This window comes from Oryzias latipes, chromosome 14 (genome assembly GCF_002234675.1).
Source record: "Oryzias latipes chromosome 14, ASM223467v1".
NCBI lineage: Eukaryota > Metazoa > Chordata > Actinopteri > Beloniformes > Adrianichthyidae > Oryzias > Oryzias latipes.
In genome coordinates this window covers 14,308,935-14,426,113 of record NC_019872.2, presented here as the reverse complement: position 1 = coordinate 14,426,113, position 117,179 = coordinate 14,308,935, and the positions used below count along the sequence as shown (strand labels likewise).

Sequence of the window (117,179 nt, the reverse complement as noted above, 5' to 3'; positions counted from 1 at the left end):
GATCTAGTCGTCTACAAGAGGATGCATCAGAGTGGAGCAGAGTGGGGAGCATGTGGCCGGCCCATTGTATTTGTGAAGCGACAACCACAATCCTTTTCCAACTGCATTTTTGTATCTGCGCCTGATTCATAAAGATTTAATTACAGAAATACTGAAAAAATGCAATTGTAATCTTAATTTTCTTAATATTTTTTCTCTATTGTGAGATAAATGCCTCTAGAACATGTTGAAAATACCAAAAACACAATTTTCATCAAAGTGGATCTTTAGCACTTTAATAAAAATCTCAGAAATGAGAAAATTATGTACCGTATATTGTTTTTTTCATTACCCCTTCAACAAAATAGATTTGTTTTCTTGAGACAATCACCACATACTGTGCCTTCAAACAGGACATTTTCTGACAGGAAAACAAGCAGATACGTTTCTTTTTTAAAAACAGTACATTTGTTAAGTTGCAAAAAAAAAGGAAAGCTGCAGGCAATTTGGGGTTTTCCAAGAATACATTTGTAGATTTTATTTCCGAGTTTTACTTTAGTACACTCTGACAATCTGTGCAGAAACTCATGCTGGAAACAGTTGGAGCAGGCCTTACAGTGGGTTTAAACATTTTGCATAGAAAAAAAAGCTTTGTGGCTGAAACAGAACATTGCCATTAGTTATGGGCTTTTATCAATGCTAATGTATTGTCAAAGAGGCACAATGGCCCATAGCAAAAAAATAAATAAAAAAGATAAATGTGCAATTTGTTTGCCAGGAACCACTGGTACAATTGCACAAGACTAATGCATTTGCCAAGATGCCTTGGCAGAACAAAGTAAGAGCTCTTACTTGGTCATGTTACAGAATATCTCTGAATGGACATGTTCACTTTAGCTTCTTCAGATTAATCTCCTTCTTCTACACAGCTGTAGGCCAAGATATTTTAGGACTTTAAAGTTAAATCCATTATCTTATTTTTTTAAAATAGCACATTTTCACATCAGTATTTGGAGAGTTATATTAATGCCAACCCACCTGTTGCACTGAATATTTTTAGGTTTCAGTGTTGCATGAATCTCAGAGCTGTCATCTTTAATCATAAATAATTTTACTGTTGGTCCTGCCAAGGGATGAAATTGTGCTTAATGCCCTCAATGTTATTCTAAGCTGAGCTCTGACTGTAAAGAGCTGAAATGAAATTCGAAAGTTGCATTTTACACCTGGAAAGACCTGCAGTGAAATTTTACAGTGCAAAATAAAATGATATTAATAATAAAATAAATAATTTAAACAGTTGATGATTTTTCTAATTAGACAAAACATTGCAGTCCAGAAATTTTAAACAAATAATTTTCAGCTTTAGATATAAGATTTTTCTTTTTCTTTTTTTTAAGTCTTTAGGAGCAAAGGCAAACCACAAAAAAATATAAGATTTTGCCCCATGAGCTACTTTTATCTAGTCTATAAATGTAGCAGGGCTGCTTTCACAGCAACACAAAGCTGCAACTCCACAGCATACTTCTGCACCGCACAGTGTAGAGCACCAATCTGAGCACAAATCTTCATGCACTCTGTCTGATTCAAGAATAAAAAAGCATCAAGTTTTCGTCTAGAGTAATTCCATTTGAGCAACAGAAGCATGGCCGCCTTGCTCATGCAGATGTGAGTCAGGTGGGTCACGAAGGATAAAACATGGGAGTAGAGAGTGTGAGATGAAACCACAACAAGCTGGCATAAATTATACAAGATTAATACGGGAAGGATTTGTGTTTGATCCTCCACATCAGCTTGTAGCTGCAGTGTTGCAATTAAAGTAACAACTGATGCTGGTAGTCTCCTGTTTATTGTCTTTGGTAAAGTGACTGAAACACCTCTGAGAAGTAGGTGTGTGACAAACAATGTGTGTTCTGTGAGGTTTGTGAAACTCCTTGGTGGATATACCCCTGCTGGATAATCATTGGGATGTAAGAGGATTAGCTTCACCAAAGTATTAAATCTGCACAGTAGAAAACAGGCAAGCCCCAATGTATGCTGTGAAAAGATAAAACCTTTTTATTTTTTTTCCATTGGGCAATAAATAATGTGAACCTCTTTAAAACTACTGAATAAGAGTTTGTTTTTTTACCTCTACAATAGTGCAATGACCTTGTAACAGTTATTTGATTTACTTTATTATGAAATCAGAACAGAAATTTGGAGACACACTGCAAAAATAACTGAGTTGTGTAAAGCTATGTACACACTGGGCATTTGACACACGCTCAAGAATGCGTGTTCAGTGCATTTTTTAACACACATGCAGCCAAACTAGACGAGCAGAAAGGGACTTCTTCCTTTCCTACGGTTTACTAGTTCATGTCGGGCACCCACTGTTGGAAGAGTCTTGGTGCGAAATGTCAAAACGGTGCGAATCTCGCTAATCTTGCTCCAGGCTTTTCTTTTAACAGTTCGATTCTGATATATGAAAGACTTGGTGCCATATAATTCTGGTCATGCACAAACCAGAATTATCAAAATGTAGTGTGACCAGAGCGGCCTGGTTTACAAAGAAGGAAGATGTCCAGAAACTTTAGGAATGGACTTATTCATTTCACAGGAACCCCACCTTGGCTATACAGCTCTCGGCTGCTCTTTACCCCTTCAGCCCCCCCTCTTTTTTTTATTTTTTAAATTACTTTTAAAGGGCTCCAGTTAACTGGATGGCTACCCCCAGGGAGGAAGCCTCTTTAACCAAATAGTGAAAAACAGACAACAAAGATAAAAAATTATAAATTTGAACTGTAAACAAAATGATACATACCGGTATATATAAAATAGCTCAAATCATTACAAATCAAAAAGGTAATTAAACAAATCCAAACCCCTTCCCTTTCTACTTCTTTATGCCCAACCCTCAAACAGGAAGTGAAGGCCTTGGCCACCAATTTGTATTCTTGGTATCAGGAAGAAGAGGTGAGAAACATAAGAAATCAATATACAATTCAAACCTGTGGTGTGTCTTGTTCTTACATGACATTATGTCTAAAAGTGATGAGCTTTAACAGCCTGTTTGTCAGCCTCTTATTGGATTGTGTTAAGGATTGTGTATTTTATAGGACTGGTGACAAAGCAGTTGTACCATGACTTAAAAGGAACGCCATCCAAACTTCACTACCAAATCCAAATCCCTGATTGGGGGAAGTTCCACCTGGTTTACCTTACAACGTGCGTTTAATGGCCGCATGTTTTGGACATAGAACCTGAAAACTGTGGTTAAAAACTTGCATTGCTACGTGTGAACATGAGAGTTTTAAACCCACAATCCGAGTCCCTCATTGATCAAAGTTCAACCTGATTTAACTTACAACGTGCGTTCAGTGGCTGCACGTTTTGTTTGTAGAGCCCAAAAACGGTCCTAAAAACTTGTGTAGCTATGCAAGGATTTGCACTGGATGAATTTACTAAATATATTTATATGAAAAATGTGTGATTTTTGTGTGTGAATTGGGCTTTGTTGGTGAAAATGTATAATTAAATAAATAAATGAATGCGAGAGTTTTGAGTGCAGAACCAAAACATGCATTTACATTGACTTTTGAACGTGCATTGCCAAGGGCAGTAAGATCTCGTGCCGTGTTGGACTGTAAACTTTGATACGTTGCTTTAGAAATAGAGCTATCGTGAGTCCTCTATATTCTCACAGAACACAAATCTGCTCGTTCATCTGAAAGTGCTGTCGTCACTGCAGCACTGGACCCATCAGCAAGCGGAGAGAGGCATTACTCTTCCGGGGGTTTATCATATTGTTACTGCTGGCACTACAAAAATGAGCTGCGGCACATAATGGCAGTTACTTACATCCCACCAAGGCTTGTAAGATTAAACCATTTGACAGTTAACATCACTCTGCCAGCTTTGATGTATGCAAATATATTTCAGATGCTAATCATTTGCATAATTTAACTATTCTCTGAATGTTCACTACTAATTTCTCTTCACTTTGAAACAACTGTCTTGTCTGGTAGACAGAGTAACAAAATGCTTGTGCGTCAGTGAATTTAGGGCGCCAAAATGTGAATTACTAAATTCAGACTTTTTTTTTTTTCAAATAACAAAATTCACTTTTCTGATCATCCATCTGTCACAGTTTTGTCTTTCTCACAAGATCAGCTGTGCTCCTCTGTGGGAAAAATGCACTGCAAGGCCTGCTACATGAAACAGACATTATGAATGATTGGAGGATCACATAATCGTGTGAGTAGGAGGAAACCAACCACCATGAAAGCCATGCTAGTTTGGAGGTTCAGATCCCCATTTACAGTCCATGATGGATGTTCCCTGCTTTGCCTGCCTGACTCTGTATCACTCTCAGATGGTAACATTCAGCAGGAATGAGGCTCAGACCGATGACTGATGCTGTGGTTTTTAGGGAGGATTTACTTCAGTTTTCATGCAACAAAAAAAAAGGTGAATGTAAATGAGTGAATCATTAAATGTAACCTAAACTTCTTCACATGCTGCATGAAAAGAATCTCACCCAGAGTGAACTTATTTAAACTTCACCATGCATGTCAAAGACACTTTGAAAAAGAAGACATTTTGTCATGCAAGGCTACACCTCAGTTGGTTGTCATGCAGCAGCAGAGAATATGCTGAATGCAGATGAAGGAAAATAAAAAAAAATAACAGACTTGCATTTTGCTTCTGGCTCTTTTTAAAAGTAATTGGCAGAAAATGGTTTTGTAATTTTTAATCGTTAATAAAAAGAAAAGCAGAAACTCAGGAAAAATGATGTATCAATGTGCCATGCTTTTAGTCTGTGCTCTATGAAGATTTCCCCTCATTAAAGACCCATTCCAATAAAAACCGCATTTTTGGTGTTTTTAACATCTTCGTGTGGCATTTTTCTAATGATATAGGAAATAAAAAAAGAAAATTAAGCTTAAATTTGCAAATCTGCATATTTCTTTATTCAGATGATGATAGATCAGGAGCAGACAAAAAATGCTGTTGGAAAAAGCTTGTAACTGGGACGTAGATGGTACAACAGCAAGCTGTGAGCTCCCAGCTCTGCTCCATACCACTTGTAGATTACTAGATTCATGTACATCTTCGTTTTCCTCGTCCGAGCTGGCATTTGGCTTAAAACTGTACGGCTGCATAGCTCCAATATTGCTCTGCATTTTTGTTGCAGCGGTTGTGAGGGGCTGTAAGCTAGTGGGAGAGAATATAAACAGATGGATTATGGGTAGTATGGGTGGGCTTGCTTTGTGCCAACAGTCCCCCCAACAAGTCAGAGGCAAATTTCTAGCAAACTACTACCACTCTGCAGAAGTTATGTCCTAGAAAACGACACCGTTGTTTTGTTTGTTTTTAATTTTATCTAAAAACAGCGTAATCATAATTCAACGACCACTAGGAATGCTTTTGAAATAGATGAAAAGATGATCGGAGTGGGACTTTAAGGAGTGATGGAGAGAGCTTGCACAAAGCTGGTAGCTGACTTAACAAATCTGACCCAAAATGTGGACTATATAAAAGATTGAAGCTTTAGACTTATTCAGTTCACAAATCCATCTTTTTTCCCCATTAAAAAGGGTATTCCTTATTTAATTGTGTGTGTCGTATCATGTAGTACCATATTGGGGTGCTGTTTGGTATCTATTTTAAAACTACAGTCCCCAAAAGACCAAAGTTTCTGTATATTTGTTTGTATTGCAATTCAGAAAATGGAACAGTTCGCAGATGTATAAAAAAAGAAAACACAAGATTGCAGAATTATTGGAGACATAAGCAAATTCTGATCACTTGCAAAACACCAAATACCAGCCCACACTGTCACACATTAGCAAACAAAACATTTAGTGAGAATAGGAATTCTCATGGTTGTGCGCTTTCTTCTGTTTTGACCAGTAAGGGCAGATAGAGGATTTCGGAAGAGAAGCAAAAAGAGCAAGGGGATGTTCATTCAAATGCAGTGAGAGCAGGCTTTTATAAGCAGCTTAAAGTGGAGAACAAGCGCCACCCTCTGGTCAAAATGTCCTCTAGCAACCTGGATCTGTGGAGGCAGTAATTAAATAAAATAATAAAAAGAGGCCGCAGAGTCCATATTCAGAAAGCAATTTTAAATTCATTTTATTATTTTAATAGCTAATTTACAACAAGCGCTTCACTGAACTGGAACATTTTATTTTGCTTCATATTTTCATTATTTAATATATTTTTCTGCATCAGTTGACTTTGTTGTAAGTTTGTATTCAGTCTTTTCTGTAAAAATTCATATAATTCATAAGGAATATCACATTATGATACGGATGGCTGAGGGAGATATTAAGAAATACATTGAACCCTTAAAGAAAAAGATTTAAAACATATTCAATTCATGATTGTGTCGCCCTTTTTGGTGACTCCGTCACTGTATAAATGTTAATGCATGTGTGGAAAGTGCTTATATGATGCGTGTCTTTGTGTGTGTTGTCCACCCAGAGTGTGCAAATGTTTCCATATCATAGCAGTTTAACCAGTTGGGGGCTCCTATTTGCTTCCCTTTAGCAGTGCGGATGGCCAAGCTAAAGCCACACCGCTGCACCCCAGCAGCTCTAATGTATTTACAGCTTTTGTGGCGAAGACCCAAAGGGGTTTCTTGATGTAGAAAAAAAATACACAAAAATATACAGACATGAGATGAGTACAGGGACAACTTTAAATAAATAATAGCTCAGAAACCAAAACCAAGAACTGACACTTGTCATTCGCAAGCCTCAGCTGTTCCACTTTGTGCTGAGAGAAGTGAGTAAAAAGAAACAATAAATACTAAATTTCCATCAATACTTCCACCTTCACTCTTATAATTCAGAACATATAAGTTAACACAAACACATGCTCTTAAAACGGCCCCTTTCCCTCTGTCTCTGCTGTATTTACAGCAGACCCTGCCATCAGTTCAAACTTTTCAGGAACTCTTTAAATCGTATACACCAAACCTTCTCCGTTGCATAACATAACAGTATTGCACTACATCTTCTTGTGTGTCTCAGTCTCTCACACATGCACACATTTATGTAATATACATCATAACCAGCGGGATGCTGTTATAAAGGATGACATTTTTTTATTCTATTTTATACAGAAATTTTAAACTTTCGTCCGACTCACACACACGCACACGAGAGACACATACCGTCACGGACACACACAGCTGCATTGCACGTGTCTTCGTTTTTAAACAAGAGCATGTCATATATTTCAAAGCTCTAGTGTGAGGTCTGCTTTACATTGGCTTTAGCAGTTTGTTTCTGAGTAGCTTTTAGCTGCATCTTACAACGACAAAATAGAAATGTGAGTCAGTGCAACGACCAAAATGCAATATTACCCAAAGGAATCAATGGTATAATAATTGGAAATGGGAATTTTTACAGACTTGGTTCCCTTAGAAATTGTAATAAAAAAGATATATATATATATATATATATTTATATATATACTGTATGTATTTATATATATAGGCCATCGATATATTTTTTTGACTAACTTTATATTGTGTAAACTCAAGAAAGGGAAACAGAGAAGTGAAAAGTGGAAGAGAGAGAATAAAGAAGACCTATTCCCACCCAGACCCAGGAGTTTCCACACATGAATGAGCACAGCTGTGCAGAGACACAAACACACTTTAACACACACACCCAGACAGCATGGCTTTTTTTTCTGTGGCCACTGGAAACAGCGTGTACGACTGGAACAGAGAGGGATCTTTTGGAAGTGTGACCAGCGAGTGGATGGACTGCAGCGCTGAAGCTCAGAGTTCTGCTGCTTGAGCTCACAGATAATTTTCATCCTGGACTTTAACTGGCAGGCCCGAACTATCGGAGGTTACGATGCCACGCGTGTGTTAGTCCCACTTGTGATATTTTGTGTGCGGGTGCGTGAGAGTGTGTACAACAAAGGAAAAAAACAAGTAGCTCTGGTTTTATGCAGCCTCTCACTGCCATTTCTCTCCTCTTTTGTATCATCGTGACACATGCGGAAACTCTTCCACTCAACAAGGAAGTAGAGGAAAACCCACCCTACTGCTTTTTAATGTCTTAAAAAAAATACATTTTTCCCTGTCTCCATTGTTTATGAGAATGCATGCACAAATTCAGCATAATGAGTGATTATCTTTATAGTTATTTGAACTTCCTTTAAATAAAGACTTGCAATATTTAAGATGAGTGATACAACAAAAGTCAGTCTTGGTCTCTGAGGTGTTATTTGAGCTCACACCAGCGACCAAGAAGAGTCTTATAAAACATAGGTCTTTGCTAAGAAAAGACTCGTGGCATCTGCCAGATCCCCCCGTCCCAAACCAGTTCCCGGTCTTGCACCCTTTTTTGAAAGAAGGGGAGTTGTTAGGTCGAGGGGGAGGTCAGAAGGCCAAGAGACCATATAAAACAAGGGGCCAGTATCTCTTTGAACATCAGGAGGCATTGGCGCTAGGAGGTGTTCAGTGCAGGCATGAGACTTGAGATGACTGCAGGGGATGAGGTGCTCTTAACACTTCATCTGTGCTAGGCCAAATCCCCCCCCCCCTGCTCTCTTTCAAGCTGCCTGTCGTCCAGAAAAATCTAGACGGTGTGGAGAACCTGGCGTGAAAATACAACTCAGATCTGTTGCAGCTAGTCCCTCTGTGTGTTAAATTCACTTCATTTGCTATTGATCTGGTGAGAAAATGCAAAGGCTTCTAAATATGCATAAAACCACGCAAACATACATACCCACACACACACGGGTTATTTAGCATCACTAAAGCGTTTAGGACGTTTGCCTTCCCCCAGTTTTAGATGCAATCATAGCTCGTATCAAAGGTGCATTTAATGCTAAGTGTGTTCAGGGCTTCAGTGTTCAGTCCTGTTTCATCTATGTGGAATACTGATTAGATCTTTTCACTGTGTTCACATCTGCGCAGTTTCTTTTTTTGGTATCTGTCTTTGCCTCGCTGAGTTGCTTCCTGTGTGTCGGCCTCTTTGTTTTGCAGTGATTGCCAAAGCTCTGACGTTGCTGTAGGACAGACATACAGACAGACAGGCGAGGCCGGCTTGGCTGTGAAGGTGAAGGGCGGTGTCGGGTCGGTGGCTGTGAGGGAGCGGCGTTTGGGCGGAGGCAGCATCACAGCCTTTCCCGAGTTGGGATCCAGATGTAAGGCCCCGACTGTTCCTCAACCACTGTCTTTACTTTGTGATATACCTCTTCAAAGCTGTCCCCTTCCACGACAGCTGCAGCAGGAAACAAAGGAGGAGGAAACGTTAGAAAAAAAGGGGCGGATAGACCATAGGAGGTAGAAAAATGGAAGCATTGGATATAAAGATGAAAGAGTGAGTGTTTATCAGATGTGTACAGTGTAGCAAATAACCAGTAATCAGCACTATTTTATGAAACATCAAGACCTCGCCAAATTTCCTTTATGTTAATATTAACACACTTTCTCCCACATATTTATTCTTTAAGTGTTTGATAAGATGCCATGAAGCGCAGCTGTTCACAGCTTGTTGGAAACAAAACAGTAACAGATTTGCATGGAGACCTGGCTTTCATTTTCTGTCTACTGCTGAGATCTGCCCTAATTACGTCTTTAAAATGCTAAAATGCTCCAAGTTCCCCAAAACAGCACTGTTTTACTGCTTTTAACTCCCTCAGATATGCTTGTGAGGGGCTCATTATTCCAGAGGAAGATTGCGAAGCATTGTTATTGGCAAAGAATCTGTAAACACAGCATCAGGTCACAAAGTGTAAATAAGTAAAGAAAGCTATGATGTGAACATGTGAACGATGAGTTGTCTGACAATTCAAAGCCTAATTTTTGTGTTTAGTGCTGCCATCATTTAAGGCCCAAGTTAGCGAACAAATTCTCTGCTTTACTGCATAAATATGACCAAAAACATAATAATATTTCAAACAGGTCCTAAAAATAGATGATCCAATATTGTATCTCTGTGAGCAGTGAAAGTAGGGGAATTAATTAAAAATGACTGCATCCCAAATAGCACACTGCTGCCTATCTTCAGCTTTCAAAAAATGTGAAAGGCTGAGAAGCTGGGGGGCTGCTTTAAAACAACATGTGGACCAATGAAGCCAGACTATAAATGTTTGATGTAAAGCACCAACACGTTGTTTCCTTTCTTACTCCCTTACAAAATCTAATGGAAAAACCAACGTGGCACCACAGAAAACAAGATTAAGGAAAAAATAAGAGCTTTTTTCCCGATGAAGACATGTGATGAATTTTGAATAACGACGTTTTTGAGAAAATTGCACTTTTTCTTTTTCTTAAAGACTCACTCCAATGAAAAAATAGTTTTTTGTGTTTTTTACATATAGTTGTGGTATTATTCTCATGATGGAGGACATATAAAAAGAAAATTATGCTTCAAATTGCAGTTAGAAAAAGCCTATAAATGTGTTGCAGAAGCTACTACGGCAAGCCACAAGCTCCCTGCTGATGCATCCACTTGTAGATAACTAGATCCATGTACAAGCATACAGTTTTAAAACCAGATGTCAGCTTGGGCGAGGAAAGCGAAGACAAGGCTTAATTTTCTATATGTTCATGTCCTCCATCATCAGAAAAATGCCACAAGAACATGCTAAAACACCAAAAACACAGTTTTCCTCAGAGTTGGTCTTTAACCTGCATGCTCTTTAGAAATTGGTTCATCAGATGTTGGAATTTCTTTTTTCCAAGTGGAATATCAAGTTCCCAAAGGTAACAATAGGGGGAAAATTTCATTAAAATGTTTTATTTTTAATAATGGTCCAATAAATACAGTATGTGTTGTTGTTGTTTTCAATTATGACTAACCACTGTTCTTGGCAATAATTTAAAAGAAAATTTAATCAAATGTGATGCCATTTTGACATCTGACTCCATTGACAATAACATTTCATTCTTCCATTCACTAAATGTAAATTAATTTTTACTACTGTAGCCAACATGTGGCTCTAAAGAATTGCCATTTCTGAGATTATTAATACATATACAGTACAACATTAAAACGATACTATACAACAGCTCATTAAATGTAATCCTAACTTCTTATGTTGATTTTGCACAATATATTAACCCTGAAACATGCATACTGACATGTATATACAGTGAATTCCTAAATTTTTTTTTAGGAGTGATTACAGTATTAACATTTCTACATTATCCTGGACAACCCTTTAGCAAAGCAGAGAAGGTAAGAGGTTGAAAATTAGGCCTCAGTCTAGTAATCAATAATAATACGGCTGAGTCCCAATACGTTCTTCCTCCTCTCAGTCAGCCCAAAGATGTGGATTTGTAAGTTTATGTGCAGAAGAGTTACTGGCGGTTCATTCTTGATGAGAAAGTAAGACATTCTGTCCTGCACATACAGCTGTGGGAACAAAACATTTTTTTTCTGGCCAGGACATTTTATTCTCCTTAAAAAAAACTCTCATAAGTCCTCATAGGGGCCTCCCACTGATAAGTGCACACGCCACATGGATTTCTGCATTGTGCCAACAACAGCAGCTGTTAGGAAGAAATGACAGAAATGTTTTTTTTTCATTCAGTTGACTAAAAATGGAGCAAATTTAGTTTCTAAAACATTTGATTATTTGTTACTATAGGAACTGGATATGGATTACCTTCTTCAGGCCTTCTCTGGCATCAGCTAAACCAAAATGCCAATTTTCTGTCTTGTCTGCAAGACAAACTGTCTTGCTTCTTACAGACAATAAAAGCAGCCTTTAAAGTGTCCAAATTCTCGTATAGAGAGAAGGATAGTGTGATGTGCCAGGGCCATATTCTCCTTGAAATGTGAAAAGCAATTTAAATTCAGTGTTAGGAATGTTTTTCCTGAGTTACCATTTAGATTAGACTGACTATGGCAGAATGTAAGTACAGAAACTGACTTTTGTTTTCTGTACAAACATTTTGTGTTACATCACCTTGACACATCAATAAAAATTGCACTGGAGGTACTTTATGGTGCTTTTTGCTTCTTTTCGTCACCTGTGCTATGATACCTTACAAGATACGATGGTGTATTGCATGGCTAGATCACATGACGATCACAATATTCTACTTGTTCTTTTCTGTTCGAACTTTTACTGTTACGACTCTCACTGTTTTACTTTTACTACGCTGTGTTTTTAAAGCTCTTCATAATTTTGCCCAAGTTTACTTAACTCAGCTTTTAACTGTCATTCTAGAGTTTTAAAGTCTGCCAGCCAATATTTGCTTCATGTGCCCATTGTCATGACAGAAACACTGCTGGCCCTCAGTTATGGTAAAACATTCCTGCAGAACTGTCTATAATATCAGACCTTAACAGTTTTAAATGTCAACTAATATGTACCTTTTTAGAATGGCTTTTAGAGCTCAGTAGTCGGTGACATTTTCTTTTCTTGTATTCATTCTATTATATTCTTATTTGTACATTCTTACTTTCATGCATTCATTAGCTAATTGCTTTTGTAATATGAAGGTGTTTTTAATTTTTTTTGTTCATTTGTCTAATTTTAAACTTTGTTTTATTGCGAAGCACTTTGGTACCCTGAAGCAGTTGTAAAGTTCTATATAAATAAAGCTTCATTCGTTCAATAACATTGCATGAACATGTATTGAGATGTGGGATACCATGGAAACAAGCAGCCACAATGTTCTAGATTTTGTTAACTTTTGCTACATTATTTTAAATATACATTTTTAAATGAGTTAGACAACATTGCAAATTGGTAATCATTTTGGGGACATTTATACATTTCTTTTTGTGTCAAAAAATCCCCCTATAACAGAACACTTAGCAATGGTAAAAGGTGACCATAAAAAGTCATATCCTAGAGATGTTTAAAAGTCTACATAAAGATTAAAATGTGAAACTTTGACTGTGCAAATACCAGAGCACTGATTAGTTTTGCATCAAACGCTGTCTGATCTCACCTGTGAAACACTCCAGGAAGTCTTGTTCTAGTTTAAGAGCTCGATCCATTCCTTTCCTGGCCTGCTCTTCTGTCAGACGAGTGTTGATTTCTCTGTTGACATCACACACATTCCTTTAATTTGTACTCTCCTTATTTTTCAATTTAGAGTAAACACATAATTTCTCAATCAAACATTTAAAATTTATTATTTAGCATTCTAGTACGTACAGAACATTCTCCAGGGATTTGGGTCGGACAAAGATGGCAATAGGATGCAGCTGAGCTGCTTGTAGTCTGCGGACAGCATTGGCAGAGACATCAAGGATGCAGTGTTTCCCTTGCTGCATGTGCAAATATAGAAGGACAGAAGAGAAAGCAAATTTCATTAAAGGAAAAAGAAAAAGTAACAGAAACAAGGCGTAACACAAAAAAGATAATTGGAGTACAATAGGATACTTTTACGGCTAGTTAAAACTAAGTTTTTATTGATATCAACCAAATGTATTTATATAGTACTTTTTATAACTAGTACCACAAAGTGCTGCACACACAAATACTTACATAAAAATGAATTAAAAATGGATTCACACCTCACTTTACCTATGGAGGCAAACATTGGGCATCAGATTTTACTTAAATTAGTCTTTACTTTGCAAGTCAATGTTGATTCAGGCAATTGATTTCAGTGTCATTTATTGTATTTTTGTAGGCAATCAATTGCTTTTAGTTACCTTTTTGATGTAAGGATTTATATTTTTCTAGAAAGAGTTCCACTTTTTGACCCGCTTTTTTAGTTAACTTTAGTGGATGGTTTGTTTTTCCGTATTTTGTGCAGGCAGCCTGTAGCTCCTGCCAGAGGTTCTGCCCACTCACAGCTGCTTGCATTTGGTTAATTTTATATTTTGTATTTGAGGTTCCCCTTCCTTTGTGTGTTTGGTTGTTCTCCATGTTACTTTGCTCTAGTGTTATCCACCACTCTGTGTTAATTTAATGTCCTAGTTTCTGGGTCTCCTTTGTTTGTTTTGATTTTTTAAAATTTAATTTGTCCTTCAATTGACTCAACTGTCAAATGGAGTATTTTGCTGCACTTGGGTCTCCACCTGTTTGCCCACTGTAACAGATTTCTTCAGTTTGTGTTACTAGTTATGTGTAACGTTTTTCTTAACCAAATAGAGTTGGTTTTGAATGATTAAAAAAAAATTTGATAATGAATAAAATTGGTCTTTCAAATTGATTTAGTATTTTAGTATGTGGTATCCAACCAAACACTGTATGTGTTTTGAAGCAGTTATCCATAACTCATACAGATAGTTTTGAATCAACAAATAAGTTAATAGGCACCTGTTCTGCCACCTCTCGGACGCTCTGAACGCTGGTGCCATACAAGTGACTGTTGTACTGGCCAGCCTCTATGAATCTATGGCTTTGGATATCTTTCTCCATCTGTTCCCGTGACGACACAAAATGGTAATCTCTTCCATCCACTTCATAGTCCCTCTTAGGCCTCGTAGTGTCTGTCAAACACAGTAAAAAAAACAGAATGGTACATTTTATATATGCTATAGCAAATGTCAAAAATAAAGCTATTGCTTTTCTGCAGACATCTTGCTCAAGCTGCAGCAGACATGTCATTTAAAAAGTGAGAAACAGGTCAGTCTCCGTGAGTGACAGCACAATTACTCACGAGGGACGCAGGATCCAAACTTATCAGGGAACTCAGACAACAGGTCGTCATTTATCCTGTCCTTCACCGGACCCAGAATGATAATGGGCCTCGCATAATGTACTTATCACGAGGGAAAAGAACAAAAAGAGAGCAGGATTAGACACAAAAGAGGAATCATAACAGAGATTTTATTTGATGCTGAAATGGAGTTTCAAACATTTCACTCCACAGCCTTACCTTCCACTTGAGTGACCGTCTCATAACTTTGTGACATTTTCTTATCTCTCCCTGTTGGCGGAATATAATTGAATTTAGTTTCAGGTTTAAAGTAACTTTTGGGTTTTATATTTGCAAATTAGCATCTTCATAAATCTATGTGAACGTGGCTGTATTTGACTTATGCCAACTAAAAGCAAATCCATCCATTCAAGCTCTTATTCACAAGCACCCGTTTAGGTTGGGTTGACCCTCATGGGTGCTGTGGGTTGTCCGGGCCCGTAGAGGGTCCTAGTGGCTGCATCTTAAGGTCAGCACAGGTGTGTCTTTTAGTTCCCTTGTGGCTCATGCAGCCACCTTAAGGGGGATCATGAAAATGAAACATACGATTATCGAGCATGTGTTACCGTGAAATATTTGTAAGGATAATGTAAGTTACAAACACTCATGATGTCGTGCAGTGCCCTTCCGCAGCACTCCAGTCGTTAGTACGTTGCGAGTACTGCTTCCTTACTAACCTTGCTGCACGCACAGGGAGTGCAGGTGATGCAAAAGGACGCCCAGGAAAACTACGCTCTGATTGTCTAACAGCCAGGCTACGAACAACGGGCGCACACATATAACTTGAACATCACTAACGAGCCCCATGCAGAAAGCGTAGGGTTCAGGGAGGTTGAGAAAAAAGAAAAAATCCTACCATTGTGCCTGCGTCTGACCTACTTCAACCTTACTAACCTATAACCTGTAAGGGCATTTGTCAATAAGGCATTTCATATCTCTCCAGTTTAGAAAGAAAATAGACTGAATGAGAACATTTTAAACTTCTTAGTAGTTAAAAAAAATCTACAAAGTTTAACAGCAGAGAACATGGGCTTTCTCTAAATTTAATTAATTGATGTCTAAGTTATACATTTTTCTTTGTAAAGGAAAAGAAGTTTGCATGAAGTTTAGGGCTGAAAAGTGGTTCCACTCCCATCCATCCACCCATTTTCTTAACCTGCTTTAGCCCTTTTGGGGCCACGGGGTTGCCAGAACCTAACCAGGCTTCAGTTGGTAGAAAGTGGAGTACACCCTGGACAGGTCACCAGCCTGTTGTTGAACCACACAATCACACACGCATACATACTCAGAGTCACACCTAAGGACAATCTGGAGTAATCAATCAACCTATGAAGCATGTTTTTGGACAGTGGGAGGAAGCCGGAGTGCCTGGAGAAAACCCACACATGCACAAGGAGAACATGCAAATTGCACAGAGACAGGACCCGTTAGGATTTAAACCAGGGGCTTCCCACTGTGAGGTGAAGGCGCTAACCACTGCTCCACTCTGGTTCCACTCCCACTCTGACACTTTAATATGGTATATTCTAGCATATAGTGAGGTTTTGTTTCAATTCATCACCTTGAGTGCTCAAGCTGTCTCGACCATGATCCTGCAACAAAGAGAAGATGTCAGATTTACACACAGAAGGACAGATTGGAGCAAGAGTTTCAGAGAACAAACATACCCTCTCTTTGGTGTTTCCACGAGACCAGTCTTTCCTTTCCACTCTGCAAACAGGGATGAGGAGGAATAACAAAACAATCACAACAGAGATTTAAATGTAACTTTATTGAGATGGGATTTTTCAGGAGTTGTACCTGTGCTTGCTGGGAATGAAGCCGACCTCCTCTGCCTCGTTCTGGGGACTGACCCTGCGGGCTTGCCACCACTCTTCGTCCCCGCAGTCTAACACATGCAGCACGTCCCCAAACCGAAAACTAAGAGCTTGACTGAGGAAGCCACAGTCTGCAGTCTTGTCATAGTCAAAAAGAGCCCTAAAACATGGAAAAAAAAGGAACAATGTTTTTCATTTACAAGTATTCCTAACAGCAAATATGTTACACCTTAAGTGCTTCCAATGCCATATTGAATTCTAAACCACTTTAATACCATTTTTCTTTGCTGAAGAATATGAGAATTCCTGGCGCACCCTAAAGGGCCTTAAGTAAACCTACATATTGTCCTTAAAATTTTTTATTTGATCTAAGTTAGGGATGTGCAACTTCAGACCTCGAGGGCCTGTGTGTCTGCATGATTTCCAGATATACAAGCCCCACTCATGACTGATTACCTGGTTCAGATGTGTCCAGCCAATTAGAACATGCCAGAGCAGGGATTGTTGGAAAACATGCAGAAATGTGGCCCTCGAGGCCTGGAGTTGCCCATCTCTAATCTAAGTTGATACAATTCTTTCACATACATATATAAGGAATTTTATTTCTTTACATGACATTATTATAAGTTTTCAGTAAATAGAAACACAACCATTTTTGTCCAAAGGCAGTGGACTTCTCCCTGCAGAAGTAAGCTGCTGTATCGGAATGACTGTGTTTTGTGCTGTTTTCATTTTGCGGTGTGAGACCTGATATAGAAGCCTCTCTTTGGGTTACTCCTCAAAGTTGTTGTTCCAGAGCCCATGCTGCTGTTCATTAGCTGTTCCCTCAGGTCGTGGATTTTTGCCTCAAAGCGGCTGTACTCTGTAGCAGAGAAGACACAAACATTTTGAGACAGACAAGTTTTACATTTCACACTCTAAATGATCACTTGTTATGTGCGTTATCATATTGGTTAGAAAGGTTTTATTTATAAGATATTAAATCATTTTTTATTTCATAAAAGAAAGTATTACAGTCTTGATATGAAAACTAAAAAATGTTACTTAATTTCAACATGAATTTTATTTTAAAATCAGACTCTATGAGATGAAAAAAAATCCCTGCAACATAAACCGTCAGATATTGAAGCCAGGTTTTAGTGGAGTGTAAAAGACATGTTGGCACAGTTATTGACAGGAAACAGCTTTTTAAAATTCTCTCAATGTGCAAGCACATATGCAGAGTTTGTGGTTGTACCATCTGGTCTGTACTGAGCGACGATGGTTACAGTCTGGCCCGCGTTCTTCAGTGCAGCAGCGGCCTGCTCATGTGTGGCCATACGCAGATCCACACCATTTACCTGTTACACACACACACACACACACACACACACACAAAGCAGGAGTGTTTAAGGCCACAGCTAAAGCTATTCCCTAGAATAGATGAGTCAAAGTGTTCTTACACTAAGGATCTGATCGCCTTTGTGAAGTTCCCCGCTGAGGTCTGCTGGCCCTCCAGCCAGGATGAAGGAAATGAAGATACCCTCTCCATCCTCACCTCCAACAATGTTGAATCCCAGACCTGTGGAACCTCTGTGGATCAAAATCCGACGAGGTTCTCTGAAACGATGAAAAGAGGACAATTGGAACTCCTGATAATCAACTATACTCCATTCCTTTGCTAACGCTCCTACTAAAACATCAATCATTATGTCTAGCAAATGTTTTGTTTTAAACAATGATCCTCACCTCGGGATGTCATCGTCTCCCATCATGCCATGCAGAACAGGAGAAAACCGACTTGGCGAGGTTGGAGTGAGGGCTTGTGGGTAATCGGATCCAAGATAACCGGGGTGGCTGAGTTCAGTGTCCATATGGGAATATGCTGAAGGAACACACAAGACATTTTCGGATTTTGGGGGCAATTATTGTACCTGGTACTTGTTCAGCACATATTAAATAAACAAAAAGTTCAATTCAAAGCATTGTTATAAGAGGGGTTCTTTTTGAAGGCACAGAATATTTTTCCACTGAAAGTTTTGAGCCTGTTTTGCATGACAAATGTGTAGTCCTGAATACATCAAGGATTTCTTTTTTAGAGCTTCTTAAATAACGGGGAGATTTGAAGACTGTTTCAAAACATTTCTATGCCTAACCACTCACTAACACTTCAAACTCACTTGCAGCTCACTGCCTTTCTTTGACACAGTTTTGACATTTTTGTGGATAGAACAGTGACCCTGCGACAGACTGGCGAACTGCCCAAGGGTGTACATCGCTGTCACCCAACAGTAGCTGGGATAGGCTCCAGCAGCCCTGTGACCCCCCAATGATGGAAATTAAGCAGGTTTAGGAAATAAATGGATGGATGGATGGATGGATGGATGGATGGATGGATGGATGGATGGATGGATGGATGGATGGATGGATGAGGAATAAAACATGTAAATCTCTAAAAGTGTTATTTTCTTTGGTATCAAATGGGTTTTTAGTTGTTCCTGCGGCTTTGCCACAAAAACAAATTAAAAAAATGACATATATTTTAAGTCAACTTATCCATCTTTATCTGCACTTTACTTTGAAATAGTCACTTGACTGCTGTGAAGCTTAATTATAGTTGTTGTTACTAGATGTGGTCAGCTGGAGGAATCTGACAGGTTAAACTGCTCTAAATGCTCCCCGGGGTTAAATCCGCCTCATTTTTGGCTTCAGCTTTTTGATTTACTTGTTGTTTCCTGTTACTCCCTTTTTCTCATGTTGTGCATTTGTTCCGTCTCTACTATAAAAGCTTTTCCATATGAATTGGCTTTTATTTCTTGCTGTTTTCTTTCATGTGTGTTACAGTCTATATATATATATATATATATATTGTGTTTCTTTATAGCTTTTTGTTCTGTTTTTTGCAGGATGAATGATTTTTATTTTAGTCTTACAATTGTTATAAGCTCTTTTCCTGGACTTATTTGAATTTTTGTTCTTCCATTTTTCATGTAATAATGATGCTTCACTGTAACAGTTTTGTGATTCTGGAAACATGTAAAGGTAAAAAAGCAATACGTTTCATTGATGTTCATTATTTTTCTACGAAGAAAGAAATAATAGAAGACAGAAAAAAGTATTTTATGTTTTCTTTTAAAAACTATTTTATTGTAAAATAAAGACATTTGTTATTGTTTTTCGGGACACCCGAAGTGTCTCTAGAAAACATTCAGGCAAAGGCTTACTGCTGGTGAGGTCTGGAGGGTTGTAGGAGTTGGTTAGGAAGAGGTTGTTGGGCTTGGCCACCCTGAGGTAAACCACCTCGGCTGTGTTTTTCAGAGCCCCCACCGCGTCCTCGTGCATCACATCCTCCAAACACACGTTGTTCACCTGAGAGACGAAGACAAGTTAACCATGTTATTAACAAACAGAATCCATTACCTCTTTAGTAACTGTTTAACAGCTTGGAAGTGATGAAAACTGTATGATGTGCTATAAACTGGAACTACTGCAAAGGAATAAATAAATGAGAATTAGTCGGAACATCAGAAAATAACAACTCTGAAAAGAATTTAATAATAAACATTTTTTAATAATATTATAAAAAGTATTTTCTTAAAAGTAACAACTGATGTAAACTAAAACAATCGACAGAACTGTTTGTTTAAAATGTACTCTATACTTTTAAAGACATATAAAGTGCCCTTTTCTTTAATTGGCCTAATAATGATGCCAATAATTTGAGGTGCATTTTTCCAAGTCCTAAATCTAAATCCAATCCAAATCCAAAAAGACTTTTTTCACTGGCTTTTAGTACAAAATCTTTATTTATTTATCTAGAACATTTTTTAACTTTATTAGAAGTTCTTTTTGCTGGGTGTGACTTTTCTTTTGTTTGATATATTTATTTATTTTTGCCTAGTTTAATGACAGTGGCTCTGGGAACGAGACAGGAAGCAAAGCTGGAAATAGCAGAGATGAAGATGTTGAGGTTTTCTCTGATTGTGATGAGGATGGAAAGGATCATCAGTGAATCCATCAGATAAACAGATCATGTTAGATGTTTTGGAGATAAATGCAGGGAAGCAGATTGAGATGGTTTTGACATGTTGAGAGATGGAACTGGTCAGACTCCTTTCGTGGTGAAAGGAGTCTGAGATTTGGAGCTGCAGGAAAAAGGCCAAAAAGGAGGTTGATGGGTGTAGGATATGAGGATGGTTGGTTTGAGCAAGAAGGAGGCAGAGAGGATTAGATGAAAGCAGATGATTCGCTGTGGCAACACCTGTAGGTAGCAGCCAAATTGCAAAGAGAACATATTTATGTATTTAAAATCACATTCACACAGAACCCTCAATATATACTGTAGATGACGTCAGAGATCATCCTTAGTTTTATTGGTGTGTTAAAAAAAAAAAAAATTTAACCACTACGTCTTTTTTTCTCTTTTTTTTGTTGCATCCAGGTCTTTAAAAATGAGTCTTGCAACTCAGTATCACCAGTCTTAAACATTAGTTCATGTCTTAGACCAGATGCATTTTATTTGGATATTGGAAACGTTGAATCTATCGTTTGTTTTATTTCATTGGTTTATTTGACAGGGACATTGCACATTAAAACACATCTCTGCAAATGTACCAGAGTTAAAAAAGATTATTTTTGATTTTTTGTCCCTAGAAAGGTGGTGCATTTGTCTTCCCAAAAGCGAAGTGAAGTAATCTTGGGAAATGTTCCTCTTTTTTAAATATGATCACAACTCAGTGAATTTGAGTTTTTCCCCATCTTAAAAGCAGCAGGGTTATCTATCGTTCATTAACAATTAATTACCTAAAGTAAAATTTAAAAAGCTGTACATTTTGTAATTAAATGTGCTAAAAAAAATTAAAAAGTGAAGAGCTAAATGTATCCCATTGCTTTATATGTAATACTGTAATGTAAAGGCAGAGGTGGACTAGCAAGGAGCATATTTGTACATCTATCAACAATGCTGCAGAAAGAAAGGCTCCTGAACTGTGATGTTGCAAACATATAAACACGCAGGGGAAATGAAACTGTACAAACATATGTTTATGTGTTTGTACAGATTAATCTCCCCTACTAAAGGTAAAGGTTTAAAAGACACCATTTAGTGGGCAGGAAGCACCATTTTGAGGAAAACAGCTGTTGTGAGTCTCGGTGTTGTCCAGTAGATGGCAGCAAAGACATTGCAGTCAGAGATTTATCAGATGGTTTGCGTTTTTTAACTGGCTAAGGAAAGCAAAAGAAATTATAGTTTTAATAATATGGCTCCTGATATACAATGGTGCAACATTTGGAGACACTATATGAGCACACAGATGTGTGACTTTACGTTAATCTGCTATAGAAGGCAAGTTTGTGCACATTAACTGCATCTCAGCAGCTATTATATTGTTGTAACTGACCGCTAAGATCTTGTCCCCAATTTGCAGTCGTCCATCTTTATGAGCTGCTCCGCCTTCAATGATCTTGGTGACATAGATGCTGTTATCTCCTGGTATGTGCTGGTTTCCCACCCCTCCAGCAATGCTGAAGCCTAATCCTGAGAAGAAGAAGAAAAGAAAAGAGATGAGAGAAGCAAAAAGTGAGCAAAAAGGAGGTGAGAGCGAACACTGAGCAGATTTACTAAATCCAGAGGGTGCAGCTTAGGCCATACAAAGGCATTGCTGCTGTACGCCACTCCTCGCTTCCACATACCTTTCGGACCTTTGATAAGTTTGATTTCAGTGACTTTCTCTGCTGCTGGTTTTCTGCGGAGGACGTAGAGGCGGACAATAGCACCTGCCTCCTTAAGAGCCTCTACAGCTTGGCTGTGTGTCACCTCCCTCACATCGACATCATTCACAAACAGGATGCAGTCATTCACGCTGAGAAATGGAAGGAGAGATAAGGAGACTGTGAGAAAAAAGAATCCATCATGTCCTTTCGATTTGGCGAGGAAAGTATTTAATCCTCCAGCAATGAGGGTCAGAAGCGGTGAATCTCCAGATGTAGCTTGGAGATCCAGTTTCACTGCAGACATGTGTCCATATCCCCTTAACTCAAACCTTAAGTAGGTAGAATTCAAAGTTTGCTCAGCGCCTTTGGAGTCTTCAGTTTAGCTTTAGTAGAAAACGTATCTAAACAGGAAGCAGCTTCAATATTTTTTACAATAGCAGTCACATAACACAGCAAAACACAAAACTCACCAAGTATTTTTTTTCTAGTTTCTAATTTACATATCTAATAAAACTTGAGATGCAATAACTTGTTTTAAGATGATAAATATTGAATATGATGTTGAGCCATTTGATCTTGAAAACATCATCATTTAAGCAATATTTCTAAGGAACCAAGACCCTTTTACCCTTACCTAAGATTTTTAAGCCAAGATTTTTTGAGCTTGTAAATGGTGAGTGGTCTTGCTTCAAATAGACAGATAAACAGACTTGCTTGGTTCAGGGTAACTAGACCGTTTTTTTACATCATTTTTAAGACAAATTTCTTTTTAATATTAATCAAATTCTAGTCTAGGATGGTTATGGACTAAAAATACATTCAGTTGACTATTGCAGTGCTTCAAATGGGATACATTTGGGAGGAAAGTGTATAAATATACTTATTATAATCCTTGTGCCATCCTAGGCACTTTAACATTGGGAGTTGAGTCATCTAGACCCACTAGACAGTGCGCTGAACCTTTTTTCTTCAAGGATTTGAGAACCTAGCTGGTGTCCATGGATTACATGAAATCTTTCCACTTTTATCCACCTTTGTCATGGTAGGGAGAACATGTCAATGCAAGGATGGGGTCATCTAAGATAGCACAAGGGTTAAATACTTTTTTGAGCTATACACAATTATTCTAAGAGATACTATTTCCACTTACCTGAGAAATACACCTTAATGTTAGCATTTGTAGCTAAATTCAAGATTTTATTTTACCTTTAAATGGCAGGACATCACAATTTATTTCTAGAAATCTTACTATGAAAAAGTCTACTAGTTCCATTGGCAGATTTTGTCATGTGTAACAAAGACAGACATCTTATATTGTACATTTTTAGGCCATTTTTTTCCAGTGAAGGTTATTCCCACAAAATTATAATTTGACCTCTGGACCCAACTTTGACATTACAGTAGAACTACCCCAGAAAAGCTGCAACCAGAAATTCTGGAAATATATTTAAAACAAACTTTTTGAGTGGAAAAAAACCCAGAACCAAAAACTATTTTTTGTACACATTAAAATAAGAAAATTTTCCACGAAACTCGACAAAAGCATTTAAAAATGTATCTTATGATGGTCTTCTAACAGGCTAATTTGCACAACGTGAGACAATTTAAGGGTCATTTTCAAACATGACTGCAAGGGATCAATACTTTTGTAAATTATGAACTAAGAACTGTGTACTTGCACAACAGCATATTTGAAATAAGTTTCCAGAATAGTTTCTACAATAACCCACCTAAAAATAATACATTGCAAGGATGTTTTTTTTCTCTGATTGTTTTTTTCCCTAAATGTTTTGCATGTGGTTCATGTATTTTCCCCACAGTGTTTGAAAGGTGTTACTTGTGGCAGACAGAAAAGATTAAGCTTAAACAGAAGCTCTTATAATAGGCCAAACTACAGCTTTTTTTGGCCTAATCAGTGATTTCAGACAGACGTTTTCAGGTCAGCTTTACAGCAGAGAATTCCTCCGTGCATCATGTCTTTCTTGCAGCATGAGCAGCAAAACAGTTCATAAAGAGATCCATTTTCTCAAGAAGGCTAAATCTTCGTGCAAACACCTGGAGAAACACCAATATTTTTTAATTGTAGGCAAAGAGGCTTCATTGAATTTAACTTCTATGGGCCTCAATTTATGTTTGTTTCATACAGAGCAGTGAAAAGTTCAGAGATATCGCTTTTATTTTGAAACCTGCTTAACAATAGTGCTTCCTCTCTGATGCAACTTTGATCCTACGCAGCGGGTGGAGGTACACATTTTTTTGGACGTAAAAAGAACATGGTAAACTACTTCTTCTCTGGGTGTGTTTGTTGACATAAAAACACCAGGCGTTCTCCATTTGAATCACATATTTGCTGCAGGCACACGCGCATGCCGCTGTGTGACTTCACCTTAGCCGTCCATCCTGAGCGGCTGCTCCTCCTGGGATAATTTTGGTGATGAAGATGCTGGGGTCGTCACCCACATGGGGGTTGTCCGTGCCCCCTGCTATGCTGAAACCCAGGCCTGAGTTACCCTGCAGTGGCAAAGGCAGAGGTTTTGAAGAGACATAGTATTAAAATAATCATATACAGTTTAAAGCTGTAAAAAAAATCTGACTCACTCTTTCCAAAGTGATTTCTTCATACTCGATTTCTCCTTCTGTCCCGTTTACCTGATTGTGGAAAATGTTGATTAAGTCACAGTGACAGAATTTCAATCTAAAAAGTTATACGTTTCTATATGTTGCTCTAAAATGTATAGTCCTCATACTTTTTTTGGGCTGTTGTCTAAAAGATGTCATGATCTAGTGAGTTAAAGAGTGAAATATTTTTATTTGCAATTGCAGCATGACTATTTTAGCCTAATTTGACTGTAGAATAAACAACTTAGCTAAACTTCCCACTCAAATAAAAACACCCCAGAAGAGGAACTAACTTAATGAACACATAGTTTTACTGTGTGACCTAGAAAAAATGTCTGTTGGTGCTGAGATGATGCAAGTATGCCCTAAAATATCCCAGAACTTTTATCCATCACAGTTCATGGTTTCAAGTGGGAAAGCCATCTCTAAAGAAATTTATTCAAACATTTTTTAAGACTTTAGAGGTACAAATGAATACTGGGAAATAAAGGAATACAGGTAAGCCATCTGTTTGATTGTATGACAATAACACAGAAGAGTAATTATTAGACATAATCCTTACATATGGGGAGCCATCGAGCGTGTCAGTGTTCACAACCACCGGAGGAGTATTTCCCTGCAGGTGCGGAGAGAAGACATTAAGAAGCAGTGGCGGAAAATGTGAGGCTGAAAGCTGCAGCCAGAAATTACAGCCAGCTCAGCTCTTAGCTGTGATAACACAGACCTCACTTCAGTGTTACCTTGCAACAGGATAAAGAGCTCTACTCCAGGTCTTTTTTTATTTTTTACAATCTTTCAAAGTGGACACAAACATAATTCATGCAAGCTGCATTGTTTTCCATTTACATTTGTGTGCTTGCTTTCTTTTGCTACAGCTTAATTAGCGTATGGGCTAAATTGCTGGTTTCTCTAAATGGCAATTATGTGAATATTGTGGAGGCGGGCCAGCATTCCTCGCCCACCCGCTGGTTCAGGACTGGCATGCATGGACTGTGCACCGTCACAGATGAAATACATGGTGACAAAGCACTTGAATGATGATGTCAGCACATAAACTGGTAGAAAACAGGCATTATAGGTAAAGCAGTATCAACTTTTGCATGTATGGAAGTCTGAAGAGTCTATTTGGAGCTACACCAAATGAATTAATAATGTTTTACATTACACAAAAATCAAAATGCCAGACATTGAGCTGACTACAGGGGTGGAGCTATTGGTGAGCAAGGGGGACACATGCCCCCTAGCAAGACGATTTGACACTTGCCTCCCAAATTTTTGAGTCAATATTAGTATCATTATCGACCAAGATTGAGAAATCATCTATAAAAGCTTTTTTGAAGTATTGTAAGAAAAACAATATTTTTGAATAACATCTTGAGCCCCTCAAATAATTTGCTACGCTCCTGTATTGCCTGTATTGCATATCCCGACCCATCTGGGTCGTCAGCACCCTGGCCTTAGCCAATATCAGAGCTGTATCCATGCTATGGCTAAAGGAATTAATTAACTTTGGAAAACTCAATAATAATAACTCAAAAATAATACAATTGTTTTGAAACAAAACATTTTTTTTTTCATTTTTATTGACCTTACACTGTGCTGACGCCCTTCCAAGGTCTTCTACTCCCCTCCCATCCCCCCATTTAAAATGTTATAGCTCTGCCACTGGCTGGTTCCCACACATTCTCATATTAGATTCTCGCTATTGATTAAAATCTTTGCAAAGAAAACAACTTTTAACGTTCTCACAGTGAGGATATTCACTGGCAACGTTACTGGAACAACAGGAAAATGTAAACAATTGCAGTTCTGAAATGTAATTATAGACAAGACACACATGGTTTGTGTGACCAAATTTACTTGATCAGAATCAGAATTCTGATCATGGCGAAATTGAATTTTTAGCAGATTTCAGAAATTATGTTGTAAAAACAATGCAGTGCGAAATTAGCAGTGTAGGAAATTATTATAAAATGTTGTCAGGTATGCAGGTTTTCACAGAGGGTTTAAACAATTTAATTGGCACAGGAAGGACAGACCTTCTGTGGCTCTCAGTCCTTGTTAGTCTAGCTGTTCATGTGCTCCTGCGTTAGTTCAGGAGAAGGTGGAGGGGATGAGTGGAGTTTTCCAGCAGCTTTTAAAGCATCCTTCTCTTCATCACTGTCTATAAGGAGTCCAGCTTCACTACCACCACGTACCCGGTCTTGCAGATCAGTTTATTATTGTGTGTGTGTGTGTGGTGGAGGGTGACATTCTAAGACATTTTTCTGAACTTGTCAGAAAATAATCAAAAGGCAAAAACAGCACTTTTCCTTAAGTTTTCTGTTCTTCCTCCTGAGGATAGAATTAAAAAAATACAAATGCACTCTAAAATCTTGCCAAGGCTTAAAGTTTCTATTTTATAATTCCCATGGTGCCAAAGATGGAACGATGTCTACATTTTACCAACATAAAAGCACTTTTAACCATTACACAGTGGCCTTATCTGTCCACCTTTTTTTTGTTATGTAATCTCACTCATTCATTCATGTCTCTCCCATTGATTTCCCAGAATTACAGGGACGAAAGCCTCAAGATGTAAAAGCAGAGTTCTGTTCAGAGCTTTTGGGAGATTGCAGCCTGCTATTTGTGACACTGATTAGCATGAGAAAGGCACAGTGAATCCAAAGTGCTTACAACAGCAAAGAGCTGCAAAAAAATCAGCCTGTTGACCTTCACAGACCTGACAGCTCTGACACATATACATGCACACACACACTTCATTTTCTTTGCTCTTAACACAACTCGTTTCATGCATCCAAGTTGTCTTAAAGTACAATTACAATAATGTACATTGTAGTTTACTTTTATTCTAACGTGTGCTCTCATTAGTGAAGTGTTTGAATCTAAAAAATGTGTCAAATTCAATTCAATTTTCTGAGGGCATAAATTCATAAAACTGAAAAAAGAAATTCAAAAACATTTACATAGGATCGAAACTTTTCATTGATTTTTATCCAAAAGCTACAATATGACCAATGCATGTAAAAATGAGCATTTTTATCAAAGCAAGGAAGGGAAATCCCTGTAAAGCAAAGTACGCCAATTTAAGTATAAATTGGAACTTCTATCCAATGTTTTCAAGCCAATCACTCTGACTTAATTGGTTCTAGATTTCCGTTTTATATACACATTGAACAAATAAGCAGAATAACTGTGACTGCAGCAATTTGTCACAACATACTGGACTGAAACTGGACATCTAGAAGATGCTTTGCTGCTCACCCAAAGGAGAAGTTACCGGTACTCAGGTTACCAGTGAGATGTTTTTCGAATCAAAATCATTGACTATACATGAGAACTGGATTGAGTGACTCCTCCCCCCTCGTGTTCCAAACAGGAAGTACCTGGCAGCTACTACTTAGTCATTTTATTTGTAAGAATAACCATTCTACCTTGCTACCTTTTTAACATAGCCGATCCTATTTTTTTTCTTTATTGCAAGTTATTCAACTTGACAAATCAGATGCCTTGATAGAAGTATGGTCTTATGTTGAAACGGTTGACTGACAGATTCTTCCGAGGCCGCTTTCAGAGCGGCCAACAAGCTCACTACTGATTGGCGAGAGAGGTTACCATAAAAATATTGACTGCATTTGGAGCCAGATATAAGTCATTTTCTATGGGTGACGTCACACTCAGTCGTGTTCTCATATGCAGTCAATGATCAAACTTTTAAAAGTTCAGCTGCTCTGAAGAACCCAATGCACAAGTCTGGTGAAGCTTTGGTGCAATTTCAATAATGACGATCCATCTCACTTTCAGGTATGCTGGGTCCTGACGTCACTCACTCTGCACGCCACTCGTCTATTAAGCCTTCACTCTGAACCAATGGCTAAATTCCCAGCCTTTTTTTCTGAGCCAATTGTATTTTGGCTTTTAAATTCATGAATATTTATCTCTTTACATTCAAGATCATTTTGCCAGCCCGCTTCCACCCAGTCCTCCACCTGGACTTTGTCATAAACTGGCCCTAATCCAGCGTCAGCGTTGAGGCTCTGGGGTTTATTCATCTAAAGTCTGAGCTTATCCCGCCAGCATGCAGGACATCATCCGCCAAAGAATGTGAATTTATTTCATACACATTTTTTCATCACAAAAAATCTCTATTCTATTCACACTCCAGAGATCTGTCCTTGTTGAAATGCTTTATTTTGGAGCAGAACTAAACAAACTCTTTAAGTGAATTCCTCTTTCTCCTCATCAGTAAAGGTTCTGCTGGTTCTATCTTGACTGTTATTGCAGGACAAAGCTGCAATACGCCATTCTGTCTCTGTTTGGAAAAATGTATTTACATTTTTGGATTCCCTTTATGTTAATAATTAAGCTGTTTGATGAATATAAAATAAATAAATAAAAGTCACAGACTGTCAAAGTGCTCTGTCTTCTTGCTGGGTGTCTCTCTGTATAACCGTGTCCTGCGTTCATTGTCAAGGAATGCTATGTCAAAAATGTACTTATCTTGAGAAAAAAAAGAATGAGGATAAGAAATCTAAGCCTGCTGCAGACAGTTTCCCTGCAGGGAATTTTGACAAAGCCCTCTTTTCGCTCCCTGCTCTGTCAAGCCTTTCAGCACTGAGGTTGTTAGGATTTATATTGTTTGGCCAGAAATGCCCACCTATATTTTGGCACCACTGATTCAGCTTTGTCCTCTGGCTCGTCTCCACAGGCAGTGTTGCTGTTTGTCCACACCCAGGACACAATGAACTTCAGAAGGATTATTTTCAGAACTCGCACATGAAAAAATACGTTTTCTGTGATATGTTTCTATTTTTAATATAGGTCGGTGCACGATTGCATCTGCGAAGATGCAATAAAGAGGCAGCAATGTTTTATTTCCAACAACATATTCTTGAGATATAAATGCTATCAATGTGACTTACACTTAAATAGGCTGTATAAAAAAACACACACACAGCTCATTTAGAAAAAATGGATTTGGCAGCAGCAGCTGAGTGGGCAGCTTTATGAGCACAGTGCAGTTAAAATGTCTGAGCTGAGGCACCTCTGTGAAGCAAAAGCAGACATGCAAGTTGATGCGTACCTGCATCTGAATGAGCAAAGTGTGAAGGCGAAAAATGATATCTTGCATTAAATATTTAAAAAACGTGCATTTTTTATTCTTGACCAGCAGCTATCTTTTGATAATGGATGTCAAAGGTCTGAAAAATTATTACTTAATGTTTTTTTCAATCACAGGTAAGTGTAATAAAATAAACAAGCACTATAAAGCCTCATTAAGATTTCTATTCTTCATCTTATTGTGAGCAAAACAGCAGCAGCAGCTGAGACTAGAATGTTTCATTTTTTATTCCTCAATGAAACAATAAATCTTCACTTTTTGATTACTAACTCGCTTCAAAATTGATGAATGAGCAGATATCAGCACCAGTTATTGACCACACATCTACATTTAAGCGTTTATTTAAATAAAAAGTGAAATGTTAAACTATTACAGATGGATTAGTGATGAAAATAAAAACACGTCAAAAAGCTTTTGTACTTCTTGTCCTGCTACTTTAACATGCATGAAGCAATGCATATTCCAATTAAAAGTCTATGCAAATGTGCATTTCAGGCTTCTGCATTAAAAACGTGCATTTACGCGTCACTATGCAAGTTTTTCAGTCCATTTTTGGGTTCTACGTGCAAAACGCGCTGCCATCGAACCTGCTTTGAAAGTTAAACCTGTTGAACTTTGACTAATCAGGGACTTGGATTTGGTAGTGACCTATGGGTGGTGTTCTTTTCAATTCATAGAAGTGCCAACTGGTTGTAAATTGATCATGAAGTAATAATTGCAGTTTGTATTTGGCCAGAATTATATGACATTAAGTCTTTCATGTATCAGAATAGAGCTGTGAAAGAAAAAGAACAAAATTCACAATATTTGCACCACTTCGCATTGAGCCTCTTCCAACTGTATCAGGTAGCAACAGGCCAGTGTGAACACTGATGCTAAAAGCATCACATGCGTGTACGTAGCATCAAGGTCATGGTAAACAATGGAAACCGATCTTTAGAACATGTACAGATATATTTTAAACACTTGCCTACCATTTTTTGATGTCGAAAGTTCTTGGCCTTCCGTATGTTGTTAAGAAAGCGGCTCCCCATCTTTTTTGCATACCACACCGAGATCAACATTTTACTTTGTATAAAGTCTTAACTGCTAAAACAATACAGCAATTTACAGCCAACAAAACTATGTGAACAAGGCCCTATAAGGCTTTGAAAACTTCACAGGGAAGTGTGGCAGCAAAGTCATCCATTGGGTCTCGGTTTTCCCATGACATTTGGTCTAAATCCACAGAGAGTAAACGGCCTCAGGTAGCATGTATCTATTTCAACTAAACCTTCTAAACTTCCACTTAGCCTAAATAAAACATAATAGCAAACATGGCTTCAGTTAAGACACAGGAAACCTCCTTCAATCCATTTCAAATAATCCACGGAGCATAGCCCAATGAATGCCTTCTTCTTGCTGTTTTTTTCTAAAGAAGTCTAACTCCAAATTAATAAATAAATAAATAAAAATCCTGATTTAAAAATTCTCCTTGAGTGACAAAAATCACATAGCATTTGCGATCACATCCATGCGTCCTTGGCTTTTGGTGGCTGAGGAAAGGTCCCTGCTGCAGGTCTGTGCTCAGAGAGAAAAAGAGTGCTGCCACTGAGTTGCACCCCTCCCATTCAGCTCCAGAGAGAGGGAGCAGGGAAGTTTGATGGCTGTTAATTAGCTGTCTCTCTGCATAAAGTCTGTGCAGCTGATCTGAGAGGAAGAGCAACTATTATTCGACTGAACTTCAAAGGACAGACTTCTTCAAATGGCCATGGGCGGGGTTTATGATGTGCAGGTACAGTCGATAATTAATTCTAAAAGCACTTTTTCTGTCAAACTACACGTTTAATCTAAAAGACTCTACAGCAGCCAGCAATGAGATCACTGAGCAAATCGGAAGATTTTGTTCATCTAATATTTACTTTATTGGGGTATTTTAAACAGGGAGTGTTGCTTTTTCTGCAGGCCAAACATACACTTTAAAGACAGATGCACCGAAACGCTTGTAATACTTATGCACAGTGCAGACAGAGAGACGTGCACACTAAATGTACTCATGTAAGAACACGCTTAAGGACAAGGCTGTCAGCTGATGCCCTTGTTCTGTTAAATATAATCCTTTTAACCTACAATATCTAATTTTTTTTATCCTTCTCCATGCAAGGATCTTTTCACCGTGTGCCACTACATTGCATTGCCTGAGCAGCTCTCTCCTCCTCACTCTAAGTGAATTTTTTTTCTGCCTCCTTCCCTCCTTCTCTCCCAGAGGACACGAGCTGCAGCTGCATGGTAATTAAACCAAAGCTGCAGGGACATTTTTACACATTTATTAAAGAAAAGTCAGGATGGTGGAAAAATAACAAAAAATAAAAATAAACGCTGGATTCTGACCAAAAAAAAAAGAGTTCAGAACAAAAAAAAAAAGATGCACAGAAAAAAAACAGATTTTTTTCCCACTTCAACAGTCGTACCTTTTTTTTTAGAATATTCTAATTCCAGAATATTCTAATTTTATATGTGGAGCAGGTATAAAAAGTGGGTTCTGTGGTTAGATGTGATAAAAGTCCTTTCTCACTTGGTAACAGTCACTCACACTAACAATCATGAACAGAATTAAAGACCCACTCCCATAAAAAAACAGTGTTTTGGGTGTTCTTGTTGCATTTTTCTGATTTCTAATATATAAAGAAACTTAAGCTTAAAATTGCATTTCTGAGGATTTCCTTATCCAAATTCTTTAATTCAATTCAAATTTTTTATCTAGCCCAATATCACAACACAGTTGTCTTAAAGGGCTTCACACCAATAATTGCACAAATACATAGAACCAGTCATAAAATATGAACAAAAGCTAATTGAGATACTAAACTAGGCAGACCCTGAGCATCCCTGCTGTTAGACTCTCCTTCTTGGTAAGGAAAAACTCCAATAAAATTGTTGTGAATCGGGAGCAGACGGAAAAAAGGGGGTTTAAAGATGAGCTTTTTTGTGACAGAAAATACACTGGTTCATAAGGTAGTAAAAACCCTGCTGCATGAATTTAAAAAATCTATTTTGCAATAAAATATTGACACATATGCTAACAATCAATTTTGTTAAATAAGTTATCACAAATACCCCTGGGCAAGAGCCAAAAAATGTCCAAAACTATATACTTAAAAATCAAATCTGACTTCTATCAAGTCCAAAGGAAAAAAAACATGCACCACATTAAGGAAAATCTGCTTAACTTTTCATCCGGTATATAAGAGTTGTTGACCTAGTTTTAGAGTAGATGCAACTACAAATACAGGAAACTGCACTTAATATTTTGATATATTCTTATGAGAAACTTGTGATTTTTAACTTTACAAATGGGCTTTTAAGTTGATGTAGCATTGCAAAAACAGTAAGATGCTTCTCATCCAAGTGAACTCTTGTTTTTAATAGGATTCAAAACAGCCATGAAGAGCTGCAAGAGTGAACAACAAAATGCAGCTATAAAAAAAACAATATGCCTTTTTCTCATGATCCAAGCCTACAGTCTCATTCTGTTCAAGTTACTGCAAATGTATCCTCTCTTAAATTATTAACCTATTAAATTATTCCAACCATGTGTAAAAAAAACAAAACAACAATGCCCCACTTTTTATTGTTTTTTATCGTCTTTTTTTACTGAAACTTTTCCACATTTGGTTAGCACCTTTTTCTTTTTCCATGCAGCTCAACAGAAGAACAAATGAATTAAAACCAAAGTGTGGAAAATCTCCCCCAGCAGCACATTATGTCTGTGAGTATATCTAACCGGATCAAAGATTAGGAAGTGTGTAGATTTGTGATCATTGCAATTCCTTCAATTATTGCTACAATCTAAAGAGGACTAACAAAGATATTTGATCATTAAGGTACAGACCTGACATCAATTAATATAACATTTTGTAATCACATTTCAGGGAACTGAGTCTTTTAGATTTGGAACTTTGCTGAAATTGGAATCAAGTAGCTTGACTCTACCTCATATATATGCAGGCAGACTTCCAATGTCCCATCAAGTCAAAAGTAGGATTATTAGATTAACTAATATGGGAAAAGTAAAAACAGTTGAGAAGTTCAGAGCTACGTAAGACACAAGTCTAATTGCAATGCATAAGAAGTTTTAAATTGCATTTATGACATTTCAAGATCAAGCTCTTCTTTTCCAAATCATTAATAAAACCCAAAGACTGCCTCTAGAGGCAATTTTACCCATAAATCAGTGGGGTATGAAAGGGTTTTGGCAAACCCCACACCATTAAACCAATAAAGAGACAGGCTGTCGACACATCAATGACATCCACGCGGGCAGTTTGCCGAACGCAAAGACATCGGTCAAACAAAGGCATCGCCGCAATGGATCTTGCAGAGAGTGCAAACTTTAGCTGAAGATGGTAAGAAATCAAATGCATGTAGTTACTTCTGTCCTCCTATAAAAGAATGCATGACTGAATGAATGAATGCCAGAAAAGTGCAGATCATCTCAAACATGGTGGTGTTTAATTAAAAGCACACACTTCTTAATTAAATCAAAATCAGGTCAGGCACTGAAGCATGAGCCAGAAAGACACTTTCTGCACTTTAACATATGCACTCAAAGCTTCTTTAGGTCCATATTTTAATTTGGAACTTTTCAATCTAATGAAATATCTCACTTTCATCATATTTTTCTGCTGTTATTTTGCTCTTGATGATTTTCAGAAACAAAAAGAACACATGGTGCTAAAGAAACTCTTCTAATCACAAAAAAGGTTATTCTGATGCAATAATATTCTCCTTTGATAATGACAGACACTCATAGTAGTGTAACACTGCCACCTACAGGCTGCAGCCTAACATCATCCATATTGTTAGTCCAGGATTCATTTCTGTATTCAAACTTGAAGTTTTTGCTTTACAATAACACACTGTTAGTAGAAAACATTTGTTAGTACAAGTGCACACATGCTGGTGTTTTTATATAAAAAAGAATGAAATGAAATAAGAGAAAATAAGCTTGAGAGTTGAAACTTTTCAGTTTCCATCATGTGGTTTCAGGCCCTAAACCATCAGTCAGCCAGAACAAAACTGTTAAAGGAGAGGCTTGTGGTGTCTTAAATTGGTCAGAAAAGACTTAATGGGGGGATGCATGTCAACAATGGTGGATGAAAAAGTCAAGGAGTGATGGTAGAAACCACGATGCTTATGAAGGACGATGATGATTCCTCAGAGCAACACACATCGCTGTGCTCTTACCAGTGTGGAAACAGCTGAGGTGTACATTGGAGTGTGTCCCGTAGACATCAACACAGGCTGCAAGAACAACAAAGTGGAGAGGGTAATTGTGCACGGCATGCAAAAGGGAACAAGGGAAGTGTCTTCCTTCAGGAGTCATACTATATATGAACCACAAATGGCTGTCATAGCATAAAAAATAACTGATTTTTTTTTCAACTTTTAAATGTGTAATAAAAGTCTTTTTTTTCAAACAATTTAGATCAATTACAATTGAAATTGAGTCATTTTATGGGAGTTTTTTCGAATTTAGTAGCATATGCATAGGGTTTAAACTGTATTTTTAGAAATGACAAACCAGCAGACAATACAATTGTTGGTTTGAATTCACAAGTCATAATGAAAAAAGTACAAGTATACTATAAAAACATTTCCGAGGCTTGGTTAAGAAACAGGAGGGCACTAAAGAAGCTCACAGCACTCCTGATATTCGGTATTCACAGATAAAGAGATGAATGAGACAGCAAAACCTATAAAACTATCTAGTTATCTTCAGCACCATGATTGTCTTGTAAATGAGAGAAAGAATGACTGCATAACAAAAGCGATACAAAAATTCACTATCCCAACTTTCTTGGCATTTTATTGCAGCTCTGGAATGCAAGCGCTTCTTTGAAATTTAGCTAAATAACAGTTAAATATAGAAAAAAGGGAGAAATGTCTTAAAATTGCATAACATTGTTGCTAACATGTAGCTCACTGGTAGTTCATAGATAGGGTACTGAAACTGATTCAGGACTGTAAAGGAAAAAAAGATGGGATGGGTGTTTCCATGACCTGGATTAATAAAATAAAGGGTTCAAGCAGAGGGTTAAACATTTTTTTTTATATTTATTTTTTTTGGAAAACAGTCACGGAGGATTACATAGAAATTAGTAATGCCCGTAAAAGATACAGCAATCTCAAGTCTGTGCATGCGCCATGACACGGATTACAGAGAGAGCAAAAGAAAGAAATGTAAACATCATCATCGCCCACAAAAGCATTTTTGTCGGTATAAAGTTCATCACTGATTACATAAAGAAAAGTTTTTTTCAATAATATCACAACAATGTAGTGTACACCTGATCTGAGCTGCAATGTTACACTTATTAGAAGGAGAACAAACAGTGTGGCAGTAAGTGGCATGATAATTCATTACAGCTGAAAAAAAAGTGAGAACTTTACACTCCCCTCTGGACTTTTATTTTGAAGGGTCATTCTTCTAGCTGGTGTATCCACTGTGTTCATGCCAAGTCGTTTAATATGCTATATAATATCTGTTCCACGAACCGTACCAGATCAGCTTTGTTTTTCCTGATGGACATCCAGCTCTTCTGGTTTTCCCTGATCTCCCAGATTTGATTCTTCAACTTGTTTGTGTTTTATCATTTCTTTTTTCACATGTGAATCTGGACTCTTTGGGTTCTGAGGAACAAAACATGTTCCAACTGGAATCAAGCAGTATTGGGAAACTAGTACTGTTGATCACTTTTGAAGTATGACCAGCAGAAAGCCTGACAAACAAAACCATCCTGCTTGTTTTGCTGGTTCAGCCATTAGCCAACATCAACCTATAAACTATATTCCTTGTGAAAACAAAAAATGATTATTTAGAAACTTGCTGATCTTCATGTATTAATACAGCTAATGCTGTTTGGAATTACACGGTCACTTAAAGATGACTGCAGTTGATATTTAATATTGAGTTAGAAAAAAGATACAACCCAGTAAAATATTAAAAATGCCAAATTAATTATGTTAGAGAATTGACAGCCTTTTAAAAGTTTCATAAGAATTCATTGTTGTTATTACTAACTTTTCTTTTATAAAAACATTTACTTTCCTACAACTTTTTCTAGCTCTGAAAGGTTATTTCTTAATAAATTAGCTACTCTCCAAATTTTCCAGTTTCTTCAAAAAAGAATACAAAATAAAAACAATCAGCACAGCTAAAACTCCCAGGATGAATCTTGCTAAATATATTTATCTAAACTCTCAGGACAAGTACATTAATTATTATAGTACCTGTTTGCTTGTTGGCAAGAACTGAAACAGAATGGCAGAGAAGTCTGAAAAGACACATATCCTCTGGTTTACCTTCCTGCCTTTTTTTAATGTAAAATCATTTTTTTATGTTTTTGAAAGTCGGATTATTTCACTCAGTCAAATTAGGGGATTTCGAGTGATTTTCTGCTTATTTTGTTAATAACAGTTCTTCATTATTTACATAAACTTGTTTGTGTCATCAAAAGCATCGTATAAGCATTAAATGTATAAAATAGTACTAGCTTTGCCAAAAACCTGACATACAACAGTAGATTGTATGAATAGAGATTCAACTAAGAGAATTATAATCATTTTATTTCTAACTTTTATAAAGCAGCAGATCTTCATTATATCTGTTGACTTAAACCAGCAGTCAGGTAAACTTTATCACCAACTGCAAGAAAATACTAGGAAAATGAGTAAAGATAAAATTTAATTTGTCGTGCTTTATGTTACTTTAATCCCAGCCCATTTAAATAAAAAAGTCTTGTCATCTAAAAATCAAGAAAGGGTCATATGGGACAAGCTGTAAGCAGAGCTACATCAGATTTGCACATAAATTTGAATTTTTAAATTTCTGTCAAACTTTAATTAAATGTTAAATTAACATGTGCAATCGTAATTGGTTTTAAAAAGAGGCCAACTGTGGCTGACTTTTGTTAAATTAGAACTAAAGGTTATTGTGGTAGAATTTCTTGATTTTTCACATAATAATGATTAATAATTGTTAACTGTTTTTTTCCAAATTGTGAATGAAATAAAAACAGACCAAAGACTTAATCTAAAATAAAATGTGTGCAGACATTTCTAATGTCTTATTGATTAACAAAGTGCAGAATTGGATGCACTTTTATATATAAAGTCAGGACCATAAATATTTGGAAAAAGACACATTCTTTCTGTACATTACCACAGTGAATTTTTTTATTTTTATTTTATTTATTTTAGTGAATTCTAAATAAAACAACTCAGATGCCATTGAAGTGCAGACTTTGAGGTTTTTTTCCATGAGTTGAACAAAAAGATTGCATAAAAACATGAAAAACTAAAACATTTTTTAAACACAATCCATTCATTTCATGGACTCGTAAATAATTGGACAGATGAATTAACTGAAAACAAAATGGTCATTACTAATATTTGGTTGAAAACCCTTTGTTGGCAACGACAGGCTGAAGTCTTGAACTCATGGACATCACCAGATGCTGGGTTTTCTCCTCCTGAATGCCTTTTTTAGATGCTTTTTAGCAAAGTCCAATCTAGCCTTCCTATTCTTGAGGCTTATGAGTGACTTGCATCTTGCAGTGTACCCTCTGTATCTACTTTCTTGCAGTCTTCTTTTTCTTGTAGTCTTGGATATTGATACGCCTACCTCCTGGAGAGTGTTGTTCACTTGGTTGGCAGTTGTGAATGGGTTCTTCTTCACCATGGAAATGATTAACAATCATCCACCACTGTTGTCTTCTGTGGACGTCCAGGTCTTTTGGCGTTGCTGACTTCACCAGTGCTTTCTTTTTTTCTCAGGATGTACCACACTGTTGATTTTGCCACTCCTAATACTGTAGCAATTTCTGGCATGTTTTTTTTCTGTTTTCTCAGCTTAATGATGGCTCCTTTCACCTGCATGGAGAGCTCCTTTGACCACATGTTGTCTGTTCACAGCAAAATCTTCAAAATACAAGCATGAGTCCTCTAATCAACTCCAGGCCTTTTATCTGCTTCACTCATAATGACATAACAAGGGAATTATGGAAGCGATTTCTGTAGCATAATTAAAAATAAAAGTCAAAACCAGAAATGCTTTTTCATTTTTTTTAAATGAAGCTGCATTTTTTTGACTCAAAATTAAAATGAAACAGCAATCCGCCAAAATGCTTTTTCATTGTCTTCTTCAAAACTGCTTATTCTGTCACTTAATTAAAATGATAATGAAAATGGTATTTGACATTTCATTTTCAAAAAGTTACCTGGTAAATGTGTAGCATAATTCACTTAAAAATTTCTAATTTGACAATTAAAATGAATTAACAGAAATACTTTTTAATTTTGTGTCTGCATCAAATGACTCAAAATTAATTGAAAAAGCAATCCTTCAAAATGCTTTTTCATTTATGCTTAAAAACTGCTTATTCTGTGTCATAATTAAAACGAAAATGCAAAGAGGGGATTGCATTTGCATTTTAACATCCACCCTGCGAACATTGTCTCAATATTCATTTCGAAAAAGCATTTCCAGCGTGGAGGCGGGGCAATGACATCACTGCTTTCTCAGTCTGTCCGGCTGCTAACAGACACCGGCACACCAGGAGCAGTGTAGCTTTGTGTTAGCGGCAGAGAAGAGGGCTTTGTGATGGTTGTGAACTTCTGATGATTTTACACAGCTTCTCAGGACTACGTAGCAGCATTTCCGCCTTCTGAGGTCCTCCTTCGGATGTACCACTGACAAGCTTTTTTTCTTCGGACCGGCAGCTGCCTTCGCATAGCGGAGCGCAAAGCTCTCGATCGCCGAAAGCGGAAATGCTGCTACAATCTGGAAACCATCATATGAATTTGTGTTTCCAGTAGTGTCCAGTAGTGTTTTCATTTTAATTTTGAATCAAAAAATGCAGCTTCATTTTGAAAATGAAAAAGCATTTCTGGTTTTGACTTTTATTTTTAATTATGCAACAGAATCGCTTCCATAGGGAATAACCCACACCTGCCCATGCAATAGCATGGAAGTCAATTTTCCAATTACTTAAGAGCCCATGAAATGAAGGGATTGTGTTTAAAAAATGCTTTAGTTTTTCACATTTTTATGCTATCTTTTTGTTTAACCCATGGAATAAAAGCTGAAAGTCTGGACTTCAATGGCATCTGAGTGGTTTTATTTCAAATTCACTGTGGTAATGTACAGAAACAAAATTAGAAAGAATGTGTCTCTGTCCAAATATTTATGGTTCTGACTGTATGATAGATTCTCTGAAGGATAAGGTTCAATAGAAATTGGTTTGTCATTTTTTTTTTGCTGTCACGTATCTGCTGCCTCCAAACTTTGACTTTTTCTCTGAATGATTTTTTTTTTTAAATCCTAGGATTTAATTCGTTTCATGTGATAAATGCGCTTTTGTCAGGTGTGTGGACTGAGCTTTAGAAGGATTTTCACTGGAAGTCCTCTCCACCGATTCTGTTCATGATTTACATTTTAGTCGACACACACCTCGCACCCCTTTTGCATTGTTAAAGAAAAATCTCTACGGACGCAGTAGCTCACAATGAAGAGGGAAGTGAAGATTGTAAATAGCAGCTTCATGCAGTTTCTCTGCCTTTCCTTTCTGCTCATTAAAACTCAGCATTTTAATGGCCGTACTGTATCGGGGGACTTCATTGTCCTCTTCCCTTAAAGCAAATAAATACAGGAAGTATTCAGTCTTAATAGCCAGTGAGGGTGTTGACCAACATGTGGGCTGCTGAGATGGATGATCATAAACAGCCCATCTTTACATCTCTAGCTACAGACGGCCTCTTTTAATGCACTCCAAGCAGTGCTCATCTTCCCTCTGATGTCAGCTGAATCTTTTGACTGTGTCAACAGTCGCCCTAATGCTGTTTATCTCAGTGTCTCATTTGTCACACAGACCTTGTTGCCTGTAAATCACACTCTAGTTTGGCACGTGTCTCAGGTGAACAGCCGATCCTTTGGACTTGGAGTGCAGACACGCATACGTCTGAGAATTTCCTGATCTGCTCCTTTGGGTAACTTTGTCAAACTCATCAGCAAGTCATGCAAATTATTTCAAAATGGTGTCAAAGGCAACATCAAAACTGTAGAGCAGTGTTTCTGAACCAGTGAGCCATGGTACGTATGGTCAGGTGTGCCGTTGGAAATTTTTGTTTTATCTAATTGGTCTAAAATGTTTTTACTATTGCTAGAATATTGGCTGTGTTCATCCAAACAGGCCTAGAAATATGAAAGATCATAAAATACTTTGTGTTTATTTTACTCTTACTGAAGACAGAAGAATAACAACATATTGTTAAGACCAACTAGTTTTTTTTTCTTTTGTCGCCAAAATGTGTATTCTATATGCTGCTGACATGCTTAAAAAAGCCTTCAAATGACAGTAAAATTAGTTTAAAACTTTTTTTTTTATTATGTAATATTATATCATTTCAGTTTAAGTAGAGAGTCTTTTATTTCAGAAGGCACATTGTGTGTTGTCTCAGTGTAAGAACATCCATCCAAATCCAATTTACTGCAAGTGAAGCCCATGTTACATTGTTCTCATAAGCGACCCCGTATAAGTATATATTTATAGAAGCTTCTGTTTCAAATTGTTAATTGAAATTGTTACATCGTCCTTTGCCACATTTCATTCGGAGAATCTGACGGTAACTGTAGATCCTAAACATGTCTTGTGTCCACTTGCACTTTACATAAACGCTGCTAAGTGCTGATATCAGGTTGCCTGATGCATGTTCTCCTCCACCTTGAAGTCTGACACTTGGACATGCATGGGCCTGGATTTTATTCCTCATAACACCATTATATTGCCTTTAACGCTCATTACTGGAAGAACTGGGATTTCTAAGCAGACAACACATAGTGCTGAGCACAAAGTTATAGAGATGTGCAATCGCTGAGGTAAGTGAGACTAATGTAATCTAATTCTAACAAGCTTATGGCTTGCTACACCATCAGTGCGAACACAATCAAGAACAATACATCATCATTGGGATTTAACTTGGTGCTGACAGCGGCTGGGAGTGCAGACTTACAGTCGCTTATTTGGCCTTCATTTATAGCATTATCTCTGATCGTCAAACATGAATAAAGCATAACAATGATCTACTCGAACTATCAATTTATTTTAAAAAAAAGTATTCCTTCCTGTCAGATTTCTTTTTTTGATAAAAGGGTTTACCGCATGTCACAGATTGGTGAATTATGTAGTCAAAATTGTGAATGTCACCCCAAATATTCTGAACGTCAAACATTAATTAGATCATCTGATGATAATACAGTCAGAGTAAATCTTTTATTATTGCAAGATGGCAAACAGCTATGTTTACTAGGTATGCCACAGTTCTCTGTTTAAAAGTTAACTGTTGCATCCCTGCTGCATACAAGATGCAGTTTATAAAAGAATATATACATACAAAAATATTCAACAAAAAGTCACTAAATGATTATTTGACAATGTTCTCTAAAAATATATCAAATGTGTAAATTACATATTAATTGCACATTCAAATCTTACTTAGGCATTGTGTTCTTTGTGTTTTCCTATATTTTATATATCCTCTGATTCATTTTTTGTGCATTGATGGTTTGTTTAAAATACTTAGTCCGACTGCTTAAACCAGAATTCAAAATGTGGATTTATTTTGTCTATCCAGCTGTATTTTTAACAGACAGGAAGTAGAGATCAGTTGCAGCAAAGAGTGACACAAATAGTAATCTCTGTGAGTTGATTCTTACTTCTGAGTGGTCAGCATGCAAATATATGCTGCTATAGGAAGCTGGTGAACAGAAAAACAGGTGAGATTGCCTTTTTTAGAGCCCGTGAAAACCTGTGTCTGCATTACAATGCAAGAATAATGCACAAAAGACAACGTTATTATTATTTTTAGTCTCTCCCAGTGCAGCTGCACAACCTTTCCACAATATTTCATGTGTGTTTCTCCCACTCCTGCTACATTATTTTTGACAAATGTAAAAATCCATGTTAAACATAAATGAAGCGAATTAAGAACACCCTTACTTTCTGAGGATTTTAAGCAGATATAATGTACATTTGTATAGGAGGATTACATATTAATACATTTAAAAAAACTATAGCTGCTCTGACAATATAAACTTTTCATTAAAAAGAAAGTCATTTTTGCACATGAATAACAGAACTACAAATCTGCTTGGCTGATTTAAATTTAAAAACAGCATCCTATAAATCTTACTCTCCTGTCTTCAGTGGCAGAAAGTCACCCACAAAAATGTTTCCCAAGGTCCTTTCCAACTTCTCAATCTTCCACTTGCATTTAAACAGTTGTAGTTTGCAAAATACACACAATTTATCTTCACATGACTTCTTATGTAGTTATACATTAATCTTAAATTGACACTTTTCCTTGTTGCGTGTTTTAAAGTAGCGTGCACTCAGCTGTGAAATACTGATCAATGGTCTCCATGAAAAAGCTGTGCAAATGGGCCATACCTTTACAGGAGAGATATGCGTATGTGGAGTGTAGCCATGGATGGCCTCCATTGCAGCAAGGTTTTTGTCACTCATGTGAAGCATCTCTGCACTTTTCCCTTGAGCCAGGTGTGCTGGACTGTGCTCCAAGGGGGGCGTCTCCTCATCCTGGTACCTGTACTTCTGCAATCACACAAACACATAAAGGAGCTCCTTTTAGTCGTGCATAGTAAAGCATCACAAGATGGACTGTAAAACACATTTAAAATGACTGTTGAATACATTATAGTGGCATTTCATAGCTGTTGTAGAAATACTGGTAAGTTTGCCACTTAACATGAATAATATCTCCTATAGGGACAAACCATGTTTTGTCAGCTATTTAAATATTGGAGCAGCTATAAGGCATTTCAAATAGAAGTGTGAAAATGATCATTGAAAAATCCAATTAAGAAGAAACAGGAGCAAAAGAAGCAAAGAATAAACAGCAAGACCAAGAACAAGAGGATGTGGAAGTTTATCCTCTTTTGTTTTTTGTTTTTTCAAAAGTTTTAAATTATTTTATGTATCCCGGGTGATTCCAAAAAACTGAACTTAAAAAATTAATCAATGAAAAAACATTTTTTGATTCTTTTGACAGTTTATTTTTATAACTGATGCAGAAAAAAGTATTTAACTCTAAGAAAAAAGCAAGAATTGTGTCCCTCACAGACTTGTTACTTCTTCCTGAAGAAGCTCTTCTATCCTCCACTGGTTAACTTTATTAATAGCACCTGTTTGAACTGATTGTCAGCATAGAAGACACCTGTCCAGACCTTTAAACAGTCAGACTGCAACCTCTCCGAAACAAACAACACCAAAGAGCTGTCAAAGGACACCAAGGACAAGATTTTACAACTGAACAAAACTGGAAAGAACCAATTTACAAAAACAGGAGAGAAGAATGACACCATAACTACTGTGAAGCATGGAGGTGCAAAAAGGACAGGGCGACTGATCCATATTAGGAAACCGATGAATGGCGCCATGTATGGAGGGATTTTGGGCTAAAGCATCCTTCCATCAATAAGAGCACTGAGGATGAAACATGACTGAATTTTCCAGCTTTACAATAATTCCAAACCCATCGCCTATAGGTAACCAAGGAGTGGATACATAAAACGCATTCCAAGGTTCTGGAGTGACCTAGCCACTGAACCTCAGTCCAACAAAGAATCTTTGGAGGGAGCTGAAAGTCTGTGCTGCCCAGCAACAGCCTCAAAACATCTCAGCTCTTGAGAAGATCTGCTGGGAGGAATGGACCAAAATAGCAGCTGTATAAAGGTGCAGAAAACTTCATATAAATAAATTATTTGAAAATCACACAATGTGATTTCCTGGAATCTCTATACATTCTATCCCTCACAGCTGAAGTGTTTTCTGCGCTGAACTTTACAAACTCTTCATCTTTTCAGTGGGAGAACTTCCAGAATCTGTGACCATCAAATATTTTTTGCCCTTTTGCCCATTTTGCCCTTCTTTATGTGTGTAAATCATTCTTTGGCCTTCGCTAATGGTGTTTAATAACAGATTAATAAAAATTGCAGATCAGTCAAAGACCCATTGTTAATGTCACTGACATGACCACACTCACAGGGGATTCAGACAGCATGTTCCCAGCAGAGACTATTACAAACACAAAACCAAAACTCACCTCCTATAAGCAGCAGAACACTCTTATAATGGTCACAGCAAATGTTGAGTGCTTTTAGTAAAACTAAATGCCGGGATGCACTATTTTATTTCTGTCTTTCTTCAAGGAATAATCCAATTATAACATATTATTAATTTTAACATATTAAATAAACGTTGACCAAATTAAAACAATTGAATAATGCAATACAATATGATACTTAAATATAGTATTATAAAAATAAAATAAGGATAATAAATTCAAATGTGGCATTTCCTTTATTCTTTCACACAATAATATACCCATATCAAAAAGTCCTATTAAGCATTTCCAAATAAAAGAGAAGAGTTTTCCTCATGGGCATTTATTGCTCAACTAATTCACTTTTGTTCATGCATGTTAGTAAATTCACACTAATCCCAGAAATTATTCATACCCCAGGTGTATTAATTATTTATTCAAATGAGAATAGTTAGACATCATTATTCAGTCAAGACTACTGAAATCTGTGTGTGTTTTGTGAAAAGATCCAAATCACATTAATTGTGATTGGTTGTTAACATTTACTTATACCCTAAATATATTTAGGTTTCTCTAAAGGAATAATTTTAAAAGCTGGTAAATTTCACCTATTCTGTGTAATGTTTAAAATGCTGTGTATAAATTGTTACCAAAGGATGAGTAAATGGAGATTTTTTAAGCATTACTGCCATCAGAAGGAGCATGGTTGGCCAAATGTGTCCAATCTATAAGCACATCTTGTACTGTAGATCACATAACATGTGCGACGCCCACAAGTGAAAAGTGGAGACATTATTTAAACAAAGGGCTTCAAATGTTACCATTTGGTATTCTAGAGTAAGCACCCCCACCCTCAAGCCAAATGAAGCAACTAGAGCCAAGATTCAAATCAGTTATGATCACGCAGCTTCTTCCTCGTACCCTCAAACCCCTACCGATACCCCACGCCTGGGCAGCCTGCCAGCAACCCACTGTTTCAGCCACACTTGGTAGGTTTCATCATAGGCGTGATGACACAAAAAGTGCACACAGATTTTTCCATCACAAACACGAAAGAAGGTGGGCAGCATCGCTGTGGGGATCTGTCACACTGTCCTGTGGCTTCCAGCTTGTGTTGCTGCAAATATGCACCCCTCCTCCCCCCACAGAGCCCCCGGCTCACAGTGAGCCGCTGTGCTGCACTGCACTGCAGATGTGAAGCCCCCCGCTCAGAAAATGGAGATGTTCACATGGATCCTTTGACTTTTAGCAAGAAGCTGGATGGCCAGTCCTGTCACTTTTTACCCCCTTTTTTTTTTTTTTTTTTTTTTTTGGAGGCAAGACCAGAGAGGGAGGTGCATCACAGAGCACCATCTCAGACAGGCTGCCATAGCAACCGGAGCAGAGCAGAGATTGCAGTGCCACAGTTGGGGCTGGCAGCATCGGTCCTGGATCACATTACACTGAGACAGCAAGAACGACAGAGACTGAAACAGAGATGTAGATACTCGAGAAAGTGTTGGGGGGGATAAAAGTGAAAAAGTAAAGTCATAAATAATTTAAAGAAAAACAGCAGGATGGCATAGAGAAGTAGGAACATTTATGCTTATAGCTTGGAGTGTTGTTGATTTTAAGGATGAGCAAAAAAATAATGCGCCTGTTTTTTTTTAGTAGAAAATATTATTATATGGTAAAGTCAAAAAAATGTAATACATTCGGTTCAGACAATATGCATTCTTTCAATAAGTCATATATTAGTAGTAGTAAACCTTAATTAGAATTTTAAAAAATGTAAATAAAACAGCAGAGCCCAGAATTTCATAGAACCTGGAAATAATCGTGGATTACACGCTCAGTGCTCTTAGTAGCCTTGAGCTCTCTGGTGTCCCCTGCCTCCCCCTTTCCTGCATGACCAACATTCGTGCTGCCATGCTGCCTTCTGTCCTACTGGTGGGGGATGTGACATTCGATTCACGTAACAAAGAGTCCTTCTACAGACATGCATTGCTAAAAACAAAATTCCCCGTTTTAGAGGCTGACGGAGACAACCAGCACAAACCATGTGGTACGCTTCTTCAGACAGTCTGGGAAGGACTGAGAAGTTAAATGTATTCTGTCAAAGCAGAAAACTTTAGGTTTGTCAGGGCCTCACTTTGGACATTATTACTATGTCATACTGTGTGATTGGTGGAAAACAGGTGTTATTCTGTCCCCAAGGATATGTACATTAAAAATAAAATATTTTTTATTTAAATGTCATAGTAGGGAAGTTCTTGAATTTATTTATGGCAGAAAAACTCTTGTTAAAAAAATCTTGCAAAGATAACACAGCCTTATATTTCTGCTCAATGAAATATATTCTCCCTGTATGTACACAGTTTAATGATCTTCAAGAAACCACACAGTTGGGAACATCTGGCCCCGGGTGCTTTGTGTTATTGATCACCCAGTTAGAATGGAAAATGGTGAACCTCAGACCTGCAAGAAAATAAACCTTTGCTAAAGATGCGGCAGTATTAGCGTTTTCTTTTCTTTTTTTTTAAGTTCTCTTAAAAATGTCCTCTGACAATTTAGGATGTTTTGATTGTTATGGGTGAATTACTTTGAATCGGAAGCATTAATTTAATTTTAAAAAATCCATAGTTAACATAGGACACAAATATTATCAGCTTATTTTGGAAAAAAGGCTCTGCTTCATAATAATATGATTAAAGAATAAAAGTATATTTCTTTTAGATCTTGGGGTTTTTTTTGGCCAAAAGTGCTCCATATTTTTTACAATTGTATCATTGCAGGGCTCCAGACTGCGAGCAATTGGTCGCATTTTGCGACCAAAATTTGAGAGTGTGCGACTGAATTTTACATCCAGTCGCACATGTGCGACCAGTAAATTTGCCTCCCCCACCCTTCGTATTTTTTTATACATCAAACGTGGAAGGGGCACGTCAATGATCAATGAAATAATCAATGAGACGCAAGCCACACGGACGCAGGCAGACACACACACTCGCGCACATACTCATGAAACGCGAGCACGTACACTCTCGCGTGATACCTGTCTGTGAGGCGGCCACTGCGTGTGAGAAGAATAGGGAAAGCCACTGTGAGTGGCTAAAATGCGTAGAGGGGGCGGGGCCTAGAGATAATCGAGCGCGCGTAAACATCTGTGGGAAGGAAACTGAGATAAATATCACAACCTGATATGTGCGTCTGAACTATGGGTAAGTGAACTATTGATTCGTTCTTCCGACCTGCGGCTAGTGTACCAGTGCCAGAGTGTACAGCAGGGGTCTCAAACTCGCGGCCCGCGGGCTATTTGCGGCCCCCAAGATGATATTTTGCGGTCCCCGCCTTAATATGAAGGTTTAATGTTACTGCAGCCCGCCAGTTTGTATGAATGACACTTTTTCATCGTCGTGCTCGGAGCTGACCAACCAATCACAGTGGGGTATATGACTCTTGGGGGCGTGACAATGACAGGGTTTGAAAGCAGGAAACCTGACAGCCCCCTCCCTCCCCGGGCCACATTAAGAAGTTCCTTACTTTCCTTTTGAACGTATTTATTCGCTCGTAATTTTCTACATACATGCAGTCCGTGCTGAACTTTTCTCTGGGCCGCACAGACCCGGAGGAAAGTTTAGGTTTTGGTTACGGCGGCGCATCAAACGGGTTACGGCAGCAAACCGCTCCCGTACCGCGGGAGTCGGGTCAGCTGAGGAGAATAAATGTCCCACACCTACATGCGTGACAGCTAACGGGGCTTGAACTTTAAACACGTGCGAGCAAAAACAACATTAGTTTTAGACACACTGAAAATACGTGGGGAAAATGCAACGATAGACGTGTTTGACATGAACCAGCACCTCGCCTGGATCGTTGGGGACACCAGAAGGGGGGGCTGTGAGATGAAGGCGAATCTGCAGCAAGACTAAAGGAGAACAGGAAGTTGGAGTTGTCCTTAACATTCTTTTTAGTTTTAATATTCTTCTCCCCCTTAGTATGATCTGTGTTATTATATATTTTATGATTATTTTAATGTTTTGTGATGTATGTAGCCTTTTTTAATGAATTGGTATTTTAAATTATTTTAATTAATCACTCCACTACAAAAACCATCAGGACACATGTCCCATAATGCATTGTTTTGTAGTCTCTTGTTTCCAGCTGTGTCCGGGTAGGTTTGCCCCTTTCTCCCACCCCTTTCTCGCGATATTTTTGTGATGATTGACAGTTGATGTTGGAGCAAAAACAAAAATATATGTCTCACACCAGGTGATCTGCGCAGCGTTGAGTTCACCTGAGTGATCTCAAACACGCTTATTGTGCATCTTGGCTGCACCTATTTGGTGTCACAAAGATAAATTTCCATCAGTTTTCTTTACTTATTTGTACTGTCATGACAGCGATGCTGCTGTCAGTTTACCTTCTTGTTGCATCTTCAAAAGTGCAGAATAAAATGTGACACTGAAATTGAAACAGCACATTGTAATTTCTGCATCTATTATTAAAGTATTTATTAGTAATACAGTGGAAATTAGTAGATTTGGTTAGAATGTTGATTTACGGTATGCGCCCCTAAATTTTCTGGTTGCGCCCCTAAATTTTTCAGTTAGGGGCCACTGTGCTCCTAGTGAAAAAAGTTAGTCTGGAGCCCTGCATTGAAATGCATTTATAATCTATTAGGTCACAGCTATGATGTAGGTTATTTTTTACAGGGATCCCAGCATTACTGAAATGTTTTGTCCTATGTGAGCTTTATTTTTATAATAAGCATAATGATGTTGAGTTGGACTAGTTTAATACTTTTAGTTGCTAATTCTTGGAGCAGTGACACATGCAATGCACTGAGGACCTTGTGTTGCATTAATGGAACTCCACGGAGGAAAAATATAAGACAAATTCATTTGTTTTGTTTGAACTAATTGGACATCATGACGGTGAAATTAGTTTCCCAGGTTGGCTTTATCACAAGCTCAACAACAGCTTGCAGCAAGGATCTCATCTAGCTGTACAAGACTCTGCACACAAAATTACCTCTGCCACTAAACCTGCCGAGTACCTCCAGCTTTATTGTGTCAGTGTCTCATCGTTCAAGGCATTTGCTACGTGTCTGAGAAATGGCTCCGGCTCTTAGGTCGTTACGAGGCGGGCCTCATCAATTTGATGGAGCTGTTGTGAGCTGCACGCTGTGTATCCACATAAACTAATCCTTTAATAGTAAAATGGGTAAAAGTAATGTGGAACTGCTGTGCACTGTCATTTTATGCTATAGCTCAGGATGCAAGCTGAAGATTTTAAAGGACTCTGACTTTGTAAGTATGATCAAGGCTGAGCACAACCATTATTTTCAACACACTGCAAATGCAATGTCAAAAGCGTTTGTCTATTTTCTATAGCTTCTTCTCTATAATTGGGAACAAGACAAGTGGTATAGACCCAGTTTTAAAATCTATTTTAAAAGCATTCTTAGAGGTCTTTTAATTATGATTATGCTGTTTTTAGCAAAAATGAGAAGAAATCTGTCTTATTCTATGACATAGTTTCCCATTTCCCCTCCCCATTCCTGAGAGTTGCCCGCCCAGCGTATTTTCTACATCACAAAAAAGCTCCTTTTCAAACAGCATTTTTTTGTCTGCTCCTGATTCACATGATTTGAATAAATAAATACCTAATTTTCTTTATATGTCCTCCATCATCATAAAAATGCCACATGAACATGTTTTAAAAACCAAAAACATGAAGTTCATCAAAGTATGGCTTTAAGGAGAACAGGGCGCATTTCCATCACAAAGCCACAAAAACAACCACATTTACTCACATCAGGTCCTGAGGGAATTTTTTTGTTAAATTAAACCGTTTAGTAAATTCCAATTTATGCTTTTTACAATGGACAAACCCAAGTATCTAGAGAGGACATGTATACTATGTATACAGCTGAGTTTCTAACCTTGCTGGGAGCATGTGAAGGAACCCAAACCTCTAACACAGCCCCCTAAAGGGTTAATAACACACAAGCTTTGAGGTAAAGTTGGCAAATCCTCAAATTTTTTGGGGAAGACAACAAGTTTTTTAGTAATGTGTTTTTTAATTCCTAATAAAGCAACTTATACATGATGGCTGTATTGCAACTAAAAGTGGAACCCTGAATTATGAATGTGTTAGCTCTTGCAAATGACAGAATGTCTAGATATTTTAAGATGTTTAAACAAAAAAAGTTGCCACAATACCCCCAAGATTTAACATGATTTAAAAAAAAACAAGTAAATGAGATAAGTAAGGTAGATGATTCTATGCCGCTATAGCTTGTTTGGCGATTGGGCTCTACAAAGGCTTTCAATGTAAAGGGGAAAAAAAGAGTAGAAATAAGATTTTAGGAAATCAGACACTCTGGATGTGGTGGAGCAGAAAAAAATAAAATAAAATAAAACAGAGCTCTGGAGGACAATGAAAATGCTTTTCATGTGGATATGAACATGGAACTCCTAAAGCCACATTCACGCTGTTACTGTATTCCACAGCAGGGAGCTTGTGGCTCGCCGAGGCAGCTTCTATGTCACACCTACAAGCTTTTTCAAATGACATTTTTGCGTCTGCTTCTGATGATTTGAATGAAGAGGTACTGAGAAATCCAGTTTAGAGCTTAATTTTCTTTATATTTGTCTTCCATCATGACAAAATTGCTACAAGGACATGATAAAAACACCAAAAAAGTATCTTCATTATTAAAAGGGTGTGCCTTGCTTTGTTGGCAACAGGTGGTCCAGGATGAGGAGTAAGAACCATCCTTAACATTCTTGATGCCTATATTTATTTTCAATTTTGAAAAATAATTTTCACTTGTGTTTTTGCTGTCAAGTAGATAATATATTAAGGTAAGGTTTGGTGCGGTTTGATGTGTATTTGCATCGATCAGTGTTAAGGGGTTAGGATGGAACACCATAACTACGGTGGCACATTTCAATGACATAATGCTTCAACATGGTTCTGTATTATCATTCTCTGCTATTGACCTTATTTTCTGGTTAATGCATTTCCCTAAACTGCAGCCATCTCTTTTTTTTAAGAAATCCTGACAGCAGAATGTCCCTTGCATGACTGGAAAATGTTTGCATCATCAAGGTGTAGACAATACATAACATTTTTGCCAGTGTCTGGAGACCACATATTTTAGCATGCATATTTTGGTTAGAAATTGTACTGAGGTCATGTTTTCTAAAAAGTTAGGCAAGGGTATTTCATTAAAAATTGCATTTGTGATACAATCGATTTATTTTGAGGAGATAAAGTCAAGATTTTACAAAAACAGAGCTGCAGAGTGCAGACATTAGCCTAAAAGGAATCTACTAAACTTCCTGGAGAGTGCATCCTAAAGCCTTTAATACCACATTTTTGTGAAAATTCTTTGCCAATGCAGAAAACGAAACACATGTGAGCATACTCAGGGCATCAATATTAGCAAACAAATACTTTGTTACTTATACTTGTTAATGTAACCTGTTTGGTTAGAATTTTTATTAAAATAGAATTAGGAGAATTAATCCTCTTAAAATGATTTAGACTAAATTGAATGCTAATAATTTTGTGGAATAACTCTGTAATAATCCAAAACAATTTTGCGTACATTTCTTGCTTTTTTTGCAGTATTTTATCTTAAAACAACATTGATTGTGAGTCTGCATTTTAGAAGCTAACGTATCAATTGAATTTAAAGAATATATTTTTTCCTTTTAGCAAACATGAAGACGAGAGCATAATTGATGCTAGCGGGCAGACATTCACAACAACCCACACAGCAGCCATTAAACCAGCTATAACTATAACTAGAGCCTTATAATGCCTTTAAAGTCACACAGCGAGTGAAACTATCCTGTAGTTTCCCGTGGATCATCAATCCTTTTTATCTTTTTCATTGAAAAGAGAAAATTGTTTGTCTCCCAAGATCCTCTAAACTTCCTCTTCTGCACTGAAACACAGTCGCTGCTGCCTTCTCAGTTGATTTTCACTTGGAAGTGTCCTATCAAGTGTTAAACCTCAACACAGTTTTCATCACAAATGCTGCCGCCAGCCAACACCTACCAGCACAACAGTTTATTTCACATCAATGTAAGCCTCCAAAGATGGAAAATGTGCACATCTCCAGTTTAGGATGACTTCAGGCTGTTCTCCAAGGTGGTGGAGCATTGTGTCAGGAGATATACTCCTGCAGGCATGTGTGCTTCCACCATTACAACAGATGCTACACGTAGCAGGATGCTTCAAACTGCAGCAGAATGTTAGTGTGCGTCCATTTCTTTAAATCTAAAAGAGGAGGAATAAAAAGCATCTTTATTCAGATGCAATATTTCACTTTCCTGTTATGGAAAGTCTCATTAATTTTGTAAGATGGGTCAAAAATTGAAAGAAAAGAAACTGTGGAATTTCACTTAGCAGAAAAACAAAAAAACCTATGGCGGCAAAAAAAAAAAAAAAGAAAAGCAAATGGCGGCAATCAACCAAAAACGAATGAGTTCTTCTTACTGCTGAGAAAAATAATCAAATTAGGTCGATAATCTGTAGTAAAGGTGATGAGATCCACATCACAGGATTGCCTTTTAAGGCTGTCCTGGGTTTTCTTTCATATCGCTAATCAGTTAAGTACTGTTCTGTGTGATAGCTGTTCACTCTGCCTGTGGCCAAACAGTCAAAGACAAACTATATTGGCTACCCTTTCAAGAAAGAACTAGTAAACCAATGCTAATACACACCTTTTTATGGAGTTTTATGCCCAAATCAATGTTGTGCCAACATTACTAGCCATCCATAGTGTTCCACGGAGCACTAGTGTAGCTTTAGTTGTTTTTTTTATTTCTAAAAGTTTAATTATTTATGAAATGTAAAATAAATGAACGTGGATGTACTCTGAAATAAAAAAATTAAACTGAAAACATTTTTTTCTCCACAGTTAAAGAGCAGCTTGAAACGTGTTTATGGCGAGTGGGTGCTGCAGATTTTTAGTCGTCCAGGCCTGTGGAGGGTCATAGAGAGTAGAGGCTGCATCTCAAGGGGAGCGCATGTGTGTCTTGCAGTTGAGGGTCATGCAATCACCACAAGGGTTGTCATGAACATGGAGCGTACCATTGTTGTGCATGTGGTAAGTGCATTGTAAAGTATTTATTAGGATAGTATAAGTTACATGCACAAATAACATATGGGTGGTGCTAACGTACAGTGTCCTTTACACATTGCTCCAGTTGTTAGCAAGTTTTGCGTACTGGCTCCTTAATGACAGCGCAAATCCTGCACACACGAGGATTTGTGGCCGTCAGATGCCCACACAAACTACACTCTGATTGTCTAATTTCCTAGATTTCTAACAGTCAGGTTGCGCACAAGAAGCACGTACCTTTCACTTGAACAGCACTAATAGGCTCTCTGTGCAATGCACAGGAATCCGCTGGTTTAAAAAAAAAAAGAAAACTTAACATGTCTGCGTCTCACCTACTTCTCCTTTACTTAATATTCGCTGCGACCTGACGCCCGTTGAAAAAAATGTGCACAAGCATTTTCGCCTTACGTAACCCTTGTGCTATCTTAGATGACCCCACCCTTACTTTGAAGTGTTCTTCCTACCATGACAAAGGTGGATAAAGGTGGAAAGATTTCATTTACAGCATGGCGGTAGTTCAAAATAAATTTTAAACATTGCAAAGCAGAATTTTAGCATTTTCCACTACTTTTTTTGCACCATGAAAGACAACCCAAGAAAAATCGTAGGACAATCAAATAGCTCTTGCATTGCTTAAAAAAGGAGATTTTAAACAGCTCTGTGCAGGACCTAAGAAGACTTTAAGAAACTTTATGTTGTGTAGATACTTCTAACGGGCAGAGGAGGAGGTTTATCCTACTGTATATGACTCTAAACAGCAACTAATTCAAAATATGAAAGAAAAAAAATTCCAAAAGCCTAAGAACCTAAGTTCACATTTTTTTAGCAAAAAGATTTTAAAAAAACTAACTACTGTATCAACGCTGTTAAAAATTCTAGTCTTAAAGTTCCACAAGCAAAATTATGTTCCTCTTATCTTAATGGCACACTCAAGCTCCCTTCTGTAGGATGAGTCATCATTGATAAGAGACCCACACAGATGCATCATGCTCAAATTTCATAATGAGATTGGAGTCACAGATACAGTAAATGGTATGACAGTAGGTGCTTTGCTGTGGTTCTTCCACTGACAGCTGTGCGGGGGGGGTGGCAGGGGGGGCGGGAGGGGGGGATTGTTCAAGGACTTTTACTGAAATTCTGAGCAACTATCTGATGGCATCTACAATATATAAATACTGGTTTGGGGACAAAGAACAGATCCAAGATGGCACCCCTTTTGTTTTTATTAATGGTACAGACTTCTGGCCCCAGTTCAAATCTAGAAAGATGAAGGATGAATAAAGGCAGGAGTAAGAGAAGGAATGAAGGGATTTACAGTTCAGATGCATCCTTAGGCAAAGCCCAGCAGTTGTAATTATTTCAGTTCCTCCCCCCCTCTCTGTCTACTGAAGCATGCACACACAATTTTTATGCTGAGCACATACATTTTGATGTATACTGCTTGTATAGTGGGAGCTTGTAGTGTTAATACTGGCCAGTCTTCTGCTAGATCCACAAACACAATCAAACCATTTCACAACTCACTACAGTACCGCCAGAAAAAAATGGCTTAAAAAAGTGCAATAAAAGACAATAACAGGTAGTGTCTAAATTCTCTCACTACTTAGTGCATTATTGGCTAAAGGGTGGTTGACATTTTGTGGGGGTTGAATCGGCAATTCCAAAATCCAGCGCTCTGGAAATTTCTAAGAAGTAACAGTAAATCAACTCTTTTTGACTCTTTACCTGTTTAAATGGGGATTTAAAAGTGCTGCTGACTATTGGTCTTTGTCAAATTGTTGACAATTTAAAATAAACGTGTTTAATTCCTGAACTTATAGTCTGAAACTGTCTTTGTGCTGCCACCTAGAGATTGAAACAAGGTTGTAAAGTTGAATTTTGAGACAACTGATGTAAGTCCCACGTCATTTCAGAAGTTTCACATTATACAGGGGACAGTGAGGTGCAGAGACCACAGGTGCACCTGTTGAGTGACAATAATGTTTTTTTTTCCATATTCAAAAGGTTTTATGAATAGAGTTTAAGATTAACATTTCAGCCTTTGTTTAATACGTTAGCCTTTATGAGCTATGACACTAGCATCATTTTACCACTCAGAATCTGGTCCCCTTCATCCTTGCAAACCCGCAGCTGCACCGGCGTAGGAACTATTTCTGTTTGGCCTGCAATAAATATTGGGGGGCCTGCCACTAATGATAACATACAGCCAATCAGATAGTGCGACATCATCATTAGTCGCAGCCGAACATTTATTGCAGGTTCAACAGATTCGGTACCTACACCGGCAGCCCCGCCGTTGGGCATTGTTGAGGCAGCTTCTTGAGCCAGCAGCTCGAAACGATAAGGTTCTGGACCATGGGCGCCTGTCTCAGGAGAAGTAACGGGAACATTCCTCAACCTCCAACAAAAGTTCTGTGGTGAAACTGGGATGACTTTGCTCTGTATCAATCTCCATTATTGAAGATGCAGCGTGACTGTACGTTACCTCAAGCTAACCTCACTGTCACTGGCAATCACAGATCCAGACCACATCCCCCCATCTCAGCCCGCCTCCCCTTTATTTTGTTGCATTTTTCAAATCTGGGCTGAGAGTGGAGTCAGCCTCCAACTGTCCTGTTGTGTTACCCTTTTAGGGGGAGTAATGAGAGAATTGGGATATAGCCTAAGTCATAACGACTACCTACTAAACTAGGTTTTCAGATACTGATCACAGATTACAGCATATATTGAAGGTACATAGTACAATTAAGTGACACACAAAACATTGAAAAATATCAATTTTGTGGATTTAACTCTACTAAACCTAAAGAGGACACTGATGCTCTATAGTTTGCTTGATGAAAGAACCAATTACTTTTGAGTGTCTGTTGATGAATATTTTTTATGCTAGATGCCTAGGAAACAGAGTTACACAATGTTCTGTTAAGAAAGGACAATCAGTTGAAAGAGCATTAACTGCCAAACCATTACTCACTTGCTGTGACTCTTGGTTTCCTATGAAGGTGGAGTCAAGAATTCTGCAGATTTGATTCTAGTAACCAAATGCTAACCTGCGGTAATGTTCTATTTCTGATATTTGGGAAGGATCAAATTGTCAAGTTTGAATGACAACTTTCTTTAATCCGCTCAGACATAAAGCGTCATTTAAATAAAGGAGAAGTCTGAGTTTTTGTGGCTTGTGATGTAGCTACTAAAACCTGCAAGTGCTATATATAAAATTATTTATAAAAATAGAAGGAGTTGACATGGTGGTGCTGATCCCGAGCAGATCCACCTTGGACCTCAGTAGAGCACAAATAAATCCTGACCACCTCACTTTGATGATGCTCAAAGCTTAATGTCAGAGCTATAAATTAATATGTGCAAAGCTTTAGATAAAACGGGCGCATCTTGGAAGCGAAATGCAAATCCGGCACTGAGGAAAGCAGAACATATGAGGTGCTTCTGCGAAGCAAAAAAATGCCTTCCTTCCTTTTTGGATATTAAATTCCACTGTTTTTTAGTTGCTCACCAACATCTGATTGGCTGCTTTGTAATGCCTAACCGTACTTTTTCCAGGAAGACGTCCCACAATCGATGGCGAGGATGAGGTGATTATTGATCTTGATATTGAGATGAAGGCCCAAGGATCCATCGCTTGTAGATCAATCACTATAAGTGAATATTCTGTTTTCATTAGGACTGTATTGCAGAGCCTTCAGCATGAGTGCAGAGCAAAACTCCAAGCCGGGAGACAAAGTTCAGCGAGGCAAGCTGTTTTGATAAAACGCCATGAGGCCATCAATGAGTATAAAGCATAAAGAGCACATCAAAGCACCGATGAGTGCTTGCAAACATCTTATTCTTTAATTAAGACCCTGAATTTGAAATGACGGAGCACAATTGTGCTTAGAAACAAAGCCTATGCAAATAAACTACCTTGGACGATCACCTTGGGGAAATGACCAGGCATGTTGGAGCTTTTATAACAAGAAATTTAGGGAGCTTAGTCAGATAACAGCAGATAGTAGCAGGAGCGCTTGAAGAATGTTGTAATATACAGCTGGAACTGAAGATGGAGAAGAAGAAGAAAAATCCCACCTAGAAGAAACTCCCAGGAGACTAACACAAACACAAGCTGTCAGGGCCACTGAACCTGTGTGCAAGCATGCCCAGCCTGCTCTCATTGAGATGTTAATTCCCTGTCAAACCGCTCTTTTCACGGAGCGAGCCTTTAGCTGAGAGACTTGAATCCACACAGGGAAACTGATATATTTTCCACAATTCCTCCCATGGAAATACAGAGGAAGGAGAAGGCCTGGATGGGGACACATGGGATTGCTTGTGCTTGTTCTCCACATAGAGTAATGGGACCCCCCGCCACATAACACACACACAGAACAACCCACTTTTCCAGCAGCATCTTTTGCATATATAAGAATTATCCAGTCCCAGAAGTTTAATGTCTGAAACTCTTCATGGAGAATTCCAGGTCAGAGATAAGTATCCTGTGGCTGCTTGCCACAGGAATTTTGGATGGAGAGAAAAATCTGGGATGTGATGGACAAACAGATTGAAAGAACACGGGATCACACAGTCTCTTTACAACATTCCAAAACCAAACAGCACAAACACATCCGGCCTGTTTGTCACTGATAAGCAAAACAGCAAAAGCTTAACTCTGTTTCTGTTTCCACCAAAAAAAAAAAAAAAAAAACATCAAGCGGAGGCTCAGTTCATGTTCAATATTGTCAATATGGTAGGGGTGTAACGATCAATTGATGAATTTCTTTATATTCCTACAATCCAACCAGATCGATCTGTCTGACGCAAGTTAATCAAATTGACATATACCATTATAAAATCATTTTAAAATGAAATAAATTAATTATAATCAATATTGGAAAACACCATTTAGATTGAGGTATGGTAGGTTTATATACTGTAACCTAAAAGTGCCATCACACAACACACATATGTCAGCAAAAAATGATCAACCATCATTCCAGTCCAATGTGTGGAAACCCTTCGAATTTAGCAAAGATATGTGACCATACTGTTTGGTAGAATGTTCTTATAATGTTCTGTTTGGATTATTTTGATGTGGAAATACAACAGTAGGCTAAACGTTATGAAATTTAAACGTGAATGGATTTGCCTTTGATTCTTGTTTTCTTGTTTGTTTGTACACATATTTAATTTACACTTGATAATCCTGCAAGAAATACAAGGAATCCGGAAAACTTCACCTGTCCAGGTATTTATCTCTGAGTCACACTGGTTGAATTTTTGGCAAAAGATATCCTGGAACAATTGAATCGGATCATTTGAAATGAACAATGAATGTATCGTCAACCACAAATTATGATATGAATCGAATAAAATGAATCTTTATACCTCTTCAAGACTGGTTCTTATGGTGATGAATGATATCTAAGTGGCTCTGAGCAGTAAAGTGCACTTCCCAATGTCAAAAACCCATGCCAGCTGGATTAAACATGTAGTTGTATTCTGACCATATTATTATTGAGGACATATTTGAAAGAAACAAATGCCTTATTTAATGAAGAAAACAGTGCTGCAGAGATGCTCTAGACTGCTGTGCACATTGAAATCGGTCATATGAGCACAAAAAGCGCAAATGGGTCCATAGAACAAAATCTGAAGATATGGGGAAGGAGAGAAAGGACTTGGAGAAATGAAATGAGGCAAATGCAAAGAAGTCAAAGACGATGCGATCACAGCTGAAGCCTTTATGCTACGGATTCCTCCAGAGGCCATCTCCTCCTTCTCCTGCTGCTTTCCTCTTACCTTACAGCCGAACATGAGAGACAGAGTCCGGTTGCTGCAGATGACCTTACACTGGCACATGACCGGAGAGAGACACTTGAAATTCCTGACAGGCAGAGACATCAGACCGGAGCCTCACAGCGGCGCGCGGCGCAGACCGAAGCCCGTGGAGGCGCAGGAGCGCGCGGCTGGGAGAGTCACCGATGGCCCGCAAACTAAGCCGGCCGCCTGAAGCCTGGCGTCGGGGTTTCTGTGCAGCTGACTTCCGATCAATCATTTACAAATGTCTACCGCCATGATGTCTGAAAGACTGAACACCCCCCACACCCACCGCCGCTCACACTCCACTCAGGTCTGCCTGCCTCTCTTTGCCCCGCTCTTTCTGCTTGATTGACCGTAAAGTTTGGACTCCACGCGCAGCTGGAATCACTGAGAGCAGAAAAGCAGCCCAAAAACACAACAGGAATCATAGCAACAGTATAAGTCTAAAATAAAACAAACAAATTAACAAATATAAACAACAACAACGGGAAAATATTTACTCTGATGCCGCGTTTGCTGTTCACAATACTAACAGCGTGGCCACTTCGCCCCCTGTCGGAGGGAGAGGAAAATTGTAAGTGGAGCTGTCTGTGGTGCTGAAACCTTTGATGGGAAATCAGAAACTTGGTATAATCAGTCTGATATTTTTTAAATTAAATTAAATATTTAAATATGTGCACCCATTCCCCATTCTTCATAAAATATGTAACCCCTATCTGAAAAATTCACTTACTTTTAGAGAAAGTACTAGAATATAAAGTGAGAACATTTTGCCTTCTTTTAGTTACACTACTTAAATTCCATTTTATAATAAAAAATGTGTATTATGTTTGTTATATCTAAAATGTTTTGGAACCACCAAGTGCTAAAAGCACATCCACACTCCAGACCAATAGTGATGTGTTTTGATTGACTAGCTCTGTTTTGATGTGGTCAGACAGATCATGATCATTGATTAAGGTTTACTTTTGCCACTGGGTGTAAACAGATCACTCTAACATCTCGCACGACACACTGTATCTCCTCTGGACCTGTCAAAGACAGATTGTTTTCAATAAGGCAAACACTTTCTTTCCCCTTTTTAATCCAAAAACTTTCTAAGACGGTTTCAAAGATAAAAACCTTTAAAATTACATGCAAACAATATATTTTGCTTGATCTATTTTTTACATCACCAATATGGTTATTTAGGTCCTTTAGAAGTTACTTTTTAAACCAAGAAATCCTTTTTTTCCTCTAACATCTACACTGGATAGATATATGGTGTACATTGTTATTTAGAAGTCATGATGGTCAGGAAGGGACACATTTTCTGTAATTGTTGCATCAGACCCAAAATGAATGATTAAAGACTCAATTGGAGCTACAATTTCTCCAGCAGTGGTATTGCATTAAGAAGTCTCTTTACAGGTGACATTTTTCCATGACTTCCCATGAAAACAAGCTTTATCCTTGTTAATTGGATGAAGGCAGCCATCTTCCATTTTTCCCTCCTTTGCTCTTTCACCTTTGTTTAGTTGCTCTTGTGTAATTGTGCTGCCATGGAAGGCCCACAGGGTGGAGTGAGAGCACCAGGTAGGCCAGATTTAAATATTGTGCATTCATCTCAGGACCGACTGCGGCGCAGGGCTCTATGTTCTTTAGTGATGTCAGCATTAAATTGAATACAGAAACCCCTTTTAACATGCTGATGCCCTTCTGATAGTTTTTTTTTCTAGCAACCTTGCAGAGCTTTGGGGATGTCCCTGGGAAATCTGAACATTGCTAGAGATCAGGACATGTAAAATAGACTAAAGCTGCCTTCCAGACATATTTATTGATAAACATGGTATAGCTAGTCTGAATAATGAACATGGATGAACTAGAGAGCTGCTGCATTTTAAGAATCAGAATTGAGATTGAAATGAGATTTGAAATATGCTCATCTTTTGCTGTTTTGAAAGTCTTCTGAATTCAAGCTGACTTTCATGTTGGTGACATTATTACTCACTGATGTGAGTAATAATTCCTATAATTATCCCATTTACAGTAAAGTCTATGGTTGTAATTTCCTGTATTTCTTCCCCACTCCAACATTATGTAAGCATAGGAGTCACATGGAAACCTGAACTGTGCTGTGCTGAGCATAGCATTAACATCCTCATGCTGCATTGTCTGAGCGATAGAGACGACCCCAAAAGAGTGTTTCCATGACAACATCTGCAGGGGGTGGCAGATAACTACAAACAGTCCACAAACCGGCAGATTTCTGGTCACTGGATCGGGCAAAGGGGACGGTTTCTGTCATCAGGGGTTGTCTCCCTGTTCAAGAGGTGCCTCGCATTGCAGCACCATGTTACACAACTGAGACGCTTTTGTCAAAAGGATAAGGAAGAGCTGTCACTATAAGAGCAGCTCATTGAGCCAAAAAAGTGTGCCAAGTCCACCCTGTGGGAAGAGGCAGATGTGCCTTACCACACTGCCTTATTTCCCTGTTAGCTCCACTCTTGAATAGCTTTTTTATCCATGATTGTGAAAATTAGGGCAGCTTGTTACGATGCGCCTTTGCATTGGAGTTGAAAAATTGAGCGGTAAGACTGGCGTGTAAATATTTTACCCGGAATAAATTTGATTAAATTATTAATGCATTCTCTCTGTGTTGATTTGAATACATCAGTCAACAATTTTAGATTCACCATGTCTAATAACATGGTACTGCCAAACATCAAAATGAAAAAGATTTTAAAAAAAAAACACAAAATGTCATCTTTGAAGTGGATAAAACAGCATTCGCCCAATTGATGATGCATTAAATAACAATTTCCTCTCTAAAGCTATGTGGGAGAGATTTTTAAAGCATAGTGAAAATGAGTAATTATCACAAATAAAATAATCTTTTAAAGTAATTAAAAAATTTACAGCAAACTTGACTCACAATGGTAGGGATCTCCACCAAAATAAAAGTCTTGTCTGAAATATTATCCCTGCTTTTGAATCCAAGGACATGAACAATCCATGTTTACACTTTCTCTGGAAACTAAAAACAGCCTCATGTGCCAAATAATCTAACGGACAATCGGAATGTGTTTTGAAGCTAATTTAGTTGAGCTGGCTATATTTATTTTGCCTGAAATATCTACCTAAACATAGCAAATTAGCTAAAACCCTTGGAGCGCCTGGATGTTTTATCACATCCTAAGGCAAAGCCTAGGGGTTTTCTAAAAAAAACAAAACATGTGAAAGAAAGCCCTCTAATTATAGCCTTTGAAGATACGGAAAGAATTGATGTTTTACTCACCTTGAATTCATGCTTACTGTTATCATTTCAAGAATATAACTGTTCATAGATCAGAAAAGTGAAGCATGTTCCATCAGATCATAGTGGAGAGTTAATTATTTGCTCCATCAAAGATTCTCCTTGAACAATAAAAATAGTTTTAATTTGATTTTGTCTTAACTAACCTATAAAAAGGTAAAATAAGCAGTCTTCTTCCAAAACTCAAGCTGTGTTCCTTAACCTTGTGTGACCTCCAGCACATAGTTGAGCTGACAGTGAAATGCTGTAATAAAGGACACCTAATCTCAAGCTGTTGAGACTGTCTTAGCTCTACTGACTTGGAAAACACCAAAGGTGAGAATTATAGTATTCACACCTCTCCAAGGCCTGTCGCATCAGACTTCTACAAGAACATGGCATTTCACTTACAGTAACAGTACCTTTTTTATCTGTAATTCTGTTTTTAAAAAAAAACATAACCAAACACCATAACCCAAGAGAAATAAAATCAGCTACAGCGGATTTTAGGAAATTAAAGAAACAATTATTAATTAAGAATGATACATAATAGTAACTAATCACTCATGCTCTAAAAATACATTTTGATGTCTCTATAGCAAACTCATGAAGACTTAATTGTGTAAATACAATTCTTAGGAACATAAAAGCTTCTCTTGCATTGCTAAAAGAATAATTTAACACAGGAAGCAATGCCATAACAAAGGACTGTCAGTTTGTAATGACGCTGTTTAAATAAACATTTTACAGGAAAGGGGTGATCTAGCTATCAATTGTTTCCATTATTACATAATATTACAGTTATTAAAGGCTAAGCCTATGGAGTCCCACAGGGCTCAGTCTTGGGACCGATCCTGTTTACGCTTTATATGTTACCCCTAGGAAACATAATCAGGAAACACAGCATTAATTTTCATTGTTATGCCGACGATACGCAGTTGTATTTATCCATGAAGCCTGACCAGAATGACCAGATAGAGAAACTGAACGCCTGCATCAGTGACATCAAGACCTGGATGACAATTAATTACCTCCTCTTGAACCCAGAAAAAACTGAGGTCATTATACTTGGTCCTAAAAACCTCAGAGATGCTCTGTCTGCTCAGATAGTCTCCCTGGACGGCATAAGTATAGCCCCCAATTCCACAGTTAGAAACCTTGGGGTTTTACTTGACCAGGATTTATCATTTAAGGCTCACATATCTCAGGCATGTAGAACTGCCTTTTTTCACCTGCGAAATATTGCTAAGATCAGAAATATACTTTCTAAGAGTGATGCTGAAAAACTCATCCATGCATTTGTTACGTCGAGGCTGGATTACTGTTATTCTTTGTTAGCAGCGTGTCCTAAGAGTTCCTTAAGAAGTCTCCAGCTTGTTCAGAACGCAGCTGCTAGATTGTTAGCTGGAACCAGCAGAAGAGATCACATCACTCCTGTGTTAGTTTCGCTCCATTGGCTCCCAGTTGATTCTAGAATTAAGTTCAAGATCCTCCTGTTAACCTATAAGGCCTTACATGGAATGGCCCCGTCCTATATTAAGGACCTCATAGTCCCTTACCAACCAATCAGAACACTTCGCTCGCAAAATGCAGGACTGCTTGTGGTTCCTAGAATTAGTAAAAGTACGGTTGGAGGTAGAGCGTTTAGCCACCAAGCCCCTGTCTTATGGAATAAACTCCCAGCTCATGTAAGAGAGGCCGACTCAGTTTCTACATTCAAAGCTAGACTGAAAACATTCCTCTTTGGACAGGCTTATTGTCAGACTAGCTAGTATTCAGAGATTATTTAACTTAATGTTAGTTTGTTTAAATTAAACTTAATAATAACTATTTCTTTTAAAAGGCTGCTAGAAGTTGAAGCTGGGGTAACTATGGTGCACTGGGGTTCTGTCCTCTTTCCTTTTTTACTTCTACCCTTCCTCTCCTCTATTCTTGATCATAATTTATCATTTAGTTCTCCATGCCTCTGTTTGGTGCAGTGCGATTCATGTATTGTCCCTCTTTTCCTCTCCCCTCCTGGGGAGTGGGAGTGCTTCCAGACTCCAGTTGGCTCATCCGTGCTCCAGTTCCTGACCGTTTACCTCGCCTTTGCTCCTGCTCCTACACCTGGCTGTGGATCCTGCCTCTGGCTCATCTCTGGCTCGTCTCTGCTCTGTACCTGACCGAGTACCTCGTCTCTGCTCCTGCTCCTACACCTGGCTGTGGTTCCTGTCTCCGGCTCGACTCGCGCCTTTGACTGTCCCCACAACCACGGCTGGATGAAGCTCGTCTGCTGGACTTTATATATGTAGTTGTAGATTTAGATAAGTTAATTCTTCTCTAAGATTTCTGGTAAATCGCCTGTCCGTCCTGGGGGAGGATCCCTCCTTCATGTGGGCACCCCTGAGGTTTCTTCGTTTTTTCCGGAATCCGGTTTTTTTGGGAGTTTTTCCTTACCGCGAAGGGGGGTCTAAGGGCAGGGATGCCAGTATAGCTTAGTCAGTTTGTTAGTTCATTTTAGTATTTTTCTATTGAACTCTTTGTATTCGTGATCCTTTTGATTTCATGTTTTACTTCGAAGCCCATCGAGACGACTGTTGTTGTGATTTTGGGCTATACAAATAAAATTGAATTGAATTGAATTGAATTAAGTACATTATGTTACTTTGAATTCAATATATAAACTGTGCAAACTAAACACTCCACCTCCCAGTGATGCACCATCAGACAGAGTCTTCTTGTCTGAAAGGGGAAAGTGGGCAGGCTAACAACAAGATAAACAATTATGATTGGCTGATATGAGTTAACACACACGCCCACCTTACAGTACACACAAATGCTAAACAGGTGGAAGGAGTTACAGAAATGGAGACTCCATTACAGCCTGATGAAATTTGTGAGAGTTTTACGTATTTAACAGTTACTAAGAACATTTCACAGTGTTTACCTGTTTAATTCTGAAAAAACATAAGTAACATAAGATGCAAACCAGACAAGTTGTCTGAAATTAGATTTATTTCTTTTTGGACTACACAGTAAAATGCACTTTGTTATTTAAAGTCCCTTTCTGATCATCTTTTTATCTATTTTATCTATTCCCACTGGTCTTTTAAAAAACCTTGTGATGTTATCTCGGACATAGTTTCTGCAGAACGGCAGCAGTTTCTTTTGACAGTCTCCCATTTCCTATCATCCATCTTTTTACACTGTCCTCCGCTAGCTTAAAGCACCTCACACCCACAACCTAACATTAGTGGTGCAACAAAAATGGTAGCAATACTGGAGCTATCCACCCGTACAGTTTTGATCCAGATACCAACTCAGACGAGAAAAACAAAGACATACACGGATCTATTTGTATGGAAGTGGATGAATCGGAAAGGAGTGGAACGAGGAGCTTGTGGCCCGCCGATCGTAGCTTCCACGTCCCAAACAAGATCTTTTTCAACACCTTATTTTTTCCGTCTGATCTTGATTCACAAAGATGTGAATAAAGAAATACACCGAAATGTAAGTTACATTTTCCTCAAATGGGTGTGATTTTGTTGTGAACAAAATACTTTGAAGTAAAGGTTGTTTATGATAGTTTTTTACATTTGTAATAAAGTTAGTTTTGTTCCAAATGTAATACTTGAACTGCAGATTAAACCTTTTACTGTCAATTGGCAATAGATATTGAAGTCACATACAAGTCTCTCTTACTCGTTTCAATTGACTTTAGAAAACTAATCTTTTTTTATTTTCTCCAATAAAGCAAGTAGTTACATTTGTTATATTATTGCATTATTTAGTTACTAACTTACATTTTGGATTAAGTAGTGAGTAATAAATACTTTTTTAAAGTAATGTTCTAAGGTGTCTGCTGTCCCGCCTTCTGTGTCATGCTTCAAACTTTACAGATATTTCTAGTTCTGTGTATTGCAAAACCAGCCAGCTGTGTAAATTTCGCATGCTTAAATGGAGTCATCACTTTTAGAGATGACTGAGAGCAATGCATTATTCATGTATCATGGTGTGCATGTTACAATGCCAACTCACTTTAAAAGGCAAAACCATGCTAGCGTACAATTGCTCTGGATTTTTCTGGTGACACACAGGCAAATGATTCAGGGCGAAATGATCCGCAGCACCCTGCAATGGAGTGACAACATCTTCGCAATTCATGGTGTAATCAGGAAAACACTCAGTTGATGTGCTTCAACACAGCTACTGGTCTAATTCTCAAACAGTCCACCTCACATCCTCTGCCTCAGACTGCTTCTGCTGTGCCTCCCCCGTCTCTGAAGCCAGCCCACAATACCGAAACAATCCTCTGCCACCTGCTCTCCATCTGAGACTCAAATACGTGTACGACTTGAAGAATGTGGACCAAGAAAACCCTCACAGCCTGTTACATGAGGCGCTAACCTGCACCAAAATCTGTCAGTTAGCATAAAGCAGAACCACCCACAAGCTTAGAAGCTTTCTTTCAGCCTGTCCCCTTTTGTGAAAGAGCCGTCAAGCAGCTTCTTTTCACTTTTAACCTCATGAAGAGCCAGGCCCGGCTGCCAGAGTCACGATTTAGAGCCTACTCACCCCAGAGTCCTTAACTGCACAGTAATCCTTGGTTTTGCCATGCTTTGCTGATCATATAGTAGACTTTTGCAGCTCCAAAAATGTTGAAAATGTTTCATTTTAAGCTAAAAGTAGACCCTTTACTCAAACTTTAAAAATGCTAAAGAGGTTTTAGATTGTTTCAATTAAATATCTGTGTAAATGTACATTACAGTAAAAGGAGGCCTTTTTATCCTTGCTTAGTGCTATATTAACCCTTACATTTGGGTAATTTAGCCACAAAGGCATGATTGCAAATAAAGTTCTAGCTGATCTTCTGCAAGTAACCAGCATCAAGCAGTAAAGCTGCAGTTGTCACGACAAAAACTTCAAGTATTTTTGTTTGTGTGGGTTTGGGTGAAAGACCAAGTGAGCTCTGGCCCAAACCCTTTCAAGGAGCACTTTGCTTGTGTTCGAATGAGTGCTTATTTCATGGAGTGCGTCTATAGAATCACCAAACCTTGCCTTAGTTTCTGTGGCAACTGCAGTGGGCTCTCAGTTAACTCTGAACAAAAGTTTGGTTGAACATTTTAAATTTATGCTTCCTGACTTTTGCTAACTTACTGATATGATAAAGATCAGAAATCGTTCGAGTTAATGTGGGGGAATTTACATTTGGCAAAAAACCATCACTAAACTGGGAAAACACTGGCAAAAAGACGAAAATATATGTTTTGTCAGATGTGAAAGATACACAAATAAAACTCCAAAAGCTATATAAATAAGTGATTAAGAAAAATACATATAAGGTGAAAAAATAGATAGAATAAATATTTTAATTCTCATATAAAATAAATATTTCATTTACGAAAAAAAGTGGAGTGTTGTGAAAACCAGAGGTGTTGTGACAGATCTGTATTTAGACTCAATCTCACAACAGCAAATCCACTTTCTCAGTTATCCTGTTAAACCTTTAAGAGGCCTTTCATAAGTAAGATAAGTCACTTTTTTTGTGTTTTCTTTTGTTACATAATATGCAGAACATGTGAAATATTCTCCAGTATTTATAGATATGTAGATATTTTGTTAATATCTCAATATTGAAATATTCAAAATCCTGGAATTGTGTTTTAAAGATACTCACAGCTAAAACTAACTTCCTGATCTCTTTTTATTTGGACGTCAAAGTGTCAGTCTCATTTGATGTGAATAGCAGAAGTCTCAGACAAATCAGCCAAGGGTGCATGAATCTACAACTGCCGCTGAGCCACGAGGAAGCAAAATGAGCACACAAATTAAAAAGAAATGCAGTTGAGGGGTAGAATCAGGGGGAAAAAGCATATAAAAGATATTCAAATATTTAAAAACACTGGTCAGGTTTGAATATCATGCAGAATGTATTAGCTCATTGTGAAAAACTGAATTATGAATTGGTGGGTGCAAAGACCTTTCATTGGCTGAAATAAAAAGCTGTATTTATTTGAAGTTGAGTTAAAGAATAAAGACATAAATATGTCTTTTTTGTTGTTTCTCTAAAAAGTTGTTGGTTTTTGCCAAAGAAAAGCATCTATTATATGCAATGCCTGTTAAGAGAAGTGATATGGAAATTCCGTGCATAAACACAACTTTTAACAATTTTACTTGTCCACAAGGATAACTTCAAAATGACTTCTTCCTTTTTTCCCAAACAACATGATCTGGAGAATTTCAGGTAAACAGCTCCTTAAAGTCTCACTCCGATCACATCATCTATTTTCGAAGCGTTCCCAGTGGTCTGGTATTTATGCATGCGCTCCATCTTGAGAAAAATGCTACAAGAACATGTTAAAACACCAAAAACACAATTCTCATTGGAATGGGTTCTCCAACACAACCGTAACATAGACATACAAATTAAATTTTAATTGTATCTAACTTATACTAAAAGAAACAGCTGCTCTTATTAGCTTAAGTTATCCAAAACTTCGAAAGCCCCTTAAAAAAAAAATGGAATGTACCAAGACAAAAATGATGTGGCAACTACAACTTCTGACCAATCAAAATGATTTGATGGAATATATCTGACTTAAGTTTACTTCTTTGGAATTGTTAGAGTGAAAATATCAGTGGTTCCCCACCATTACTACAGAGGAAACAAAACAAAACAAAACTAAATAAATAAATAAATATATAAATAAATAAATAAAACTTGGGGGATCGGATTGTCTCGTTCTCAGAGGAACACATACCACTCAGAAACAACATTGCAAGGTGTACAAATGGAATACTATTAAACAAATTCTTAATTTTTCAAAGTACTTCAATAAAAAGGGCTTCTCTATATATAAAATCAGCAGCAAAGATTTGTGGTGCAAAAAATCATTTGTGAGGCTAGGGGTCTTTTTATTCATTTTTTCTTGTATTTTTTATGCGTTTTTGATTTAAGCGTTACATTCCTCCCTCAGTCAGAGTCTCACAATGTTTAAGTAGTTATCCACTTCCGTCTTCTGTTGGTAAATCATCATCTAAGGTATGTTTGAGAATCTGGTTTTCACCTTATGTGCATCAGGTGACCTGTTTGCCCTCCCTTTTATTTCACCCTTGGTTCAGTCTTTGGTCAGGTTTGAAAATGTGTTTTTACAATAAATAAAAATAATAAAAAAACAAAAAACAGAAAGGTGTTTATACAAATTTACACCCAGGCTATCCAAAGATTCATAACCCCTTTTTGTAATAGTAAAACCTGTCCAACACAAAAGGCCTTCAGCGCTCATCTGTTTGCTCAGTTTTTGGAGAGAACAAGTTAAAAAAAACAAAAAAAGAGGGGAAAATGTATTTTTAATGTCTTAGTTTCTGCCACCAAATCTGTTCTTCTGTCTCCTCCACCAGTTTTCACAACAGATGTTAACACACCCCAAGGCTTTGACAAAGATGAACCACATTCATTCATTCTTATCCCTATATGTTTTTTTTTAATACAAATTTTTATGAAGCTTTTACAAAGATTGATATACATTTATTCTTTGAAAGGTTTCCATTCAAAAAAGGAAATGTGTTGTAAGCGTTGGCCCACTGTGGCCTCACCTATTAAACCATCTATGGTTTCTTCTTTCTCTTTTTTAAGTCTGGTACCCTAAACACATTACTTGGCATTGCTTATAGAAACCTTTTCATGGCGCTTATATGGTAGTCACAAGGCATTCTCCAACTGAAATCACATGTATTAGTTTGGAACGTGTGAGTTTTAAAGTTAGATTAAATTATGGAAAATTGGAGCAACTCTGTTTTCTAAAAATGTCATCATTTGAACTTTGATTTTGTAGATAAAAGAAAGGGAGATTAATGGGAGTGATGCGAAGCACAAGCCAGTCGCATTCAAGAACATATTACACAATTTGACTTCAGAAGTAAAACTCAACAGTCCCATCGTCCATCAAGAGATCTGCCTTTCACAATTAGACGACTGTTTAATCAAGCATTCGTTCAATTTCGTTAAATAGAATCATTGACTGCAAACATAATTCATCACTATTGTCGTACAGTCTTGACTCAGCTGCATTAGATAAGGATTTTCATTTTCTTGCTCCTGCATGGAGCTGAGTGATGCTGTTTGCTGACATGAAGCTCATGTAACCCATGTTGCTTGAAAAGTGCTCTGTAAAGCAAAAGTGCAGGATTGAGTTGTGGTCGTAGCTGCTAAAAACATTAGTGGGTCATCTTAGACCTCAGTCACATACACCCTTGCAAGGGGGGCAACAGGTGCTGCCTGTTTTTGAGTTGTTCGTAGAGGGTTGTCGACAGGAGCCGCTAAATCTTAGAGTGTGTCTTTCAGCTCCCTTGAGGATCAAGCTATGGAAGCGATTCTGTAGCATAATTGAAAATAAAAGTCAAAACCAGAAATGCTTTTTCATTTTCAAAATGTAACTGCATTTTTTGACTCAAAATTAAAATGAAAAAGCAATCCGCCAAAATGCTTTTTCATTTTCTACTTCAACACTGCTTATTCTGTCACTTAATTAAAATCATAAAGAAAATGGTATTTGACATTTCAAATATTTCAAAGTTCTCTGGTAAATCTGTAGCAAAATTCATCTTTGTCATGTGCTTTATTGATACTTTACGATTCTTAATTCTGTCTGATAAAAGCTAGGAACCGGATAATGATAAATCATGTAATAAAATGGTTATAGTATAACGGGGTGGGATTATATAAGTTCCCTTCCTTCCACTCCCTTTCAAGCAATATTTATTGATATGCCTAATTATCCTAAGTTTGATTAGTTACTGTATGAATCTATAACTGATGATTGTATTGCTTTGTATTTCTATTTCTATTTGATTGCTTGAAATAAACCATTTCAAATCAAAATCAAATCAAAATTTAGAAATGCTTTTTCATTTTCAAAATGAAGCTTACGATGACTCAAAATTAAATAAAAAAGCATTCCTTCAAAACTCAATACTAAAAAACTGCTTATTCTGTGTCATAATTAAAATTAAAATGCAAAGAGGGGATTGCATTTTTATTTTAACATCCAGGCTCACAGAGCAGTCCACAATCCTACAATTGTGTGCAGGCCACCTGAATGCCCCATATGAGATTGCCTATTTTTCACCTGCAGACAGCCCAGGTTTACCCGTAAGGGCAGTTTTGACTAAGACATAAAGTTTACATAACTATTAGTCTGATTTCCTCTTTAAATTATTCAATTTCTTTAACTAAAAATGACATCTAGCGATTCTGCTTAGGTGTGTGGCACTTCTAAAGCCACAATAAGGTTATTGTTTACATGAACCACTAAAGCAACTTTAGGACTAATGCATTCCTACACACTCCCATAGACTCAGCCAAAGCCAAACACTATTAAAAAAAATAATAATCTTGAGGTTTTGTGACAGGGGCTCATTCATAACTGAGCCACTGATCTCCCCACTCTGATGCACTGACCTTCATCTTCACCTCTGCTAGTTTAGGTTCATCTTCATGTGGCCACCTCAAACCTTCTGTGTGAACTTGAAAATGTTATTCAAAATTATCAAATTAACTCCCACGCCATTCATTGTTAATTTCTATTACGATTGAGAGTACAGGACATTCAGGTCACTATTTTAAAAACCTAAACAGATCTGTTTTCTGAAATAACTCAAAAGGCTGCTTCAGACCATAGTTTTCTAAAGCTCTGCTTAATAATCATCATTCAAAAGATAAATATTAATTGATTAATAAAGGCCATGAATGAATGCTATGAGATCCTACCTCAAGTCACGACCAACAAGTTCAAGAAGACGGAGGTTAAGACACCTGGACAACAAGAAAAAAAACTCCAGATAGTCTCAGCTCTTCATGCTTGCATAGCTCATTTTTATTTAGGAGCTCGTTCTGTTTAAATTCTCACTAAAATTATCATTCTCATCTATTTTAAACACACATTTCTTGGTCTGATACTTTGTGCTCAACCAGAATAGCTGATACTTATGCAGAGTTGCCCGGCTGACTGAAGCTCACCCTGATCTGCCAGAAGGTCTGGCTGACACATCAGCCGAACTTACAGGGTAAGAGAGGACATCACGTCTCTTAAATTTGATATGCTGAAATGGGCAGAAAAGTAAATTCCCCTTAATTATGGTAAAAAGTCAGATTCTGAAAGTGCAACAGGCTTGAAGAGAGAAACTCACATAATAGGAGATGCTGACAACAGTAGTGTTGATAAATCAATACTATTGATTCTAGTTGTTAGTAAGATGAGCGTACTGGACCCTTACTGATTCTGTGTGAATGCTGCACGCACGCGGTGTAGGTGACACATAAGTGCCCGTAGGACTCCTGTCAGATGTCCACACTAATCCTAAATCAGGGTGATTTACTCATAAAATAAAAATTCAAAATATCCTTTGATCACATACACTGATAAAAACAAAAGACATTTTGATTTACTAAATACAGCTGCAAGACGAACTTCCTGTTCTGTGAAGTCATGTTTACACCACTGCATATTAAATGTAAAACTGAAGAAAGAAAAGGGAATGGTCTTTCATTACCGCTAACTAGCATTTGACCCTGAAGCATAGATTGATCTAAAAGTTTGACTTTACAGCATCAGTTTAATACGATTTGTTTTTTAATTCTTGGGCTAAATGATCATGACACATTATAGAGGATAAACCCAAAACAAAGCAAAATAACATTTTCATGACATGATGAAAACCCCACCAATGCCTGTAAAAACCTGCGATGCTTTCATCAACAAGTCAGCCAGAGTTACACTTTCTACAGTCTGAGCATGCTCCGTGATGCCCTCACACGTGTGTCAGGCCATGTTCATACGTAATATCAAAAGTGGGTGACTAAACCTAGCATACAGACAAGACGAGCAGAAATCCATGTCATTTGCACATTCATCAATGACGGTGAACAGATTGAGACCATGTTCGATGCAAAACGCACAAAAACAGCCCCTAGAAGCCAGTCAGGGGAGAACGACTGGCAGACTTGGAGCCAACATGCGAAGCAGAGGCAGCAACAGAGAGATGGAAGAAGAAGAACGACACAAACACAGCACAGAGGTGAATTTACCTACCACACACGGGCAGAGAGAAGGGAGCTTAGTGCGGCCCTTCATGAGCAAGAGACAGAGGAAAAACAGTCTCCCAGACACCCGCAGTAGAGGATGGGAGGGATGGGGAGAAAAAGAGAGGAGAGAGAGGGAAGGGAGGCTGGGGAAGGGGGGAAAAATGAAATAAAGAGGAGAGGGAAAGGACAGACTAGGTGGGAGGGGGTGTCGTACCAGATGCAGAAAGAGAGTTTTCCTGGAAGCCAGAATTTGTTGGTATTAGATTTTTCTTGATGGTAAAGTCTGAAAAAGAAAGGACGGGCAGTTCGCTCCAGCCGTGACTCATAAAATGTGTTTGTCACTGCTGCTGAGTGAGGGAGGCAAAAAAAAAGGCGAGGCAGAGTCACTGCATCTGTCTAGTGTTATTTTTTTTTGTTTGTTTTTTTTCCAACGTTTTGCTACCGTTTCTACTCTTCATTTATAAGGATAAACCTGCCCAGCACATATACATATAAATATTTTGGCTCAGTGTTTAACCTGAGGACATCAGTCTCAATTAACAAAACCATCACACTCACAGAATAGACTATATATAGCATGTTCTTTTATAGCATTTTTATCTGATCTGTTTAAAAGCCAACCTGAATGGAATATAAAAGATGGTCAAAGCACAACGAAAATGCAGATTTTGATGTTCAAATGCAACATATTAAACTACAAAAAGATAGGAACACTGGCTTGAAGTGAACAGTTCAACTGGATTGCATAAACTGCATTCAAACTTTAAAAGAAAAGAGATGAAAACTTAAAATTCTATCAGTTTGACGTCAACTCACAATAAAAATGTCACAAAAACAAGTTATATGTCTCATCTTGCTGCAACAGTTTCTAGTTGTTCTTATTTAAGATAAAGGAAGTTCTCAAAATAACACAACTCTTCATATAATTCAAGATTCAAGATTCAAGATTTGGTTTATTGTCATTCCACACATAGTATTTGCAGAGCAATACACAGCTGAGAGGATATGTTGTTTCTCACTAGCATGACAGTGCAAAGAAGCAGCAATTTTAAAAAAATCAAGGAATTAAAAGAAATAGCTGTAAATAAGATTGATAGAGATGCAATAGAATAAAATAAAATGAAATGAAATGGAGACCAGCATTCAGTGTGACTATAAAGTGACTTATGTGCGTTTAGCAGCAGTCTTGTTTGTGTGTGTGTGGGCGGGGGTAGAGTTTGGGGGGTTGGGGTAATCCTTTTGGTTTTACTGCAGAGTGGAGTTTGTGAGAGCATGGATGGATGAGGAGGACAGTCCCTTCAGCAGTCTCACAGCCTGTGGGAAGAAGCTTTTTAGTATCCTGCTTGATCTGCAGCTGATACTCCTGAACCTCCTCTCAGATGGCATGAGGGAGAACAGTCCATGAAAGGGGTGCTGGGGGTCCCTCATGATGGAGGTTGCTCTGCGCAGGCAGCGCTGCTCGTATAGCTCCTCCAGGATCGGGAGAGGTTCACCAACAATCTTGCTTGCAGTGCTCACAATCTTGCTGAGCTGTTGTTTGTCCTGACCCTTGCAGCTGCCAAACCAGGATGTAAAGCTCTGTGTAAGGATGTTCTCAATGGTGCCCTTGTAGAAGGTGATGAAGTAAGGTGTTGGAATTCCAGCCTTCCTTAATTTCCGGAGGAGATGAAGACACTTCTGTGCTTTCCTGATGACCATTGTAGAGTTGGTGGAGGAGGACAAGTCGTTAGTGAGGTGCACCCCCAGGAACTTGATGCTCTCAACCTTCTCCACAGCAGCACCGTTTATGGTGAGATGAGTGTGGTGATTGCCAGATGTCCTGAAGTCGATCACCATTTCTTTTGTTTTGTCCACGTTGATCTGGATAATGTACTGTAAGAGTAAAGTATTTTCCACACTAAAAGGCGCACTTAAAAGCAATAAAAAAAATTTTTTTTAAACGGCAGTATCTTCGCACCGCCAAACTGCTTAACCTTTGGCAAGTTTAAGGCGTTTGAACCAAAGATCCAGGACAGTAGGACAGGAAAGGTGGACAGGAACGTTTATCTGAACGTGTGTACATCCTGCCATCATCTGTCCGAATTGCCATGACGAATAATGGGATTGAGGACGAAGTTCAGAATGCCATGCAGCAGTTACCTCAACTTGTCTACAAGATAGACTTTTTGTACCTCACAACCTTCGGTCTAAGGTGATTCAAAAGTGTCCTGCTTTTTGTATGTATTATCAACCAGGGGTTCGTTGTACAGTTTCTGTTGTCCAGCAGCAGTTCTGGTGGCCCACTCTCCACTTACAGACCGCATCCGGCAAGTTTTGTTCATTTGTTGCAGAGGTAGGGCAGTCGACCCCAACTGGAAGATTGGAAGTTCAATTCCCGCCTTGCCATGTGTTGAAGTATTCTTGGGAAAGACATTGAACCCCACATTGCCTCGTCTGGTAATAAGCTGGCGCCAGTGTTTGGCAGCAGTGTTTGGCATCAGTGTGTGAATGGGACTGTAACTGTAAAGTATTTTGGGCCTTCAAGGAAGATAGAAAAGTGTCATACAAGTGTACGCCATTTACCATTTGCCAGTGCCCCAAAGGTCATTGACGCAAACCAGTATGGATTTCGTCACTGGTCTTCCCCCTTCTGCAGGTAATACTACTATTCTTGCTGTGGTGGATAGATTCTCCAAGATGGCACATTTCAGTCAATTCCCTAAACTACCCTCTGCTAAGGAAATCGCTGACATACAAATCCAACATGTGTTCAAACTTCATGGTTTTCCCAGAAACATTGTCTCAGGCAGAGGCCCCTGAATTCACTGCCACATTCTGTTTTGTCTTTTTCTTGGAGGCACTGTCTGTTATCTGCTAACATGGCTAACATGGCTTCTATCCTGGCTAATGTGAAGCATGTCACAAACAAGCTAGAATTACTGTGAACGCAGTTAATAAAGTCTGACTCACTGACGGACTCATCTCTGACTCTTTTGTCTCGCTTAATGCCCCTTATAGTTTGATGCACCTTATAAAGAGCAAAAGTTCAAAAATAAACCAGTCAGCAACGGTGCGCCTTAAAATCCGGTGTGCCCTTTAGTCTGGAAAAAATGCTAAAATAGAGGATGGCTCCAGAGAAACATTTTAAACAACTGTGTTTGGTCAGATATACAAATTACAACAATGCAAAAATTAATGCGTTCTTTCTAAACACAGTATGTGGTCTAGCAAGACCAGAGACCAGATGTTCACTGAGGGGTTAAACCTAATCCCAAGGAAAAACAAGTCTTTCACAATTTAGTTTACCATGATTGTGATTAGTACTAAATCAACATTCAGTCAAGTGCTCACATTTTTACTGTCAGACTGTGAGGTTAGAGTATTATGCTGAACAATAAGAGTCATAAATTTGCTAAAATGACACATTTTTACCTGTTGATAATTGTCTGTTTGTTCCTGGATAAACAAAAATGCCTGCACCCCTTTAATAGTCATGTGTGTTCTAGGTTCTAAACGACATGTTCTATTGATGCTTACCAATAGTGGCTAGTACAACCAAAAAAATCAACAGAAAGTTGCTTTTAAATATTTTATTAAATATTGTGTATATCCGCTCAATGAGTAAAAAAAAGCCAAAATAAGATAAATTATTAACTAATTCCTAATTACTAATAACGATTTTACTGACCATTATTTTAGATTCTTATTTATTAACAATATACCAAATTCAAACTCTGAAGTACCCAGGGAAAGCCACAAAACGTTTCACCTAGTTATCTTTTCAAACAAAGAAATGGGTGACATTTTATTTAAGATAACAACATTGCCCTGTTTGTGACAATTACTTCATTATTGTCCTATGCCCAACACATTAAGACTAAGGTTTGTTAATGTGACATTTAAACTGCAATTACTCATCAAATACTGATCTGATTTTAACAGCTCCAACCGCTAACACCACAAGTAAAGTGGCTTTTAAAAACTTTTTTTTTTTTTTTTTTCAAAAGTTCATACTTTTTTTGGGGGGTAAAAGGAAACCTAAAACACTAAGAAAAGCCTACATTCTTCAGATTTCTGTTCACAGGGATCAATGCTTGCAAATACAGACATGTTGCAGACAATAGCTTTCTTAGCAGACTTCTAGATAAAACAACCTCTAATTCAGGAAGCACCTCTGTGATGAGCCCAATACTATTCATTTTTAATTTACAAAATTTTCCTGCACGTGTAGCAAAAATAATCCTTATTTGCTAGGTTACAATCTTAAATACATTAAATTTGTTTCTGTTTGGTACAAAAATACTTTGAAAACCACAACACAGATTCACTTGTAAGCAAAAAATAAACTTCTGAAATGTTTTGATAAAGTTAATCCTTCTAGACAGTTGAGAAGTCATACTTGTGAATTTCACTCTGTCAGATGAAGTTTAGTTTCCAGTTTGTCAGATTTTGTGTCATATTATGTAATGTAGTTCTTCCTTTCTTCAGATGAGAATTTAGATGTTAATCATCACAACTTTGTCTATCCATCCATGTTATAAAGCCACTGAATCCCATTTGGGGTCACAGGGCTGATGGAGTCTATTCCAACTGCTGTTAGGAGAAGGCGAGCTATGCCGCAGAGCCTCACAGTCACACCCAGTTAAATTCACACCTAGGGACAAGTAAGACTGGTCAAATAACCTATGAAGCATGTTTTTGGTCTGTGGGAGGAAGCTGAAATGCTGTAGGAGGTTTACGCAGACACAAGGAGAACATGCAAACTCCACATAGAACATGCAAACTCTCACTATCAGGTGCTGATCCCCACACTGTGCACCCCATCACATCTTTTCTGTTCGGTCTATTTTGTTTAAGTTCATTACCTACAATCCTCATGATAAGTTAACTTGTTTTTGGTCTGGAAACGGTCAAAATAAAAACAAAAATGTTTATATTGTCTCTTTTTTCTACAGAGGAACAACCTTGTTTTAGACAGCACAAACGTTTGTGTTTAGATTTAAATTGCAATCTTTCATATTCAAACTTGTACAGCTTGTGGTGCCACAGATCCATGTTGGGGTAACAGGTAACATTTAAAAACACAATATCATTCTCACATTACAACTCATTGCAGTTATTACAATAAATATGAGCTGAAAATTACAAAAAAGTTTTAAGCTTTTGTATAGTTTTCATGTTTACAGCATGTAAATATTTAGAAAAAAATGTCAAGCTGATTCATAAAATTCAATAAAGATTAAGAAAAGCAAAAGACAGCAGAAACATTTCACAAAAGAAGATCAGCATCAGAAATGAACGTCACCAATAAACAAAGAACTAAAGACCCCAATTTTTTAAACAAACGGTCAGAACCACAGATTACTGAGAAAAACTTGTTCAAAACTAAACATATGGACTATGACAGCATTGTTAGTTATCCTGCCATGCATAGTTATTAAAGGACCACGGGATTTTCACAATTTAGATCCCCAAGCCATCACAGAACCGCCTACATGATGTCCTTCATGTTTAAATCCATCCTGAACAAACAGAAAGTGTGAACTGCCAAGAAATCAAGAACTTGTCAGTGAATATGACAAAAACAAATTCATTGTTCACTCTGTGGATCCCAGAATTGTCACTTTTGTTCTAAGCAGAGACATTTAATAGACTTTAGAATGATTAAAAACTGAAAATCAAATACTTAAATATGAACAGGAGTTCCATGATCTTGACAATTCAAGCTAGTACTGAACATGCAAGGTGGGTAAAATGCTAGTATGAAGGTATTTGCAAAAATATTTTTTTACTTTCACTTCGTGGGGGGGGGTCTGAAAGAACTTTATTGACATTCAAGATACACAGAAACTGAAGAACAGAATAGCTTTAAATGCAGTTGCAAAACAGGCTTTTTTTTTAACTGTGTGGCATGAACTTAATTTCAAAACTCCTTTAGACGTAAAGACCCACTCCAATCATCTTTTGATCTATTTTTAAAGTATTCCCATTGGTCTTTTAAATATGATTATGCAGTTCAGCCAAGGTAAAAAAAAAAGAACTTTGTCATTTTCCAAGACATAGTTTCTGCAGAGCAGCAGAAAGTCCGTTAGAAATTCACCTGAGTTGTGCAGAGCAACCCCTTCCCCACTTCCTGTCATCTCCCACTAGCTTACAACCCCTCGCACACCCAACCTAACAGTAGCTGTGTAACAAAAATACCAAGCAGTATTGCATCTGTCCAGCCGTACAGTTTTGAGCCAGGTGCCACCTCAGATGAGAAAAACAAAGATGTACACGGATCTAGTTGTCTACAAGCAGATACATCAGAACTGGAGCAGAGCAGCGAGTTCGCACCCCACCGATTGTAGCTTCTACATCACAACTACAAGCTTTTTCCAGCAGCAGGTTTTTGTCTGCTCCTGATTCATCCCGATTTGAATAAAGAAAGATTCAGAAATGCAATTTTAAGCCTAATTCTCCTTATACATTTCCATCATAATCAAAAAAAATCTTTGCATAAATACTCAGCTTTGCAAAAAATCCAATCCAATCCTAACTTAGTTTGAAGCATCATATAAAAAGGCTTTGGGACTAACTATAGTTTAGCTGGTCGTTAAAGCGCATGACTAAGATTAAAAAAGTACTACTTTGATGAAAATCCAAAAATCCAATTTGGATTCAAAATTGAGAAATCAGAAAATCAGAACAACTGCTAATAAAGAGCTAGCTGAGAAAGTTAAAACATGTACAGAGCGGCAGTCATGCACTGGTACAAGGATTCTAAATGTACTATTGATGTGCAGGGGCTAAAAAAAGACCAATTACAAGATCTATGGATTCATTTAAATGAAGGAACATCTACAATAAGAACAGAGAAAACATGAGAGGCCTTTCAGCTGTGTGATGACGAATTGGCAACAGATTAAATATAAAAATAAAAATAAAAAAATTCCATCACAGGTTTTTGATTATTGTTATGCTCACCAATGAAGTAGCTGTAGTTGATCAGGTACAGCACTGTTTTTATCAAACCGTTGGCGGCATGATGCCTGGACAGTCCACAAGACCATATGTCAGTGTAAACGATGCATCACCTCTGGTTTATCCGTGAAAGTGTAAATGTGTATGAGTAAGAATAAAAGCATGATAAAGGATGGTATAAAAATCTATATGGACCAGTTAATGCAGTTTGAATGAATGTATTACTGGGTGAAAGTGCTACCTCGGTTTAAAGCACTTTGACGGGTTAATGACATGAGAAAAAGATTTTATACGTTTGTTGGTCTTTCCAAGTGTTTTTATTTTAGGAAAAAATATTTGGTATTGCATTGATTCACCTTCGTTTGAATGACATCATTGGGATTTAATAGTGAATGTCCAAACTGTTAAAAGCAGGATTGAACAACATGATAAGCAGAATTGGCTTTGCTGATGACATATTGGAAATCATTCACCAAGCTGATAAGTAATACTTTAATAGAAGTTCCAGTCTTTAAATGACTCCAGCTTGGGAAAACATGAACAGACAACCTACGTGTCCTCCTGGGAAAGAAAGGGAATCACATTTGAATCTTTTGTTTCTTTTTTTTTAGTGTCTGAAACAGCACAGCAAATACCATAGATAAACAAAGATGTGTCTTTCTGTTGAATATTATTAACATGTGGGTCAAATTTAGTGAAAGAAGTGGAACTTTACCCTATGGGACTCTTTACTGTGGACCGCTGTCAGGTGATGGATGGGTCGTGGCACCTGCAGAAGTTAGGCCTAAAGCCCTCAGTGACACGCTGAGCTGTGGCTTGTGTATCAGCCTAAATGTCAGTAACTAATGACAGCTGGAGCACATCGTGCCATTTTCATCGGGAATGAAGCCTGTCAGAACAGTGTCAAACGCTGAGTGGCCCGTGGATCTGGCCACATAAGACTAAACACTAATTTTCTATTATCTGGGTCCGTAAGCCGTCGCTGCAGCTACCTACACAGAGGTCATCCTCCTACCTGCACTCTGTGGGCTTCACATTATCAACATCCTTCAATGGCAGGAATCTCTCCATCTCTCTTTTCCTCTCCTCTCTGCCTCCCTTCTTCCTTTCATCTCTATTCTCTCCATGATGATACCCCTGCCATGTTGTCATGGCAACAATCGGGCCCTGATTGCTCGGTTGCTAGGCAACTGACATCACCTATAAGAGGAACATGAAGATACAAAGCCAGGGACAAACAAGTCACACAAAATGTGTGTGCTTGTAAGAGCAAATCTTTGTTCTCGTGTCTTCTCATGGTGTCGTTTGCTCGTGTGATGTCACTCATCACTAATATGATGACAGAGGGAGGGGTGGGTAAAGTTTGAAAGCTGAAATCTGTTCTTAAGGTACACATTATTCAAAAATACTAAAGCAAACCCCCTGAAAATGTTTTGAGTGATTTTCTTTTGCCTCTTTACCAATGAGAACAATAAAAGTGCTGACCTAAATTCCTTATAAAACCCTGAAACCTCTGATAGCACATGCCCAGTACTTCAGATGCATGTATTCCTAATTAGAAAACACAACAAAGATGTTCCTCTCACGACCACAGAGCGGGTATGCAATCTCAGGCTTGTGCTAATGCAGCACAATCTAACACTGAAGCATTAAAACTGTGAGCAGAGACAAACACCAGCAGCTGGGTTCCCATCCGCTCCTGCACTGCAGTTTAAACTGTTGCCACTAGGTGTCATTGTGTGCAGAAAAAAAATACCACACTCTCAATGAAAATCTGATCCCATTTGCAAAGGTAATCGGAGAGCAATTCAAATCCACCAAATCAGCTGTGCTACACTTGTTGTTACACAGTTTTCACTCTTTGTGTCTATGCCTGAAACACATTGTACATTCAATTCACAACACAAAGCTAGCCATCTTAGCTTTAAAAAATGAAAGAAATTTTATATGGCTACAAAACCACAATAGTGAACCATCACTTGATCTGGCGTCCCCCCCAATTGGCCTTAACTTCTTATCTGGACAAATTCAAGGCATCATCGGTACCTCAACAGTCTGCTGTGCTTCTTTTCCATTCTAGGCAGAGTAGCTGTCAGCCACCACTGCAGGCTTGTATTTTGCCCTGAGCCTTCTAGCTGAATGTGAGAGGACAAAGTCTCAGGCCCAAATGACCCGTGATGGATCTGATCTGTCACCTGTCATATGCCCAGCTTTGCAACAGACAATGATACTGACAGCCAAAATCCTCAGCCCTCTCAGCAGGGCCTGCTTTTTAAGAAGAATTATCCAGAACAACTTCATTTTTACTTTTAGAATAACTGCTAGGCTGTTCATGAGACTGCCTCATGTCTGGCAGCTAAATGATTGGTACTGTAGCAAAAAAGAGTAAATACGACAAATTTCACGAATAAATAAATCCTAATCTATCCTCGATTTAATTTTTCTTTTAATTTAATCTAAAGAAAGAATAAGTTTGAAAGCTTCTCAAATAAGAAAACCTTCCACTGGAAAGACAAAAACTGTAGCACAGACTGTATTTTAAAAAAAGAAGCATCTAAGAGCTTTCTCACCAGCTGAGGCGCCTGCTGGCAGTGTAAAGGAGCTGAAACAATATATATCTTAAATGCGAAGTACACCCACTCCAGTCTTGACTGTAAAAGTCTAAGAAATTCAAACTTAGAAGCGTGCGTGTTTAAAGATCAGCACAATTCAATAATTTGTCCTTTATTTTTTAACTGAACATTGCTTCAGTAATAAAAATTCTTATCTTTTATTTTTGATACAGGCTCAGCAATAAGTTAATTAAGTTCAGCCTTCAGTAAAAAAAAGAAAAAGATGGTTCCCTGCAGCAGCCGCCTACCTCCAGTTAATTAAACCTGATGAGTTTACCTGCTTTCCCACTTGAGTAAAGCACAACCATACTCAGAACGCACAGCCACCTCTGCAGGAGCCGGATGTTCTGCAGTCTGTGTGAAATCTTTGTAATCATATAAGTGGAGCGCTTTTCTTCAAGAAAAGTGGCTGAATGCCTGGGTGAGTGGTGCAATATGCATGTAATATATGTTAAGAAATAAAATCATGGTTCAACCCAGTAATTTTCTAGATTTATTTAGCAGAACACACAAGCAAAATCATCTAGAAATGAAAAAATAACACAGAAATCTATAGAGGGAAAATGAAATATACTTAAACGCACCTGCATGATCCCCTGAAAGCTGCAGTTTTTTTTTTTTCATGCACCAGTTTTAAACGTCAGCACTTTCCATTCATGACATCAGACTTTAAGCCTTTCCAACGCTCTTTTGTTTTTGAGAAATTAACACAATGTCCAGCATCCATAATGACTATTACAATAAGCAATGGGAGCTGATAGGAAAAAATAACGAGTCGCTGAGCTGTGATTGTGAAATACTAATCCACCCAAACAGACTTTGTGTGCTATTTGAGCAAATGCCACTTGATATACATATGATCCTTAACTCAACAGTTTTATATTTAGAAAAACTATGAAAAAAACAACTTTGAGCCGGTGAAGGACTTTAAGACAAAAACAAGGTTGTTTTTGGAGCCTATGATTAACTACAACTGCAACTTTTTCCTAAGAAAAATATACAGATGCAACTTCTAACTATGAGTGCACCAATATTACCACTTATTCATATTTAATTAATCCTTTATGAAATATTTGTTGTCATCTTTGTTTTTTGTTTTTAAACTATCAAGTCTTTGACAGAAGTCAGGTTCTTGAAGTAAAAACGTTTCCTTTTTTATTCTTCAGTAAAAAAAAAGGAAAAATATAAAATGAAATAAAGGAATCTATTTGTTGAAGAAGTTTTTTAAGAAGTTCAATCAAGGATTTTGAGATATTAGATCAATTTGTACTTATTTATCTGTATGGGACCGCTCTAATAATAATTGAAACACCCAGCAGTCATTGAAAATGATGAGTCTCAATGTTTATAGCTCCTTCTTAACAGAGGGAGATGGGAGAGAGATTCATCTACTACCAGAGCCCATACCATGTACGCATGACAACTGCACTGATTGATGGTTCTTTAAGTGAGCAAAGGCAGCTGTTTCCATCCTCTTGGAGGTCGTAGGCTCACATACAGTATGGTGAGTTTTAAAGGAATTTCTGTTTCGCATGGGGGTAGAAAAAAATCAAAATGAACATGAATGGAACATAGGAGACTTTAAATTAAAGTCATCTAGGATCTCCTGGATCTGGCTCCTTGCTTTGATCCTGTGTAAACATGAGGGTGTGTGTATGGGGGGTGGGGGGCAGTGACGTGCACAGGTCCCCAATACATTGCATCTTATCAGTGTCTCATTTTATGTTTTACCATGTTGTGCGTGAGTGGGGTGGGGGTGGGTGAGTGGATGGGTATTATATTTTTTCTATTTAGTCTGGCTTTTTGGTGTTAAAATTCGTAAAATGTTTTATGTGAAGCCCTTTAAGCTACTTTTGTCAGAAAAGTTCTCTGCAAATAAAATTTTATTTGATTTAATTTGATGTTGTTGCTACAAGGCAGATCCGTATTTCTTTGTGTATTTTGAACAAATAATGGTTACATAGCCTATAATTAAATCACATACATATTAATGGAAAATTGTAATAAACACAAGTGAAGCTTTGGTGGGATTTCAATGAGGAAGATCTACCTCACCTTCACAAACTTTGACTGCTGTTGCTTCCCTCTACACGCCACTCATCTTAATGCCTTCATTTTCAAGCAATCGCTGCATTGCCCACCAATTAAAAGGATATTTGCTCCCTTAAACTGATGTATGTTTTATCTCGCCATCACTCCTCCATCCGGTTCTCCACCAAGGATGATGCTTTGTTATCGTCTGGCCTTCAATCACCTTCATCAACATCTGGGGTCTCTTTATATGTTTATCCCACGCATGCATTGGCCCAGAGCTTGACCGCCAAATATGTATGAACATATTTGTTCAAGCACATCTTTCTGTATAACAAATAAATCATTACTCATTTTCCTAAGAACTCTCCTATATTTGATCATTCATTATCATCCTAAAACAATTTGGAGTTTGGTTAAATATCTTTTAACATATTGTTGGCGGGGGTTACTTAAATACCAATGTTGGTAAAGTTGCCTTTTATTAGGGTAAAAGGAGGGAACTCATACAGTTTGAGGTCAGATCTTTAAATGGCTTTGATCAGGTTTTCAGACACTGTGAAGTTTTCAGTGGGACTTCTTAAATTTAACGCTTACTATTGGTTTCAGTTTATATCAGGCACCAGAATTTGTTCACACCTAAGATACAAAATAAACAAAAGCATTTCACAGAAAACAGAGCCTAAAAAGGTGTGAAGTGAAGCAAAGCTTAATGAGCAAATAAAAAGATTTTGTTTCTTTCGTATTAATAAATAAACAGTAAAAAGTATTTCTTAAAATGTAGAAGGTTCCAGCATCACAGTGACCCCCACTTTGATTAGGAGAGTTTGGAAAATGGATGGACACAAAGTTAATGTCACAATTAACTAGAAGTGTTTAGAGATGAGCAAAATAATTTTTATTATTATTATTAGCATTTTTTTTCCCAAAAAATTCACTCCTTCAACAGATGTACAGCTATTCTTTGCATTATTTCTTTCCCCGATTTTATGTACAGTCCTGTTCCTGTCCCAATTTTAACTTTAAAAGTGTCAAAATGCAGTGAGCGCTCACAATATTATTTAAGTGTTTTTTTGTTAACAAGAGTAGTCAAATCAGTATCAATATTAATTCCTCAAGCTTTATTTTGTAATGCAAATGAATGTTTGGTCTGTAAATGTTTGATCATACTGTCTAAATCTATGTGGTGAATTGGATTATGAGGAAACTCTATGATAAAACTTCAAACACTGTTTTTAATGTTCTTAAATTTCTTTAGATTTGACCATTGCTGAACAGTAAAGACAATCATCTCCAAAGAGGCAAAATAATGATGTGTAATATTTTGAACTTTACCTGGGGTACAGTAAGTAGAGACGATAGTGCATGTTTTTCGTGAGGTCAGTTGAAGACACGCACCTCCAGCTGAAGGGTTCTGTTAAAGTCATAAGGACTGGCAGGATTAACACCTGAGTGGAGCAGATGCCCAGCAGTGTGGTGCCTTTGAGCAAGGCCATCAAAAACTTCAAATTATATCAAATATCAGGTTTGAAAGGCTGCATGTCCCTAATGTGCACAGAATGGAACGACAGACACATTAAGACGGCTTCAGTCAGTAACCTCCACCTACATTAAGCTTAAGGTTGGATGATTCAATCCTATCAACACCATTGCTTTTGGGTTAGTATCTCCTACATTAATTATCTTTATGAAAACATAGCTGAGAGAAAAGGTTTGCTGACCAATTGCATCCAGTTATAAAACAGCAGGAAGTAATCAAAAGTTAAAGTCCCATTAGCTGTCCCATATGTCTGCATTTCCTAGGGAGGTGGTGAGCTGCAGATGCAGCTGCACTTGGGGACCATTTGGTGGTGGTTAAAGCCCCCAGTCCAGCCTCTTAATGCTGAGTGTCAAGCAGGGAGACATAGGGAGCCATTTTTCAGAGGCCTTGGTCGTGGATTTGAACTCTCAAACATTAAGTCCCAGGGGCAGACGTTCTAACACAAGGCCACTGAGCTCATCAGTGCGGAAAATTCAGTCATAAAAGCCTAATGCTTATCATTGTTTTAGAAACAGGGGCCTCTAGATAGATCTTTGCTTTTCTAAACTGAAAGTAAATTGATTTGGCCTATATCTTTAAAAACTGAAGGTCTCTAGACTGTCCCAGAAAGCTGAATACATTTCTGGAGGGAACTCCATGAAGCTCAGGGATTTCTCCGAGGACGTGTCTGAGGGAACGCCTTCAAATTTTTGTTAAAGATCCTAAGTTTAATTAAATTTGTAACCTGATAGCTTTGGAAGTTCAAGTTTCTATTATTATCATAGGTGTAGTTGTAATGTATTACTTTAAGTTTTATACATCAAAATAATGAAAAAAGTATGAATTTGGGAGAGTTTTTATGAACATGTTAAGATGAAAGAAAAATACTGCAATATTCTTAGCTTCATTTTTCGGAATGTTGCTGAGAATAAAAAGAATAAATCAGCCATTTAAATATGAAGAAACTGAGTGAAGAAGAAAACGTTTCAAGGCGCAACAGTTAAGAATCAAAAGAATTGGGATTCCATTATCACAAAAAAAGTGTACCACCAACTGATACTATTCTGGAAAAATAAAAGTTCTCATGGAAACCAAAAAAATTCTTTCAATGGGCCGCACAACGTAAGTGACCCTGAAGTACAGCAACAGTTGCTAACATGTTAAAACAAAGACAAACATGAGCAAATTATAATAAATCCACTCTTCTATTTATGAAAATAAAAACAGAAAGATTGTTTTAATGACATCCTGTTCAGATCAACCTAAAAACTCTGTGTTAATTATGGGCTCAGTTTTAAATTTCTTCAGTTCTGCTGACCTTCAGGAAAAACATTGTTCATTGATCTCTGTGTACTTTGTCTCTTGTAAACATTTTGGAAACATAAATTTGCAGAGGATCCTGCACCATTTCAGGCAGCACACTATTAGCGTCAGCCACAGCTAGCTTCCACCATAACAAGAAGTTGACTTTGTGCTTTTTCTCTGGAGTCTGGACAGAAACATAAATCATAACATGCTTTAATCTAGACTAACTGCAAGCAGTCTTGCAAAAATTGCATTTTTTTTTTGCATACAACTTAATAGATGAACAGATAATATTAAAAGTATATGTTGATACCTTTGTTGCTAAAAATAGTTTGGATATTAACCAACGTCTAAGAGAGTCATTTATTTGAATTTTTTTCTGTAAATGTGATTATGCTAATCCATCCAATTTTGCTTTTAAAGTGTGCAATAGCGCTCGTTTTTTTTTAACAAATATGTACCACTTTTCAGGATTGTATGTAAAAACTGTTAAGTCAAAATCTCATCCAGGCTTGTTCTCATGCAATGCTGTATTCCCTCTTGCTTTAAGTTTTTTGTATGCAGGACTGCATTCTGACTTCAGGACTGTCTTTTTGTGCACAGACTGCAGGGTTTGCCTCTCAAATTTTTTCTCAGTCTATGTTTTTTAATAAGTTATGGAAGTGTAACCAATTTTTCTTTTTGTTTTTTAATATTTCTACAGTGTGATTTTATTGAAATGAGGGTGCAGCCTTATGTGTTTTCAAATTTGATTTGACTTCAGTGGGCTGACATCAGGGCTTGAATTTGCCTAGATGACAGAAAAACTCACAGCACCCATACTAGTCAACTCCCAAACAGGTGCATGTGACTGAGCCATTAGGGTGAAAAAAATTGAAAATCTGTACGACACGCCTGTGTCTCACCTGCTTTTCCCTTTTTTTTACCCTTGACGTATAGATTTTCGCCATGACCTGTCACCTGCAGCACGCACAGTGGAAAAAGGTGTGCAAGAACATTTTTGTAACATACTGTAGGGGTCTACGACTTTGGTTTTTCATGTGCGCCACCATACAGGTTTGCCTGTAGACAGATTGAATCCACCCGTAAGTGCAGTTGAAACAAAGACTTTACATCTTGTCTATTTGACAAACAAAAACAAAACGACCTCTGTAGTATTTGGTGGGATGAATCAATAAACCTATTTGGTATTTCATTCTGATCCATATTTCTGACAAATGCATTGTTATCTCAGCCTTACAAATAACAGCAATATTGCTCATGACCTGCTTTAGAGAGTGTAAACTGTGTTTTTACATTCACAACAATGTACAGTTTTATAATCTGTTATAACAATCAAAGTTTATTTAATAAATGGTCATTAACACAAGCTATGATCAAGAAGATATTCCACAGGTCATGTAAAGTACAGTTAGGAAGGTAAAGATCAACCTCCATATAAACTGCTGGATCTGAATTCACAGCAGGATGTTATCTTGTGGTCTGATGTAATAGAGTAAAAAAAGCATAACTTACTATTCTTCTATTATTCACAGATTCTGAGATAATTATCTACTCATCCATCCATTTGTGCCCTTCTCTCTGTTTAAATGTGGGATTTACCCTTTATATATGAAGACTGCAAACCCCTAACAGGTGATCACTTCATCCCAGGATCACAGAAGTGATCTCTTTGAGTCCTTTGGTGTCTAACTTTTGAAGAGATTTGAGTAAAGGTAACTATTTATTTATTTATTTTACTTTTTCTTTTAGATAACGTATTTCTCCTCTAGTGTTTAGTCTTATTCGACAGAGTTTAAATATAAATGCCCTTCCTGACTCAACCTGACAGCAGTATTACCTGTGCTTGAAATGACAGTTTGACACCTTACAGTAACCTAGAGGCCACATCCTCGCAGTCAGACTGAGCAGTCAGAGCAATAAGAAAAGAGCAATGGTGTGTTCATTAAAGCTTTAAAGACCTACTATTACTACTGTTATTTTTTGTGTTTTTAACATGTTATTGTATTATTTTTGCTAATAATGGAGGACATAGATAAAGAAAATTAAGCTAAAAATTTCATTTCTAAATTTTAATAAGTATTTCCTTATTGAAATCATTGTGAATCAAGAGCAGACAAAAATGGCATTGGAAAAAGCCTGTAGTTGTTACACAAACTACAATTGACAGACCACGAGCCGCTCCATTCTGATGAATCCACTTTAAATCCACAAACACATCCATGTACGTCTTTGATTTCCTCGTCTGAGCTGGCATCTGGATCAAATTTGAACGGCTTTTTCGCTCCAATATTGCTGGCTGTTTTTGCTGCACCACAAATGTTAGGTTGGGATTGTTAGGGGCTGTAAGCTGGCGGAAGAGAGTGTAATCAAAGGGATGATGGGAAGCGGAGCCAGGCTTACTCCATACTAACAGTCCCGCCCACAACTCAGAGGCAAATTTCTAAAGAACTACTGCTAAAACTAAGTCCTAGAAAACGGCACAGGCAATTTGATTTTGGCTAAAAATCAAAGTTAAAAATCTAATTCCTGGGAACATTTTGAAAATAGATCAAAAGATAATTGGAGTGGGACTTTCAGAAATGTCACTAATCTTACTCCCTTAGAATCTATTAAAAGAGCATAATAGATAAACGTTACATAGATAAACTTAAGAGTACTAAGTCTTGTTTGGAGTTCCCCAGCCCGGATAAAATACCCAGTTGTGTCAGGAAGGGCATCTGGGTAAAAATCTCTGCCAGACCACCTGTGTGAATTAGTGAAAGCTGATTTGTGGTGACAACTCATGAAGGGACATGTAGAAAAGTCTTAATTGGAGTTCCCATACTTTGTTTTCATGTTTGTTCTCTTCGCCTTTTATAACTGGCTGGAATCTTTCACTTGAGTCCAGTTTCAGCTTGAATGAAGAACCAAGAACTCCAATTGGAGCACTTACATTTTGGTTCTTCACACTCAATGACTAAAGTCCCTTATATTACTCTGAGAGTTAGTATCCCTCAAAGTGAATCAGAATTAAAGCTGTGGGGGGGGGGGGGGGGAGTCAAATAATTTCACACTTTTTCCTCAACCCACCAGATGGTTTTACTCAGGATTTTTGCTTGTGTTCATGAAATGGTAAATACGTCGTTACGCCAAGAATGTACTGACTGTGGTGAACAAAAGAGCCAAAACAAAGCAACCATGAAACTGTTTCTATTTATCTAAGTGATAATGCGACTTTACACTTGTAACGCTTCCTTTCGGTTGCCCCGGGCAAGCAGGCAGCCGCTCATGTTGAGGCGTGTCATACTTGCACCGGATGTACAAAAAGCCTGCTTCTCACATTGTGCCCTGGGAGTATTTTGGCAGGATCAGAGTTCCTTCTGCCTGCATACAAAGCTTGATGGACATGAATGCCCTTGAGTGGAGATCGTTTGAGCTCACCACTGGATCACTAATCCAGATACAAAGTAAACTGAACTCTAACTCCCACTCTGATGCAGAGGTGAACCCGAGACGTTGAGAGACGGGGTTTAGCCTTCCTCAACCTTAGGGAGTCACACCAAGATGGAAATTGCTTCCTAAAACTCACAGATGATATAAATAGCTGTAATTTATCCATTCTACCTAAAACAATAAATATTCCATATGAGGTGAATGTTCGTGTTCCTTCGTGGAGCCATACATGAAGCCGGTAACGTGTGTACAGGGTCCTGACTTTGACTACATCTTGTCAAATGTATTATTCATTTGAAGCAGCACTAACAGCAGCAGCCTCAAAAGTGATGAAGAAGAAGGTTGATGGTTAGATACAATTTGTGAAGAGGGGAGAGAAAGCAAAATAAGAAGGAGGAAGAGCAAAAACCGAGAAAGACTGAAGGATTACTGTCAGAGACCAAAAAAAAGAAATAGAAAGAGTGGTGGGAAAAGAAAATGTGAGAGCAGAGGAGTGGGAGAACAATGACAATGGGGAAAAAAGTGACCAACAAAGGAACAGATGACTTAGATAGATAGATAGATAGATAGATAGATAGATAGATAGATAGATAGATAGATAGATAGATAGATAGATAGATAGATAGATAGATAGATAGATAGATAGATAGATAGATAGATAGATAGATAGATAGATAGATAGATAGATAGATAGATAGATAGATAGATAGATAGATAGATAGATAGATAGATAGATAGATAGATAGATAGATAGATAGATAGATAGATAGATAGATAGATAGATGCTGACTCAGTGCCATATGTGGAGGGAAATCAAATGTTTCTTCAAGCTCACAACCAAAAATAAATCCTGTGATGTTTCCTTATGCTCAAGCCTTATCATTCCAGTTCAAAATGATGATGTAAAAACTACTTCTCTGTGATTCATAGGGATCATATATTGTAATTTATTTATTTACTCTGAGAAATTAGTGTAGGAAGGAGAGGAAAATTACATAAGCTGGAGGAAAGTCCAGTCTACCACTCAGGAGTAACTCCACAGGAGCCGGTTTGTGCTTGTTGAAGGCTTTTCAGAGTTTATGTTGATTAAAAAATGAGATTCCAAAAACATGCTGACAGGGCAACATGAAAGGCATGAACCAAACACAATCTCATTTTTAGTAAAGTCCTTCGGTGAGAACTAACTGAAAAATTCAAACGGACGTCACACTGAAACACTCCACACAGAGGCTCAGTGGGGGTGCCATTTAAGCCTCAAAATTCAGCTGGAAATTTTCTATTGTGCGACTCTACGTTTTACCTAAATACGCTCTTAGCATAATAACGCTTTAATTCATTTGTCACTCACTGCCTCACCATGCCTTCACCCACACAGTAGAAGTTTATGCACAAGCCTGCACAGGGAGGCAACATTGTTCACATAACCTGTTCTCCAGTACGTGGGTGTCAGCGAACAGCTCAGTCAGGAAGCTGCTCACCCATCATCTGCTACATGATAGCAAGGCACACATTTCACCTGCAATGCAGCCAACTTCCATTAAACTTTAATAAGTCACTTTTAATAAAATAGCCCATATTTAATACCTTTCCCACCTTAACTCGTCTCTGCACCTGCAGACATGATTGACAGCAAAACGATCACAGCAGAGGTGCACAAAAATGACACCAATAGTTGTCCGGGTCAATTTGCTAATCACTGGTTGCATTCCTGAACTCTATTTGTGTTGTTCTAAACGCTCCACATTACAAACCAACCATCTGCCTCACAAGATCTTGGCAAAATTCCGATCTTCTCTATTTTCTCTCCCTTTCATTCTGAAACAAGTTTGGTAAAACAATGTTACCAGCTGTGCATTTTCTTTTCTTTTTTATCCTCATAGTCTATTTTATTAAATATACGAGAGCGGGGTGTTGTCGAGCACCTTAAGGGCATTCAGTGCACCCTAATGAAAACCTTTTCATTGTGTCTTTCACCTTGTGTTGCCTGCACCTACTTATCTATCTTTAACCGTCCAATAATCTTTGTTGCCACGGAAACAGAGGGCTTTATAAGCAAATGAATGTGCCACAGTTAAGCACAAATTTACGTAATACATCTAAAGGCACTAGCTGCACTTACGTCTGAGCTTTAAATTCATACTGATCAATCTTTTTATTTTTGCCGTCATACTCTTTTTTTGGTGTGTGTCATCACTTTTAGTCACCACTTGCAGCAACTAGGAAACTGATGGTGGAACCCGCTTTTCACCTGCTTCTCTGGTTCTTCAGTAAGTAAGTCTGTTCCACAGGAGATTTGATGGTCTAGAACGCCAAGTGCTTGACTAACGCCTTGTTGCTTTCTGAACAGTCTGACCCCAGAGTACGGCCTGTGTCACACACCGAGGCGGGATCATTTTCTCTTTATTAGCCAATTTCAATTCAGAGGCTGGCTTCATGGGAGCAGAGTGGCGACTGCTGTCTCTGAGCACAAGTGTGTGATATAACACATTGCTCATTTCCTGCCTGATGGAGGCAGATGTGTGCAGCAGGTAACTAGCCTATGAGGTTGGGAGAGGGCATTGGGAAACATGGGGATGTGTTAGCATGCAGAGTGCCCCCTCATAGTCCCTCGCTGGCATATTCTGCAGCCCCAGCTTGACACAAAGCCCTCCACAGGCAACCCAGGCGCCTCCTCACTCCTGCTCTTACTACATCCACGCAGGTCAGTCAGCCCCTGTTTGTACACTCACAAAGCATGACAGAGTAGGAGATGCTGAGAGAGTGGGAGACAGGGTCATGTAGAGAGGAAGGTATCAAAGAGTCTCTCAGTTTTTGCGCCGCTCATCCTCCGAATCTTCTCAAATTCCTCAAACAAAACTCAAATCCCGAGGTTTTTTTTTATTTGTTTCCCACAGCAAAGAATAACCATGTTAATAATTTAGAGATGACAAGAGAGCTTCCTTCTTCTATGCTCTCACATACAGTTGTGGCACCTCACACAAAAAATGCACAAACACAAGCATGCAGAGCTTGTGTAATGAACAACAGATTGGCTTACCTTTGTAGTCACAATGCACAGGCAGTCCATGGTACTTAGAACAAAATATTGGGGTGTATCTCAACCCCCCCAACCCCCCACAATAGAGGGCTGAGACCCCACTCCCCTCTCCCCAGCCTGCCCCACTCCTGCACTCTCACTCTCGTCCTGCCTTTCCCCCCTTTTCTCCGCTTCCGTGAATCTCTTCTTTGACTAACTGAACCAGCGAGGGAAAGAGAGGATGGAGGGAGGGGGAAACATGAAAAGGGAGGGGGAGGGCCACAGGGAAACAGAGAGAGTTAGCAAAGAAAAAGAGTGAGGAAAGGAGAGGAGGGTGGTCTCGGGATTTAGCGTGAGAGGAAGAGATGGGAAGGTGAGAGTGGATCTGATTCCATTTTCCACGGCGAAAGAGGAATGATGGGAGGGAGGGGGAGAAAAAATGTGGGGTGAATGTGGAAAAGAAAAGGAATGGGAGGATGGAGATGGAAAGCAGAGGTGGTGGGATTAACATAAAAAACACAGGGGATCACGTTATGGAAAGAGGGAAAAGAGACAGAGAATAAAACATCGAAAGAGCAGAGGATGAAGAGGAGAAACTGAGGGAGGGGAGAGAGGAGGAGAGGAGAAAGAGAGTGGGTGAGTGCATGTGAAGACAGAAGGAATTAGACCGAAAGAAAATGTGTTGAGGAGGAGAGTGTGAATTACATATGCATCAGGGAAAAAAGACAAGAAGCACAGCGAGAACATCTCAAGGAGACCAGATCCATGATGGAGTTAATGTGTAATAATGACAATTAAAGCACATCCAGGCTTTTCTGCTTGTTGAAACACTCTGCAGCTGATGCCTGAGCACTGGTGCAGTTGTTGCCATAGCAATAAGGAGGCTTGTTGCTGTCATATGGTCAGCCTTACTAACCTGGAAAAGAATTCACATCATTCAGCTTCATTAATATTTGAGTTTTTCATTCAATCTATGAATTTTCTGTAACAAAGGACAGAGATTAGTAATAGAATCAGATTTAAAAAGTGGCAAAATAAAAATACATTTGAAAAATATGGAACTCTTCCTTAAAATTATAACAACCAGAATTGTTTTGATTTGAGAGTGACAATTATTTGATTCAAATTATTTAAAAATATATTTTTTCCCTTGTACACTCTGCCTTTAAGACCGGATTGTACCACTTAGAGTTGTGGTGAGGGGGGCTGTGCATTTTAGCGTCTCCATATTGTCTGCTCCAAAACTGTACAAGCCCGCCCCTCGCTCCCCTCCGCCACACTTTCCAGCTCCCACCATTGAAGGTGCAATGGTGCAGCAATAAAGCAATTCTAAATGATGAGCACACATTCATTCCCAAGAGTGAAGCGTGGAGGCTTTGATCGAAACCTACACTGCCATGCTGTGACACTGGTATCCGCAGGTCGCCACTGTTGCTCACAGGTGTGTTTTCACCTGCATCAAAGAAAAGATGGCAGTTCCTTCTTTAAAATACATGTTGGTTAAGACTCTTGGGTTGTAGCTCATTCTGAAGCCCTTTCTCAGAAGATGATCTGAATAAGACCAATGCCAGCTAATTATGATAAATTATCCTTAATTTTGCCACGTGGCTTTTAACTGTTTCTACTAGGTTTTTAAAGCCTCTTTCAAGTTCATAATGTATCACTACGATCATCTTTTCATCTATTGTAAAAGCGTTCCCAGTAAACTTTTAACTATAATTATGCCACATTTAGCCAAAATCTAAAAACCTGTGTCATTTTCTAGGACTTGGTTTCTGCAGAGCGGCAGTAGTTCTCCCTTTGAGTTGTGGGCAGGACTTTTGCCATGGAGTAAGCCCGCCCCCACATTCCATCATCTATATCAGGGGTGTCAAACTCATTTTCACCGAGGGCCACATCAGTATAGTGGCTGTCCTCAAATATAACTTATACATGTAACTAAATGTAATGAAAAATAAATGTAACTACTCCTTAATGATAAAAAACGAATTATTTTTTATAACTTTTTAAAGTGACAATTACGGTTACATAGAAAACATATGTTTGCTTGTTACTTTAGCATAAATCCTTTAAAGTTTTGACCGCTTATTAAAACCCACATAACTCCATTAATGAAGGATCAAACTACGGAGCCCGTGTCCTGACATTAAGATATAAAAATATATCTTGTTCCCACAGATAAATATCTTGTTCCCACAGGTTATTATGTCGTTCGCACGAATTACTATTCCGTTCCCACAAGATACTATTCCGTTCCCACAAGATACTATTGAGTTCCCTCAAAATACTATTCCGTTCCCTCGAAAGGATTAACTCGTTCGAACGCAATAATTATTCACGTCATAAGTCATTCACGCGGATATGCTCTCTGTACGCCGGCAAAACTAAGCCGCTTTCAGCGGTAACTTCCGTGTCTCTGTGACCCATATTCGTTCAAAAAAGGAACATGAAAAACAAAAATGATCACTTTATTACCGTCTCAATGAATATAAGAAAAATATCAAAAGATTTATGATAACTAGGCTGCTTTGTCAAACGATAGCTCCTGCTAGGCTACTACTAGCTCCGCCGCAGAGCTCTCTGATCATGTATGCCGGCATTTGGGCAACTGGCTGGTCTGTTGTCAGACAGCTGATATTGTAGTTTAGGGTCGAATAGGAATAATAATATTCAGGACTTGTCTTTTATTAACTTTAGCAGTCAGTATATTTACATTCGAAGGCTATTAGGCTACATGCTAACTGACTAGCCGATCATTTCCTGTTATTAATTTACGTCATAGATTTACAGCAGATACCTTCAAATTTCTGTCTGTGTGTGTCTCATTACATTGCATTGAAGACACGCAGGATGTTTAGAGAACAGATTTATTTATTTCAAAAAGCACAAAAGTATCCATCGTATTCACGTTTATTCACATGGTGATGTACGCCCTCAGTCATCTTGCTGCAAAATCATTGGTCTTGTTGTTAGACCTTGGTCACAGGGACACGGTGATTGGCCAGTGATTGGCAGCAAAGCACGCTGGGAAACGTGACGTAGTGCTATTGTTGTTATGCTACGAGCTAAAGGTAAGTGCTTTAGGCAAAGCAGCCAGCTTAATATGATATTTTTCAGATTTTCATCGTGAAAATAACAGATCGACCATTCTTGCTTTTATTTTTACCCCTATTGAATGCTCACAGAGACACGGAAGTAGCGGCAGGAAGCGGCTTTTGCAGCAAGATGACTGAGGGCGTACATCACCATGTGAATGAACGTGAATACGATGGATGCTTTTGTGCTTTTTGAAATAAATAAATCTGTTCTCTAAACATCCTGCGTGTCTTCAATGCAATGTAATTAGACACACACAGACAGAAATGTGAAGGTATCTGCTGTAAATCTATGACGTAAATTAATAACAGGATATGATCGGCTAGTCAGTTAGCATGTAGCCTAATAGCCTTCGAATGTAAAGCGACTGACTGCTAAAGTTAATAAAAGACAAGTCCTGAATATTATTCCTATTCGACCCTAAACTACAATATCAGCTGTCTGACAACAGACCAGCCGAAATGCCGGCATACATCAAAGAGCTATGCGGCGGCGCTAGTAGTAGCCTAGCAGGAGCTATCGTTTGACAAAGCAGCCTAGTTATCATAAATCTTTTGATATTTTTCTTATATTCATTGAGACAGTAATAAAGTGATCATTTTTGTTTTTCATGTTCCTTTTTTGAACTAATATGGGTCACAGAGACACGGAAGTTACCGCTGAAAGCGGCTTAGTTTTGCCGGCGTACAGAGAGCATATCTGCCTGAATGACTTATGACGTGAATAATTATTGCGTTCGAACGGATTAATTATTGCGTTCGAACGACATAATTATTGCATTCGCACGAGTTAATCATTTCGAGGGAACGGAATAGTATTTTGAGGGAACGCAATAGTATCTTGTGGGAACGGAATAGTATTTCGTGCGAATGACATAATAACCTGTGGGAACGAGATATTAATCTGTGGGAACAAGATATATTTTATATCTTAATGTCAGGACACGGGCTCCGTATCAAACTGTCTAAGTGAAATAAGAAGAAAAAAACATAAAATTGAGCTAAAAAGAACATGCATTACACATGTAACATGTTACAAAAAAAGGCTGCACACAGCCTTGCATCCAACTGATGGTTTGATGACAACAATTTGTCTGCATACACACATAAGACCTGAAAACACTGAATAATTACAACAGCAGCTACACATAAATAATCTGTAATCAACTAAAGAACATTTTGTGGCTCCCGGGCCACATAAAATGACACGGCGGGCCACATTTGGCCCCCGGGCCTTGAGTTTGACACACGTGATCTACATGTTAACACTCTCTCCTGCTAGCTTACAGCCCCTTACAAGCTCAACCTAACATCTTCTAGCAATATCAAAGCTATCCAGGCGCACAGTTTTCAGCCAGATACCGGCAAGGATGAGGAAAATAAAGACGTACATGGATCTATTTGCCTACAGGTGGATGCATCAGAATGGAGCGAAGCAGGGAGCTTGTGGCTTGCCATTTGTAGCTTTGACGTCACAGCTACAAGCTTTCTCAAACTGCATTTTTCCATCTGCTCCTGATTCACAACAAATACTCAGAAATTAAGATTAATTTTCTTTATTTTTTAATTATCTTTATATTTCTCTTTCATCATCAGAAAAATCCCACTAGAACATGTTAAAAAAAAACAAAAATGTAATTTTTATTGGAGTGTGTCTTAAACATTTAAGGTTAAGTCATAATTAGTTAACTATTTGCTGAGAGAGGCAGATCAAGTGTTAAAATGATAGGTAAATGGCACTTTAACGTATCTTTATCGCTGTAAAAAGTAAACGCATTTGGAGCATAGAGCTTTACCCATCAATTCCCTCAGGATCTGTTCTGTTTTGATCAATTCCAGTTATTTATCTCTCATCATTTCTTTCTCCTTTTCAATTTGTCTTATTTTTTTAATCAAAATTTCCTATTGGGGATTGACAGATTTTATTCATTCATTTCGTTTTTGGTTTTTGTTTTAAAAAGGAAAAAACAAACAAACACAACACAATGAATTCAAATACTTGTCCTCCCTTGAAAAAGAGTCATAATTTCTAATACCACATTTAAGGGTTTGAAAAGCTACTAATAAAATTCATCTTAATTGATCAAACAGTAAGACGTAAATAGAAACAATATGTTTAAATGAGGATTTGAAGTTAAAGTGATTTTTAAGATCGAATGAGAAATCCAAATTAGTGTTTCATCGAGTGAAATATTTGGAGACGACATGCAGACGGAATCTACTTCTTGTAAAAAATACAAACTAAAATTATAAAATAAAATAAAAAGGAAAGTTATGAACAAGTTTTTACACCACAAAAGAGAAACTGTTTTTCTAACAACTCAGTCCTTCCATCTTTATCGAGAAGAAACAGAAAACATAAAACTGTATTGTTTTGTGTGCTGTTCTCACAAAATCCAACTGAATGAAGAACACAACAGTTTAACTGTGAATTTCTCAGGCTTCTTACTTTTTAAATTTTAAGTAAGTGGTTAGAAAAATATGCTTATTAAGCTTCTGCAAATGTCAGAAATAATTATTTACTGGGATGACTAGATGTCCGTGCTTCAGATTTAACCGTTTCTATGTGGCAGCTCTCGTTGAGGCTGACTGATTTGCAAATCAGATAACTAAAAACAAAAAAAAAAACGGACACAAAATTGAAAGAGAACATGCTTTTAAAATAAATTTTAAAAAGCGGTGGTGTTTATGTAACTCGTGTGTAACATAATAGGGTATAGCTCTGACAGCTTTCAATAAAAATGTTCTATTTGGGGCAGCGAGGAGGAACTTAACTGCAGATAGGGGGCTTTTACGCAGCACCAGTCTACATTCTGCTCTATGTCACACTGGTTTTCTCAGGATCTGCAACTAATATGGCCGACCTGCATAAAAGATTACATAATTCTGCTGTCTTGCCATCAAGCAGCTACACATCTCCAGTGACACAATCTGAGAGAGCCCACATTTTCAAAGTTTAGTCTCATCTCATGCACATTGTGAGAAAAAACAAGCAGTAAGTCAAACAAGTCTCGGTTTAAGGAAAACTGCATTGTAGATGGTAATTATGTAAATGTGAAGAAAGCTTAAACCAACAAAGGTTTTTCCTCTTTTTTTCACATCCACAACACCCACACTCACACAAAGGCACACATACTTACACATGCACATGCTGTTAAAAATATATCATGCTACAAGAAGCAAAGAGAAATACCACTCCCTGTGGACGAGCTGGAAGGCTGAGAGCAATTCCACTGGTGTATACAAACTTCCATTACGATAGTCCTTTAAAAAAGAAAGAAAACTTTAAATGCACTCACCCATAAATATGCAGGCTCCATCCTGCTGTGCCTCTTTGCTTAAAGAATACTGTGTTTTGGCTTTAAGGGTGCGACTGACAAAAAAAAAAAAACTAGGCCAAGGACAGACACTGGTCATCCGAACAGGCTGAACCCAAGCAGAGCATCCAGATCACAGGACTGGTGTGTGAACAGTGGCCTGGTTTATTTGCAGCAGGGGCCAGAGACACAATTTCTCTACATTTGCTCTCTTTTAAATCCATACAACTTATACAGGTCTTTTTACTCATTAATCAGGTGTTCAGTTATTAAGAAAAGTGTTATTTTGATTAGAAATGGTCAAAATCTTGAGGCCTGTCCAGATAAAATCACCTTTCACTCAATGATGGCTGAGGTTGGCTCCACCCCCACCCTCCTAAATCCGAAGGTTGTTTGTCTCGGGGACGGCTGAGATGGTCAATACCAAATCGACAATATTTTCCAAAGAGTTTCTAAAAACGTCTCACCGTGACAACTGCATGACAATTTTCAGGAAAGAAAAAAAAACTGCAAACTTTCAAATATTGAAATATTTTTATAATGTTTGAGGGAGGTCATATTTTAAGACAATTTGGAAAGATATTTTTGGAGAACAATTCGCTGGTATAGTAGATTATATTCAGCTTAAAATGTAAATTCATTTGTCAAATTCATTTAGAGAGATATATTTGTGACCTCATGTGAATAATAACTTTCTCATCAGAGAGTTGAGGTATACAAATGGAAAAGTTCAAGGATTCATTTTCTTACCAACTAAAACGGTTTTATTTGATTAGCTGTGAATGGGACATTCAAACACAAGTTGAACATACAAAACACACAGAAATAACAACTAGGAAATTATCCATGGGTCCAACCTTGGGTACGAATGTCTGAATGTCTCACATTCATCTGCTTAAGTGGCAACTCACAAATACACTGTGAAAGCATACAACCGTCATGCCATGGAGAGAAATGTTCCCTTTTACCTCAGATCACAAAGTTTTTATGTAAAGCCTTAACTAGAAAGAGGGCCCCATTATCTCCCCTTAAGATCTGAGCAAGCAGAAGCTGAAATGAGGATAAAGACTCCACATCAGGACCAATGAAAAATATCCTTAATGTTTGTATTAGAACATGAGGGCAAGAAATTTCAGCAATATGTTCCAGAAACCACTGACACCAAAACTCAACTCTTTGGCTTCATTGATTTTGGTCTTGTTTGACGAAATATCCTAATCCTCTTTGTGAAGCATGGGGGTGGCAGTATCATTATACATAGACACCACTATGGGGGAAAAGGTGGAAGTCAAAAAAGGGAAAATACACCATTTTTGAATGGTAATGTTCAAAAAGGCTTTTGCAAACAGAACTCAACTTGTCTAGTTTTGTCAGGATGATTTGGCCACAATTTCAGCTGCATTTTGTTGTTGTTGCTTTCCACTAAAGTGGAAAAGAAAGGTCTGTCCAAACACCTCAGGTTTTGCCATGATACCCAGTAATTCCAGTGGTAGAGTTCATTACAGAGACAGAATCTGTCATAAAGAGAAATAACCTCAACAAAACAGAGATGAATCGACTGAGAATGAAGGTGTCAGCTGCTATGTTCAGTGCCAAACCACTCTACCAAGGGAAGAAGAGCAATAAATACCTTTAAAAAAGGACCATAATATCCCCTACCAACAGACAAAGGATACAAACTTCCATTACGATAGTCCTTTCAAAAACAAAGATTTTTTAAAATCTTTTAAGAGACAATGAAGGTTCTCATTCATCCAGGGTGATGTTGTCTTAAAGTTGAGTCATACAGTAGTATCTCGACTTAAAGTCTTCTTTCTTCAAAGGTTTTGCCACCCATCCAAGTCGTTTTAGTGGTTTAAAGAGGCCTCACCAAAAGATACCAAAATAACTTCCATCTGAAAAAACAACAACATCAACAAAAAAATATCTATTCCAATCTGTGTCTGGGAGATGTTGTCCCATGCATATATGGATCCCCCCAAAAAACTCCCCACTGAGATAAATTGACAAGTATCTCATGTTTGACTTACGCCATTGATGTAAACATAAGCTAGAAAGATTGATTATCCCAGGTGGACTTGAATAAAAAAGAAAAAGGGGAACCTGCTGGAGTATAAGAAAGAATGGAAACCACAAACAACATTTGTCATTCTTTTTGTAACGGGTTGGTCTGAGAGACTCAGAAAGATCTTCAATAAATATCCATGGTCATATCACATCTAGCAATATGATAAGACAAGAATTGGTTCACCCCAAGTACAGGGGAAGAGGTGTTATCAAGTTCAGTCAGGAATGCTGTAAACTAAACAACCACCCACAAAAAATGTACATGTACAGGAGAGCCTCTACATCAAGCTAGGACTTAATAGTTCACCTGCTCATGAGGAACAGGAGATATTTCCTTTGGCAACAACAGAGTGTACATTCTAGACAGAAAGGAGAGATGGTTTGAAAAAGGAACACATTCTTGTCAAAATAGAGAAACCTTCACTCAACAGTGAGCATCTGAGATATTTCCCATCTCCCAGTACAATCCTGTTTTGACATCTTTGTCCAGCAGACTAGGGTCGCATTCACACCTGGCTCATGCAAAAAACAACTGAGCTACACCAATACCCCTTCTCATTAGCACATTTCCTGACTATTTTGTTAACCATTGGATCGTTGATATTTAAAATCTGGTCACATGACATCCAGTTCTTTTACCTTTTTGGTACACCGCTGAAGGAATCCAAAGAAATAACCTGAATTCCTCATGAGCTGAGCAGCGAAACGTCTTTGAGATCAACCTTCAAGGTCAAGTTTCCCTAAAGAACAGGATCCTGGGACGTCATGACCTTGATGGACTATGAATCTTCACAAATATTAAGATACGATTCTAAGGACCATCTTAGTGTTTCATCAAGTATTCCCCCAAAACAAATCTTGTACATAAAAACCTCTTATAAAACAGTTTTCACTGATCCCTCTTGTCTGACACTGGTTCCTAAAAAAGATTGTCTGGGTCCCACTGTTTTCAGTCACACCTGAAAACAGTGTTTTAAACTGTAACAGTTGCGTCAAATGAAGATTGTACATTTTGTCCCAACACTTAAACCCTCACATTCATCTAGCAAATAAATGGGAAACCTGTGAGAAAGACTTCTTGAAGACGGGCTAATTTTCCAGTGGCATATACACTTTTTAGGGGGTTGTCATTGTGAGACAACATCAGACCTGGGCTTGTCTGCTTCCTTTTTTATTCCTGCAGCTTGCTTAAAATAAACCAGGTTAGATATAAGTGAGAGTTCCTTAGGTAACCAGCTGCTGAGTGGATTGTGGGGTGTTGCGCGTCCCCAGACAGATGGTCACCGATTCAGCCCAAGTGAGTAGCATTGGTTTCTGTGGGATGTGACACAATGTCAGCAGATTGGCTTTGGATGGTTGGTGTGTGTGCAGGGAAGCTTAGCTTCAGGGTTTGTTGACGTAGCTGTGCACCTGCTGAGCTGTAATGAAAGTGAAAATGGGGGCTAATATCTAGTATGTATTTATGCACTGTCAAAAAGCTTCTATTTAAAACTCAATTAATTTTGCAGTCTGGAATTTGTTGAAGAACATGGGATACTTTTACATTTTTTTCATTTTGAAATATATTTTCTGGGCTCAGTCTGAAATAATTGGCTTTTGTTTAAATTGGTCAAAAGGAAGCCTTGACTTTTATGATCTGTTTTAGTCTCAAAAGAAAATGAGTGGCAGTCCGAGCATCTTGGCATCCTTTTTTTTCTTATGTTATGTGTCTCCTCCCCTGTCCTGCCAACCTGTGAGAATATCACATATTTTGTGTAGTTTTCTTCTGCAGCAGACAGACACAGAATTGTGTGACAGTCAGACTAAGCTGTAATACCACCAGGCAGAGTAAACAAGAAACTCAGCCCGTCCCTGTGGTCCTTGACATGTTAGTGAATGGTGGAAGTAAACCAGCCTGCTTGAGAGAACACTAGCAAAGTGTTGTGGGCGTCATGCACATGCCAGCAGCATGACTAATACATGAAAATAGGACTGAAAACCACTCTGTGTCTTTGCTGATTACATCTACAATATGGAAGCCAATCAGATAAAAAAAATAGTGGCTCTGAACAGACCAACCTTTAATCACAAGTAGCATTTGGCTCTCAGATAAAGCAAAACCCTTTCACAGATTGAACAAAGCAGGATTCTGACTAACACGAGCCCTGCTTGTTGGCTTGCTGTAACCTTTCCTTGCTGATAATTCCCACCAACCCACAGGATGCTCTTTAATAAGCAGCTGGAGACTTCTAAGGGTGCTAATGCATTCACATGTCCACTGCAGCATGTAATGATATAGCTCACATTCATCTTCCTGGCAAATCGACATGAGTAAGAAGGTGGTGGTGGGAGTCAAACCCTAACGTTGATCTAAAAAATATGCTACAGTAGAAGAACGTGACAGGGCTTATGTAACCTCAGGGAAAAGGGCTGTATGTTTCTATATATGTGGGAGCAGGTGGCTCATTTTAGATGAGATTGAATATAAACAACCACAATCTTACAAGTGTTTAATTGTACATGTTCAGTTCTGTTTCATCCAGTCATGTTTTAAATCATTTAGATGAAAAATTACTTTTCACAGAATAGTACAAATCACCCCAGATTCAGAGCATATTCCTACTTATGACTTTTTAAGTCTACTTATGATTTTGATCTCTCTAAGATGTCCACTGTAGATCCCAACTAACAGAAAGGAAATATGTAGGATTCTTTTACATGGAGTTGAACACCATCTGCTGGCCAAAATTTGATCTACTACAGAAATGAAAAACCTTTGTGACATGAGAGGTTCATTTCACTGTAAGGATGAAAATGTTAATACCTTATGCTGAAGAGGATGAAAGGAAAATCTTTTTTGTTTTTGCTCAGGACAGTTTGATAGGAAATTGTTGTTTCTAAAGAACCAAACAACTAAAGGCTCATTACACATATTCATTTAATGAATATGCGTAATGAGCACATGTATTCATTTCTAGCTTTTGGTAGTTTTAGTTTTTTTTTTAATTAATTTCCAAAGTTGTAGAGGAAGGAGATGATGGTTGTAACACGCTTGTGATGAGTACCTATTAAGTGTTGAACGCTTGAGCAAGACTTTGATCCAATAAAACATCCATCCTATAACTTCCTTAACCCGCTATATCCCTATCAGGGTCATGGGGTTGCTGTCCCAGCTCTTGTTGGGTGAAGGTGGGGCACAGGTTGTCAGTCTGTCGCAGGGCACACAGTCACTCCTACACCTAGGGACACTTTAGATTAACCAAATAATTTACGAAGCATATGCAGTGCCTGGATAGAACTCACACATGCACAGGGAGAGCCTGCAAACTCCACACAGAAAGGTCCCAGCTGGGATTCGAACCAGGGCCTTATCACAATGAGGCCAGAGCACTAAATACAGTGCCACCATGCAGCCTTCCAAAACAATGTTTATTACTTCAAAAATCAGTTTTAGCTCCTGAAAGAGTATCACAGAACCCAAGTACATCTCACATTGATTGAGTGATTTTGTTGCCAATTAAGAAACAGAGTTCACACATAATTAAGTTAATAAAATGCCGTGATGGAAAATGTTTGCATAAAAAAACTTGACGATTTAACTTGAAAACTGTCATTGTCTGTTTGCGTGAATATTTCGTCACTCATCATGCTTCAACATCGGTGTCAGTGTACACGAGGACACTCAGGTTGGATGAGGGCTGGCTTTATGTCTCTAATTCAGTTTGAAGATGTTCTCTTGGGTTGAGGTCAGGACTTTCTTTGCAGGTTAGTGAAGTTCTTCTAAAAGAACCTTTGCATTTGCTGAAACATTTGGGGGTCCTTTCACTGGAACTAAGGGGCCAAGTCCAGCTCCTAAAAACAAGCACAGGCAGAGTAAACAAAAAACCTCATAGAGTCCACTTCCCCTGGCAGGTATTTCCGTCTATTTTCAGCTAAGCCAGGACCTCTCTTACAGAATTTGTATCTTTAGTGTCTTCCAGTGACATAGAAGTCCTCTTCCTCTGTTGATCCTCTATTTTGCCATTTGGACCTCTTAACCTATCCTGAGTTTCAGTAAAACCCCAGTTTTTATCAATATTCTCATTTCCTCTGTATTTGATGTGAATATTGTATTTGAATATCCTCAAACTTCTGACAGCTGGCAACACTTAACTTATCATTGTACTCCAACTCGTATTTCCATTTTTGCAACTTCCAACAATTTTGACCTTCCTAAAGAACATGGGTCAACTTGCAGCTCCACTCACATTGACTCCGCCCTCTGCAACGCGCGTTCAAGTGACCACTTCCAAGAAAAGTATATGTAAATGCGTGTAGATGCATCTTTCGGACTTCCACTTTCAAAACTTTTGCGTCCACGCGTAGCTGCACCTACTTTTGCAACTATTTTCCAGCGCTACATACAAAATGTACAGCCATTGAATGCATGTTGAAAGTTAAACCAGGTTGAACTTTGACCAATCAGGGGCTCGGGTTTGGTATTTGCTCCCTTTTAATACACGAAAGTGCTAACAATTTCAAAATTGATCATGGAAGAGAAATTTATAATTGCTGTTTGTGTTCGACATCCTATTCCTGAGGTTAATTCAGACCAGGAGTTTTCTGTTCAGGGATGCCTCCCCCAATGCACGGTTCAGGCGCATCCTCTTGCATCCTCCTGCAGAGATATTGGGATCTGGCTTGATGGATGAGCCAATAAAAAGCAGAGTTTTTTTTTAACCCCTCTGCTTAAGAATAGAGGAAGGACAGACTTGCACAGGTGAGGTGAGGTTTTTCAAAGTTTTACTTGCAAGCAAAAAGCGCTGAAATGCGTCCACTTGTTATGCATAACAGAAGAGAACTCTCCCACAGAGTTGACAGAGAACTTTTCAACAATCCTTGCCACTGGAACATGATTGTGTTTAGTCTTTGTCCTTGAACTGGACACAAGAGCCAAAAATGCAACACCAAAAGACGTCTCATACTCTAACACCTAATATCAAGCCACAACATGTCAAATTTTCCCAACATCTCCACTCCACCCAGCCTTATACTTGATACTGTTGTCAGACAAGTACCGCTGTTCTATCAGCTGCCAAACCCAGTCTCATCCCTCAGGTTTCCCGATGAAGATGGGGAATTCATTTCTACAGCTCTACAGTCATAGTGGCATGCACAACACAGCTGCATGCTATTGCATCCATTTCTGTAATGCTGGAGCTGCTGTTTTATAGAAACCCAATTTATGAAGCTCTCCTTACTGTACTTAAGCTAATCCTTTGTTTTCTATTTGTCCTGACCAACAGCGAGCAAACAGAGAAAAGCTGAGAGCCTCTTGTGTTAGACTGCTTTTACATTCTCATTGGGAAAACTGGGTGTATATTTGTGTCATGGCTGTGGTATGAGGGGCCGTATAAGACATTATTTATTCTGAACCATTCACATTTATACATTCTTGCTCTCACAGTCATATATACTCTCTTTCGCATACATATATTCTCTTACGCATACATATTTTCTCACTTGCGCATACATATATTCTCACTTGCACATACATATATTCTCACTTGCGCATCCATATATTCTCTCTCTCGCATGCATATATATTACTTTACACATACATACATTCTCACTCTCATTGTCACTCTTAAAAAAGAATATATGTATGTGAAAGACAAGTATATATGAGCGTGTGAGGAAGAGTATATATGTGCGTGTGAGAGAGGAGTATGCATGAAACGGAAGTGACTTTGCATGAAAAGGAAGGCACTTTGCCTGAACCGGAAGACAGATGATTTCTCGTGCTCTGATTGGACGAGAGGCCGGCACCTCCCATTTTGAACAGACGCTAACATGAACCAGCAAGAAGGAGCCACGGGGGTCCTGCAGCAGGCCATCGGAACCTTAAGAAATATTTTATCTTCACCTCAAGTGGTCACAAATCTGTCTGCATCTCTAGAGGCACAAAGGAATGTCTCAAATACCAATAATGGTAATAGAAGCGCCACCGAAACAGAAAACCCGTATCCACCTTATTCCTAGCCCCCATGAGCCTTTGCGTGAATTATGGGCGACACTTGCTGTAGACGCTGGAACACGCATTTACATTCAAACAAATTCCTCTTGTTTTCCATCCATAACTACATATAAATGTGGGAAAACCAGCTGTCATGTCTTAAAAAAGGCAATGGTGAGGTGAAGATAAAATATTTCTTAAGGTTCCGATGGCCTGTTGCAGTACCCCCGTGGCTCCTTCTTCTTCCTTTTTTTTTTTTCAAACTTTATTGAATGTAAAAATTCAATACAGAACAATGTTAAACAGTGAACAACAACAACAAAGGAACAAGCCAGGGGGTTAATACAATTTATGCAGATATATTGAAACTAACACACAGATCTAATGTTTTGATGGCTTTCTTATTATCAGAGCTTCTTATTGTCTTAATGTATTGTTTGAACTCTTGATAAAGATTGAGAAAAATGAGGACTATGATTCGTAACTTTTGATTTATGAATGTGCCATTTGCATAAAAACAACAAAAGGTTAATGAAGTACAACTGTTCTTTTTTATGAGATGGACAGTGGGTGATGCCAAACATAACATTTTCTAAGTACAGGCGAAAGTCAGGGTCAATGTGGGCGGAAATGAAATGACAAACTTTAGACCAGAAAGTAGTGGAAAAGGGACATGACCAAAATAAATGTACAGCATCTTCAGGGTGTTCTTGACAAAAAGAGCAGGCAACATCAATATCTTTTTTTAACCTTTGCAGATATAAGTTTATATGGATAGAATTTATGGATCAGTTTGAATGAGATTTCTTTCACTTTATTGGTTAAAAAGTATTTTACTGGTAAATTCCAAATCCTTTTCCATTCTAAATGATAAACTAAGTTATTCCAAAAAGAAAATACATAAGGAATGGAAACAACATCCTTCTGGAAGAGTGAGCGTATACGGTGATTTGTACCGTGGCTCCTTCTTGCTAGTTCATGTTAGCGTCTGTTCAAAATAGGAGGTGCCGGCCTCTCGTCCAATCAGAACACGAGAAATCATCTGCCATCCGGTTCATGCAAAGTGCCTTCCTTTTCATGCAAAGTCACTTCCGTTTCATGCATACTCCTCTCTCACACGCACATATATACTCTTCCTCACACGCACATATATACTTGCTTTCACATACATATATTCTTTTTTAAGAGTGACAATGAGAGAGAGAATGTATGTATGTGTAAAGTGATATGTATGCATGCGAGAGAGAGAATATATGGATGTCCAAGTGAGAATATATGTATGTGCAAGTGAGAATATATGTATGCGTAAGAGAATATATGTATGCGAAAGAGAGTATATATGTATGTGCAAGAGAGAATATATGTATGCATAAGAGAATATATATGACTGTGAGAGCAAGAATGTATGAATGTGAATGGTTCAGAATAAATAATGTCTTATACGGCCCTTCATCCTGTGGCCGTATTTTTGTTTTCTCCTGTTTATGTTAGTCAAGGAAGCTAAATCTTTTGTCATTGATTTCCCTTTTCTTTCACTCACAGGTATGATTTCAGAGTTCAGTTGGGTGGGCTTTGTTTGTTATTTTGGCCTTGGTTCAACCCTGAAGCCTTTTTGCGCCACCTTTTAAGTTATTGTTGGTTTGGTATTTCATTTTTTTTTAAATAGATGTGATGTTTTTTAGCATGGAGAAAATCTTTTGGTATTTAATTTAATTTCAATGTGTTTAAAAAAAAACATAACAGCCCTAAATATCAAATAGGGCATTACAATTTGTATATTTCCCTTTTGCTTTTGAACTAAACTTCATTTTAAATATTTTTTTATTCTTAGTTGTCTTTGAGTCAATCTGAAAGTTACCCCCCCCCCCCCCACCCACACACACACACATACATTCCAAATAGGAAGTAGCTTCTGGCTTCAAGTACTACAGCCTTCTACTGAGAGTTAAACAGCTATTACTCAGTCATAATATATGTTAGACTAACCGTTCTTGCTCTGATATGTTTTTAAACATGTTTTTGCTATTCCTAATTTTTTTCATGACATTTTTTCTGTAGTGCAAGTTATTCTAGTTATAAACTGACCAATCAGATGCCTCCACTTTGAACGTTCAAAACGTTTGACAGATGTCGGACCAATCACTTCTCGCTGACGTCTGGTTCCAACATGCCGGTGTCCATATCGCAAAACGGTTTGTGACGGAATTTACTTCATTTGGTTGGAGCCAGAAGTAAGTAATTTTTTCTGAGTGACGTCACACTCACTTGGTTCTGTTTTCTTATACCACCAATAAATACACCTTATTATCCACTCACTGTTTGATCAAAAGTTTACATTGCCCACCATCTTCATCATGAGTTTCTGCTCCCCATTTTCCCACTCTCTTATAACTGTTACTCGACTATGGGATGTTTAGTTGTATGAAATTTACAAAATACTTGTTAAACAGGAGCTTTTGGGAAATTCACAGAACTTCTGAGAGTGGTCCATTCTTGTTAGTAGAAGTAGTATGGATGTTCTGGATTATTATTTATTACACCTGTGACCATGGTAGTTATAAGGACTACAATAATTTAACGGTTTGACTTGTAAGTTACTTCTTCTTGATAGTGGTGTAACTAATAACTTTATTTTTATCCGTTTGATTTGATGCTACAGCTCCGTCTTTACTGAATATTTCTAAATCTTGTCTTCTGAGGTCAGTGTCTGCTGTAAAGCATCTCGATAATCTTGATTTATCATTGTCCCTTTAATAAATGTAACATCTCAAGCACCAGCTGCATCAAAGACGCTTCACAGAATAAAAAAAAATAAATAAAAAAAACTCCAGCAAACTAATTTTGGTTTTGATCAACAAGCACAGCACAGTCAAAAGAAATGAATCAAAAAGCTATTCCCAAATTAAGAGAACTAAATGTTTAACCCAATCTCTTTTTTTTTAATAAAAGCAATGTTCAATCAATTGTCCTGCCTTCACAATATGCTAAACATTAAAAATCTTTGCACAGATCCACTGATATGCTTGTTCTTTCTTTATCTGCTTGCTACAAATATTTTCTTAAAAAGACTGCCTCTTATCCTTTAAGACTGCAACCGTAAATTTGATGTCCAATTAGAGATTATAAATTGGAAGGAAGTATGCAGACGAACAGGATATTGGCTAAATAAACACGCAAAACACAATGGAAAGTAAATAAAAGCGACTGATGACTGAAGTCTGGAGTAATGAGTAACTAAATCCTGGCTGGAAAATTTATATTTTTCAACATTAAAAAAAAAAGAAAAAAAATTCTGAAGCTTAGAGGCTGTTTTTTTGAGAACCTATCATCAAGTCACCCATGAAAGTTGTAAAGAGACTGTTGAGAGCATTCCAGGGTTAGAATATTTATAGATTTCCATTTACAGACAGGATTTATTCCCATAAAAAGAGGTTGATGACTAAAGCCATGTCCTCTGCAGTCTAGATGTTTTCTCGTTGAGGTATTTTGACTCCACATCCTTCTGCTAAGTGCTTCAAAAAGTGTACAACCTAACACCTAAGAATTAAACGAATGAACAAAAGGAAATAAAAATAGCCTCTTTAATGCCACAAAATATAGATTTACTTTTTTGGAACATGAGAGGAATGTGCATCGCCTCTGGGCATGTCAACATAAACAGAGTGTGGAATATTATCAGAATAGAGATGAACCTCTGAACAATGAAAAGAGATAGAGGTTGTGGGCATTTATGTGTAATTTCTGAAGCGTTTTCTGGCAAACGCAGGTGATTTGACAACGACAACAACAATAAAGAATCCAAATAACAAACAAGCTAAGAGATGAGGCAGGATCTGTGGAAACTACTGGCAGATTGTTTTTATGTCTCAGCTCCAAGGCGGACACTGACGTGGGCCCTTGGGAACTGAAACATGAGTGAAGAAGCTTATTAATCATTTATAGCACTCGAGCTGTATTCTGGGAAAGAAAGTATTGTGATAACTCATTTATGTTACCTTTACTGACTTTCAAAAGCGGATCGGCTGAGGCAAGATTTTGTGTGCGCTCTCGTCACCCTTGTTGTCCTCATCATCGTCATGTGTGGTCCAAAGATTGCACTGAGTTCAAATTGTATTCGTGCCTGAAGTACTGTGCATTTGGATGGAATATGTAAGCATAACCCATGAATCTTTTAAATATTTCATTAGAATTCAATTAATCTTTCAGCTTGCATTTCCACATTCCAAGCCTCAAACCTGTAGGTAAACTGTTGTCCTTTGGCATGAATAAGGCGCTAGGAGCTGGACTTGTTTGGAGGAAACCAGAGACCTGCAGTGTGACCTGTGTCGTATCACTTATCCACCCTTTTCAATCCAGACATATAAGTCCTGAAAGCATCATGGGGAACATTGTACTCTGGCTTTGTGAGTGTTTGTGCGTGTGTGTGTAGAAAATGTGATGTAAGTGCACAAACAAGTGTTATATTTCCGGGCAGGAGGTGGTGGGACTTCAGCACCAGCAGAAGTCAGTATGTGATTTTCAGACTTTATCCAGAGGAATAATCTATTTATTACACCATATATTGGCTTTTTTTTTCCTTCTTAAATTACTCAGCTCCTCACAAAGTGATGTATGACATAAAGCCATTGTTGAATCTATAAAGATATGAATCTACAGAAACAAATGGTTTAGTGCAAATTTCCAATTTCGGAAATATGAAAATATGTATAAGACATTAAAACCAAATTCTAAAGAAAAAAAATACAGCACAGACTAAACAAGGTATAAAAAACTCATAGGAGACATTTTCTTTAATTAAAATGTTGTTTCCTCTGTGAAAAATTAAACCTTACAAGGGTAAAAATGAAGATGCTTTGTTGTCTTTGTGTTTTTATAGCTAAAAACATGTGAATTGTTTGGAAAATAGACAAGTAACAGTAAATGTGTGACTTTTTTAATTACACATTATTCACATGATGGTGGTGTAAATAAAGTCACACAAAAACAGTACATTTGGCAGTAATAAAAGACATATTTCTCATTTCTACTAGATAGGGAAAATTTGGAGTGGTTATAAGTAATAATAGATCTGCCGTTTTATTGTATATTTATGCTACACAACATAAATAAAGCCAGTTTGATCTGAATTCTATTCAAGAGGAGACAGGCTACTATCGTTATAAAGTGAGCATTTTTTCCCACATATTTAAAAAAAATTAACCCTCAACTTCAGTTTGAAATAGGGGTAAATCCAAAGGAAGTTTCAATTAAAGTAGTATAAAAGACTAAATAACCCAATAAATGGAAACACCAATAAGTTACAGTGCTGCCCTCTGTTGGTCACAATAAATCCTCATGTGGCAACACACAAAAAAAATAAAAATACATTGTGTTCCCGTTTTGGAAGGGGCCCCAAATGTTTTAATATTTTAACACGTAGTGATAAATACTCCTAAAAGTAAGTTTGTAAACATTACTTAAAAATAAAAGCATTGCCTATAATTGTAACACGAGCACCAAGGTGAGGTTAAGACCTTAGATCTGAGACATCTGTTTTATTTTCACAATGAGAGTCTTTTAAGGAAATATTTTCATATTTTTCCATTTTAATGTAGATTTCTATTAAAATTGTGTCTATAAATATATTAAAGCCTGTAATTTTACAATCTGCATAATTGATTTACATTTTTCATTTTATTTATTATAGTCACCAGGCAACAAAATAATGCACCTTACTTGAATAATATTATTATCAATCTAAAAAGCTAAAATGTCTCCCTGGAAAGGTTTAAAAAAAAAACCAAGGGGTTCACAGGTTTCAAATACAAGCGCACTTTTCAAATTCTGTGGTGGTGTAATCAAGAAATTTGTTTGCTACATTTTATGTTAGAATTTATTAAAAACGACCCTTTCTTACATTTAAAAAAAATCTTCAAACACTGTTAATTTTATTTTCATGGTCACAGTTAGTATATATCTTATAAATAAAAATATGTTTTTGCCATGGCAGATTATACATAATTCACTTGGGGGATAATTTTGAACTAAGATGACCTTTTTATTTTATTTTATATATTTTTCTTGATTCAAGCCCGAATGTGAAATATAAGATTTATTCTAAAAATGTTTTTTTGTAAATCAGAATTCTGTTTCTTTGTTTACTCAAACCTTATTATTAATAATAATATTATTGAAGTAAGTGTAAATGTATTCACTAATTGTAATCTATATTCAGTGGAGCTAAAATCGGGGGCTTTATTAAAAAAATGTTTTATTTATTTCTGTTGTTCCTCTTAGTATTAACCTTTGCATTTTAGTTTTTAAACCTTCAGCTTCTGGGTACAAAGCACTGAGCAGCACAGAAAGGCTGTGCACGGCGGGCCCCGCCTGCAGCAGCTCCTGAGCCTGTTGATCCAGAGCTTCTCCACAGGTTCCGGGCGGAAAAAAGCGGGCTCCGCCACGTGGATCTGTGCACGTGCCCACTCCGAAACGCCACAGTTCCCGCTTAATTAATGTTAAAGCTTGCCTTCACGCGCGAGTTGCTGTAAAGCCTGGCATTAAGGCCGAACCTGGACTTCCTGGTTAATGTAGGTCAAAGCAGTGACAGAGGGTGTCCTCCGTTGAACCCGCGGTATTAACCGTCCTCGCAGGCCTGCAGATGGCGCGCACAGTCATACCTCGGAGGGCCCTTGGTGCTCACCGGGGCTCTCACAACAAAAATCCATGTGGAGTCTACCCAGCTTGAGCGATGGCGCAGCGGTCTGACGGATCCCCCAGCCTCCTTCCCGTGCAGCTGCGAGCCGTGCGCACCGAGTTCAAGAGGGCAGCGGTTGATCGAGCGTCACCTCCGCTGACCTCCTTTTTCAGGAAGGTTTCTTCCCCACGCTGAGCCTCCTCGCAGTTTTCCCGAACAAACTTAACATTTTATTCCCGAAAAGCTTCCCTCTCCGCTGAAACATAGATGCACACACCTGTCACTGTCTAGACGGGTGGGGTGGTGGAGAGGGGGGGGGGGCATTTTGGAGAGAAGGAAAGAGGGGGGTCCCACATGACCCATTATGGCTTTCTTTCTTTACTTTTTTTTTTACTAAGCGCTCCTAAAACATGATAAAGTACAGTAAAAGTGCTTATAAATAATCAACCTTCACAATAAACGTCATGAGCGGTGCAGCAGCGTTAAATCGACGCCGTGTCTCCCCGAGCTCCCAAACCGGAGGTCAGCTCGGGACGTTAAAAAATAAATAAATGAGAAAATAGAAATGCGTAGAAAACAGAAGGCTCGGCCGACAATCTAGCATGTTGGTGTCGGAGATGATTGACGGCGCCGCTGTCCAATGGGCGACCGCGGCGCAGCTGGCTCGCGGCACAGACAGGGGCGGTAGCCAATTAGGAGTTAGGAGCGATGATGGACACTTAACTGACAATTCCCTTGTCCTCCAGATCGGAGCTCGAGTGGGGGGCGTGAATTAGAGCAGGGGGGGGGGATGTTTTACAGTTCATTCACATTTCGTGAACCCTGGTATTTTGTACAGTAGGCGTAGAAGCACACACGACAAGAATACATGATAAAAAAAAAACATTTTAAAAAAGGGAGGGTTTTACG

The 117,179-nt window shown here is 38.0% G+C and overlaps 1 protein-coding gene across 7 annotated transcripts; it reads right to left on the bottom strand.

Moving 5' to 3' along the window:
- Positions 1–6,071: 6,071 nt before the first annotated feature.
- On the bottom strand, positions 6,072–95,774 carry LOC101159214 (disks large homolog 4). Of its 7 annotated transcripts, none has more exons than XM_023962371.1 (22): positions 95,166–95,773; positions 43,342–43,503; positions 35,081–35,137; positions 25,295–25,348; positions 24,712–24,762; positions 24,500–24,624; positions 22,093–22,262; positions 21,801–21,937; positions 19,626–19,770; positions 18,151–18,286; positions 17,865–18,021; positions 17,660–17,762; positions 17,170–17,284; positions 16,406–16,582; positions 16,273–16,315; positions 16,167–16,197; positions 14,786–14,836; positions 14,567–14,668; positions 14,224–14,396; positions 13,111–13,223; positions 12,902–12,993; positions 6,072–9,212 (listed from the first exon to the last, which is right to left on the bottom strand). In XM_023962371.1, the coding sequence occupies exons 1-22, from the start codon at positions 95,193–95,195 to the stop codon at positions 9,106–9,108; spliced, it is 2,331 nt and encodes a 776-aa protein (XP_023818139.1). In that variant the 5' UTR covers positions 95,196–95,773; the 3' UTR covers positions 6,072–9,105. The 7 variants fall into 7 exon arrangements, with proteins under 7 accessions (XP_023818139.1, XP_023818141.1, XP_023818138.1 ...); XM_023962373.1 differs by lacking the exon at positions 95,166–95,773 and adding an exon at positions 74,499–74,519; XM_023962370.1 differs by lacking the exon at positions 95,166–95,773 and adding an exon at positions 74,292–74,396.
- Between the last annotated feature and the right edge of the window lie 21,405 nt (positions 95,775–117,179).

Excerpts from the sequence above, each read along its gene's own strand:
- LOC101159214 (XM_023962368.1), bottom strand. The coding sequence starts at position 60,029 with ATGTCTCTGCCTGTCAGGAATTTCAAGTGTCTCTCTCCGGTCATGTGC. Across the intron at positions 16,583-17,169 it reads AAGAGAGGCTTCTATATCAG|GGCTCTTTTTGACTATGACA; the intron begins GTCTCACACCGC and ends TCCATGTTTTAG. Across the intron at positions 9,213-12,901 it reads CTTCCTGGAGTGTTTCACAG|CTGTCGTGGAAGGGGACAGC; the intron begins GTGAGATCAGAC and ends TTCCTGCTGCAG.